Genomic DNA, 139416 nt, shown 5'->3' with positions numbered 1-139416 from the left:
CCAAACTGCTTGTCCACTGGAAGTGGGCAAGGGGCTCTTGCCTTGTACGGATCTGGGCAGGATGGGAGTCTTTTGTCCAGGTCTGGAATCTGGGGGTTTGGGACCTGGCGCAGAGCTCCCGGCCAGCATTGGAAGCCTGACCTGCCAGCTTGACCACTTACCGGCCCCTGCGTCCAGCCTCGAGCATCTGGCTGCGGATGGATGGGTCCCAGATGGGGGCCCAGGGCTGAGACACCCATCTGGGTACACTCCTGGTTACCGATCTAGAGCCTTCCCAATTAGCACATGACCTCCCTGATCAATAACCGAGAGGCTGCAATCAGATATTGCTACTGTCACTTTAAAGATTTTTCTGAGGTTGCAAGCTGTGCACACTTGCCCTCTGCCTTGGCGAGAGGCGTGTTCTTGGGGCAGGGCTGACTATAGCAAGAGGAACCCAATTCCTTTCCCCTTCAGGCACCCCCACCTGGAAGCTCTTAAAAATAAGGGAAAATATGAAATATACATACCTATATATATACATATACATATATCTATTTATGCACATATTGGGGCCAATCTGATTTGCTAGTATTAGACAATAAACTGTACAAGGAAATGTCTGATCTCAGTGTCTTTATTTAGCATAAAAGTGACCTTAGAAGAGTTCAGGTTAGACAGACAGCATCTCTGCCAGGGGACCGGCAGCTGTAGCAGCCCCTGGGCATCTTTCTAGCCGAAGCCCCTCCTGGGAGGGGGCACCTGCCTGACAGGCTAGAGTTGGGGTCCGCGCTCAGCAGCTGAAGAGCCCCCGTGAGCTCCGCATTTGTATATTGTAAGTTTGTATAAAGCCAACACCGGAAATAAAATGGTTTGTACAAGTGGTGCGTGTCTTGCCCTCTGTGTCCATGTCTGCCGGTGGCTGGCCTTGGGGTTCATGGCCATTTACGGTGGGTCTGGGGCCAGGCCTTCCCGAAGAGCAGAGTTCAAAGCACGTGGACCGCCACCCCTCTCCCTCTGCCCCCAGCTGCATCTCCCCCTCCCTCCCAGGCAGCTATCCCAGAGTTCACGGGAGAGTGCCACCTCCCTGCACCCCGGGGATGATGCTACACTGCCAACACCACAGTCATCTTCTTGGCTCGGGCGACCCCAGATCAAGGCTTGTCCTTAGGTCTGTATACCGGGGGCATCAGATGCTCCGGGCCCTGGAACCTCCCCTGATTGGGTCTCCGAGGCTGAGGTTAGGACTGTAGGGAAAAGTCATTCTCAGCCTTTCTCTGTATTTCTACTGTAAGGGACAAGAAGGCATATGATTGGGCAGGGAGTTCGGGGGTGTTATCAGAAAGGACACCCAAATTCTTTGCATCCAGCCTCAATGCCTTTGGTCCATTTCTCTTGGTAGGAACTCGGTGCTTATCGCTTATTGGCACTCAGTGTGAAAGACTGAACTAAAGCTTCTCAGTTTGAAATCTTTCTGTGAACAATCAGAGCCCAGAAGCCCTGTAATTCTGTGGGGTGGGGGGTGGGGAGAGAACATGAACCCAGGACTGTGGCCGGCCCAACTGGATGCCTGGGGGGAGAGGGAGGTGTCAGTGGTTCAGGGAAGAGAAGAAAATTGAGAAAGAGGAGACGGGAAGGCGAGCTTCCTCTAATTGCCGATTTTCCCTTGGGCTGGTTCTAATGGCTGATTTTGAATCCTGGACACCTGTCCTCATCCCTAAAGGGCTAGTAGAGTCGACATAAAGTGACTATTTTGGGGACTTTGTGGCATCCCGGGGAGCACTATAGACCCTGATATACTTGGTGAATCGGGGAGAATTGGGGCCAGATGTAGACTCAAGACAGAGGCCTTAGGGCTGGGAAGGTGTAGTGGAGAACTTGTCCGTTTCGGGGCTGCCTCGGTATCTGCAGCCCCACCCAGGCCAGAGCCCACGGCTTGGAGAGGAGGAGGCATGTGGGAGCACCACGGGCACCGCTGTACCCACCAACAAGGCCGGTTCCTCTCCAGGGATGATGCCCACAGGTCCCTGTCTGCCCCACCTCGGGGCCCACGCAGCCCTCGGATGGAGCCAGGCTGGGGCTGTCAAGTAAAGCAGCAACTAGCAGAAGGCCCTTTCGGAGCGGTGCTCTGACTGCGTGGCCATTCATTCCTAAAGAGGGCATGTCAGTGCCAGGAAGGAGCCAGCTTCCACCTGCTGCCGCCGTGGAACCAGGCCGCATGCACCTCCCACCCCGCAGCCTCCAGAGAGGAACTGGCCCCACGTCGCTGAGACGGATCCCAGAGAAGATGATGTTGGGCTCATCTCCTCCTCGGCTCCTTGTAGTGCCATGAAGATGATCCTTACGTCTCAGTTTCCTTATCTGTGATATGGGGATGTTAATACCATCTTATAGAGCCCTTGGGAAGTTCCAATGAGAAAGCAGAGGAAAAGCACTCTGAAAGTTTGAATGCGCCCGGCCGGCGTGGCTCAGTGATTGAGCACGTACCTATGAACCAGGAAGTCACGGTTCTATTCCAGGTCAGGGCCCAGGGCCCAGGCTCGATCCCCAGTGTGGGGCGTGCAGGAGGCAACCCATCAACAATTCTCTCTCAGTGATGTTTCTGTCTCTCCCTTCCTCTCTGAAATCAATAAAAATATACATCTATTAAAAAATAAGTTTGAAGTCACTTACAAATGTCGGGGGTGGAGGATGCTGCTGTGGAGGTCGCTCAGCTGCCTGCGGGGATGAGGGGAGAGGGAGAATGTCTCCCAAGGTCTCCCCTTTGCTGCAAGATGTCACCAGGGCTCCTGCCGTTCAGCCCTCCTTCCCCTGTCCAATTCGACTCCTCCAGCCCAGGCCCAGGGCCCTCCCCCAGGCCTTGACCACGCAGCCAGGCCATAGGCTGAGGGCCAGCCCCAGCCTTCCAGGGCCTGCATCCTCCTCCCAGGGGTTGCCCACGTGAAGGGGCTCCTCTCAGGAGGGTGGGCAGTGGGCCACCACGCTGGGCCCGGCTCCAGTGCCCAGTGCTGCCATCTGGGACTCAAGCCAGGAGGGCCCAGATGCAGGAGAGTTTGTTCTGAGCTCACAGGTGAGCTCCATGGTGGGGAGGGAATTCAACGCTGCTGTCTGCTCACCCATGGGAGCAGTTTAGAACCACGAGTTCCGATGAGAGAAGTCTTCCGTGGAACAGTATTTGTTAGTGTATTAATAGCAGAAACATTAATGACAACAGTAATTGTTATAACTATCCGAGAAGACTAATAACAATGGCTCATGAAGTGTGTGCCAGTGCCAGTGCCTGGTCCTCTGCCCATCGCATGAATTTACTCTGATCTTCGTTATAGCTCTATGTGAAAGGTACTGTCGTTACCCAAGGACCTGGGGCACAGAAAGGACACAAAATGCCCAGGTCTCGGGGACCTGGAATGAGGCCCGGGGTGCTCTAGAGCCTAAGCCAGGGGTCCTCAAACTTTTTAAACGGGGCCAGTTCACTGTCCCTCAGACCGTTGGAGGGCCGGACTATAGTTTTAAAAAAAAACTATGAACAAATTCCTATGCACACTGCACATATCTTATTTTGAAGTAAAAAAACAAAACGGGAACAAATATTTGTATTTGCATGTGGCCCGCGGGCCGTAGTTTGAGGACCCCTGGCCTAAGCTCTTAACTTAGCAGTGGTTTCTTTTCTTTTTTAAAATATATTTATATTGATTTCAGAGAGGAAGAGAGAGAGAGAAACATCAATGATGAGAGAGAATCGTTGATCAGCTGCCTCCTGCGCGTCCCCTACTGGGGATCAAGCCTGCAACCGGGGCATATGCCCTTGACCAGAATCAAACTTGGGACCCTTCAGTCCGCAGGCTGACGCTCTATCCACTGAGCCAAACTGGCTAGGGCAACTTACCAGTGGTTTCAATGAGGGTGACACCACCAGGAAATTGGGGCGGGGGGAGGGGGGGAGGCTAAGGGGGCAAAACTCTTGCTGGCGTTCAGTGGCGGCAATGCACAGGCAGATTTCCACACTAAGTCTTGGTCCTGTGTCCTGCAGGCCTTTATAACGTGCAAGGGGCCCACACAGCTTCCATATGAGTCGTGCAATTCAGAACAGTACTGAAGAGTTTTTATAAGCCTCTAAGCTTTTTAGAAGTTTCATGAGTAGCTCAATAAGTTAGGAGATGCTTATTAAGGAGCAGGAACTTAAATGGAATAAAGACGTTGTCTCAAAATTATTGAATAATCTACCGCCTGCATTGCCTACACAATCCATTATACCGCTTCAGCCCTGTATGTTTGGTTGAAAATGACTCCAGTGCAGGAGGGCCTTGCTGAATAAGTAGACACCGAATGTAATATAAATATTTAACAGAGGAGATCTGAGAGAACCAAACAGTGTTAAAGCAAAGTTACTTGAAATGCAGGGGATCTCTTTGGATCTCTTGGATAAATGTTTTTAGAAGTTATTTCCTATTATCGCTATATTTTTAAAGAGTTTGCAGCCCAGGAATGCACACCTATGTTGTCGGGATTGCCTGTGGAGTTGTTTGGGGGCGTTGCCTGTTGGTTTTTTATCTTCCTCTCATACTGTCCCAGGGCTCCACATGCAATTGCTTTGAACCACTTATCTCACCATTTCTCTTTCCAATCCATCCTCTATTCCCATCACCTATCGGAAATATGTGAGCTCCAAGGCCTTTAAGATCCTCCAAATGGAATTTTACCTGAACACACGGTGGCGTTTCAGGACGGAGATCTGTGTGTGTGTGATACGCCACCATTTCCCCATTCCGTGCCGTGACACAGGGAGCGAGGGCCAGCGCCTGGGCATTCACTCTGCTTCATTCTGCCCCACGTGGCCCTCCCTCACTTGCCTTGCTTTCTCGTCCTACTTAATTTAGGTTCTATCCCTCTTTCTCTTTTTATATGCAAGGACATCCGGTCTGTTCTTACCCACCTAGCATTCATTTTTATTCTAGTATTTACTCCCTGTTACTCTTGTGGGTTTGTTTTAAATTACATAATGGCTCTAGTCTTCTATTTCCCGTAAATTCGAATCTATTTATTATAAGCAGGTGCAAGCAATCTGCCTACGCCATTTATGTCTTCCGGTAAGTCTTGCCGGTGCATTTATATATTGAGACACATTGTGTTTTATTATACATTATTTCTCTTTGTTACAACTAGCTTTACTTGCATTTGTACAAAGGATGTATGTAGATTAGCCATGTCATCTGTGGACTTCATTTCAGGGGAGAGGGGACATTCTAAAAGGGATGCTGGCTCTCATGGGGCTGAGGGCCACTGCCCTACAGTGGGAGGAAGGTGTTCGGAGCTCCCCACCCGTCTCTCTTCAGGCCCAGAGGGAGGAAAGGATGCACCCGTGTCTGCTCACCTGCTGGGTAGACTAGAACCAGGCTTCCTCGACAGTCCAGCCTTCCTCCAAGGTCAAATTCATCTTTTATCTAGGGTAGCTCAACCCCAGAGTCCAAAGCAGGGGAAGAGGAGGTGGAGCCCTTGTGTCTAACTCCGTCTGGCACTCCCAGGAGACCAGCAGCAACAGGTTTTACTCAGTTGCTTGGCGCCCCCTAGGGTATAGCCTGGGTACTAAGTGCAAAACAAGCCAACTGTATACCAGATGAAATTCATACTTTTCCAAAGGGAAACACAGATGCCAGCTCTTCCCCTACACACTCCAAACCCAGGCAGGAGCCTGGGCACTCCTTTGTCTCTGTTCTTTTATGTACAGTCCATGCTGTGCTGAGGAGTAGAAGGCACTGAACTCGACCTGAAGGCAGGGAGATGGGGGAGAGGGGACCCTATAAGTCAGGTGGGATATGAGATGCTCCAGGGGGCCAGCCCGTGGAGGGACAGTGCCCCTGGGAGGAGCCAGGGGAAGGGAGCCTGTGACTTTCAACAGCCATTTGTGTGTGTGTGTGTGAGTGTGTGGGTGTGTGGGTGTGTGTGGAGAGTTAATGATTTACCGGAGGCTCCTTTCACAACTTACCAAGGGTCAGCTTCCCTTGAGCATGTACAAGCTTGGATCTCGGTACTCCTCGCCCCGGCCAGCTTGAACCCAGGGCGCCCCCCAGGCAGCCTGCGGCATGATCTCCATCACCGAATGGCAGAGTGAGTGTGGGGGGCCCTGCTGTGGGGGGCTGGGCTGGAGCGGGGTGTTTAGGCGAGGTGGGGGCCGAGGTGCCCCTCCTAGCTGGGATCTCTTTGTGGGAAGTCTGTGAGGTGACCTCTGGAGCCAGTGGCCTGGAGCTGCTGTGTTGGCATCTTCCACGCAGCAGGACCATGGCCAGGTGTGGCTCCTCGGCTGCCAGGGGCTGGGGGGTGGCTCCAGGCCCCCAGGAAGCAAAGGCTGGTGTTGGGGAAGCTGATAGGTTCACACTCCAGCTGGTGCCTTTCCACTCGGGGCCCTTAAACCTGGGGTGCTGCAAAGGTGGACCCAGGAGGCCGTTGCCCATTCAGGCATCTTTCCCCCAAAACTCTCCTGGGGCCCCTATGGCCCTGGATCCCTTCCTACCAGAAAATAAACTCAACGCCGCTCCCCAAACCCCCATATCCTCACTCCTAAACCATCTCTCCCTCTCTTTGGAGTGAGCAGCGGAGTAGTCTGCGGGTCTGGGAGGCGAGGGAACTGGTTCCGTGAGTTTCATTCGGGGGAGTTACTTAAAGCCTCTGATCCCCGGTGTCTCATCTGTGACCTGGAGGTAGCACTCATTCATTCACGGAGCAGATGTGTCTCTTGTGCCACGCACTGTGCTGGGCATAGAGTACACAACAGTGGGTGAGCACACTTATCCCCCACTCACAGGCTAGAGTGGGGGAGCAGGAGCTGCTGGAGGAGGCCAAGGTGGCAGCAGCGACCTGGTGGGAAGGGACCGATGCTGGGTCTGTTTTGAGGAAACTGCTGAAAGGATTCGCTGATGGGTTGGATGCAGAGTGTGAAACAAAAAAGTCAGGAATATTTTTACCTGAGCAACTTGAAGGTGTGAGTAGGGGAAGCGGGCATGTTGAGTCTGATGGGCTGGTATTAGGCATCCAGGTGAGATGTCAAGTGGGTAGCCAGGTATATGAGTCTGGGACAGAGAGGGGAATTCTGGAGCTGCCCACATATAGATGACATTTAAAGGTACACGACTCCGTGAGATCATCTGGGCAGTTTCCCAGCCTCCCCACCACTGACATTTGGGGGCAGGGTAAGTCTTTCTTGTGGGCTCTGCTCTGGGCATTGTAGGATTCTAGCAGCATCTCTGGCCTCTACACACTGGATGCCAGGATTACACTCACATTCCCAGTTGTGACCATCAAAACTGTCTCCAGCCTGGTCAGATGGCTCTGTTGGCTGGGCATCGTCCTGCTGCGGGTTCAGTTCCCAGTCAGGGCACATATCTAGGTTGCAGGTTCGACTTCCGGTTGGGGCGTGTACAGAAGGCAACTGATCAATGTCTCTCTCTCTCAAATCAGTGGAAACATAGCCTCGGGTGTGGATTAAGAAAAAAAGTCTCCAGATATTCCCAATGTCCTCTGAGAAACAAAACCGCCGCTCCCACTGGAGAACAACTGGCCTTCATATTTCTAAAACTAGAGAGAGAAGAGGGCTGAGCCCAGTGGCAAGCCAACATTTATTAAACCAAAATGTGCTAAGGTTTATGAAGAACGTGCTGAATTTTAAGAAAGAAAGCCATGAGGGACCAGATTGAGGTCGGGAATGGAGAGCGGAACAGGTCTCCCTGAGGAGCTGGCATTGGCGTTGAGACCTGAAGGATGAGTACCAGTGGGAGGAACCTGTGTGTTCGCAGGCCCGGCGGCAGGAGGCTCGTCCTGGGAACCAGGTGTGGTTGGAGTGTGGCTGGCGAGGGGGCAGGGGCAGGAGATGAAGCTGGACCAGCAGTCCTGGGCCACTCCATGCAGGGCCGTGAGCCAAGAAAATGGTTGTTTTGTCTCAGCCCAGGGGGAAGCAGGGAATAGGATTGGGTGGTATGTTCTCCAAGATCCCTGACCGCCGTGTGGAGGAGGGACATGAGGGAGGCAGGAGTGAAGCAGAGACTAGCGGGAGAATGCTGGCGGGTCCAGAACAGACGTGAGGGTGGCTTGGAATTCGGTAGTAAGAGTGGAGAGAAACAGCCTGGCTGGTGTGGCTGGGTTGGTTGGGTGTCATTCTGTGCACCAAACGTCAGGTCACCAGTTCAACTCCCAGTCAGGGCACATGCCCGGGTTGCAGGCTCCATCCCCAGTAGGAGGTGTGCAGCAGGCAACCAATCGATGATGTTTCTCTATCATTAATGTTTCTATCTCTCTACTCCTCTCCCTTCATATCTCTCTCTCTCTCTCTCTCTCTCTCTCTCTCTCTCTCTCTCTCAATAAAAACTTTAAAAAAGGGAGTAGTGACTGAGAGCGTAGTGAGGAGGCTCAGTGATGGCTGCAAGCTGCCCATTGGGTGGTGGTGACATTTGTATTCATTTGAGGAAAACCAAGAGAGGTGCAAGTTTATGGAAAGAAGCTCAATAGCTCGGTTTGGACCCGTTGAGCCCAATAGGCCTTGAAGAGAGAGAACCACGCAGATTTGCTGTGTAGGCAGCTGCACATGAGTTTGGAAGCTCAAACTCATTATTTATTTATTTACTTGGGCTAAATAAATAATAATAAATGTAATATATATGAAAGGCCAATATCAACATTGTCAGCACACAAGTGATATTTCCAGACTTGGGAATATGCGAGAAAAGAGAATGAGACGTGAACTTGAGCCAAAGCCCTGAGCCATTAGAATCCCAAGAGGAAGAGAGAGAAGTGGGAGGAGCTGGCCAAGGAGCCTGGGGAAGCGTGGTCAGACAGCGGGACGAAAACCAGCAGCAGGCCACCATGGGATCAGCAGAAAGGCCACTTCAGGAAGGGAGTAGCCAGCTGCTAAGGTGAGGACTGACCCCTGCCCGGTGGATTTGGGAACCCGGACATCACAGGTGGCCAAAGCCAGAACAATTTCTCTGGAGGAGGCCTGAGGGTGGGCGGGGGTGGCGGTGGATGGGCTGGGTTGATGAAAGGCACTTTTTCTGGAGCCAGATGCCAGGCTACTGGGATCAAACCCTGGCCTGCCAGCTGCTGGGCGCCCCTGGGCCAGTGACATCACCTCTGAGTGTTTCCGTTCTGTGTGTGAAGTGTGGCTAACCGCGTCCCTACCTCAGAGGCAGCTGTGAAAATTAGATGCGTTCACAAGACTTAAAGTGCGTGGACTGTGCCTGGCACCGTGCGCTGGTTAGCGTGAGTGGTTGTTACTGTTCATCACTATTGGTCACTTTGAACAGTGAAGGAGGCTCTTTCTCTCCCCGTTTTCCCCTTCCTCTTCCTGAACAATTCCGTCCTAAAGCCGTTAGGTAGAAAGGGAGGTGGTGCCCAGAGCAGGTGTCAGAACCCTCGACAGGTGGAAGGAGGCTCACCTGAGGTTGGCCTGGTGCCGAGGCAGCATCAGGTAGGGAGTGGAGAGGAACAGAATAGTGGAGGAACCTGGCAGACACCACCTTAATCACGGGGTTAAAGAAACATCATCTGCCCTGGCCAGTGTGGCTCCGTTGGTCAAGCATCGTCCTAGGCACCAAAAGGTTGCCGGTTCGATTCCCGCGGTCAGGGCACATGCCCAGGTTGTTGCGTACAGGAGGCAATGGATCAGTGTTGTTTCCTCACATTGATGTTTCGCTCTCTCCCTTCCTCTCTCTCCAAAAAATCAATAAAAACATGTTTTAATAAAAGACAAAAGAAACATCATCAGTAATAGGCCACATTGAGAAGAACACAGCATCCCATCTTGTTGATATTTCTGCAGAACTAATACCAGATAACCGACCCAAATCTTCAAAAGTGTCAACGTCATGTCAAGGGAAGACTGGGGTCCTATTCCAGACATGACAGACATAAAACCAAATGCCACACGTGGCTCCGAACTGGATCCTTTAGTTAAAAATGCTAACAACTGATGAAAGGTAAATGTGGTCTCACTTTAGGGGGTAGCAATGTGCCCGTGTTAATGCCTTGGCTCTGACGGTTGTATCCTGGTAAAGGAAAACCACACGGAAGTCTCCAGGGGTGATGAGAGAGCCCGTGGCAGCTACTCTCAGATGATTCAGGGGGAAAATGTTGTTGTATTGTACTTGCAACTTTTCCGTACTTTTGTGAATGGAGAGAGAGAGAGAGAGAGAGAGAGAGAGAGAGAGAGAGAGAGAGGCGTGAGAAATGAATAGTGTTCCCTGGCTCCCAGCCCAGCCTTGGGTCAGAAGGACCTTCCACCTGCTTCAGGAGACACTACTTCCCTTCCAGGAGCAGCAAGGACCTTGCCCTGGGCGTCAGTGAGTGCGAGCTCCTGGGCGGGGGTGGGGGCAGCCCAGCTCGTCTGCAACCTTGCAGGCTGTGGGCTCCTCTTGGCAGCCCTCTGGAGCTGCAGGTTGGGGTGGTTGCTGAAGAGGGCAGCCATGCCCTAGCTGGTTTAGCTCAGTGGCTAGAGCATCAGCCCGTGGACCAAGGGGTCCTGGGTGCGATTCCAGTCAAGGGCATGTACTTCAGTTGCAGGCTCGATCTCCGGCCCTGGTCGGGGCGTGTGTGGGAGGCAACCAATTGATGTGTCTCTCTCACATCGATGTTTCTCTCTCTCTGTCTCTCGCCCTCCCTTCCACTCTCTCCAAAAATCAATGGAAAAATATCCGCAGGTGAGGATTAAGGCAGGCATCAGCCTGCCACGACAGGGACACCTGAAGCTGGCCTATCTCTGGGGGCTGGGTGGTCCCTGCTTCTCATTAGGACTCAGTGGTTCTCAACCTTCCTAATGCCGCGACCCTTTCATACAGTTCCTCATGTTGTGGTGACCCCCAACCATAACATTATTTTCGTTGCTACTTCATAACTGTAATGTTGCTACTGTGATGAATCGTCATGTAAATATCTGATATGCAGAATGTAGTTTCATTGTTCGCGACCCACAGGTTGAGAACCACTGCTAGGTGATGCCCTGGAGAGCCGGGCCTCCCTGAAGTTGCGGGAGCCGGGCCTCCCTGAAGTTGCGGGAGCCGCCCCTGGTCCTTTCCTCCAGCAGGGGGCGCGCTGCCCCTCTGTCTGGATCCCCTAGGGCTGCGGACACTTCTGTCACTCCTGGTGACGTGCCCCCCACAGCCCCGCCCTCGGCCATGCTCGTGTCCCCGGAACTTCAGGAGCGGCCCCAGGTGGTAACTGAGCTGAAATTGCTAAGCGGCTGCAGGAGAGACGGAGGGGGGTCTGAGGCCTGAGCGAGAGAACAGCTGCCGACCCTTTTCCGTGAGGTTTGTGTCCGCGGTGCAGTGTCCCCCTGGACACTGGGGGCACCACGCGGCCCGGGAGGAAGGCTGCCCGTGGCAGGAGCTGGGGGGTGGCACCGGTCCTTCAGCAATCGCGGGGGACAGGTTAGGAAAGCAATCGCTATGTAAACCAGCACATCGCTGCAGGGGAAGAAAGTATGATGTGGCAGGGTGTGAATCTGGGAAACTTGGGCGGTTTCCACGAAATGAATAAGAGGCTGTTCTTAGGTGTTTCCAGGATGAACACATAGATGTGTTAACAAAACAAAAGGAAAACCTAGTAAAATATTCACATTGTTTCCACACCAAACACATCCCCCTGGGGGAGATAGAAGCGAAGGGTGGTTGTCAGAGCCGGAACCAAGGGCGTGTTTTTGTGGCAGGTGTAAGCTGAGACCAGATGTTTTTATAACCGGCATGAAAACGTAAATGCCTTGGCCGTTCGGATAAAAGAACAGGGCTGTGGTCTTCCTACGTAAAACCATCGTGGCAAAGCAGAGGCCCTTCTAGCCCCTCTCGAGGACAGAGACATCACACACCAGGGAAGGACAGAACACAGCCTTCGCCATGGCCCACGGAGGCTGCACTGCCCGGTGTCCTGGGCCCTCAGAGGTGGGATTCAGACAGGCATTGCTGAGAGGGGGGCGTAGGAAACAAGCCCAGATAGACCGGGGGCTGTCAGAAGCAGGCGGAACCGGCCATCAGTCCGGCTGGATTCTGGGCAGATGGACATTCCGCTGACAGATCCGGTGGTGGCGCTGGGCCCTAACAGAATCCGGCTCTGCCGAACGGGAGACCAGCAAGACTGGCACTTCCCTGGATGATAAATTGAGGGCGGTTTATCATTTGAATGATAAATCTCATCTCAATCTTTGAAAAAAGATCTTTTGAAGGAGCCCTTTGGAACTGGTCCTAACCCTCTGAGGTCTGTCTGGTTGAGGGTTTGGTTCCAAACCTTGGCAATAAAGCAAGTCGTAACCTTTGTGCTGGTGGAGGTCTTGCCTTCAATTTAAAAAAAAAAAAATCTATAAAGCACAGTAAAACAAAGCACAATAAAATGAGGGACGCCTGTACACTGAAAACTACAAATCGTTGCTGAAAATGTTGTAAAAGACACAAATAAATAGAAAGACATCCTGTGTTCATGGATTGGAAGATTTAATATTGTTAAGATGTCAGTACTGCACAAAGCAATCTACAAATTCAATGCCATCTCTATCAAAATCCCAATGGTATTTTTTGCAGAAATAGAAAAATCAATGTTAAAATTCATTTGGAATCTCAAGGGATAGCGAATAGCCAAATTAATCTTGAAAAGGAAGAACAAAGTTGGAGGTTTCACAAGTACTCATTTCAAAACTTATTACAGCCCTGACCAGTGTTCTCAGTGGTTAGAGAGTCGGCCCGTGCACTGAAGGGTCTCAGGTTTGACTCCCAGTCAAGGGCATGTACCTGGGTTGCAGGTTCAATTCCCGGTCCCGGTCAGGGCGTGTGTGGGAATCTCTCTCACTTGATGTTTCTCTCTCTCTCCCTCCCTTCTACGCTCTCTTAAAAAAACACACACACAATGGAAAAAATATCCTCAGGTGAGGATTAACAACAACAGCAACAACAAAAACCCCACACCTTATTACAAAGCTCCAATAACCAAAACAGTGTGAAACTGGCATAAAGACAGACAGACAGACCAATGAATATCATAGGAAGCCCAGAAATAAACCCTGACATAAAGCACCAAATGATTCTTAACAAGGGCGTCAAGGCCATTCTGTGGGAAAAGGCTGTCTTTTCAACAAATGATGTCAGGAAAACTGAGTATCCACAGGCAAAAGAGTAGTTCATTTTAGCTCAAAGTGAGAGCTAAAACTGTAAAACTCTTAGAAGAAAACATAGGAGAAAAGCTTCATGACACTGGATTTGACGATTCCTGGGATATGATACAAACATATAAGCAACTAAAGAAAAATGATATAAATTGAACTGTATCAAAAGTAAGAACCTCTGGGCATCAAAGAACGCAATCAGCAGAGTAAAAAAGACAATCTACGAAATGGGAGAAAATATTTGCAAAGTATATATCCGATAGGGGGTTATATCCAGAATATATAAAGAACTCCTACAACTCAACAACAACTACCTGGTTTTTAAATGGCAAAGGACTTAAATAGACACGTCTACAAAGAAGATATACACATGACCAGCAAGCACGTGAAAAGATGCTCACCATCCATCACCAACCATTAGGGAGAGGCAAGCCAAAGCCACCGTGGTACCGTCTCACACCCACTAAGATGGATGTTGTCAAAAACAAAGCAGCCCCGGCCAGGTGCTCCATTGGTTGGAGCGCTGTCCTGTACACCAGAACGGTTGCGGGTTCGATCCCCTGTCGGGGCACATGAGGGAGGCAGGCGATCGGTGTTTCTATCTCACATTGATGTTTCTTCCTCTCTCTCTTCCCCTCTCTAAAATCAATAAACATTCCTCGGGTGAGGATTTTTAAAATAATAATAAATAATAAAAGATTTAAAAAAAACAAAAATACCAAGTGTTGGTGAGGATGGGAAGACATGAAGCCTTTGTGCCCTGCTGGTGGGAATGTAAGATGGAGCGCCTGCTATGAAACGCGGTATGCTGGTTCCTCAAAAAATTAAAAATAGCCCTAACCGGTTTGGCTCAGTGGATAAAGCGTCGGCCTGCGGACTCAAGGGTTCCGGGTTCGATTCCAGTCAAGGGCATGTACCTGGGTTGCGGGCACGTACCCAGTAGGGCGTGTGCAGGAGGCAGCTGATCGATGTTTCTCTCTTATCGATGTTTCTAACTCTCTATCCCTCTCCCTTCCTCTCTGTAAAAAATCAATAAAATATATTTTTTTAAAAAATTAAAAATAGAACTACCACTTGCTCCTCAATCCCACCGGTGGGTACATATCCAAAGTATTGACAGCAGAGTCTCAAAGAGATATTGGTTCCCCCGTGTTCATAGAAGCTTATTCACAACAGTGAGACGGTAGAAGCAACCCACGTGTCCATCCGCAGATGATTAGACAAACAAAATGTAGTATGTGCATCCAGTGGAATATTCCTTCAAAGGTAAGGAAATTCTGACTGACACACGCTACAGCACGGATGACCCTTGGGGACATCGTGTTACGGGAGATAAGCCGGTCGCAAAATGGCAAATGCTGTGTGACCCCACTTCTCTGAGGTCCCCAGAGCAGGGACAGAAAGTAGTGTGGCTGGTCCAGCGGCCGTGGGTGGAGGAATGAGCAGTTAGTGTTCGATGGGTACAGAGTTTCAGTTTTGTCAGATGAGTTTGGGAGATGGATGGGGTGATGGTACCACCACAATGCGAATGTATGGAATACCACTGAGGCGGACACTTACAAATTGTCAAGATGGTACATGTTATGTGTATTTTATCACGACTTAAAGTAAAATTTCAAGTTAGTTCCATTTAAAAATGAAGCAATACAGCCCTGGCCGGTTTTTCCCAGTGGATAGAGCGTCGGCCTGCAGACCGAGGGGTCCCGGGTTCGATTTCAGTCAAGGGCACATGCCTGGGTCGCAGGCTCGACACCCCACTAGGGAGCATTCAGGAGGCGGCCGATCCATGATTCTCTCTCATCGATGATGTTTCTATCTCTCTCCCTCCCTCTCCCTTCCTCTCTGAAATCAATAAAAATATCTTAAAAATGAAGCGAGACAATGAATTATCATTTGCTGACTCTCACAATGGCAAAGATAAGTAAAATGAACAATTCTGTGCTACGCGTAGGGTTTAAGAAAAAAAGGAACTTCGTATCCGGTTATTGCTACAACTCTTCCTGAGGGGAGCGATCTGAAATATGTATCAAAGTGTCCAAAATGCAGCCCTTGACCCAACAAGGGCCTTAAGGTCCTGCACTTGGGTGCTGTCCACACTGGCTCTGAGCAAACTCCTGCAGCTGCAAGGAGCGACGCCCTGAGATGCACTGCCACCAGGGGGCGCTGCCACGCGGGCCCAGCCTTGGGCAGGACTGCAGGCCACTGTGGCTGCCACCAGAGGCTCAGGGATGGGTGGTGGGGCCCAGAGGCAGCCGCTGCAGGAGGGAGGGAGGAAAGGGAGCGGGTGCCGGCTGGGGTGTGGACTCCAGGAGGACAGATAAGCACACTATCGATCGATGACTTCTGTTTTTCCAAACCAGGGTGACAGGTGTTCACCGGGAAGGCAGGGCAGGGGCAGTTAGGGGAGGAATGAGACAGGAGGGCCAGCCTCTTGAGAAACAGGCAGGACAGCTGGTGGTTTCCGGGCCCTTTGGGGCTGGTGGCCATGAGCTGCCAGTTGTCCCTTGGCTGAGTGTGGCGTGGCCATCGGCAGCTCCCAACCGCACGTGGGGGAGCTGCAGCCACGCAGAGGGCTGTTTGGAGGACAGAATGCCGGGAAGCGCAGGACTGCACTCAATGTACTTTCGAGCTCATTCTTCCTTTCCCATCCATCCCATCATTCCCCCGAGCACAGAGATCCCCCGAGGGCACCTGTCCAGGGGTCACCGGGAAATCCCAGGCCCCCGCCTCTCCCCAGAGCCCCTCCCACCACGGCCTCCTTGCCTGTTGCAGAGATTGGCGTGGGCATCACCGGCTTCGGAGCCTTCTTCATCCTCCTTGGAGCGCTCCTGTACTTTGATTCCGTGCTCCTGGCCTTCGGAAACGTGAGTACCCTGCCCTGCAGACCCTCCCAACCTCCCTGAGGTCTCTACTGCTGGGGTCAGCCCTAAGTTCCTTCCCGTGCGGCCGTCCAGGGTCAGGTGCCAGCAGCCTGGGCCGGCAGGGTGGCTGGGGATGGACAGCAGGCCCCGCTGGGCAGGGAGTCCGAGGACCTGGATTCTCACGCCAGCTCTGGGTGAGGCCGGGAGGGGTGAGACACTGTCCCTCCACTGGACTCCCACCAGCTAGGGGCAGGGGGGGTCCCACGAACACACACGCCTGGAGACGGAGGCAGAGGTGCGGCAAAGTCACCATGAGACAAGCACATTCCATCTGAACAGGTGCTGGGGGGGAGGGGGGGTGGGAGGGGGCAGAGCGTACCCCGCTGGGGAGGATGAGAAGGGGTTTGGGAAGGAAAGTGTGTGGGGTTGGAGAAAGCGCTCTCAGGTGAACGGAACATGCTGGAAGGAATTGGACAGGAGCCTGGGCACTCTTCAGGGATCATTAGGAGCCACACTGAAGGCGGTGGCAGGGCCAGATGCCGGAGGGACCGGAGTGTCATCCCCCGGGCAGCGGAGCCCTGCCGGTCCCTCGAGGCTTTGGGTATGGCCGCCTAACCTATGCGACCAGGAAGAGAATCTCACTGTCTGTCCCACCTTCCCCGGGAGGGGTGATGAGAAATGCAGTAGATACAAAGCACTGGTTGGGACCCAAGAAAGTGGTTGAATTGGGTGAGAAATTAGAGAACGGCCCAGCTTCTCCTCATGCAGCCCCTGCCTCGGGCAGTTTGGTTTCCAAACAGCTCAGATTCCTCAAGGCTCCGTAATTTTGCTACAAGGCTGGGTCACCCTCTGAAACCGACCCTCCTTGAAGAGTTAGCAAGTCCTGCCCCATGCGTGATGGCGGCTCCAGGCCTTACTGCTGGCCCCCAGGGAGTGGAGGAGGCTGGCCCCTGACTCTGAGGGGGGAGGCTGGCCCTTAGCTCCAAGGGGGGAGGCTGGCCCTTAGCTCCAAGGGTGGAGGCTGGCCCTTAGCTCCAAGGGGGGAGGCTGGCCCTTAGCTCCAAGGGGGGGAGGCTGGCCCCTGGCTCTGAGGAGGGAGGCTGGCCCTTAGCTCCAAGGGACGGGGCTGCCTGAATTCACGCTCCTCTTCCTCCCCCGCCAGCTGCTGTTCCTGACCGGCCTGACCCTCATCATCGGCCTGAGGAAGACACTCTCCTTCTTCTTCCAGTGGCACAAGCTCAAGGGGACCAGCTTCTTCCTGGGGGGTGTGGCCGTTGTGCTCCTGCGCTGGCCCCTCCTGGGCATGTTTCTAGAAACCTATGGATTCTTTAGTCTCTTCCGGTGAGTGCAGGTCCCGTTCCCCCCCCCCCCCCCCCGCCATGGGCCCCCGGGCCTCTGAGTGGCTGAGAGCAGCCCACCAGGTGTGGGTGGCGCAGCCAGCGGGTGTGCAGAAGCTGGACCTGCCCTGCAAGAGATGGGAGCCATGGAAGGACTGGAAATGGGGAGAAGGCCCAGGCCAGTTTGGCTCAATGGATAGAGCGTCAGCCTGCGGACTGAAGGGTCCCGGGTTTGATTCCGGTCAAGGGCACATGCTGGGGCTGCAGGCTTGATCCCCAGTAGGGGGCGCACAGGAGGCAGCCGATCAATGATTCTCTCTCATCATTGATGTTTCCATCTCTCTCTCCCTTCCTCTCTGAAATCAATAAAAAAATATATTTTTAAAAATATATATATTTTATTGATTTTTTACAGAGAGGAAGGGAGAAGGAGAGTGATAGAGAGTTAGAAACATCGATGAAAGAGAAACATCAATTCAGCTGCCTCCTGCACACCCCCCACTGGGGATGTGCCCGCAACCAAGGTACATGCCCTTGACCAGAATCGAACCCGGGACCCTTTCAGTCTGCAGGCTGATGCTCTATCCACTGAGCCAAACCGGTCAGGGCAATAAAAATATATTTTAAAAAATAAAAACGGGGAGGGGCATGGGACAGACACTTGGAAAGGCCCCTCTAACAGTAGGTTGAAGGATATATTGACGTGACTGGCACACACTGAGCACCTGCTGTGGGCCCAGCACTGTGCCTGCCACCAGGGAGGACCCGCGGGGCTCACTCTCGAGTTGAATGACCGCGGGGGGAGGAAGGGCAGTGAGCTGACGTTTGCTAGGCCCCAGACATGCGCCATCATAACCTCGCTTTGTCTCCTCCACCGCCCGTCCTGGGCCGTTCCCTGCAGATGAGGGAGCCAGCACTCAGAGAGGCTGCCCCTGCCCGGCCCCACAGGCAGTGTGCCGAGGATCTGACCTTGACCCCCGCACCCCCACCCCGCCCCTGGCCCCTGGCTCCACACCCCTCGGCCTGTCGGTGCCAGCTGGGCCTGGTGAAAGGCTGGGCGGGACTCAGTGGAGATGTGGAGCCACTGTCAGGGCCAGAGTGTGTCCCTCCGGAAGCAGGACCTGGGACAGGCCTTGAGGGATGGGCAGGGGCTGAGAGAAGACTGGAGGGCACCGGGCAGGGAGGAAAGGGTCCTGGGGAAGGTGGGCTGGCAGGACAGACACCCCGTGTCCCTGTGACGCTGTGGAGAGAGCAGAGGTGGGATGGGGTGATGGGGGCTGGAAGAATCATGGTCCATGGAATCATGGGAAGGGGCGAGGTCAGGAGCCCCAGCATTCCCACAGGAACCCTCATTTGCTCAGTGGCCTTGAAAGCACCCTGATCAGCCTGGATGCCCCGACCTCACAAAGGTCATGTAGCATGGCCTCGAGAAATAAATTTTCTCCCACATGTTCTGCCACCCATGTAGCTGATATTCGGTCATTTGCTCAGAGTCAAATATATAAGAGGCACCTGCTCTGTGCCCAGTGCGTGGCCGGGTCTGGGGACATGTGTTAGACAGGGAGGCGCCTCCTGAGGACTCGCAGGGCGTAGGGAAGACACATGCATCCTGACAACTAGCATTCAGACCACTTACCGAGAGCTGGGGACTGTGAGCAGGGCCCCTGCAGACTCAGTCGTTCAAACCCAGAGTCACCTGGACAAAGACACCTCCCAGCAGCATTGCCAGGAACTCGGAGCGGTGAGAGACCTCGGGGGGCCGGGGGACCGCAGGAATTTCCGCCCAAGAAAAGGAAAAATTCAGGCAGAATTCAAATGTCTGATCGCGTGCCCGCTCCGCTGCACACAGGGGCTCCCTTCCCAGGTCAGCCTCGGTGCCTCCAAGCCCCTGTGCCCCAGCCAGGCCGCGTAGGGTGAGAGCGGGAGGAGGCTGAGGCGGGAGGGAGAGCAGACACGGCACAGCCCCCACCACCGGCCCTGCCTGGAGCCCAGGGGACCTGCAGCAGGTGGTGACGCCCAGTCTGGGGAGAGGGCAGCGACAATAACACAAACAAGCATTTCCTGAGCATCTCTGCGTGTAAGGCCCTCGGACATAGGTACTATTATCAACCCCGTTTTACAGCTGGAAACAGACCCAGAGAACGTGAGGACTCTGCCCTGGGCTCGCACAGTGCTAGCGAGTGGCAGGGCCAAGATGGGCTCAAAAGGAACCTGACCCAGGGACTTGGTTCTTTTCCTTTTTAATATATTTTATTGACTTTAGAGAGGAAGGGAAAGGGAGAGAGAGACAGAAACATCCACAATGAGACAGAATCATTGCTTGGCTGCCTCCTGAATATCCCACACTGGGATCAAGCCCCCAACCCAGGCATGTGCCCTGACTGGGAATCGAACCATGACCTCCTCAAAGCTCAACCACTGAGCCACACCAGCTGTGCTGGGACTTCATTCTTAACGATTCCACTTGGCTGCCTCTAAAACACTGGGGGGCTGGAGGCGGGGACCAAGCCTGCCCCCAGTGCTAGGGGCCCACTCTCTTGGGAGCCAAAGTTGGAGCCTATCTGTGGACCTCAGTCTTGCTACCCTCTACCACCTCCTCCCCGCCAGGCCATCACTGACCCCTCCCTCCCCCCTCTGTTCCTAGGGGCTTTTTCCCTGTGGCCTTTGGCTTCCTGGGCAATGCCTTTAACATTCCCTTCCTGAGTGAGGTAAGTGCCTCGTGCATGTGGCTTAGTGGTGGGGCCCGGGGGTGGCGGGAGCACACGGAGTGGGGAAAACTGCTGCCCCAGGTACAGCGGACCCGCCCCATCTCCCCCTGCACTCCCTTCCCCAGGCTGGCCTGCCTCCGCTCTCTTCCCCGCCCTGCTCCTTCTCCATTTGACAAAGGCCCTTGAGCAGCTGTGCCTAAGGCAGTGGTCGGCAAACTGTGGCTCTCGAGCCACATGCGGCTCTTTGGCCCCTTGAGTGTGGCCACGAAGTTTCAATCGCACTGTACGTGCGCGCCCGCACGTGGTATTTTGTGGAAGAGCCACACTCAAGGAGTCGCAGTTTGCCGACCACTGGCGTAAGGAATAGGGATAGAGGAAGGAATAGGAATAGAGGAAGGAATGGGGATAAGGGAAGGAATGGGGATAGAGGAGGGATGGGGATGGAGGAGGGATGGGGATGGAGGAGGGATGGGGATGGAGGAGGGATGGGGATGGAGGAGGGATGGGGATGGAGGAGGGATGGGGATGGAGGAGGGAAGGGGATGGGGATGGGGATGGGGATGGGAATGGGGATGGAGGATGGTGGCTGTTAATAGCTCTTGATTATAGCCAAAGAAACAGACACTGAGAGAGTCTAGGGGACCCAGCCACAAAGTGCCAGAGCTTTCTGGGGAGCTGGCTGAGTCTGGGCCCCGGACTTGGAGAGGATGTGTGACAGCTAACGACAGCAGGGAAAGCTGTGGAAGATTCTGTCCTCTCCTTGGGCAGGCGTGGGCAGTGGTCCCCAGTGCACCCCCCGCCCGCCCCCCCCCCCCCCGGCCCTCACTCTTTCTCGGAAGCATCTGACACAATATGGGCTCTCTGAGAAGCCCAGCGAGGCCCTTCAGCCAGCTCCCAGCCCACCCGCCAGCTGGGCACATCCCTGCAACCCCCTCTCCCTGTCTGCGCTTGGCATAGCTCCCACCTCAAGGCCAGCTCCCTAATAACCCTGATATTGAGTCTGCTCTCCACCCTTTGTCTGGAGTAATGATTCTCGGTTCCCACAGCTGTACCGGAGGTTTCAAGGCAGCAGCTCAATGGTCTGAGCAGCAGAGATGAGCTCCTTGAACTTGGACCGTTGGTTGAGGGGGCTGGAAAGGAAATGGGGCCACCCTCTCGGGCCCCCCTCCTGCACTGACTCACCTACCCCGCACACCCGGGCCTCTCCGAGTCCAGAAGGAAGGATGGCTCCAAGTGACTGACCTCGGATTCCCAAGCCAACGCCAGAGGCCATGGGCATTGTTGGGAGCAGAGCTCCAGGGCCCCACAGAGCTCGGGCTGGGGCTGGGACCACACCCCGCTCTGTAGGGGAGGAAAAGCAAAGATTAAATCCCACGCTGTGTGTGTCTGACACTCGAAGTCAGTGTCTCGGGCCTGTTAAGTCATCTCCTGACTCGGGGCATCTCAATCTATACAGCAAAGGGCAGGCCTGCTCTCAGCGGCTCATTTGCACCCTGAGGAGTGGCAATGTGTGTGTAAGCCCCTTTCGAAGAAGGCATTAGACAAGTGACGGGTAGAAATCCTGGCCTGGCAGGAAGTGCTTCTCGGCCGGCCGTAGGTGGATGTTTGCTCGGGACACCCCCCCAGGCGGAGCCTGTGCTGGGAGAGCTTCCTGTCTGCGGGTAGAGACAGCCTCCACCTTCGGACAGCCCTAGTCTGACAGAAGGAAGAGGCTCTGTCCCAAGAGCCCCTGGTCCAAGGATAAAGACCATGACTGCAGGCCCAAGGACGAGACCAGAGTTCCCCGCAATGTATGTATAGGGTGTCCCCCACAATGTGTACACACTTGAGCAGCTGATAGCCATCAATGCAAATGAACTGTATTTTAACAAACACTGCCTTCGTGGTTACTCACAGTGTGTGTACCCATTTGTGGGGACACCTGCACTTAGTAAATGTCTTTGAGGGCCCTCTGTGTCTGTACTGAGCATAAGTGGGTGCTGAGGGGGCAAAGGGAGGGGGGTCTGTCCCTGCTTCCACGGGGGAGCACAGCAGTTACAAATGCCATCATCACGGTCCCAAGCCCCGAAGGCGGGTCCTGAGAGCAGCGCCTTCTGATTCACTGTTGCCTGATAGTCACTTCTCACCTTCCCATGGCACTTCCCAGGCCCGGCCATCTTAGAGCGACCATGTGTTCTGCACCCTTAGCTGCCTACAGGTGTTACCCATCTGACAGAGTTAAATCCATCCCAGAACCCTGAGCTGAGCGAGTGCTCAGTCACTGTTTGGGGAAAAGAGGAAGGGAGAGAGGGAGGGGAAATGAAGGACCCCCCTCCCTGTGCCCAGTTGCAGATTACAGCCCAGGAGGGAACCCCAAGGCCAGCTGGCAGATCTGGGAGCACTCGGGGAACTGGAACCCCTGGTGCCACTGTGCCCGTCTCCCGCCCTCCTGCCTTCCATGCTGCCCACTCCACGCTGGGCGTGCCACCCTGGGCGTGTGCGTGGCTCTTGTCTGGAGGGGGAACTCTTCATGCTGACCCCCCACCACACACCTCCTCACACAGGCCACTTCCACCGTGATCAGCGCACAGGGTCTCCTGGTGAGGGGTCTGGGAGGAGCAGGAGGAGGATGGGAGAGGGAATCAGAAGGCCGGCCTTGGAGGCTCTGGAGAGGGCGGGGGAGGCTGATTCTAGTCGTGACTGCCAGGGGGCGGGAGGCAGCAGTCTGCTCTCTAGGGGGGTCTGCGGAGGAGGGAGAGGGAGACAAGGGGGCCAGTGCCTGGAAGACGTCACCTGGGCTTGATAAAAGGGGTGGGGATGTGGTCAGGGTGCCGGCAAGAGCGAGCCCAGCTCCCCTCCCCGCTGGTGTTCACCCTCCAGACACCCTGCGGAGCTCCCACCCACCCGGACCCAGGACACGGAGCCAGGTAGGTGCGCTGGGCATCCAAGCTGGGGGAGGGGTCTGCCCGGGCTCAGGGAGCAGGAACTCAGTTCCAAGACTGACTGACTGATGTGTCCGGGGCAGGGGAAGTGGGGCTGATGGGGCCAGATTATGGGTGGATGCTTTGATTGGCACTTTATTTGTGAGGCCCGGACCCTCTCAAGGACTCCTCTTTGGGCAGGAATAGTCGCAATTCGTTGTAATTACTGCGTGAACTATGTGGCTGGGATTGGGGGCCACGGGAGCATTTAGGGGGAAGCTGGGGAGCCCCTCAGGGCGCATGGGCTCAACAGGGCTCCTCTGAGCGCCTTCTCCAACTTATGGATGGCAAATACAAACCCAGCCAAAGAGCCTCTCGCACTGCTAGGAGCGTCCCCCCAGGAAGGAAGCCCCCCCACTTCAGAAGCTTCCCAGCCAAGCCTGGGATTTCTGCTACTCACTAGGCTCAAAAGCGGGTGGGGGAGCCACAAAACGTACTCCCAGAGGCCAGCCGCCGTGGGCCCTTGGAAGCTGACGGGTTTTTTCCAAGCAATTCATTTCACGTGTGTGAAGAGTTGGGCGAAGGTGTGTGTGTGTGTGTGTGTGTGTGTGTGTGTGTGTGTGTGTGTGTGTGTGTGAATGAGCAGCAGGAAACGCAGAACTCTCACTTGGCACCAAGGCAAGTGCTGGTAGGAGGCGGTGGGGAGAGGCCAGGGGAGCACACAGCCTGCCCACTCCTCCCTCCCTCCCTCCCTCCCCACCCTGCTCCTGCAGAGCAGCCAGAAGGCTCCATCTGAAATGCAAGTCTCCACACATTCCTCTCTGTCTCAGACCCTCCCCTCTGGGGTGAAGCCTCTGGTGGCCCTTCCTCAGACTCCCCGCTTTCTCTCTCCCCAGCAGAGCCCCCCTCCTGGCAGGCATCTGCCTGACTCACTCAGAAACTCAGCTCAGGTGCCGCCCCCTGCAGAAACCCGGCTGGACCCTCCAGGCCTGGCTCCCTTAGGCCCCCAAAGACCCCTTTATACTGACACACCTTCAGCCTATCATTCACCGTGTTGTTTTTAAATGGTCTGCTTAGGACTCGGTTTCTTGTCTGAGGACTCCGGGTTCTTGAGATGGGGGTTGAGGGCTTGCAGCAACTCTGTGTCTTAGCACCAGTGCACCCTAGCCCCTGTGTCATGGCACCTGTGCACCCTAGCCCCTGTGTCATAGCACTGTGCACCCTAGCCCCTGTGTCATAGCACTGTGCACCCTAGCCCCTGTGTCTTAGCACCAGTGCACCTAGCAACTAACACAGCACCCAGTCCGTACTCAAGAAATGATTTCCAAAATAACCTGGACCCTGTGCACCCACAGCCTGAAGCCACACAAAAATGGTTTCACACTCGTCTCTCTAATGAATGGATCCTGCATCTACTCCCCGCCCTTTAAGGCAGGTGCAGAAGGCCATGGTCTGGGCTCCACAGAATCAGAGTCTGCAAGTGTAAGTGGCCATCTGTGGGGACATTCGCTGGCCAGTCGGACCCAGTGGTCCTGTTTTACAGGTGGAGCACTACGGCCAGAGATGGGGGGGACTTGCTCCTGTCTCGTGGGGAGGGCGGGCATAGCTGGGGCCAGATCCAAGGACCTCGGATCCCATTTCAGGATTCTTCCCCTTCACACCATGCCTGGGTCCTGGAGGGAGCAGGGGGAATGGGGAGTGGGGGGTGAACAGAGGGATTGGTGGGGCCGGTGGGCACACGGGGGCCCCTCACTCCACCCCAGAGTGGCTCGGGGCCTTAGCTCTGGCATCCACACCCTTTTGGCTCCACCTGCAGCTCTACTGCCTCCTCACTAGTTTGTTTTTAATCATGTTTGCTGGACCACCTCCAAGTGTCTGATGACTTTTTCAAAGAGAAATTCGACTTGGGAGCTGGAGGAGATGGGAGGGGGCAGGAGAGGGTAAAGGGAACGAGGTTGGAGTGAGGGTCAGAGTGAGTACACAGCTCCCATCCCAACAGCCAACGTTCTGAGGTCAGTTCCATGCCTACCCCCTCAAAGGTGACAGAACATGAAATGAGACCCGCGACCTGACAAGTCAGGAGAAGGCTTTTCTCCTCCCTGAATGCGAGGCAGTAAGACCACTGAATGGCGGTCTTCGGGCTGTCAAAGGCCACGAGAGAGCAAGACGGCTGACTGCCTTCCCTCCTCGTTCATGAAAAAGGGAAAGAATTCCGTTTCTATGACAGCAGGAGGGAGATGGGCCAGGTCTGAGCAGGCACGTGCTAACGGGGAGACTGGAGCACGGAGAGTCTGGGTTTATGCAGAGCTCAGCATGGAGGGAAGTGCCAGGCTCCAGGGAGAAGGTCTGCACCTCCGTGTCTCCTGTGAGGTGGAACTCCTTGGCCCTCTTCACTTCACCCCTCCCTGCTCACTCCTGCACAGCATCCTCACCCCTCATTTCTCCAACATTTCTCTGGAGCAAACCTGAGATTCTGGCCACTTTCCAACCTGAGCCGCCCTGCCCCTCCCACCAACAGGGATCTTTCCTGCCTTCTCCTCCGGGAAGCCCTCCCTGATGACCCTCACCTAGAATGAGTTCCGCTCTGACTGTCCTGTGCCAGTGGTGTCAGGCCCATGTGCATGACATGTCTGTTTGGACTCAGCCCTCCAGTGGGGTCTCCAAGGGCAGAGGCTGTCTCCTCCCTTCACACTGGCTCTGCCCCGGCGCCCAGCCCAGACCTGGGCCTGACCTCGTCCCTCCTCCCTCTCTCTGTCTCGGCCTCAGGGCACCTCTAGGGCCTGCACTTCTCACCAGGATGAACCTACTGGTTTCTTGGCAGCTGACGCTTTTCCTCTGTGCCATCTCCTTCAGGGACACCTTAGAGAAGGTGGCGCCCGTGGAGAACCCTAGAGCCACAGGTACGCATTGTCTGGGGGAAAGGCTGGTTGCAAAATGAGACTTGCCACACTTTTCAGATGATGGGAAGATCTGCTGGGAAGGAATTTACTATGCAAGTTTCTTCCATCAGAGACTCCAGTCCCTTGTTGGGGACTTTGGGGGGAGCGGGGGGAAGAACCTAAACAAAAGGACAAATCCTGTCAACCTTATGGATTAGCTATGGTACCGATGAGCTGGAGAAACTGAGGCCCAAAGATGTAAAGACGCCTCCCAAACACCTCAGAAGGCCAGCAGGTGCGGAGCTCCCTGAGGGGGCGTCTCTGAGCGGCACGAGTCGGGACTTGTGGTGTAACACTGCTTGGTTCAGCTTTCTGGGCAAGCCAGGACTGCGGCTTAGCCTCTCTGGACCGAAGTTCCTCTGGCTACGGGACTCGGAGCATGGAGCGTACCTACACATGCGCTGTCACTGTGCCCCTGAACTATCCCAGCCCTGGGAGAACGCAGCCCCCAGTGTCCTTTGCCAGGAGTGTGTTCCCTCCTGGGGTCAGATGTCCTTTCTGGGTAAAAATAACCTCACCACTGCCCCAGAGGCAGTGAGTTTGTTGGCTGTTTTGGGGGAAAGACTTTAGGTGAGGCCACAAAAGGTCGCCTGAGAAGTGATTCTACTGGTGGGATAGCAGGTGTGACGGGAAGGAAGCCTTCGGCCCTTCCCACCTTAGCCAGGCCCTGGGACCTCCTAGGACAGTGGTTGGCAAACTGCGGCTCGCGAGCCACATGCGGCTCTTTGGCCCCTTGAGTGTGGCTCTTCCTAAGCCTTAGGAGTACCCTAATTAAGTTGATAACAATGTACCTACCTATATAGTTTCAGTTTAAAAAATTTGGCCCTCAAAAGAAATTTCAATCGTTGTACTGTTGATATTTGGCTCTGTTGACTAAGGAGTTTGCCAACCACTGTCCTAGGAAGATGGTCACTAATTCTGGACATGCCCACCTCCTCCAAGGTCCGCCAGGGCTTTGAGGAGTGGGCCCCAAAGCCTAGCAGCGCCCGCCCACTCACACACCAGGCCTCATTCCCACACCTCTCGCCGCGATTAGCTGGAGTCACTGTGTACTCAGGGCTAGTTGCACGATTGCATGTGAAGGGCCTTGTCCACCCTCAGGATGAAGAGGAGAGGTCACACCCACCTTGGGGCGGTGACCCAGATGAGTTTCTGTTTTCGCGAAGCCCTTGCATAGCTTACTTAGGGAGCTACAGTTACTGGGGACTGTGGGGGCACATGGCCTTAGCTCCACTTTCTTGATTTCTGAAGCTACAAGCTTTTCATTCGCTTTTCAACCGTTAACAAACACTTACTGAGGCCCTGTTTCAAGCGCCCTGAGAGGTGAGAAGACTGAGGAGGGCCCCCACCTGCCTCGAGGACTCCCAGGCCATCTGGGGAGCCGGATGCAGAAACCCAACACAGGACCCGGCCGCGAGCCAAGCCGAACCTCCAGCAAACACCTCAGTTCTCTATTTCCAGGCCCCACCCTGTTTGGTTCCTAAAATTTAGAAGTGATTTCACATGACACGTATTGCAGATAATTCTGGAAAACATTTGAAATCAACGCTATGTTGAAAGAGGGGGGAACCAATGGCCTAACCGCCACGCTCAGACGCTGGTGCTCCCAGCTGCCCTTGAGCTCTGAGCTTCCTGGCGGCCAAGGAACAAAGGGAAAGACTAAGGTGGTCTGCTAGAGGGTGTTGGAGAGGTTCGCCTGGCCTCACGCTGTCTCTCCCTGTGGCTCTGTCCTAGACCAGCAGCTCGGCCCCCTGTCTCTGGGGGTCGCCAGGGAGCAGAGCGGGCGGTGCGCAGCCCCTGCGAGCGCGGAGGGGTCCAGGCCAGCCCTGGGCCAGCCGAGCAGCCACCGGATCCCTCCCCCGCCGCCGGGAAAGGCGCTGGTGCGGCGGGAGAAGGGCCTGTCTGCCTTCAACTGGAACTCCTTTGGCCTGCGCTATGGCCGGCGGCAGGCAGGTGGGCCGCGCCGCCGGGCGGCGCCCAGGGACCAGGGACATCCAGCCGCGGACTGACCCGAGCTCTGGGCACGCGGGGCCGGAGCGGGGCCGGAGCGGGGCCGGAGCGGGGCCGGGCAATGGGAGGAGGGCGCCTGGGGCTTCTGTCCTGAATCAATAAAGGAAACGCTGCCAACTCATCCGGGTGCGATTGATTTGGGGCTAATTTTTGCAACGCGTTCACCTTCTCTCCTCAATTGGCTCTTCAGCTGGTTCTAAGCCGGCTTTACTGTTAGCAAGGGCAGTGCTTTCCAAACTAGAGGCGGGGAGGGGCCGCGTTGCTCCCCCGCACACACCCAGAGCAATGCTTCTAGTGCGTGCACACGTCGCGCCCCCCCCCCCCAAAAAGAGTGAAAATTTAAAAAATAACTACAGAGAAGTCCACGTCGGATGCGCCTGGGTGCTTTAGCACATTTCTGGCCCAGAAGAAAGAGCCATCTATGAGCCGGTAAGCAGGCCTTCGCCACAAACCACATCTGCAGACGCCCTGACCTTGGACTTCCCAGAACTATGAGAAAGCAGTGTTTGCTGTTTAGGTCCCCGGACGAAGGACACGTCCGGCTCCATAAGCAGCAGCTCATACCTTCTTGGGTAGGAAGAACGCAAAACTGGTGGCCCGGCCAGATATTGACTGGGGTTTGGGAAACTGAGGCTGGTCCCCGGTCAGGAAGCAGCTGCAGTTGGAAGAAAGGGTGTCTATGTGGTAGACAAGGCCTGCCTCCCAAAGACCCAACAACATCCTTGTTGACATAATCCCGAGGCTCAAAGCGACCCCCTAGCTGCCCCAGGCCAGTTCCTGCAGCTTCCCTGGAGAGCCCTGGGCAGATCCGGACCCTGTGGGTGTAAAAGGTCTGGTCCTTGGATGGGGAACTACATCCTGGGAGAGGCTGCCCAAACTCCTCCGCCTGCCAACCAGCTAGACAAAGGTGCGGTGGCAGCAGCAATGGCTTCATCAGAAGGGACCAGAGAGCCAGCCCCCAAATTGTGGGCCCAGAGACCAATCCAGACACCATTTCACGTGGGCAGCTGGGCGACCATCACAAGGCCATCCCCATAGCTCGTTTATCGACTGTGCTTGTGGGAAACAGCTCTCCCTGGCAGCGCCCCCGGTGCCGCCCCAAAACCCCAGTCCCAAGCTGGGACTGTCACCCTTCCAGTGAAGACCTACATCTTGTTCTGTTGGCACAGCCAGCCCCATCTGACTCAGGAGACCTCCCTGGGTGGGGGCTGTCTTACCCAGGCCAGGGCACCCTGCCGCCCTGCTGCAGGGGCACTGTGGGCCCAGCTTCCTCCCCGGGCAGCCCACTCTGCTCCCAGGAGGCCCTTGAAGCCAAGGGGAGCCCCTTGAAGACGTTGCCTGCAAGGTGTTCGGCCCGGGGAACAGTCACGGGCTCGCTCAGAGCTGTCTCCTCCTGTGTCTGTGGGCAGAGTCTGACCATGGGAGGAGGGGGCTGGTATGCCAGGCTCAAGTGTCCAGGTCAGCCGTGGGCAAACTACGGCCCGCGGGCCGGATCCGGCCCGTTTGAAATGAATAAAACGAAAAAAAAAAAAAGACCGTACCCTTTTATGTCATGATGTTTACTTTGAATTTATATTAGTTCACACAAACACTCCATCCATGCTTTTGTTCCGGCCCTCCGGTCCAGTTTAAGAACCCATTGTGGCCCTCGAGTCAAAAAGTTTGCCCACCCCTGGTCCAGGAGCTGCAAGTCCCAGAGCCCGCTGCGTCTTGGCCAGGGAATCACGGCAGCCATCTCGGAGTTTATATTCTTGGAGTGGGGGTGGGGTGGGGGGAGGGGAAGGAAGAAGGGATGATTTTGAACAGCGACCCCCCCGAAATCAAATTTCTATAGAAATTCCTGAACGGTGTCCTCTTCATTCTTAGACTTCTCTCACTGTGAGTGGGTGACAGACATTTTGCAGCGGGGCTCGGGCCTCAGCCCACAAGCCGAGTAGCCCTCCTCTAGGCCAGAGGGACGCAGGCGGCTTAGGTGCCCTTTCCTCTCCTGGGCAGCTTTCAGGAAGTTGGGCAGCTTGATCCGGAAGATGATGCCAACCACTGCCCCGTCCACCGAGGCTTAACTCTCAGCCCAGCCCCTCAGTTAGACCTGCGCTGGGTGCGCAGCCCCAAGGCCCTGAACCCCACCCCGTGTACCAGGGGTGTCAACAGGGAGCCGCGCCATCCACCCTCCTCTCCCCAGGGAGCCCTGGATGGGTCAAGTACTTCACACATGTCATTCGCCCTGCATCCTAGCCTCCCAGGGAGCTGCGCAAGGCTTCCCCGTTGTCACAGGTGAGAAAGATAAGGTATCAGGACGATAAATAACTCACTCGATGCGCACAGCCAATGAGAGAGCAGCCTAATCAGGCTCCTGCCCCCAGAGCTGGCTCCCCCACTGCCCTGTCCAGCCTCTCCGAGGTGGCAGTCTCCCTCTCAGCCGGGGTGGACATCAGGAAAGGTCAGTCTGGCCTGTGGGGACAATTTGGGGGGCCCCATAGCTGGGGAGTTGAATTTCTGTGAACCTCATGCACAGCATGGCGTGACAGGGGTGCTGTTTTTATTTGGAAAGACATGACATCTCCTCAAACAGCCCAGGGTGTCTCTACCTCCAGGAGAGGAATCAGAAACCCACCCCCCATTTGTTGAGGGCGTTATTCTCCTGCTCCCTGGACCAGTCTTTCCCTGATGAAGACTGTGTGGTGGGAAGAGGCTGGTCATCTCTGAAATCTACTCTGAGACAGCCTCATTCTACAGCAGGCCCTGCGACCCCTCGAACCCTTCCTCAGAGCCTGGGTTTAGGCAGATGGGGGGTGGGGGGAGGGCGTTGCTTTGGGGCCACGACAGGGAAGCATGTTCTCTGGTGTAAGCAGCACACTGGGTATGTGAGAGGGTAAATATGTGTGCATGTGCATAGACGTGTGTCTGGGTGACCCGGGGTGTGAGGTGGGCCTTTCTAACTACACTGCAACCCAAGTGCCCCAAGATGTCCATTCGACTGACTCAGCAGGTAGCGGGAGGAGAGCGGGCTCTGCCTGCCCCTGCTCCTCGTCCCGGGACTGCTGCCTGTGGACTCCGGGCGTTGTAGCTCTTGGCCCCGTGTCTTGGGAAGAGATCTTTGATTTCATGAGGCTCCCAGCTTGGCTCTGAATCTGCGGCCCAGATTGGAAGGGGTGCAGGGCAGGCTGGAGGCTGGGAGGGGCTGTAAACATTGCTGGCACCAGGGACTTTCTGGGAGGCTCAAAGGGCTGGGGCACCCAGAGCCACAAAACCTGGAGCGAGGGCTGCCTGGGGGCACTCAAGCCCACTCCTTTCTGAGATCTCTGGACAGAAAGCCAGGAAGGCCTGGGCTTCCCTCACTGGGGGGAGGAGATGTGGAAGGGCCTCTCTCCCGGTTTCCACCACGTTGGGTAGGTCTGTTATCATGGGAGGGGCTGGTCTCCTGTCCCTATGCAAAGGAACATGGTAGGTGGGGCTGGGAGGGAGGCAGGAAGATGTCTGCTTTGATGATCGCTCTTTTTTAAAATATATTTATTTCTTTATTGATTTCAGAGAGGAAAAGAGAAGGAGAGAGAGATAGAAACATCAATGATGAGAGAGAATCATTGATCGGCTGCCTCCCGCACCCCTCCCCACCCCCCCACTGGGGATCGAGCCACAACCCAGGCATGTGCCCTTGGCTAGAATCGAACCCGGGACCCTTCAGTCCGCAGGCTGATGCTCTATCCACTGAGCCAAGCCGGCTAGAGTGCTTCGAGTATCACCCTTAATAAAATGACGAGCAGTGTTTGCGTCCCGGCGGTGTGCCCAGCACAGGGCTACTCCATTGCATCCTCTCAGCGGGGGCACTGTTATTCCCGTTGTGCAGAAGAGAAAGCTGAGGCTCCAAGAAGCTGGGCGGCGTGCCCCGGGTCACGCAGCGGGAAAGTTAGAGCGCGGGGAGTCACACTCACCTTCCGACTGCGCCTAACGGTCTTCCTCTCCTTCCCCACGCCCGCAGCGGGCAGCGCTCACGCTCTCCCTGCGTGTTTTGGGCTGGGAAGCAGGACTGGCAGCCGGAGAACTCCATCCTTCCCTCCCCAGACTTTTTTTTTTTTTTAATATATTTTTATTGGTTTCAGAGAGGAAGGGAGAGGGAGAGAGAGAGAGAGATAGAAACAACAATCATGAGAGAGAATCATTGATCAGCTGCCTCCTGCACGCCCCCCATTGGGGATCAAGCCGGCAACCTGGGCATGTGCCCTTGACTGGAATCGAACCCGGGACCCTTCAGTCCATAGGCAGACGCTCTATCCACTGAGCCGAGCCAGCCAGGGCCCCAGACTTCTTTCATGACAATGCAGGCAAAGTCCCCAATCCCCCAGAGCAGGCCGCCTCCTCTCACCCCCTGCCAGGGCCAGGCATCTGCATGTGGATCCTGTCTCCCTCCTCCTCTCTCTGGAAGCAACTTCCCCACGTCCAGACCTGACAGAAGTCAAGGCCAAGAAGCGCCAGCACGCCCTCCCCACCCGGTGCCTTCTTCCATTTTAAAGGCACCAGAGCCCAACAACTCCCATGCTTGGCTCAGAGCAGAGAGCCTGGGGCAGGAGTGGGCTTTGATTGTTGAAAGAGCCAGGACATACCAGCCCCCACTTTCCTCACCTCCTCAGGTTTCACTGCCTATCCACCGGGCAGAGCTATTGGTTTTTTATTTTTTATTTATTTTTAATTTTAGTTCGTTGAGATCTTTTAATATATTTTATTGATTTTTTACAGAGAGGAAGGGAGAGGAATAGAGAGTTAGAAACATCGATGAGAGAGAAACATCGATCAGCTGCCTCCTGCACACCCCCTACTGGGGATGTGCCCGCAACCAAGGTACATGCCCTTGACCGGAATCGAACCTGGGACCCTCCAGTCCGCAGGCTGACGCTCCATCCACTGAGCCAAACCGGTTAGGGCTCTATTGGTTTTTAAAGCTAGAGCATTTATTTTTCTGATAAAAAATGATAGAGTCTGGCCGGTGTGGCTCAGTGGTTGAGCATACACCAAGAGGTTGCTGGTTCAATTCCTGGTCAGGGCACATGCCCAGGTGTAGGCTCAGTCCTCAGTGGGGGGTGTGTAAGAGGCAGCTGATCAATGATGTTTCTCTCTCATCATTGATGTTTCTCTCTCTCCCTCTCCCTCTCTCTCTAAAATCAATAAAAACATATATTTTAAAAAAATATATAGGAAAGAGGGGAGGGAGGGTCCATTTCCTGGGAAATGTATGCTGCGGATACAACCAGTTTCCCTAACAGCCCTCCCCCATCCTAGCTATCCTGCTGGGGACATTCTTAGCACACAAATCCCCCTCACCCTCCCACCAGAACCACCATCCCTGCATTATCCCCATCCCGAGACACACACACACACACACACACACACACACACACACACACAGTCCTCTGAGCTGCTCGGCTGTCATGCCCTCCTCTGAAAAGGGACCTTCCAGTTTAAGCTTTTTAATAACGAGACAGGCCTCCTCCGGTGCCCTTTGGGGAGAGCGGTCTATGACGGGTCTCGCTGTCATGCTCAGGATGTGGCATCAGCCCCACTGCGCTGGGTGCATCTCATTTCAGGAGCACCTGGGACCAGGCTCTCCCTAAGCCCCAGCCCCAGCCCTTGCCGGAGCGCTCCTCCCAGGCCCCTGCTCTCCAAGGCCTGTGTGACCTGCCTTCATTTTTTCCCCTGAGCAAGCCTCCGGTTAGGATCACCCCAACCCCAACCCTGTGGCTGAATTCCTGTTCCTCCAGGGTCCCCAGAAAAGGACACTCGGTTCTCTCCCTCCCCAGCTCCCAGGCTCCCCTGGCCCAGCGCCTCCCGGAGCTCTCCAGGTAATTACTCCTGCGGAGGGTCCACCCACACAGGCAGCCCTGGCTACTAGTCCTCGCCCTTCTGGGTCTTTCTTCTCCCCCCAAGGCCCCATCTGCTCATCTCTGCTGAGCTCAGTGGCCCCATCTGATTGACAAATTCCTCCGAGGAGCCAGCTGGGGCCTGAGCGTGGTGTGGGGAGGGCGGGTGGAACGAAGGCACGTCCATTTTTATCTTTCCTCCTCTTCCCCGTTTGATCTTCATGCACAGAGGCCGGGCTGGCCCAGAGATGCTCCGCTCCCCAACTCTAAGCCTCAACAAGTCCCATTTCTACCTCTTTCCCACCTGCCCTGGGGCAGGGACCCTGGAAAGTATTCATGAAACAGAATGATGCCAGGCACACACCCATGCCCACCCCAATGCCAGGCACACACCCATGCCCACCCCAATGCCAGGCTCACACCCATCCCCACCCCAATGCCAGGCTCAAACCCATGCCCACCCCAATGCCAGGCTCACACCCATGCCCACCCCAATGCCAGGCACAAACCCATGCCCACCCCAATGCCAGGCTCACACCCATGCCCACCCCAATGCCAGGCTCAAACCCACGCCCACCCCAATGCCAGGCTCACACCCATGCCCACCCCAATGCCAGGCTCACACCCACGCCCACCCCAATGCCAGGCTCACACCCATGCCCACCCCAATGCCAGGCTCACACCCATGCCCACCCCAATGCCAGGCTCACACCCATGCGGGTCCACAGCAAAGTCAGGCAGCGTTCTCTCCCTCCACCGTGACCTCTGCTGGCCATGCCCAGACTTGGTCTGAACACAGACTCTCCTTGGGGTCATCGTAGAGCAAATGGGATTTGGGGCCATTCTTAGAGAACCCCCTGAGCACCACTTGCCTAGGGACACCCCTCCCCCAGTCTCTGCCCCCACTCTATACGCCCAGCCCCGGGACCTGAATCGAGACCAAGGGCCGGGCTCCAGCTGGATTTATGCATCTCCTGACATGGCGGGTCTGCCCCGTGGGAAAGGGCAGGTACCACGCAACTCTCCCCTCTGCTTCCGCCCGCTCCGCTTCCCCTGACCCCGTGGTGACGCAGCCAGGGGCCCAGATGTGGGTTCTGGGGGCCTCTGTGAGAACAACGGGAGCCCTGGCTGACGGGGCTTGGGAGATGACCTGATAAGGGTCCCCACCCACCACTCTCCCGCCCACAGTCCAGGGCATTGAAAGGCCAAGTTCAGAGAGCAGAGACTCTCATGGTGGTTCCACCTTTTCCCCCAGACCTCCCCACCCCCACCTCACCCCCCACCCCTGGCTTTGGAAATGGCCGAGGAACAGGTCAGGACTCACAGGACCCTCAACTGCCAGAGCTGACTGCCCAGCCGGAGCTCACGCCTCACAGGGCACTGCTCCTGGTGGGCAGCGCTGACCTGGAGGCCTGGCTTCCTTCCACCAGAACAAACCAGCCCGTTCTCCTGGCCACGCCTCAGGCTCAGGCTGCAGAAGAGGCCTGCCTGGTTCTGCTTCCCCAGGACAATCCGCCTGGGGCTTTATGACCCTGGGGCTGAATGGAGAGGTAGACTCAGAGACGCCCAAAAGCTGCCCCTTGCCCAGCCTCTGAGCGGGAGTGTCAGAAGAACAGGAGAGACTGTTCTTTTCGTTTCTTATGATGTTTTATTGATTTCAGAGAGGAAGGGAGAGGGAGAGAGAGAGAGAAACATCAGTGATGAGAATCATTGATCGGCTGCCTCCTGCAGGCCCCACACTGGGGATCGAGCCCACAACCCGGGCATGTGCAACCCGGGCCCTGACCAGGAATCGAACCATCACCTCCTGGTTCATCAACCACCGAGTCACGCCGACGGGCAAGAGACACTGTTCTTTCCAGACCTGTTACCCTCATTGATTTCCTTGCCTCGCTTCTGGCCCCTGCAGCTCCTGGGTACAATTTGACTGCGGCCTCCTGCTGTTATGTGTCTCTCTGGGCGAGGGGCTCCGCTCTTAGTCACACTTGCCTCTGCTGCTCCAGGGCCAGCCTGCGCTGTGCTGCACACAATCGCAGGTGGCGGGGGGGCAGGGAGGTGGGGAGGGCAGGGGGCCTGGGTCCACAGGGGGCCTAGACCTGCTGGCGGGCGCCCTGGCCCTGGCCCTGCCTTTGCCATAGGAGATGTAGTGTATTGATCTAAAATATGTGTGAGGGTCCTGTGCACTGTGCTGGGCTTCTGGATATAGGACTTAAAAAATGTCCTCTCGCCTTGGCCGGGTTGCTAAGTGGTTAGAGCATCAGCTCTCAGACTGAAGGGTCACGGGTTCAATTCAGTCAAGGGCACATACAGTGCCCTTGATCCCTGGCCCTGGTTGGGGCACATGTGGGAAGCAACCAATCGATGTGTCTATCTCACATCTCTCTCTCTCTCTCTCTCTCTCTCTCTCTCTCTCTCTCTCTCTCTCTCCCCGCCCCCCCCACTCCTCCCTTACACACTCTCTAAAAATCATTAGTAGACACAGTAGCAACAAAGATGAGCTCCTCTGATGAAGTCTTTGCTGCCCACAGCGGATGCAGAGAGCATTCTAAACCCTGAGGGCACAGAAGCGATACTAGCGTGTCTGAGCAGGCGGGCACTCTGGGGCCTCCGAGCATCTGCTTCCTTGTACAGGTTTAGGAACTGAGGCCCAGAGAGGGGAAGGGAGGGGTCCAACGTCACACAGCAAGTTTGTGGTAGAGTCAGAACTCGAGCCCAGGTCCCTGACACCGAGCCGAGCGCTCCACACTGCCCAGCGCCGCCCACGGGTTGGTTCAGTTGGTAGGTAAGGATTCAGGCCCCAGAGGAGGATGCTCACCTGCAGAGGAGACTGACACAGGACAGCTGAGGTCCGTGCTCTCCTAAGAGGGCTCCTACCCCGCTGTGGGAGCCCACATCAGAAAGCAGTCAATTCTGGGCTAAACCAGGGCCTGCTTCCTGGAGGAAGTGGTGATAGCTGAAGCGGGCCCTGAAGAATCAGCAGGAAGAAGACGGGAGCGGGTATCTGAGGAAACAGCACCCATGCCGGGATTCAGGGGCCGGGTTTGTGAGCTGTCCCAGGTCGCTGCGCGTAAACCACAAGGTCAAGGGAAGGCGAGCGACAGCGCCCCGAGGGAGCTGGGGCCACGCGGAAAGAGGATGCGCTGTTGGACGAGCAGCTCCCCCACCTCACTCTCCACCAGAAGTATTTGGGGGTGCCCCTGAGGCTGCCGCCAACACTAAGCCGATGGAGATGGACACGGTCCCTGTCCCCAGCCCCCTGATTTCTGAGGGCGACGCCAGGTGCTCCTTCCCGTAAACAGCCACTGAGGACAGGCCTGGGAGGTGGCAGGAAGGTGGCTCTGTCCGGGAACCAGCCCGGAGGAGTCACCCATGCTCCGGATGGGAACACTGAGGTGCAGTCTGGCAGAAGCCAGGTGGGGGCATAGCCAAGGCTGTTGGAGATGATGAAGCTTCGAGGGCAGGGGGTGGAGCCGTGGTGGGGGTTGGAAACTCAGGGTCCATGCCTGTCCCAGCCCTGACCTCGGTCCTGAGCAGCGCTGTTTCCCATCAGCCTCTGTCCCCTCCGGGTCGCAGGGCCAGGCTGAGCCCGGCCGCTGGCGTCACTGGTAGAGCACTGGGTTCCCACAGCCCTGCTTCCTCTAGCCCCTCCGAGCCCTGTTGGAAGCCTGGTTGCCCTTTCCTCACCTAGCTCAGTCCCATGGGGGGTTTGTTCTGGCTGCCCTGCCATCTGCCCCAGGGCAATCAATCAAGGCAGGGCAGGGCTGCCACCATCCTGGGTGGAGAGTTTAAAAGGAGGAGGTCCTGGGAGCCACCGGCTTCAGTGGACCCCGGAGAGAGCCAGGGTGCAGGGAACATGGACGGACGCCGCATGCCGTGCTGGGCTCTCCTGCTGCTGCTCTGGGGCTCCTGCACCTCCAGTCTCCCTGTGGACACGGGCGCCTTCAGACGGTAACTAGGGCCAGAGAGGGTAGCAGGGGCGAGGGGTTCCCACCTTCCTCACACTCCTGGCTTTCAGATATGTGATGGCAGCCAGTCCTCACCAGCAGCTGGGCATGGAGGTACAGTCCCATTCAGAGAGGTCAGCGACTGGTCCGTGTCACAGCTGTGGTGGCCTGGAAGCCATGTCAGCTGCTCCCTGCACAGATAGGGGGCGCTGTGGGAACTCGGCATTAAGACACGACCACATGCCCCGGCCTAATTATTAAGAAGGGTGTGGTATGGTCAAGCCCCTAGGGCAGTGGTCAGCAAACTGTGGCTCGCGAGCCACATGCGGCTCTTTGACCCCTTGAGTGTGGCTCTTCCACAAAATACCACACGTGGGCGCGCATGTACAGTGCGATTGAAACTTCGTGGCCCATGCGCAGAAGTCGGTATTTTGTGGAAGAGCCACACTCAAGGGGCCAAAGAGCCGCATGTGGCTCGCGAGCCGCGGTTTGCCGACCACTGCCCTAGGGCAGTGGTTCTCAACCTTGGCTACACATTAGAATCACCTGAAAATCTTTTTAAAATCCTGATTTCTGGGCCTCATCCTCCCGAAATTCTGTTTCTTTGTTATGGGGTGGGGCCACAACATTTCCGGAGGAAGAGGCCCAGAAATCAGGATTTTAAAAAGATTCCCAGGTGATTCTAATGTGCAGCCAAGGTTGAGAACCACTGCCCTAAGGAAAAGGCACAATATAGTGCGTAAAGGCAAGGCCTCTAGAGTTCTTGTCTTGGTTTAAATCAGCGGTTCTCAACCTGTGGGTCGCGACCCCTTTGGTGGTAGAACGACCCTTTCACAGGGGTCACCTAAGACCATCCTGCATATCAGATATTTACATTACGATTCATAACAGTAGCAACATTACAGTTATGAAGTAGCAATGAAAATAATTTTATGGTTGGGTCACAACATGAGGATCTGTATTTAAAGGGCTAGATAGAAGGTTGAGAACCACTGGTTTAAATTCTGCTCCACTAACTAACTAACTCCAGAACCAGGAGCAAGGTTCTTTTTTTCTTTTTCTTGGTCAATCCTCGCCCGAGGATATTTTTCCATTGATTTTTAGGGAGAGAAGAGAGAGGGAAAGACAGAGAAACATCGATGTGGGAGAAACACATCAATCGGTTGCCTCCTTCACGAGCCCCGCGACCAGGGCCTGGGCCGAGGAGGAGCCTGCAACCAAGGTACGTGCCCTGGGAATCGAACCCAGGACTCCTTGGTCCACAGGCCAAACCCTTTATCCACTGAGCCAAACCAGCTCCGTTTACCATTTTATTTTCTTTAAACATATTTTTATTGATTTCAGAGAGGAAGGGAGAGGGGGAGAGATCTAGAAACATCAGTGATGGGGGGCGGACAATGTGGGGAGACTACACGCACAGAAGGACAGGCCGCTGAGAAGAGGGCTTGGCTTCTCCATGAACTGGGCTGCAATCCTGGGCCCTCCACCTTCCCCACCAGCAGCCAGGGGCATCTTCCTTCAGGCTTCGCAAACAGCCTTCATGTCAGGGGGGCGGCCTATATAGGAAATAGAACCAGACACGACGCCTCCCAGGACTCATCCCCGTGAGCCTCCGTGTCCTCATCATAAAGGGAGGACAACCCTAGTGTGGAGCTGTCCCGCCTTTACATGGGGCGTGGCGGCTCGCTCTGCTGGGCGTTCTTCAGGTCTGGAGTTCTGCCTCCCACAGGTGGAAGGAAGGCCTCAGGGCAAGAAGCTGGGATGAGGCTCAGAAAAGCACACTTTCCAAGGACGGCGGGCACAGGCCCCCAACTCAGTGGGTTTACTCCACCCTCCAGCCTGGCTGAGCCCTGCCCCAGGCACCCAGAGCCCCTCAGGGGGCTGTGAGCGTCTGCTGCCACCTACAGGCCGCCCATGGCACTGCCTCTTCCTGCCTGGCTGGAGGGGCACTCCCAGCCTTCCTCTAGTTTGAAGGGATGCCGTTGTGTTTCCTCTGTCTCCCCTGATGGAGCTCTTTGAAGGCAGCAATGGCCTTTATCTTCATACTAGAGGCCCGATGCACGAAATTCATGCAAGGGGCTCAGCCCTCGCAGCCCCAGCTTCGTCCAGAAGGTCATCCGGGAGGTCCAGTCTAATTAGCATATTATGCTTTTATTATTATAGATCTCTAATCTCCTCCAGAGGAGGTTTAAACATGTGATTATGGAATAAATGAATGAATGGATGAACGAAAGAATGGATCAAAGTTAGACAGCGGGAGGAAGGCAGTTGGGGGTCATTTAATACTAGTGCAGGAGTTCACCGACAACGTTGGTAAATGCTCCTTCAGCGGCCCAAGGGCACAGGAGTGATTGCTTCTTAGTTGCCTGGGCCAAGGCGCGGGGTGAGGGTCCTCGCGCTCCAGGGACTCTACCGTTATTGTGGGGGACACAGAGCTCTTCCCTTTTCCTTCTTCGCTCTGGGCCAGGATCTTCCTGAAGAAAATGCCCTCCGTCCGGGAAAGCCTGAAGGAGCGCGGTGTGGACGTGGCCAGGCTCCTCCGGGCGGAAGGGAGCCAGTTCTCTGGGAGACCACCCTTCACCAACAGCACGGCCCCCGTGGTCCTCACCAACTACCTGGACGTGAGTGCCCGCCAGCTCCCCCCTCCTCCTTCCGCTCCTGGGCCCGAGGGTTCCTTTGTTCCTTCCGGGTTGTCTTTCACTGAGTTGCTGAGGAGCCAGCACTAAGCATCCACCAAATTCCCATTTCACAGCTGGGAAGCCTGAGGCACGGAGGGCAGGGGAGAGCCCAGAGGCAGGGTAGGTTTGGAACTCCCGAATTCAGAGCCTCAAGCCCAGAGCCCCTGGGGGCAGGCGTGTGTGACCTTAGATGCAGGTGTCTGTGATCAGGCTCAGCACAAACCACTGCTGACTGTGTCAGTGGTTCCTCAAGGGGTGGGGGACCTTCCAACTTCGTTTTCAGTATTTTTATTTTGCCTCTTGTCTCCCTTCCTGGGAAGCCATACGACAGTGCTCAGCCTCCCAGCCATGCCCTGCTGGAAAATGGAAGCCCACGAGGGCTGTGTGATCTGCCTACTCTCACCCCAAGTGCCAAGGGGTGGGGGGAACCAAGGAAGACCCCAAGGTCCAAGGCTCCCCAAGTCCCTCCATTTTCAGCTACCTCTTTCTTTCATCCCCACAGACCCAGTACTATGGCGAGATTGGCATTGGCACCCCTCCCCAGACCTTCAAAGTCATCTTTGACACGGGATCGGCCAACCTCTGGGTGCCCTCCACCAAGTGCAGCCCCCTCTACACAGCCTGTGGTGAGCCCCAGCCCCCTGTCTGCATGCCTGGGCAGTCCTGCCTCACGCCCAGCTAAATCCCTCCTGCTCCCATGTGCATTCTTTCTTTTCTTCCTCTGCTCCCATTGGCCCTAAACGGAGAGGAAAATGTCCCCCACTTTCCTGATGAGGCCTTCACGGTAAAACAGCAAGCTTCGGGAGACACCCCCACCCCACCCCCCAACCCCCACTCCCGGCTTCTCGCCCTTCCGGAGGCTGCTGCGAGCAGACTGAATGCTCAGACCCACAGGCCCTTAGGCTCCTGCATCCCTCCCCTTAGCCAACAGCTGCTTGTGGAGTGCTGGCTGTAACCAGCACCTTCTCCCCACCCCAGGGTCAGGACTCACTTTATCATGCTTCATCCGAGACAAAATTCTCAGAGGCAGGGGCACATAACAGGGGCCCAACAAACACAGTCCTTGGTTGATAAAACACATTTTTCCAAACCTCCGGCCGCCCTCAGGACCATCCCATCCCTGCACCTAAGTCAGTGATTCTCAACCTTGGCTGCACATTAGAATCACCTGGGAATATTTTTAAAAATCCTGATTTAATGAGGCCCAGAAATCAGGATTTTAAAAAGATTCCCAGGTGATTCTAACGTGTAGCCAAGGTTGAGAACCACTGACCTAAGTCCTCAAGCACCCAGGCCATGTCCATGTGCGCCTGCCTCCTGGCCCCCTGCCGGGACCTTCCTCTCAGGGACACACCTGAGCCTGTGTCCCTCTCCCAGAGATTCACAGCCTCTATGACTCCCTGGAGTCCTCCACCTACATGGAGAATGGGACAGAATTCACCATCCAATACGGGTCCGGGAAAGTCAACGGCTTCCTGAGCCAGGACGCGGTGACTGTAAGTGCGACCCGCCTGGGTCATCCCACCTCCTGCCCTTCTTGTCCCCATTCGTCCCTGCCACTCTAGGGCCCATACTCGGAAAGGTGCCACCCAGCGCCCCCTGGAGTCTGAGAGCAGGCTCTGCCACTGGACAGAGCGAGCCCGGCTGCCACTCAGCGCTGGGCGATTCCTAGAGGCGTGTGCATCTGACACACACACAGGGCTCGTCTGAGCCCCACAGCCTGCCTTCGAGGAACCTGCCTGGGGTGGCCACGCTCTGACCGAGCCCCTCCCCAGACCCCAGACCCTAGGGCCTAGACCAGGCGTCCTCAAACTTTTTAAACAGGGGGCCAGTTCACTGTCCCTCAGACCGTTGGAGGGCCGGACTATAGTTTAAAACTATGAACAAATTCCTATGCACACTGCACATATCTTATTTTGAAGTAAAAAAACAAAACGGGAACAAATACAATATTTGTATTTGCATGTGGCCCGCGGGCCGTAGTTTGAGGACCCCTGGCCTAGACCGAGGTCAGCGTCAGAGTCAGGGGCAGCAGTGCAGTGGACATTGTGGGCAGGGTTAGTTTTGGGGCCAGGCAGGGGCATCATGAAGATTAGAGTTTATGAGTAGGGCAGTGGTTCTCAACCTTCCTAATGCCACGACCCTTTAATACAGTTCCTCATGTTGTGGTGACCCCCAACCATAAAATTATTTTCGTTGCTGCTTCATAACTGTAATGTTGCTACTGTTATGAATCATAATGTAAATATCTGATATGCAAGATGTATTTTCATTGTTACAAATTGAACATAATTAAAGCCTAGTGATTAATCACAAAAACAATATGTTATTATATATGTGTCTTAGGCTACCCCTGTGAAAGGGTAGTTTGACCCCCAAAGGGGTCGCGACCCACAGGTTGAGAACCGCTGGATTAGGGTCAGGGCCTGGTTTGCTTTTCCATCTGGCCTGTGTCTCACCCCTTCCCCATGCCAGGGCTTATCCAGCCCCTGCTCAGTCCAAGTTGGGGAAGGGCTACTTGTGGGTCCTGAGAGGAAACCCCTGTGAGCCTTCCCCCTGCCCTTGCCTGTGAAGTCAGGGGGAACAGAGCCGGAAGGCAGGCCTGGCTGTGCTGAAGAAACTCTCAGCCCACGATGGGGGTGGGCACCGAGCCAGTCCTGCCAAAGGGAGAGCCGGGTACTGGGTGTGGGAGCTCCTGGCAGCTTTCCTATTACTGCTGGGCAGGACCACCTTCTCAGCCTCTGCCCCTCCCCGTCACTGGGCAACCCCAGTTCTCTGGAGACCCGACAGCCTAGATGCTTTACAAGAGAGGACATTGTGGTGGGGGGTGTCGAAAGGTCTCACCCCCGGAACCTGTGCAGCCCCGAGGCCCCCAGTGTGGAAGCCAGACTAGGCCCTGGCGGGTGGGCAGTGGGTGTGGTCTCCTCCGGTCCTTCCTCCCACAGGTGGGCGGAATCACGGTGACACAGACGTTCGGAGAGGTCACGGAGCTGCCCCTCATGCCCTTCATGCTGGCCAAGTTTGACGGGGTCCTGGGCATGGGCTTTCCTGCACAGGCTGTGGCCGGGGTCACCCCCGTCTTCGACCACATCCTCTCGCAGAGGGTGCTGGAGGAGGACGTCTTCTCCGTCTACTACAGCAGGTGGGCCTGGCCTGGGCAGGGGCGGGGGAGCGGGCAGGGGGCTGCAGGGGAAGAGGAGAGGTGGCCCAGGATGTTGATGCTCGAGATCAGGTGGTATCCAGTTATCCAATCCATATCTAAGCTGCACTGCCCCACAGGGAAGCCCCCTCTCAAATTTACATCAATTAAAATTAAATAAAATTAGGCACCCAGTTCCTTAGTCAAACCAGCCACATCACAAGTGCTCAGCAGCCACAGTGGCTACTACCGCACTGGATAGTACAAACCTAGAGCATTCCCACCATCGCGGAGAGTTCTGCTAGCACTGGTCTGGGACAAGAGAACGTGGGGTGATGGGAGGTAAGCATGGCTGTGGCCTGGGGCCTTCCCTGTGCGGGCCACGTTCCTCCCACACGGAGATAGTGGACATCATTCATTCATTTGCATATTCAATGATTCAATAAATACTGGGCACTTCTGGGCCAAGCACTGTGTGAGGTCCTGAGGCTGCAGCCAGGAACACAATGTACAAGACAGAGTCCTGCCCTCACAGAGCCTACAGTCTGGCAGGAGGACGCGAAACATGGCAGCTGTTGAAAACAGCAGGTAGCCCGGGGCTGACACTTGTAGGGCTTTCAATTCTGGGCTGAGCCTCTGGGCAGGTCAGTGGGCCTGGGGAGGGCCATTGTCAGCTGTTGAGCAAGTTTGTGATCTGCTCCAAGCTGCTGGGTTTAGAGAAATGGTATGAGTTAGAGACGGGATCCTAAGGGCAAGAACGCCAGGCCAGTGGCAGTGAGCATGGAGGGGAGGGTCAGACTCCAGAGAAAGCTCAGGTAAAATGAAGAGGAGCGTCCGGTTTGGTGCAAGGGAAACCCTGAGAAGGGGCCTCCAGTTGGCTCTGCAGCCAGAGGAGTCTGGGGAAGAGCTGGTTTAGAGGTGGAGCAAGGCCGGATGGCAAGGAGTTAACAGGCGGATGTGGGTGTGAGAAAGCGAAGGGCAGAAGCCGGCCCTGCGAAATTCAACAGGGAAGGACTGTCAGGTGGGGGTGCAGGCAGAGATGCAGAGAGAGCAGAGGAAAGAAGGGTGGGTGTTTTTAAATGCTAGAGGATGTCTGAGCAACCCTGCAGGTGGAGGGAAGGCCATGGACAGCAAGAGATGGAAAATGTGGGGAAAGAGATGATAGTGGAGGGCACAGGAGCCCGTGGAAGGGAGGCGGACCCAGCAACCGGAGGAAGGCAGCCTGGTTGGCGGAGGGAACATCAGAGAATCTTGAAGAGTCGGGAGGGGGGCGGAGGGAACGTGACCCAGCCCACACGCATGCACACTAGGTTTGTAAAAATGCAGTGAATTGCACTTGCACAAATAGTATGTGCACAGCTACACACCTGGGTACACACGAGCATGTACACATGCCTCCTGTTGGGAATGCTGAAAGCCCCATTTCACACACACACACACACACACACACACACACACACACACACACACACACGAAACCAGCCCTAAGGCAGGCTCTGTGGGAGGCACCGTGCAGTGTGGAGGAGAGGAAGGGGAGGGGATCAGCTTCAGACGGGGCCCCAGCAGCCCTGACTCCAGTCCCCCAGTCACCCCACTCCCATGCTTGGATGCCTTCAGGCAAGTAGCTTCACCTCTTGGTGACACCCTTGCCTGAGGGGCAAGAAAAGTGCAAATACCCAGCCTGCCCGGCACCTGGCTAGGGCGGTGCTCCTGAAACAAAGGCTTCCTTCTGCTGTGTCGCTTTCTCTGCAGAAATTCCAAGTAAGGAAAGGAAACCCCCACACACACCACCACCACCACCTGACCCCGACCTTCCAGAGCACCTGGCCCCGAATCCCACCCGCCACCTGCCCCAAACTCACCTCACAGGCCCAGGCTCTGCCGAACACCGATGTACTCTCCCCGCTTCCTGCTCTCCTCCTGCCCCTGCCCACCCCCAACCTACAGCTCCCCCAGGCCCCTCCCTGCACCTCTTCAACCCACAGCAACCCAAACCCAAGTGAGGGGGGGGCCATTGTGTCTTGTTTGCATTCTCGTCTGTCCTGGTGCCCCCATGGGGATGCTTTATTGGAGCAGCTGGACCATCATCCGGGAACCTCCCAGGCTGGGCTGGGAGAGGGGCAGGGAAGGTGGAGAAGTGGCAGGTGCTGCAGTTTCCCAGCCTTGCCCCCCTGCCCTCCTGGGCCGCATTGCCACCCCCCATTCCCTCCTCACCGCCCCCCCCCTCTCCGCCCCACTTCCCTGTCGCTGGGTCCCTGATCTCCAAGAAGCGCTGATCTTTCTTCAGGAATTCCCACTTGCTGGGGGGAGAGATTGTGCTGGGAGGCAGTGACCCGCAGTACTACCAAGGGAATTTCCACTACGTGAGCATCAGCAAGACCGGCTCCTGGCAGATCAAAATGAAAGGGTCAGCTATCCTCCACCCTCCCCACTCCCCCAAAATGCTGCTGCTAAGGGTGGGGGAAGGGGCGCGGCTGCCGTCCTGCCCTCGCTCCAGTGCAGCCACTTCTTAAGGCACAGCCAACCTTTGCTCTCTGCCTGCTCTGTCCAGGAATGGGGACCGATGAGATGTGAGGGGCAGAGGGGAGGGGGCTACTGGGAGGAGGTGGGGCTCGCTAAGCACATGCCCAGAGCGGGCAGCACCTTTCCTCCTCCAGCTCCTGCCTCACGCATCCTTCACTGCATCACTGGGCCGGCATGGCCTCCCATCACCTGCCCTCGCCCACGAAAGCCTTGCAGCCTGCTGGTGCCCCATCAACCTGTCTGTCTGTCTGTCTGACTATGGCTTCCCCCAGGGTGTCTGTGAGGTCGTCCACCTTGCTCTGTGAGGAGGGCTGCATGGCGGTGGTGGATACTGGCGCCTCCTACATCTCTGGTCCCACCAGCTCCCTGAGACTGCTCATGGAGACCCTGGGGGCCAAGGAGCTGAGCACAGATGAGGTAAGTAGCTGGAGAGGCGGTGCCAGAGGTGGGAGCTGCTACCTGGTTCAGACCCCCAAATCATCCCAGACAGCATTAGGTCCCAAATGAGGTCATTTCAGGCCTTCACCTCCTCACCTCTCACACTCCTCACATGTGGCTGGGTCCCCCCTGGGCAGAGGGCAGGCCACAAGCACGGGGCTGTGTCTGCTGGGAGGGCCCCCCACCCCACTCAAAGGGCCTCCCTTTACTCTCTCCCCAGTATGTCGTGAGCTGTAACCAGGTGCCCTCCCTCCCCGACATCTCTTTCCACCTCGGAGGCAGAGCCTACACCCTGACCAGCTCAGACTACGTGTTACAGGTGAGTTGCAGGCTGCCTCTCAGTGGCAGGCAGGGAGGGTGGGCAGGAGCCCTCAGAAAGGGACAAGTCATTGTGACCGTTTACCTACTAGGCCAGCAGTTGTCAAACTTGGCTGTTAGAGTCACCGGGAGCTTCTAAAACTCCCAGTAGCAAGCCACACCCCCCACCTATTGAATCAGAGCCTCTGGGGGCAGAGCCTGGGCATCCGTGTTGTCACAACTCCCCAGGTGACGCCAATGTGCAGCTGAGGTTAGGGATCACTGTGCTCGGCTCCCTATCTCCCTTTTCTCATCAAATGCTCCCCGTAATGCGAGGCTCCTGCCTTCTAATCCCCCTTTTACACTCAATAGACTTAGGGACATTAAATTACTTGTCGGGATCAGCAGCTCTGCCCGTCAGCTCGTGGGGGTAGTGCTGTGCCTACCGCATCGTGTGCCCAGTGTCTAGCACGGTGCCTGCACGCAGGAGGGGTGCGGTCCATGAGGCGTTGAAAGGGCCAGGCTGCAGTGGAGGTGCAGAGTGGAGGGGGGAGAAGAGGAGGGACGCGGCTGAGGAAGGCCTTTGGAGTCAGGCAAGATGGGGGCAGACTGGTCACCTGCTGGGCAGTGAGGAAACCCCGGTGCTTCCCGCCAGGACCCCTACAGTAATGATGACCTGTGCACCCTGGCCCTCCACGGGCTGGACATCCCACCGCCCACTGGGCCTGTCTGGGTCCTGGGCGCCAGCTTCATCCGCAAGTTCTACACGGAATTTGATCGGCGTAACAATCGAATTGGCTTTGCTCTGGCCCACTGAGGCCCTCTGCGGGCCCTGCGGCCGCCAGCAGCCCTAGCCCGGAGCTGGAGCCCTCTCTGGACCGCCTCTGAGCACGCCTGTGTCCTCGTGGGAGGGGACAGGACATCGAGCTCCTCCTGGGTGCTTGCCCCGCCCCAGCCCCGGCTCTTCCCTGCTTTGAGGACAAACAGAATAAAGACTTCATGTTCACAGCCCTATTGCACCTGGGTCCACTAGGGCTGGAAACGGAGGGAGGGGCAACCGCGTGATCATGTCCAGACAGGAATGTGGCCCAGAATAACAAACACACTCACCTGACGTCTGCAGGGCTCGAGGGAACTTGTTTACACAACCTTGGGTGGGAAGTTTGCAGCACGCCGGCCCCTTCCCCCCTCCGGCCCCTCCAGGACCAAGGCGAATGCTGTGACCGTAGGCTGTGGATCAGCAAGATGTTCGCAGCACGGAAGCCAGCCCCCTGCTCAGGCTCTGCCCTGATGAGCTAGCCAGGCCTGCCTCTCCTGCACCAAGGACCCCAGCGGCCCCCCCCGCGCCCCTGCCCCCCCCCCGTCCCAGTGGAGCCATTTACAGTGCAGTCCAGGCCCCATCACCTAAAAAGGTGGAACGCCAGCGATCTGACCGATCCTCCCCTTTTACATGTGGGGAAACTGAGGCTCAGAGAACGGAAGGCATTTGGCTGAGAGCACTCAGTGAAGTGTGAAAAAGCAAGACTGGAACCCAGCCCATGAGGCTTGGGTCTTAGGGGCTTTCCACCCGCCCCCCATGCAGGCAAACGTGACAGGGAGAGCCCCCGCCCCCCCACCCCCACCCCAACACACACACCCTCAGCACAGACATACACGCTCTCTCCACCTCCTGGACTTGGGGCACGCTGAGCCTCCTCCTACTCCTACCCCTGGGCCATCTGCAGGGATGTCCAGCTCAGGTAACGAGGGCCAGTGGCCACCTAAAGCCACAGATGCTGCCCCTCTTCATGGCAGCTGCTCACCCCTCTTTTGACCAAAAAGGGGGAGGCACTGACTGAGTAACCTGACCAGGTCCGGGCGAACCTCACACCGCTAGAACGCAGCCTCTCAGGATTGTGGGGACCCCAGTCTCCTCCAGGACAGCAACCCTGCCTGGGCAGTGTCCTTCTGCAGAACCAAGAGCATGATTCTCTGACTTCGCCTGCCTTGCTTTATCTCACCACAAAAAGGACGGTCAGCAGCAGTGCCCTCCCAGCTCCACGTGCTGGGGCACCCTGGCCTGAAGTATGCAGCCCCCCATCATCTCCTACACTGTCCAATAGGATAACCACATACGGCTATTGACATTGAAATTAACTATCACACTAGTCATATTTCAAGTGCAGGAGAGTCACATGGGGCTAGTGGCCGCTGCACTGGACAACACTCTATAGAACGTTCCCATCATCACAGAAGTTCCTCTGGGCAGAGCTGGATTCTGCACAGCAGGAGTGATGGGGCCTTGGGGGCGAGAGGTTCCGGAACAGGACAGACAGACAACTTGGGGAAGAGAAAAGGGCCCCTTCTCTTTAGGAGTTTTCTGGGTGGGGCAGTAAGAGCTCCCCCACCAGGCTGGTAACTAGTGAGATATCCATGAGCACCCCACCCCCAACATGCATCCCCCAATCTCCCCCTCCGTGTGTGTGTGTGTGTGTGTGTGTGTGTGTGTGTGTGTGTGTGTGTAGGGCGATATTTGCCTGGGGGCTTCCCTGCAAGGAACCGCCATAGAAATGCGGCAGGGGCTGCAGAGCCTTTTCCCAGGGGTCCAGGGACTGGAGGCAGAGAGCTGGGCAGAGGTGGGCCACGCAATCTTCTGGGTCGCGGCCGGATTCCCCGACACAGAATGGGGTGGGGGCGCAGGAAGAGCCCCCCTCCCCCGGCCTGCCCCAGAGAGAGAGGCTCCAGCCGAGGTAGGCAGCCACCTTACTGCCTCGAAAGCAAGGGAGCAAGCCCTGGGTGGAGGTGGGGGTGCCCCACGGTGCGGGGGAGACGGCCCGAGCCGCAGGCCCTCCAAGCGCCCCGCCCTCAGTCAAGGCCACGGCCCCGCCCCGCCCCCGCTCTTGCGTCATGTCCCGGCCCCGCCCCCACGCCGGGGCCTCCCCCGGGGGCGTCCCCCCGCCCCGCGCTCCAGGCTCCAGGTAGCGGCGGCTGGGAGCGCTTCCCGGCCCGGGGCCGCGCGGGGGAGGAGGGCGCGGAGGGGGCGTTCCCACGGCCCCCGCCCCGCGGCCCGCGCCCGTGATGTCACAGCCGCGGCCGGCCCCGGCGTCCCCGGGGCGGCGGGCGGCGAGGAGGCGGGCGCGGCGGGAAGGGGCTCCCGAGGCATGGCCTGACCCCGGCCCCTCCCCGCCGACGCCGCCCCCCAGCCGGCCCCCCTCCGCCGGGCGAGCGTGCGCGCGGCGGCTCCGAGGGGGCGGCCCCGGGAATGGCTGCGCCCCCTTCGGCTCCCGTGCCGCGCTCGCCCTTTTACCTGCGGAGGCCGGCGCCCGGCCCGCAGTGCCCATGGGGCATGGAGGAGAGCGCGGCGGCCGGCGCGCGCTGCCGGGAGCCTCCGGGCCCCCCGCGGGCCGCCGTTCCCTGCTTCGGGATCTCGGTGCACCCGGACGACATCCTGCCCGGCGCCCTGCGCCTCATCCAGGAGCTGCGCCCGCAGTGGAAGCCCGAGCAAGTTCGGACCAAGGTACCCGAGCGGGAGCGCGGGCGGCGACCCGGGCATCCCTGTGGGCGCAGGTCCCGGGGGGCGCGGCGCCGAGCAGGGGCATTGGGGCGGGGGGCTGCATGTGTGTTTCCTGGTCCGGCCGCCTCTCGCGCCCACCACACCCCCCTCCACTCGGGCTCGCGGGCGTGCACCCCGGAGGTCCACCTGCCCGCTGTCAGCGTGCTGCGCGCCGCCCCCTCCCCCTCCCCCCCCCCCCCCCCCCGTCGCGGCGCCCTGCTGCCCCCCTGGCTGCCCCGGGCGGGCGCGTACCCAGCGGGCAGGAAGCCTGCGGGCAGGAACTTTTCAGGAGCCCCCACACTCACACACGTTGCTGCCCCTTCTGCACCAGGTGGTGTAGCAAAGCCTCCAGGCTCTGAGCAGCCCCTGCCGGTCCCAGAATTCAGCTGGCCCCTGCGCTGTGTGGGAGTCCTCCCCATCTCCCCTGGCTCTGGCTCAGCCTCCCACCCCACTCCAACACACACACACACACACACACACACACACACACACGCACACACGGCGCCTCCCACACCCAAATGGACACATGCGCAGGGACACAGAGACTGGCACTGAGGTGTCTCTGGCTGGCACCCCAGCTGACCTGTGTCCCCTGAAAAAATGTGTCGCCTGCCCACCCTCCCATCCCTTCTGGGAGCTGCTTATAGAGGAATGCCCTGGGGAGGCGGGAGGCACCTGCAGCTTGTGCTGGAGTGGTAGTGGCTCCTCCTCTGGGAGGTTCTGGACCAAGTGTGGAAGCTGACAAACCCCTCTTAGGAGAAGGGTGGGTAGGTGGCATTTTCAAAATAAAAGATCTCTGGAATATGAGTGCCAAAGCATCAAGCTGGCCGGAGTTAATCCCGCTACTGGCCTAGCATGCTATCTGCCAGTCCCTCCCTCTTAGGGCCTCAGTTTCCCCACCTAGAATTGGTTTAGAGGTCCTCTACAAGGCCCTTCCAGCACTGACACTGTGCCCTATAAATTCCATGGTTCATTCCTCCTCGTCACCCCCTTGGGGAACCTGGTCTCCCAGCCCAGGGTCCATGGTCTCTTCCCGTATGGAACGCAGAGGCCCTAAGGAGCTCTGACCACCAAAGCCTGGGGGCGGGGGGCGGGGTGCCAACCTCAAGACCCTGGATGGGCAGGAGGGACAGCAGAACGCCCTCTGCCTACAGGCGGTGAGAGTTAGCCGGGTGGGGATGTACTCGTCCTGGGTGATCCTCTGCCACATCCTGGTCAATGGAGGTTTCCTTCAGGGCCAGGATGGAGGAGGAAGGAGAGAAGGGAGCTTCTAACCCCCAAGTGGTGTGCAGATTCCCCACACAAATCCCATCCCTGGAGGTAGGCCCAGGGTGCCTGGGCTGAGCCAGAGCTGCCACTGTTTTTTGAACTCGCTCATCCGTCCCAAGCGTTGAGGGGTGTTGAGCTCTATGTTAAATGAGTGTGAAGGACGGGGTTCTGTGTGGTTGTGGGCAGCCATGGGGGGCAAGAGCAGAGATCCCACGCCCCCCTGTGCCGCCCTCTCCCCATGTCAGCGCTTCACCGACGGCATCACCAACAAGCTGGTGGCCTGCTATGTGGAGGAGGACATGCGGGACTGTGTGTTGGTCCGGGTGTACGGGGAGCGGACGGAGCTGCTGGTGGACCGGGAGAACGAGGTCAGGAACTTCCAGCTGCTGCGAGCACACGGCTGTGCCCCCAAACTCTACTGCACCTTCCAGAACGGGCTGTGCTATGAGTACATGCGGGGCGTGGCCCTGGGGCCTGAGCACATCCGGGAGCCCCGACTCTTCAGGTGAGGAGGGTGCCCAGGGCCCTGTTCATCTCCACGCTTTCTTTCTCAGGCCTTGGGCTGGGGAATCCTTGGCCAGCTTCCATGGTGTAGAGTGGAGCCCATGAATGAGTCATAAGATCTGTGAACTCCCTGAAATTGCATGAAAAATGGGTGTGTGTATGTGGATAGCTATGCAAAGAGGGACGATAGCTTTGTGTATGTTTTCAGTGGGGTCTGCTAGGCGTTCTCAAGGGAGGCGCTTGAGAACTTAGGTGAACATGGGACCAAACAAGGCACCTGGTCCCCTAAATGCGGCAGGGATCCTCTTCCTGGTCCATGGAAACATCTCAGCCTTGGAAATGAAATCTGAGCCAAATCCCCAGCGGGTCAGGGAGTTTTGTTCCTCCCCTCCTGCCACGAGCTCAGGTGTGCTAGGAGAATGGCCGTGTTAGTAGCCCAGAGAGATGCCATCCCTCCCCCAGTGCGAGCTCCTTCCAGATGTCCTGATAAGGTGGGAATCCAGGTTTGGGGAGCTGCTGAGCTTCCAGAGGCTCACAGAACCCATGGTCCCCAGCGAGGCAGTCCTGTTCAATGCCTAGATCGATAGGACCTTCAAGCCCTGTGGCTGTGGGGCCTGGTGCACTGTTCTCTGTGCTGGGCAGGGAGGTTGGGCAGGATCCACCGTCCTCCCTCCAATGCTATGGCCATGTGCAGGGCACTCAGACCAGAGTGAGTTCCCAGGTGACACCGGGGACAGTGGCACAGGGGTCTGCCCAGGACCCTTGGGCTCTGTCCTGTCCCGCCCACAGGGAAGGAACCTTCCAAGTTCCGAGGGGCAACAACAAAGCCCCCCGCCACCCCGCCCTGGGAGTAGACCAAACACAGCTTCTTTGCTCCCTCGCCTGCTGCCATTCGCCCCAAGTTAGTGTCCCTGGCCCTATTTGCAGGGAACCCCTGTCAGGCCCCCTAGGGACTTAGAGGGAGGGAATCTAAGAGCCCCCTCACTCCTCCCCAGGGCTCCTGAACGCTGCTTCTGGGGCTGCTGAGGCCCCAGCAGATTCCCTTGAGTCGTATTTTGTAGCTGTGTGTTTGCATCTGGGTTTGGGGGATACACAAACCCACTTAAGGGGCATCCCAGGCTCCCCGCTGAGCAGCTCCACATGCACCCAGGCTGGAGAGGGAGGTCTGAGCAGGGCGGAGGGTGAGGAGCCCTGTCCTGCTTCCCCACCAACTCCTCCCAGCTCTTGTGCAAATAGCTCCGATATTGGCAGGTCCTCACCACGCCCAGTCTCACCGCCCCTGTGCATCTGAGGCTGTCACTCACCCTCTCAGGCACATAATTACCATTGTCAGGAAGAGGAAGATGGATTTAGGTTCAATAAGAAGAACTTGACAATATTCAGGGGAAAGCCAGAAGTTGGGCCAAGTGTAGGAGGTGGCCCTTCCTTGATACTCTTCCCAGGATAGACCATTATCTTCCTGGGATAAAGGTGGGTCTTTGAGGAAAGGCGGGGGTGGGGAGGGGGGGGCCTTTGGGAGCCACTTCCCCGCGTGGCCCTGAATCCCACCCCCCAACCTGCGCCTGTTGAGGCTCTGCAGCTTAGACGCCGCGTGTTGAGGTTAGCTTTCATTGCTATTCCAGACGGCATCCCTATTGGTATTCAAGGAAACACTCTGTTCGGAATCTTCCTTTGGGGAGGGAAGGCCTGGGTCCCAGGTCTGTTTCTCGCCTCGCCCACGCCCTGGGCTCCCTCCTCTTCCAGGGCCTCCGGCCTCTGAAAGCACAGCCTTCATCTCTCACCCACTCAGCTACTGCCACACCCCCCTGCCCCCTCCACCCTTTCGGGAGGTGGGAGCCTTGGGGGCCTCCAGAGGAGCCCCCCAGAGTGGCCTGTTACGCTGTTGGGAGATGGCCTGTCCCTTCCCAGGACCTGGCAAGGGGCGGGGGTGTCCCTGGACAGCTCGGCAACAAGGTTTCAAACAGCCACGGCCTTTGTTGTCTTTCCTCGATTATTATTGGAGCAACAGGCAGAGGTAAAGGAAGCTTGAATGTTGGAGGCTTGGCAGCCGGTGGGGGTGGGGCTCCAGAGGGGGAGCTGGCCCAGGCCTGGGGGAGCCCAGCTGGGACCCACGCCTCAGATGCTGGGTCCTTATCAAGGCCCTCCCTCTCTGACGGTCAGCCCTCCACCCACCTCCCCCCTCTGCCAGCAGCCTTCCCCTGAGCTGCTTTCTCTTCTCCCCACCGCCCCTCCTTCTCTCCTGGGACCTTGGATAATGTCCACAGGAGAACTTGAAAATAGAACGCTGGTTTGTTTTGCGTCCTTGGCACCCAGCCGCCAGCATCAACTCCCTGCCACAGAGGAAGGGGCTGCCCTGGGCCCGCCTGCGTCCCTCCCCACCTTGGCCAGGCTGATAAGAGGCGGGCATTTCTCCCTGCCTGGCATTACCACCCCTGATCCCTTGGTGCCCTGCGTTCACTTCCCCCTGAGGGTCAGAGTCCAGGGGTGAGGAGAGGCACCGGCCCCATCCCCAGTGATCCCTCTGTCCTCATTGGGTACATGACCTTGGGGTGGGGCAGGGTCACTGACCAGTGGCCAACAGCCCACTGCTTTGCCCTTCTGCTAGGCCAGCTCTCGTTCTGGAAAAGGACCTGCTAGGCCAAAGGCCAAGCTCATTTTCATGCCTCCGCTGAGATGTAGAGAGCGCTCTGGAAAGATAGGTCATAGCCCCAGACTCTGCCCTCTGGCCAGCCCCCTCCTACAGCGTAGGGCCCCTTTCCGGTCAGGAGGGGCTGATGCTCTACCCTTCCTGTTTTTTGCTATAGGCTGATCGCCTTGGAAATGGCCAAGATTCACACCATCCACACCAACGGCAGCCTGCCCAAGCCCACCCTGTGGCACAAGATGCACACTTACTTCACCCTCGTGAAGAACGAGATCAGCCCCAGGTACGGGGGTCTGGGTGGGCTCCAGGCTGCCACGGCCTCCGCCGCCTGAATGCGATCCCGCTCCCCCTTCCATTGCTGCACCCCACCCTGCAGGAGGGTTAGCCATTGCCAGGGAGAGTTGGGCCCATTGAGAAAGCTGAGGACCTGGGATCCACAGGTTTAGACCCATGCATGTGCTTCTTAATTCTTTTTTTAGTCCTCACCCGAGGATATGTTGTTGTTTTCATTGATTCTAAAGCAGCGGTTCTCAACCTGTGGGTCGCGACCCCTTTGAAAGTCGAACGACCCTTTCACAGGGGTCGCCTAAATACATCCTGCATATCAGATATTTACATTACGGTTCATAACAGTAGCAAAATTACAGTTATGAAGTAGCAACGAAAATAATTTTATGGTTGGGGGTCACCACAACATGAGGAACTGTATTAAAGGGTCGCAGCATTAGGAAGGTTGAGAACCACTGTTCTAAAAAGAGAAGAAGAAAGGAGGGAGGGAGGGAGGGAGGGAGGGAGGGAGAGAGAGAGAGAGAGAGAGAGAGAGAGAGAGAGAGAGAGAGAGAGAGAGAGAGAGAAACATCTATCAGCTGCCTCCTGCACGCAGCCTGACCAGGGATCGAACCTGAGACCCTTCAATGCACGAGATGACCCTGTAAGCACTGAGCAACACCGGCCAGGGCTGCTTATTTCTTCGTGAGTCTGCTGGTTGTGGCAGGGCCTAGGGTCAGGGACAGTGTCTCCCATTTTACTTAAAGGGCACCGAGGCTCAGAGCTCAGCTTTGCCCAGTGTCAGGGCTACTTGAGCTGCCTTCTAGCCTGAGGAGGAAAGCCTGTCCTCTGGCTTTCCTGACCAGTCAGAAGTCAGCTCATCGGCTGAGAAGGCCTTGGGACACCAAGACTCCTGCTGCTTGTCTGGATGCCTCTCATCCCCTCGTGCCCCACCCTCACCCCCACCCCCGCCTGGCAACCTTGCTTTCCACCTTATTCCGACTGACAGCTCGCTGTTTCCTCTCTGCTCTTTTCATCACCATCGTGACATCACCTTTCCCCAGATAAGACAGGACTCCCGGATAAGCCATCTGAGAGTCCGTCTAGCCTCCAGATACCTGACTCAGCCGCTTACTCTTGAGTGTTGAGTCAACAATGGGGGCAAGGAAGAAAGAGTGGTGTCACCCTGCCCCCCCCCCAAAAAAAAGGCTTGAACACCGTTTTTCCAGGTGTTCATGGGATGGGGTACACAGGTCTGAGGACAGGGTACCTCCTTCCCTCCTTGAAGATGACAAGACATGAATGGCATCTCTCCCGATCGTGTGTCCCTGTCACACTCGCGCACACAGGATGCCTTATCTGGGTCCTCCCACTTAAGGATTATCAGACGCTGCTTTGGGACTCTGTGTCCAGCATGGCTCATGTTCAGACCTTCTATGTTAAGTGTTATCTCTGGGACAGGAGCCGCCTTGCCTCTTGGGACTAGAACAGCACACAGAGGGTAGGATCCCCTGGCATCTCAGCCAACAGGACCTGAGATCCCCCAGCCCACCTCTTCCATTTTACAGATTAAGAAACTGAGACCCTGGGTGGGGATAGGACTTGCCCAAGGTCATTGCCATCAGTGGCAACTCGAGGACCAGAGTCCAGGCCTGATGCTCAGGCATAACCCTTGCCACTGCAGCTTCCCTTGAATCTGCGGTCACTGTGTATCCTTTGCGGGGTTGGGGGGGGGGGGGGGCGGAGCGGAGTGACCTTGTTGGGAGGAGAGTCTTCTCTGGAGAAGAACTGACCAACTCCCTTTGTTCTTGTCACACTTTTGACCTTGGGCAAATCAACTTGCTTAACTTTCTTAAGCCTCTTTAGGAGGTGATGCCCGCCCTGCCCTTGCCCAGGATACCCCATAGCAGGCTGTGATGAGCAACCACTCAGACAAGATGCAGCACCTGAGTCCTGTAATAACCCTGTCTCATAATTTTCCTAATAACCCTGATGTAGTCCATCCTTCATTTCACAAGCACGGATTGATTGGGATTTAAAACAATAAACATACCAAGGTGGCAGTGGCTCTGCCCACAGAAGCTTAGGGACCCCTCTGGGTAAAGAGGTCCTGCCCGTGCAGAGCCATAGAAGGAGGCAGGGTGTGTAGTGTGCGCCAGGGGTGGGAGAACCAGGGACGGTCTTCCTAGCAGAGATGGGAAGGGAGGCGCTCTGGCTGGAGGAGGTGGCCTGAGCACAGCTTGCTCGTGGATGAGGGGTAGACGAGTTGGCCGGAGCAGATCTTCAGGAAGGGTTGGGAGGGGTCTGGAGAGAGAGAGCTGCAGGGGTCGTGTGAGCTGGAGCAAGCGTGTGAGGGGGCCTTGAAGGTCAGGTTAAGGAACGAAGATTCAGTTTGGCTGCAGTGGAAAGTACTTGTGAAGGTGTTTGAGCTGGGGACTCAGGTCAGTAACCTGCCCAGGACGTGGTGGAGGCGGGAGTTAGGGCAGCAGGGATTGGGGTAGGGAGACCAGCTGGAGGAGTGTTACAATGGAATGGGCAACAAACAGTTAGAACTAGGGGAAAGGTGAACGTCGCTGATGTGCGGGAAGGCTAAATAGCCATCTCAGACGGTGAATAAAGAAAAATGGAATTTATTTAAGGAAACGGAGGCAGAGGATGGGGATGTCCAAAGGGAAGGGCCACCCAGCACTGAGCCAAAGGGTACTGGGTCCATGATGACAGCAGTAACACACTTAGGACAGTGACACAAGGAAGGGCATAGAGGAAGCCACAGGGGAGCCTCGGCTGGGCTGCTGTGGCTCAGGGAACCTGCCTGGGAGACAGGTTCGGGGAGTGGCCCGGGACGAGCTGCCGCTGCCTGTTGCGCCCCTGGTTGGGGTCTCTTACAGGGAAGAGGGGGAAGGGAATGGCTCCTTGAAGGGAGAGCACTGCGCGGCTGGGTCCCTCGTCCGGAGAGTATGTCTCTCTCTTGCAGGTGGAAATCCTAGGGGAGGTCTCGGAGGGGGAGGAGGGCGGGGGGGGGGGGTTCTCAATAGAATATTCATCAGCCTTCCAGGTGTGCTTTTTTAGGTCGTGGTCTCCACTGATTGGTTGCCGTCAGGGCAGAGCGTCATTAGTCAGTTTAGCTGGTTCTGAGGCAGCCAGGGTGGCACTTGTCTGGTTTTGCTGCTTTTCTGGGCCTGGAGCTGAAATTCAACTGAGGCCAAGATGTTATCTTCAGGGAGGAAAGGTCATGATCAGCGATACGCTAGGGGAAGACAGAATACCTGGGTACAAGGGTCTTGTTTTCCAAATCCGATCCCGAGAGCTGAGTGGACACTGGCCAGGCGTCCGTCCCTTCATCAGGGAGAGCCCCAGGCCCCGTCACCCGCCCCCGCGGCCTCGGAGGGACAGGAGCCGCCGCCTGGCGTGTGAAAGTCTCCGAGATGCCCCCCCTGCCGGGCCCTCAGCCCTGGAGAGGATGGGGTGTCGGGGCTGAGGGACGCTGTGCTGGCGAGGGTCCAGGTGCTGGGGGAGGGAGGGAGGTCAGGACTGTTCCCACGGTAACCATCTGTGTGGCCTTGGGGTGGGTAGTGTGGGGTCAGACGGAGGTCAGGGCCTGGGCAGCAGGCATCTTGGATGGCAAAGCCATGTTTTTCAAGCTGAGACCTGGGCAAAGCGAAGGAGGCCTCCTCAGTTTTATCTTTGGATGGTCTCCGTCCAAGAAAAAGGAGAATCTTTAAAAAAAAAAAAAAAAAAAAAAAAGGTAGCTTCTTAGGGAGAGCCAAGAGGGAAATGCATGCTATGCAGCCTGTGGCTACAGATAAACTCCAGTGAAGGGGGGGCGGGAGGCCTCCCTGACAGCCCCTAACAGATGCCTGCGCTCCCAGGGGCCTGCGCTCCAGGGGGCACCGGGCCCTCGTGGTTAGAGGCCTGGCTTGATGCCCATCCTTGGACGGGCTGAGGCCCGGGCTCCTTAGTGAGGACGCAGAGGGTCTAGATGTACAGGAGACACCTGAGGCTGGAAGGAAGACTGCCCTTCCTTGAGCCTCAGTTTCCCCATGCGGCTGATCTGGAGACCAAGGATCCTCTTTAGCTTTGACCTCCTCAAAGTGTGAGGCAGTCTGCCACTCACCCATCTCCGGGGGGACGTGGGGACACGTTAGACGCCGAGGACTCTTCCACACATTCCGGTTTCTGGGCTGGGGGTGTGGGCACCCGTGGGAGCTTCGGGAGGACCTCTCTCCATCTCACCCCCCTGCACATCCTCTCGCTGCCCTGGACGAGAGAGCACACAGGACATGCCTGCGTGGAAACACGCCGCCAGCCCCTCCCCTCCTCCATGGGTGGTTCTGGGGTTCTTTCTAAGGGCCCTGCTGACTCATTGGCTCTTCAGTGTGCACGGAACCTGTGCTTCCTGGGGCCGCAGTTCAGAGCTTCTGTGCACAGCGTCTCCTCATCAGCTTCCCAGGCCTCTGAGGGGCCCATTCATTCACTCCTCAGTGTGTGCAGTGGGAGCGGGTGGGGCAGAGGGGCTCCAGGAGCTTTGTTCCTGCCCTCAGGTGGCCCACACCCTCTGGCCCTCAGGGCTCTGGGACAAGGAAACTCACACTCCTCCTTCAGGGTGGCAGGCACGATATCGGGGAGCTACACCGCCGGTGCTCCCCTCTGGACGGTCCCCATGCGCCCTGGGCCTCGCAGGAGGGAGCCCAAGAAGCACCTTCTTTGCTTGCTGCTGTGGCTGCATGGCTGCCTGTGGGATATGAAGTGAAACTATACGATCCCGGTGCCGCCGGCTGCCAGAGCGTGAGGGACACGGACCAGCACATCTCTGCCTCCCCCGGAGCGTGCCAGCGCTCCAGCCCTGCCGGGCCCTTCATCTGAGGAACTTCTCAGGGAGCCTTGTTTTAGAGCGGCCCCTTCCCCAGGAATCCTCCCTGCACCTCCCTGCGTCCTAAGATCAGGTCTGTGCACCCTGCACAGCTGCCCCTGTTCTTACTCAGAGATCAGTGCGTTCGGTCACTCATCCTCACCTCCCCATCCTCCCTGGGCCTCCTTCAGAACCTCCCTGTCTCCTTCACGAAGTAGCAGGGATGTCCTTCCATCAGGGAGGATGGTGCTTTGCAAAATGCTTTGAAGCCAGGGTTTCCATCAACTTCTTAGAGTAACCATGGGTCATCAGGACAGGAAGCCCTAGTGCCATTTTGCAGATGACAAAAGATTGGCCATATGTCCAGGTTCCCTCTGCAGCACGAGGTCATGAGGAGGCCAGAGCTCAGGGCTTTGGAGGCCAAGCCCCTGCCTGTCCACCTTCAGCCACCCCCCCTTCTCAGTCCCCCCTCCACGGCCCCCTCTCTCGCCCCCCAGCCTTTCCGCAGACGTCCCCGCGCTGGAGGTGCTGGAGCGGGAGCTGGCCTGGCTGGAGGAGCACCTGTCCCAGCTGGGCTCCCCTGTGGTGTTCTGTCACAACGACCTGCTCTGCAAGAACATCATCTACGACAGCACTAAAGGTGCGGCTGCGTCAGCCCGGGCGGCGGCAGGTCCTGCTCCCAAGGCTGGTCCCGGGACAAGACAGGAGACTTTTCACTTAGATCTTAAGTTCATTTGTAGGAGAGAAATGGAAAAGGAGCAAATTCCCCCTTAGAAAAGTCTGTGCCAGGAAAGGGCTCACCGGCAGGGTGTGTGGAGGTCTTTCATGTCGGGGCACCCGAGTGACACCCCCCACAATGCTTTGGTCTTCCCACGCCTTCTCGGCTGTTTCAAGCCTTCCGGTGGCCTGACCTGAGCTTCCCCCAGGGAACCCTTTTGCTTTATTTTTATTATTATGATTATTTTTAAATATATATTTTTATTTCAGAGAAAGGGGCAGGGAGAGAGAGGTAGAAACAGCAATGATGAGAGAGAATCATTGATCAGCTGCCTCCTGCACACACCCCCACCCCCACTGGGGACCGAGCCTGCAACCCAGGCATGTGCCCTTGACTGGAATCAAACCTGGGACCCTTCAGTCCGCAGGCCAACGCTCTACCCGCTGAGCCAAACCTGCGAGGGCGGGAGCCCTCTGGTTTAAATCTGGCCCTCGACCATGCTGAGGACAGATGTCTTTACATGGGGAGAGCCCCAGGGACTAGCTCTGTGAGAGGGACAGCTGGAGTGGGGGAGGGCAGGTGGACGGATGGACAGATAGAAGGAAGCAGCTGAAGAATGCTGCCGAAGAGGTTGGGTGAGGCCAGCTTGCTGCGAGGCCAGCACAGGAGTGGTGAACTGCACACAGCGTGACCGGGCTTGTCCAGGTCTCCAGGGCCGACCTCCGCGCTTCTCTACCCCACAGGTCACGTACGGTTCATTGACTATGAATATGCCGGCTACAACTACCAAGCTTTTGACATTGGCAACCATTTCAATGAGTTTGCAGGTGAGAGGGGCGTTGCTCTTTGGCCTGCGTCCAACATTCCCTCTGTATGTTGGCTGGCCAGGTCAGGGAGAGGATGAGAGGGGTCCTGTACTTGGGGGTGGAGCCTAGACAGCCCCTGGGGCGGGGAGGTGGATGGGGAGACACAGCCTGCATTGGAGAGCACCAAGTCTCCTGGGGGAGGCAGGACCCACCTACACAGGGCACACCTGTGGCCAATCTGGCAGTTTGGTACAAAGTAGGAAGGCATGCATACGTAGGATCCCTGGCTTGGCGTGTGACTTAGAAAAAGACCCCTTTCTCTGGGTACATGCAGCCCTCGCCAGCTGGGCCAGCACAGGACAACCTCAGCCTCGACTCACCCCCTTGCCCAAGCTCCTTTCTGCCCAGTGCAACCTGCAGGCTTGTAGACGAGGGCCCAGCAGGCAGGTAAGTCGCAGAACAAGCTGTAAGCAGCTACTTGCCTGGGGCCATTATGAAAAGAACCTCGTTGAAACTAGTTAAAGTATGTCCTCTGCGGCTTGGCTCCCTGACTTTAAACCCTGGCTCTGGTGCTTGCTGCCTGGCCCTTGCCTTCTCTGTGCCTCTGTAGAATGGAGATAAAACACTAGGACCTGCTTCTTAGTATCCATATGAGACACACACACACACAAGTATGGCACATACTAAGCAGATATTAGCACTGGCTGCTGATACCAGGACGGGAAGCCTTCTGCAGCCCAGAGACTGGAGCAGGGCTGGATGGTGGACGCGGAAGTGTTTCCTGGGAGTAGGCGGTGTGTACACAGAGTCAATGTGTAGGGAAGCAGGGTGATTGTGCCCAGCTTGAGAGCTTGTTATAAAACAATTCTGTAGGGTGAAAAGCTACGCCCTGACACTGGGGTTGGAGGGACACCCCAGGATGGCAGTGTGAGGTGCCCAGCAGCCCCTGAGGCTTAGGATAAGCCTCACCTGGCCCAGCTTCAGCCACTCCGCAGCCCAATCTAGGCCAATCACGACCCTTCTGGAACCCCAGCTGACCAGGTCTGTTGGCCTATCGAGTGCTAATTATACCCGAGGGTATGACTCCCAGGCACCAGAGGCTCAGCTGGGCAGAGCAGCTGAACTGTGGGGGTGGCACGAGCTGAGACTGGCATCTGCAGGGCACTGGGGCCGTGCGTGCTCAGCTGCCAGGCCCACTGACCCTTCCAGAAGGGATCATTCCTAAGCATGTTAAGTCCTTCTCATCCACCACACAGAGCGAAGTCCAGCTGGAATTTCTCCCAGAGGGCAGATTGCATCCTGCTCCTAAGTTGAGAATGAAGGAGGAGGACTGAGCATGGAGGGGGGGCGGGGAGGGGGGCAAGGAGAGGGAGCTGGGGAGAGGGACCTCCAGGGTTCGTGGGAACCAGGGGGCCTGTTACTGGGAGCTGGAAATCCCATCCTGAACCCACCTCCAACCAGCTGCCTGACCTTGACCAAGTGCCTTCTCTCTGGGCCTTAGTTTCTGCATCTGCACAAGGAGATTCCTCCTAGCCATACTCTTGGGGCCCTGGGCGACCGAGTGTGTTTCTCCAGAAACCTAAGGGAAGCGAGGGAAGGAAAGAAGAGGGAGGAAGAGACCGGGGAAGGTGGTCCAATCCTAATTCTGTCTTAAATAAACTGCTGCTTTCTGTGCCAGCTCTAAAGCCCAGGCCTCTGCCGCTGTGCCCGGGATGTGCCCAGGTGCTGGGCTGGCAGCTTGAGGACTCAAGGAAGGGCAGGCCAGAAGGGATGGAGGCCACCCAGTCCTGGCTGTTCCCCAGTCGTCTGGAGGATTGGGTGGGGGCAGGTGCCTTGGAAGCTGCTGTGAACGCTCTCCGTGATGTTTGAGTAGCCGGCCCACAGGAAGCAGCGTTTGAGTCACACAGAGCCCTTCGTTTGCAACGGAGAGATTTGGGCCCATGAGAGGAAAGGGCTTGTCCGAGGTTAACTGGAGGTCAGCATCGGACCTAAGACAGCTGAGCCCTGACTCAATGCTGTGCCCCAAATGTGACATCGTGTTATATAGGGCACTGGGGAGACAGGGGGTCCCCATCACACCCAGGACTATCCCTTGCCCCTCAACCAGTCTGCTTCTCTCAGTGCCCCAGATGGGGTGGGGGTCGACACTCTACACATTACAGGCAGCCAGCAGGCTGCATTCCTAGGCTCCGCCCAGCGAAGCAGGGAACACCTGAGCTGGAGGAGGCCCCAGGTGGGCCATCTCCCAGCCCCTTCGGTGATGCCGCCTCCCTCCCACCAGGTGTGAATGAAGTTGATTACTGCCTCTACCCTGCGAGGGAGACCCAGCTACAGTGGCTGCACTACTACCTGCAGGCACAGAAGGGGATGGCCGTGACCTCCAGCGAGGTGCAGCGGCTCTACGTGCAGGTCAACAAGTTTGCCCTGGTGAGTGCGTGTGGCTTGGTGGCTGGCAGGGAGCAGGGCAGGGCGGAGCCTGGAGGTGGGACAGGGACCCACCCCCAGCTCCTGCCTCTCACAGTCTCCTGGCGGAGGAAACAGGGCCAGGTGTGAGGTCCCGGGGAACCCTACCCTAGAGGTGAGATCGAGGAAGAGCCCTCTCAGGCACCCCCATAATACTAACGTACCCTGTTCCCTGCTTCCCCCACCCCCCCAGGTCTAGGTTCTCCCTTTCCTGGAAACTGCTTCCAGGAAATCTCAGCTTCCTATTTTAGCAGTTCTCTCACTTGGACCAGTTCTTTCTAGTGTCTAACCTTAATCTTTCATGCTACAGTTAAACACTCCCCTTCTTTTCTATAGCCTTTGGAGGAGATAGAGAATGAATGTTAGCTCTAATCCTCCTTGTTAGCGTCCTCTGCTGACTCAGAACTCCGTAAGCCTTTCCCGTCAGGCTCTTCCTGCTCCGATTACTGTGCTGTCGGTTCTTGATCCGTGTGCCACTTACTCGGGGTCATGGTTCATGCCAGGTGTCCACTGGTGTGTGCCCAGGAGCATGCTAACTAGTCTTACTAGTGTCAGCCATGCGTAAGCAAGTAAGTCAGCTGCCCCGAATTTCACAATCCACCGAAGTTCAGCTGCCCTTTCTGTCCTCACGGCACAAAGCTGGTTCTCCTTCAGGCTCTTCCTCCTGGCTTGTTTCACTCAATGCCTTTCTCTTGCTAAAGTTTCTAGGGGTCACTCATACTTGCGAATTGGCCTACGCCCCCTTTAAGTCCTGAAAAGGGCAGAAAGTGGAGGGCGGTACTGGATAGTCAACCCCAGAGCAAGCAGGACTTGGGCCGGGGTGGGGGACCCCAGCAGGGAAAGTACTGGTGTCACCGCTGTTTGTTGGGGGGCAGCCGGAAGCTCGGCTCTCGGTGACCTGGGCCCCTGGACGCCTCTGGCTCTGGGGGAAAGTTGAAAGCTCAGTGCCCAGATTCTGGCTTCTTATTCCCACATCTACACTCATTTTCCAGCTCGACCACCTCCTGATAGAAGGTAGGGAAAGGTCTCTTTAAGGGGCCGTCTACCAGACCTGGCCTTGATGGCCATGTGGCTGGGCACTGCTGAGGGGCACTAGCCCCCACCCCGTCCTGGACCTGTTGGCCTTGAAGCCTTGAGGAGGAGCTGCCCTGGCGCGGACGCCGGGGGTCACCTCTGTGTGGGCCGGGAGCACCATCTCGCCGACCTCCCGAGGGGGCTGGGGGGAGAACCGACCCTGCTTGCCTTCTGCTAGAGGGAGTGGAGTCCCCAAATGCCACCTGGTGACCTTGCCTCCTGCGCTGGGGAGACCCCACCGTGTCCCTGCCAGCGTCCTGGTTCTGTGTTTGCCAGAGAGACTGCGCCCCTGGTGTGCCCGGGGTCAAGGACAGGCTTGGGAGGATGCCCAGCCACCCTCTGCTCTGTTTGCAGGCATCTCACTTCTTCTGGGCGCTCTGGGCCCTCATCCAGAACCAGTTCTCCACCATCGACTTCGATTTCCTCAGGTGAGACTCGGGGCCGGGGGGAGGGCGGGGGGGCGGGGGGGAGGAAGGTGAGGGTGTGGGGGCAAAGGACAGCCCAAATGGAACGTCCAGAGTCCATGCCTCTGCTAACGTGTCCCCACCAGCCAGCCAGGGCCAGGGGTCAGTGCTCCGGGGGAGGTCAGCAGCTGGTGCAGCTCTAGAAGGAGCCTGGAGTTCATGCACCTGCCCTGCCTGGCGGGCGGGCGATTACACTTTCCCTGCCTCCTCCTGCAGCTGTAGGGCCCTGGCCACGGGGCTGGTGGGGAATGGGGTGGCTGCAAATCAGTCTGAAAGGTCATGAGCCCAGCCGCCATTCCTTAGCAGAGGGGTCAGCGTTCCCGAGTGGAAGTGACTTGCTGAGGCCACTGGGTGGTTTCGTGCTTGCTGTGGGGGCTGTCAGACCCCACTCCTCCTTCAGCGGCCCCCAGGGACGTGCTGCAGGCTGTACCGACATTGTACTCAGATACAGACTCCACGGGGGTGGGGGTGGGGGGTTACATCATGTGGGTACATACGCCCCTAAGGGCCAGGAATCACTTTGTTCTTCATTGTGGTCCAGTCTCCTCCCGTCTCCTCCCCATCCATCCTGGTTTCAAAGTGTCCACAGCCATTAGAGGTAGGCGGTCAAAGGCTCAATGAGCTACATCACCATCAGGATGGCTACTCTCAGATAAACAGAACATAATTGTTGGCAAGGATGTGGAAAAACATGTGGTCCGTGCAACTGTGGGAAACAATACTGTTCTTCCTCAACAATTAGAGTGACTGTGTGACCCAGCAAGCTCACTGCTGGGGAGAAGGACTGAAATCAGGGGCTCAAAGGGGTACCTTGGCGCCCATGTTCACGGCAGCATTTTTCACAATAGCCAAGAGTAGAAGCACCCCATGCCCATCGATGGCAGAATGGGTCAACAAAATGTGGTGAATTCATGCACTAGAACATTATTCAGCCTTAAAAGGGGGATCACATCACGTGCTACCCTATGAATGGACCCGAGGACACTGTGCTAAGTGAAATAAGCCAGTTACAAACCCAGAAACTGTAGGATCCCCCTCTATGAGATAACTTCACAGGAACAGAAAGTAGAGTGGTGGTGCCAGGGGCTGGGGCAGGGACAGGGAGAGTTGCCGTTGGAGGGGTATAGAGGTCAGTTTTGTAAAATGAAGTCCTCGGGATCTGTTGCTGAACTGTAAAACATCAAAAATGACCTTGTTGGAGAAGAGTAGGTTTAGTCTGTGCTGAGAAGAAAGTAAAATTATAATTGAAGTAAAAAAAAAAAAAAATCAGCCTGGGCTGGGGTCGACCTGCACAGACCTGGGTGGGCTGCACTGGTGAGCGGCTGTGTGAGCCCCAGCACAGCTCCCCTCCTCACCCCAGCTCCCTTCCGTCTTCGCAGGTACGCAGTGATCCGATTCAACCAGTACTTCAAAGTGAAGCCTCAGGTGTCCGCCTTGGAGATGCCAAAGTGACCCGCGCCCCCCTCCCTCCCCTCCCCATCTGCCTGGCAGGCTGGTTCTCCGGGACTTGGCTCTGTTCTGGGGTCTGCACCCTCGGACAAGGTGGGAGAGGGGCCAGGTGGGTATCCGGGGAGAAGGCTGCCAGCCCCTCGTGGGCGCTGCTGTGACCACATTCTCTTGTTTGGAGGTGTTGATGGACCTAGCTCTGGGGGTCCCCTTGGCCTGGCCAGACCTGGGGTGGCGGGGAGTGCTTGCAGCAACCAGAACTCAGACCACAGCCACCCCTGGGAAGCCAGCGTTCTCAGCCCCAGGCCAGGCTGGAGTCTGGGCTGCCTTAGAGGTGTCTTCAACCCTCCTGGCTTGGGGAGAGGGACAGTTGGGAGGGTCCTTTCTACCTCCAGTGCCCTGAGCCTGCAGCCACCTCCCACAGGCCCCATGTGGGAGGTGTGGAGCCCAAACCAGCACCATGCCAACTCTGACAGGTGGATGTACATATTTTGGGGGGTGAAGAGGGGGGGTGGGAGGGAGGGTTCTAGAAGGGTTTGAGACCTCCCTAGCAACTGCCTCATCTGCGATGTTTCTTCGAGCCAGATCCAATCAAATAGCCCCTTCCCAAACCTCAGTCCAGGGGCTCGTCCTGTGCCCTCTGCTCTGCGCTGTCCCTCTGCAGCCTGCTGGGAGGAAGGCCAGGGAGCGCCAATGTCCTGGGCCTCCGGAGCCTGGCTCTACTTCCTGCTGTGGCTTGGCCAGAGGGGAAGGGCCAGCAGCCTTGTTCCTCCCCCTGCCTCCTCGGGATCGGTCTCTCCATGGCCACCCACTTGGGGTGGACTAGTGGGAGTCGAGGAGCAGGCCCGGGCCCAGGGCTCTCCTGGCAGGCTGCAGCCTGGGTAGGATCTGGCTAAAGGTGCCGACATCATTGTCTGACTCTCAACAGTCTCCACCTCCTTTCTGCCCTCGCAGCCTGGGCCCAAAAAGTAATTCATTTGTAAATTATCTTGATTTTTCTGCATTAAAATGGCCATTCTGGACCACTCTGTGTCTGAGTGCAGCTGAGGAGGCTTTGACTGGAGGGTGTTGTTAATATGCCTGTGGTGGTGGTGGGGCGGGGGAGTGTTCCAGCCCCCGTGGGGTCCCCTCAGGTAAGCCAGGTGTCCCCTGCACTGGATGCACCTGGCCTGCCTAGCCCTGGCTCCTGGTTTGGGGCAGATCTGGTGGTTTCTGCCTTTGACCATCTTGCTAGACTCAGTTGGCTCTGGGAGGATGTGGACTCCTAGAGCGTGGCTTTATCCAGAGGTTGAACCAGTGGGACACTGAAGGGTAGTGGACCACTTCTACCGTGGTCCTCCGGCTCGGGTCTGCCTGGAACCAATCTGTCGCTTTCAGGAGGCTAGAGAGAAGGGAGGCAGGAGCTCCAGGTGAGCTGGGGTGCCCGTCTCAGCAGCCCAGATTGCTAGGGCTGCCTCAAGACTGGGGAGCAGTGCCTCCAGGCACCCCCCCCCAAGTGCCCCGGGCCCATAGGGGCAGTATCGGCCCCTGTCAGGTGGACTCTGGCTGTTTGACTTTTGCCTGCAAAAGTGCCAGGGTTCCATGGCAACTGCTGAGCCGAGCTGGCCTGCAGCCGGAACTGCCTCCAAGGTCCCGGTGACCTGCTGTGGCTGGGCCCCAGTGGGCAGCAGGACTGAGCCCAGGGGTGCCAGCGGCACAGGGGTGGTGCCAGGTCTGGGCAGGGCAGGCCCTGAGGGTTCTCTGTGGGGTCAGGTGGTCACGGTGTAGCCCTCCTGTGGACTGAATGGCAGTGCCCGCTCTCTGTTCCTCTCAGATCCACCTCCGGAGCTGAGGGCAGGAACGACCATCCTCCCGGGCCTTGATGCCATAGTGTCGGAGATGGTGTTGCAGTGATGAGCAGGGAATGGCTGGTCCAGGGACCCCAGGTACCGTTCTGGCCCCTACGGCCCCTGGTCCCCACACTCACAAGGGTGTTAACCTGCAGGCACCATCCTACTCCTTTGGAAAAGCATCCTTATTCCTCAATTCTCCAGGGAAGAGGGCAGGTGGGGCAGGCAGGGCGGGTGAGAATTTAGGCCAGCAGTTCTCAACCTGTGGGTCGAGACCCCTTTGGCGGTCAAACGACCCTTTCCCAGGGGTCGCCTAAGACCATCCTGTATATCAGATATTTACGATTCATAACAGTAGCAACATTACAGTTATGAAGTAGCAACGAAAATAATGTTATGGTTGGGTCACAACATGAGGAGCTGTATTTAAAGGGCCAGAAGGTTGAGAACCACTGGTTTAGGCACATCCGTCCCCCACAAGCTTTGGAGTCCCACCATCACTCCAGACCAGCAGCACCCGGGCCACCTTTTAGACCCAGCAGGCACTGTGGACAAAGCATGCCTGGGCAGGGTTCATCTGCTGGGCTCGGACCCTTGGCCTGGGCAGGGGGAAGTGGAGGCAGAGAGTGAGCTTGTAACCCAGCCTTCCTGGTCATGATTCAGGACACTCTGTTCCTGGTCTTGCAACCAACCCACCTGCCCCTGTCCTGCCTCTCCTGGCAGGGGGTGGGGCTCCAGGGCACCCAGACTCCCAGGGAGGGGAGGGGAGGGCTTTTCGGTCCTAAATCACGCAGGGTATGTGGCTGTCTCTGCAGCTGCAATGAGGTTAGGACGAGGATTCCCAGAGTGGGAGGGGGCAGTACTGGCCTCAGGCTCCGAGGCCAGAGGACCTGGGAGTAGGGAAGCAGGAGGAACTCAGGGCTGGCAGGGGGTGAGGGGGAGCACAGCTGAGAGTGTCCTGCCCAGGCTCCCTGCGTTTGGTTTGGAGCAGAGCGGTGGTGGAGACTGGACGGGTGAAGGTAGATGGACAGAAGTTGAAATGAGCAACTCTCCCATGTGACCACTAGAGGGCAGGCGCTGCAGCCAGCCAGGCTGCTCTTCCCCAGGACCACCTGCACCTCCTCAGTAGCCAGGGAAGCTGGGCTCCGCTATGGAGACACAGGATGGGGAGGGCCAAGGAGAGGCCTAAAGCTCTGGGAGGCCAGGCTGGGGAAAACCACCGCAGGTTGGCAGCCAGGATGATCCCTAGCTCAAAAGGCTGGGACCCAGCCCAGCCACAATGGCTGAGTGTTGACCTGTGAACCAGGAGGTCCCAGTTCGATTCCCGAACCCATTCAGGGCACATGCCCAGATTGTGGGCTCGATCCCCATTGCGGGGCACGCAGGAGGCAGCTGACCAATGATTCTCATCATTGATGTTTCTCTCTCCCTCTCCCTCTCTGAACCCTCACTGTTGGGGAGTCTTCAATCCCAAAGTTGTGGCCCTGGAATCAACCACCCCCAATTTCTCTCACCAGCACCCTCTCCAGTTTAGGGCCCCCTCCCCCCTTCACCATTCAGGGGCCTCTGCTTGAATACTTCCTGTGTTGGAAAGTTCACCACCACTTTGAACATCTTTGTCAGAAAGCTGTTTTTTACTCTAAGCCAAAACATTGACCCTTGAGAAGTATCCAGATGAGCTGCAGATGGTTGGCATCTGACACCTCTGACGAGTGGTCTTACCCTTCGTCTCCTTGAACCAGGCCTCTAACAACACGGCCACTAGGATCCCTCCCGTCAGAGGGCTGCCTCTGGGCCCCTTCAGTGTGACAGCAGCCTTTTGTGTCGAGGGCCTAGGACTGCCATGATGCACCGGGGCCAGGCCTGTGGGGTGTACGCTGGCTCACCACCTCCCTTTTTGTTTTTTTAATATATTTTTATTGAGTTCAGAAAAGAATGGAGAGGGAGAGATAGAAACATCAATGATGAGAATCATTGATTGGCCGCTTCCTGCACGCCCCCCTGTGGGGATCAAGCTTGCAACCCAGGCATGTGCCCTGACCAGGAATTGAACCTAGGACCCTTCAGTCCCCAGGCCAATGCTCTATCCACTGAGCCAAACCAGTGAGGGCTCATCACCTCCCTTTTTGTGAACATGTGCCTCTACTACTCCAACCCAAATCTAACTCTTCCACAACTCTGCCATCCAGCTTGGCTGCTCCCATTCCATATTAACAGGGTTGATTTTTAACAAGCCTTATTGATCCCTGTTAATATCTGTTTTGGGAAATTTAATCTATCATGTAGCCCTGAAACACATCATTAGAGGCCCTGGGGAGCTCATACATGGGCTCGGGGTGTCCGTGTGCACACTTTTCTGGGAAGAGGGCATGTCCAGGGCTTTCATTAGATCAGTGATGGCGAACCTATGACACCTAGGAACTCATTTTTTTGGTTGATTTTTCTTTGTTAAATGGCATTTAAATATATAAAATATCAAAAATATAAATCTTTGTTTTACTGTGGTTGCAAATATCAAAACATTTCTGTATGTGACACGGCACCAGAGTTAAGTTAGGGTTTTTCAAAATGCTGGCACGCCGAGCTCAAAAGGTTCGCCATCACTGCATTAGATCCTCAAAGGCACCTCTTAAAGGGGTAAGAACCATGGATACGGCTTAATAACCTTGTTTTTGGATGAGGACAATGAAACCCAAAGGGGAGTCCTGACAACCCCCCACCCAACACACACACACACGTGACCAGTTGTGGGAGAACCCAAGCTTCCTGGCTCATTACAGCGTTTTACCTTCTTCCTTAGGGCCTGGGAGGACAGACACTTTGTGGTGAGGTCTGGCTCTGGAGACAAGGGCAGTGCTCCCCTCGTCCAGTGTGCACTGGGGGCTGGGGACAGGGTAAGGGAGTGGCGGGGCGGGAAGGGGGGCTGAGGGGATCGTTGAGCCTGAGCCCCCCTTGCTTGCTGGGGATGTTTCCTCTCCGCCCAACGCCTGGAGGTCCCTCGAGCTGCCACGAGGGGGCAGTGGTGCCTGAGCTGGTGCCTCCCCGCTCCCTTGTGCAAGGGCCCGTGATTCGGAAATGGTCTGCCTTTATTATACCAACAGAAAACAAAAAATTCCCGCGTGTAAACAGGAGAAATGTGCTGGTTAAGTTACTCATCATTATCTTATTATTAACAAAATAAAGCACTATGTTTACAGTCATAAAAAAAGAAACAGCCTGGAGAGAAGTTGGGCTTTGGGGAGCAGATGAGGGTAGGCACAGACTCCACACCTGCCCCTGTGGGATTTGGGGTTCCCTTCCTACTCAGACCCACCTGGATCTTTGGAGTCATGCCAAAGAGACTTAATTTCCTTAAGGAAATAACTTGTGCGGTGATCGGGAGCAGAGGCAGGTCCCCGGTGTAGAGCCAGGAGCAGGCAGAGCTGTGTGGGGGGGATGGAGACCAGTGCCGAGGGAGCCGGCTCTCCAGGGCTTTCGTCACTGACAGGAAGGGGGCGCCACCCGTCCTCCTGCTCCCACTCCTGGCACTCGGATGGGGCCAGGGTCTGGGCCACCAGGACGGAGCTCCTTGGAGGCCGAGCACATCCCATGCTGCTGGGAACCGACAATGGCTGTGGGGACCCACCAGCAAGTCAGGGAGGGGGTGAAAGGGTGGGCAGGGAGGCCAGGGTGGCCCAGGGTCCTTCAGAGACCCAGAGTGACCAGGGCAGAGCGGCAGTCAGACACCAGGAGGGGAGAGAGACACGGGGCCCTGCAGAGACAGGACAGAGAAACGCACACAAGGATGCACAGAACCTGAGACACCCAGACTGACAGAGGTAGCAATTTGGGGACAGAGAGAGCTCAGAAAGCGGCCCCAGAGAAGCAAGACAGCATCCAGGGACACACAGGAACTCAGCAACAGTGCCTGGCACATAGTGGGCACTCAATAAATATGCAGTGAATGACGGGTGAAGACGCGTGCACACGCGCAGCAGCCAGAGGCACACAGGCTTGGCGGCGATCAAACAAAGAGGGACAGCCAGACCGTTCTGCACCGAGTGCAAAGGGATCCTGGTGAGAAGAGCCATGTGTGCACGTGGAGGGGCGGGGGGGGGGGGGGGGGGGGGGGGGGGCGTTGGTCCCATGGTGGCTGGCCAGCCAGGACAAGAATGGAAACAAAGCGAGTGGCTCCAGGGAGGTGGGTCTGAAGCTGCCATGCCCCCAGGGGGGTAGACCTGCCGGAGGGGAGGATCATACAGTGTCCCCTGGCCATGAGCCCCGAAGACCCAGGAGCTCAGCCATCACCACCATGCGGGCCCTGCCATGTGGCCATGCCAGCAGGCGTGGTGGGGAGGGGGCCTGTGTCTACCAGGACACCCAAGTCCAGCCACCCAAGTCCAAGTACCAACAGAGTCCAGGTGAGCTGGCTGTGCCCCTGCCCGAGGCCAGGTCTCCCCAGCTCAGTCTGTGAGCACCACCAGCTCCCCGTCACTCTTCTCCTGGCCCTCCGAGTCCTCGTCCTCGCTGTACCGGTACATCTCGCCGTCGGCCACCGAGTGCCTGTCCTCCGCGGCCTCGGCCTCCTCCCTGAGGCTGCAGGTGTTCACGATGACGGGCATGCTGGGGTCCAGGCCTCGGGGCACACAGTGCTCCGCCGGGGGCTGTGCCACCCGAGGGAACAGCACTTCCGGGGCGCTCATCTGCACCTGGTCTGCCTGCGAGCTTCGGGGCAGACAAGAGGCGGGTTACTCGGCACCTTCACCTCCCCCCACCCGCTCCCCTCCAGGCCTCCTCAGGCCATGCCCTCTCACTCCCACCCCGCCCCCGTCTGCTGTCTGCTGGCCGCATTCATCGTCAGCGACAGCCCCGCACGCACATGGGAGTCTCAGGTCATAGGCGTGTTCAATAGATTCCTGGAGGACTGTGCTTGAACCCCACTTTTGGAAACTGTTTAAATGCTTGCTTTGGTCACGTCAGGAATAGCACCCCTGAATTTTTACTGAGTTTGTCAGAAATGGGATCCACAGGCACATTTCCCAGGTGCATGCCAGTCCCCCACACTCGGTCACAAATGTACATCCTGGGCCACTAGGTTCCCGCCACACACAGCTGCCCCTGCAGCCACACACACCCCCCTATGCACACAGCCAATAGAGAGGCACATGCAGTCACAAAGGCAAGTCACACATCAACGCCCAGCCACTCACAAGAGCAGCACACGCGCACACATACACACACACACACACGCACACGCACATGCACACGCACACGGTCTCAGCCGCCGGGGAGAGGGCCTGCTCACGGGGTCAGGTAGCTCTGGCGGGCATCCTGGCGCCGGGTCCTCATCAGGGCCTTGTACTCGCCCACCCGCAGCCGTTTGCCCTCCACGATGCAGGTGCGCTTGGGCCGCGGCTTGTACTTGTAGTCGGGGTACTTCTCCAGGTGCTGCCGGCTCAGCCGGGCCTGCTCCTCGTAGTAGGGCTGCTTCTCCTGGTTGGTCATGGACTTCCAGCGGGAGCCTGGCCCAGCCCCGGGGGCAGGCAGTCAGCGCTGGGCTCTGCCGACCACCCCCAGCCCCCTGCAGGCCCTGGAGGTGCCAAGGTTTTGAATTCCCAGATACATGTGAAAGCACTTAGCTGCTCCTGGGACGTCGAGCAAATGAATGAATGAAGTTGGCATGTATATGGGCATCCAACTGTCAGTTTAAGGTAGAGCACCCACACACATTCCTACCTACCCAGCAACTTCGGGGAGGGAGGCCTCTTGTCTGCAGGATTTGCATAAACAAAAGAGCAGCTACCGCAGGCCCCCAATAAACAGGCGCCCTGCTCAGGACAGAGTATCTGGTGTCTGTGCTCACAGGAGACCGGCACAGACACTGAAGGGGCCTCTTTTTTGAAAACAACTGCCCTCTTCTCACCCCACCTGCCCCACCCTACATCCCACCTTGGCCTCCGATCAGGAAACCTCATTTAACGCTTTCCACTGCCCAGCCCGTGTGGCTCAGTGGTTGAGCATCAACCTATGAACCAGGAGATCACAGTTCCAATTCCCAGTCAGGGCACATGCCCGGGTTATGGGCTCAATCCCCAGTAGGGGGTGTGCAGAAGGCAGCCAATCAGTGGTTTTTTCAACCATTTCTCTCCCCCTCTCCCTTCCTCTCTCTGAAATCAATAAAAAGCTTACATATTTTTTAAATGGTTTAAGACCCCAGGGCCCAGCTGTCCCACTTCCCGCCTGACTCCCACACCCCATCAGATTCCACCAGAGTTCAACACGGTGTGGGCTGTCACCATGAAAGCCCCAAGTGGATCCAGGAGGCCCCAGCCACCCTGTCCCCTGGCCTGTGGCTCCGGGACCCGAGCTCCGCAGACCCCCACCCTCACCGAGGATCTTGCTGATGCTGGAGTTGTGCATGTCCGGGAAGGCCTGCAGGATCTTCCTGCGCTCGTCCTTGGCCCACACCATGAAGGCGTTCATGGGCCTCTTGATGTGGCTGCTGTTCCGGGACTCGGGGAAGTGGCGGGAGCCTGGGGGACGGGGCGGAGTCAGCGGGGCAGCAGGAACAGGGAAGGACAGTCTCTCAGGGCCAGCAGAAAGAGCACCCCATGGTTCACCACTAGGGCGCGCTGGGGGCTCCCACAGCACCCAGCAGAGGCCAGGCCAGGGGCCCAAGGACAGACAGATACATATGGGACCCCACAGACATGACCCGCCCTGGTGGGAAGCAGAGGCGGGCCCTCCTGCCCACCAGCTCAGGGCCCAGAGCCTCACCGTCCACATCACAGCCCAGCATGACTTCCTCCAGGGGGTGCACACAGGTCTCCTCCAGTCGCTCCTTGACTGGGGACATGTCCAGGCTGATGAGGTCCTGGGATTGACGGGACAACCTGCACATCAGCCTCCCTCTGTCACCCCACTTCCCACCCCCACCTCTCCCTTTGGTGGCCTCCAACCCTGCCTTCCGCCCCTGGCCACCATCTGTTCCCTGCTGCCAGGCACAGGAGTGGGGGCCCATACCTTCCGGAAGGGCGTGTTGGGGGAGCTGTCCAAGGCCCCGCTGTGGCTGTGCAGCAGCTGCCGAGCATCCTGGATGGCCTTGGTGACAGCGTCCCCTTCACCGAGGAAGCCTATGGGACAGGAAGAGAAGGGACAGGGGAGAGGAGTTGAGGGCTCGCCCCATGCCATGCCCCTCCTGTGCTCCCTCTGGCCCCTTCCCAGGGCTGTTGCACTGCACATCCCCAAGGGGGTGCCATTTACACTGGCCGTGGTGTCCGTAGACTGGAAGTGAGGATAGTACGCCCTGAGACTGTGCAACCCCGGGGCCTGAACCACCTGAGGCCAGCGTGCCAGGCAGATACGGCGGGGGTGGGGGGCGGAACTAAAAGGGGCCAACCAGAGCAAGTCTAACCTAGAGGGGAAAGGTCATTCCCAAGGTCATACCATACTCTATACTCTCCCCTAGACGAGGGCTAAGGGAGAGGTACAGGAGGGAGGAAGCTTACCCAAAGGCAGGCTGGGGGGGCTGGACTGCAGGTCCCGTGTGGGAGCCCCATGGCTGGGAGGGCGGGGTCCACAGTTGCTCATCTTCAAGCTGGGGGAGCTAGAGGTGTTGGGCAGCTCGAGGACCTTGGGCTTGGCTGTGAGGTTCAGGGGCTGGGAGGGTTCCTGAGGGAGACCCAGAGGCAGAGGGTGAGAGACACCAAGGGAGGCCCCGCAGAGAGACAGAGGGGATAAGCATGCCCAGAACAGCCAAGGCGGCAGCCAGCCAGCCGACCAGCCCGGCTGGGGAGTGGGCAGAACGGTACCTGCAGTGGGTGGTGGGCGGCCATGGCCCCAGGCCTCTTCACAGCCGGGGCCTGGGGGCTGTGCAGCAGCTGGAGCGGATACTCCACTGCGGAGAAGGCGGCAAGGAGAAAAGTCCAGGATGAGCACAGGACAGCGCGGCGAGGTCCCAGCAGCACGAAGCGCAGGAGGCTCGGAGCTGGCCCTGCTTGCTTCCAACCACCGCGCCCCAGGCCCAAGGTGCTGCGAAGGACCTCCTGAGCCCTCCCCACCCCTGCCTGCTCGCCAACAGGCATCATCACCTGTCCTGCCCTTCCCAGCCACGGGGCCTGGGTTCCAAGCCTACGGTGAAACGAGAACAGGACACCGTCTACTCACTCTACAGACACTTGTCTTTTGGACCTACTGTGTGCAGGGTACACAAGCAGCTACCTGTTGTGCAGCCTGTCTCCTGTGCATTCTCTCACAATAATCCTTACGGTGCAGTATATAATAGGTGCTCATGGCATTATCCCATTTTACAGATAAGGAAACAGACCTGGAGGAGTTAATGGGCTCCTGTCAATGGGAGCTCTGACATGTGAACCCGGGCCCTCAGCCTGTCCTCTCCCCTCTGCACGGCACTCTCTTCTTCCTCGTCTACCTCGGCCTCCTCAGCCAGGCCCAGAATCAAGGGGTTGACAGTTCAGGTGGAGAGAGAGCCATGCATACAAATCACTAACCACGTGGCCCAGGGTCGTTTGGGACGAGTAGCTAGCATTCGAGAGAACTTTGCTCCAGATGGAGGGGCTGGAGCAGGCTCCTTGGGGGGCGCTGAGACGTGAGCTGACGCTGGCAGGCGCGCGGGGAGCTGAAGTGGTGGTGTATGAGAGCAGGATGTGGGCAGTGAGGTGGGCACAGGGTGGGCAAGGTGGGCTTGTGAAGGCCTAGCTCTGGAGCTTGGACCCCATGCTATAGGCGATGGGGCTCCGGGAAGGGGCATGTGTCGGCCTGCAGGCCCCCTCCTTACTAGAATTCTGGAGCAAACGAGGCAGGTGGCAGCCTGGCCACTCCAGGTCTTCCTCAGCTTAGTTCATGCCTCCCTTGTCCACAAAGTATGTGGCCCCTGCCCTCCTCACCCCTGCGTCCTCCTCACCCCTGCGGCTCTGCTCTATGTTCACCTGGAATGGCCATGGTTTGTGCTGCTGCCCTCCCCTCCCCTCCCCGTCTCCCGCTTCCAGCCTCCCCCCAGCCCACTGGAATCTTCCTTTAAGGCAGGGTCCGTGGGGCTGACAGGGGGCTGTGCCCATGGCCAGAGGCGTGGTGGGGAACCTGTCGGACTCCCCGGAACAGGGAGGGTGGCCGGAGGAGTTGACGTAAAAGCTACTCCCCTTCCTGGGCCATTACAGGCAGCATTTCTGCCCTGCCCATGACCACTCACGAGGAATCCACAATCGTGGCCTAATACTGCTATCGCTGCCTCTGTCCCACCGTCACTGCCTTCGGTCAGGCTATCACCTGCTAGTGCTGGATTCCCCTTAGCAGGCACCTACCGGTGTTCTACCTTCAGGGGGTCCCCTCCATGCCCTGTCCCCCACAGCCAGCACAACAACACATCCTCTACTAAGGGTTCAAGCACACCCCCAGCCTACAAAATAGAGCCAACCCCACGCTCAGTCCCACTGCCTCCCCAGCCAGTCCCCGCCACCTGGTCACACACTCGCCTCAGTTCCAGGGCCTCTGCCTGCACCGCCTCGCCCGTGCCCTCCACCCGCAGCTCCCACTCCACCTTCACAGTCCACTCTCCCAGGACCCAGGTAAGCGCCAGCTCCTCAAGACACCTTCCCAGATTCCCTGGTTGTTGGCAAACTTCTCCCTCCCTCCCCAGACTAAATTCCTGGAGCTCCCAGTCCACGCCATGTCCCCCATGGCCATCCGACAACCACACAGCGCCTGATGCGGTCGGTGTTTCAGGGACAGGGCAGAGCGCAAGAGTGACGAGGCCAGGCGAGAACAAAAGCATACATTTGGGAGACGTACATGGACGAAGGCTCAGTTAACGTTTAAGATATTAATATTCTGGTGCAGTAAGTGTAACAGGACTAGAGCAAGATCTGCTCAATGTGGAAAGCACTGTGGTTTCCAATGTACTAGCTTTCATTCTCCCAGTGACATTCTGAAACAAGGGATTCTTCTCCCACTGGGTGAGGCTGAGAAAGACTACACGGCAAGTTCATGGATGCGAGTGGTTCTAGGCCCCCCCCCCCCCCCCGCCCCTCAGGGACCTCCCCTCCACACTCACCTGGTTTGCAAGGGATTGGCTGGATGGGCAAAGCTAGCTGGGAGTCAGGGGTGACAGGGAGAGGCTGGTGGCTTGGGGGGAAGGCTGGGATCATGACATAAGGCATATTGACCTGCTGAGAGCAAAGAAACCCTGTGTGAGTCCCCCGGAGGCCCAAACGGCTGGTCGGCCCTGGACAGAGGGTAGACGGGGAGGAGAGGCGCAGGGCCTGGGGATCTATCTGACCCCACGCCACCTCCGTGGGCTGTCTACCTGCCCCCGGTCCCAGCTGGGAGGAAGATGGAAGATATTCTGAGCCCCTCCCTTGAAACAGAGGAAGAAGACAGGGGAGGGGAGGGGAGCAGGACTGAGCCCCCTCCTCAGGGTCACGTCTGAATGACCCTGCCTGTCCCTCCGTGTCCCAGCCCCTCTCCTGGCAGATGCCAGACCCTCAGCTCCAGCTCCCCCCTCGCCTGCCCACCCCTCTCATCACCTGGATCTGCTGCTGAAGGACATTGATTTTGTGCTGCTGCTGAATTAGCTGTTGCTGCTGCTTCGCGATCTGGCAGAGGGAAGAGGAGGCAAGGGGGGCGTGGGCTCGGGCCCCAGGTCCCACCTCCCAGATCCTTCTAGGCCCCACCACACTCAGCCTTCCAAGAGCGCAGACACGGAGGAGAGCTGAGCGGGCAAGAAGCAGAACAGCGAACCCACAGAATTTATTCTCCTTCCCCCAGAGGCCAGGGATGGGGGCTGGGCAGGACCCTTCAACATCCCCTCCCCACTTGGCTTACGAATAGCCAGGGGGGACTCCTTCGGCCCTGGCCCACCGCCCCCTCCCCCCAGAGCCTTCGCCCCCTCCTGCCCACCCCCTGGGCCCACACTGGCCAAGCCTGCCACCAAGGTGCTCCCCTCTGGGCTCTGAGAGTCCCGCCCCCTGGAAAGGAAGCCACACCGAGCCGGCCTACCTGCTCCTGCTGCTGCCGGGCCAGCTCCATCTGCTGCTGCTGTTTCTCGAACAGCATGGCAGCCATGTTCTTCTGCTCCGAGTGGGCGGTGAGGAGCTGGTCCCGCAGGGTGGACAGCTGATGGATCATGACCAGAAGCTGGAGCTCCTTCTCGGCCAGGCTCTCCTGGGTCCCTGTTCCGAGGGAAGCATTTCTGTTGCTCACCTGTCCAGCCATCCATCGTCTGATATTCAGTCTCGGGCCCGTTAGGGGCGACAGAGGTGGCTGACACAGGAGCCTTGCCCTGGACAGGGCTCCACATTGCGCTGTCGGACAACTAGCTGCCGCTGGAAATGCCGACGGTGGGGCCTCTGGGCCCTGCCCGCCCCTTGGACATCCTCAAGTGCCCAGGGCCACAGGGTCAGGGTGCACAACCATCCCCCAGAACGGCCCAGCGGACATGCTCAGGCTTTGGAGCAAGACAGACCAGGGGTCGAACCCCCCTTTGCAGCCACCCTGCCTGGGAGCTGCTGGCAAGATGCCAACTTCTCGGCGCTTGAGTTTTTTTGTTAATATATTTTATTGATTTTTTACAGGGAGGAAGGGAGAGGGATAGAGAGTTAGAAACATCCATGAGAGAGAAACATTGATCAGCTGCCTCCTGCACACCCCCTACTAGGGATGTGCCCGCAACCAAGGTACATGCCCTTGGCCGGAATCGAACCTGGGACCCTTGAGTCCGCAGGCTGACGCTCTATCCACTGAGCCAAACTGATTAGGGCGGCGCTTGAGTTTTTTAATCTACAAGTGAGCACACGGGATTGAAGGACAAGGAATGCAAAACTTTTAGTCCAGGATCTGGCCACCGACACCTGCTCGTGCTCCCCTGCCCTCCAACTTAGCCAAGGCAGACGCAGAAGCGCCAGGCCAAGGCCCCGTGCCTCGGAATTACTCGGAGTCTCTGGAAAATACAGATGCCCAGGCCCCGCCCTCTGGGGTTCACTCGGTGGGTGGGGGTAGCACCTGGGCATCTGCATTGCTTTAAAGTGTCCTCTGTGACGGAGACGCCCACTTCACTGAGCCAGACATACGAACCTCGACGGACGGCCTTGTGAAAAACGTCTTGGAATTAGCCCTGACCCTACCACCCTCGTCAGCAGGCAAGGTCAAGACAACTAGTGGCGCCCTGGCTGGTATGGCTCAATGGATGGAGCTTCGGCCTGCAAACTGAGGGGTCCCAGGTTCGATTCCAGTCAAGGGCACATGCCTAGGTTCTGGGCTCAATCCCCAGTAGGGGGCATGCAGGAGGCAGCCGATCAATGATTCTATATCATCATTGATGTTTCTATCTCTCCCCCCCTTCCCTTCCTCTCTGAAATTAATTTTAAAAATTTATTTTTTTAAAAAGAAGCTATGTGATTAATTACTATTCTTGCTGAACTTCTACAAATAATCAGGCCAAATTTATTGAAACTAATTTTACAAGTCTTAATGTGGCTTTCTTTGGTAAAGATGGGAGTGATTATAGAGAGAAAATATGTTTCAATACAAACTATAATAGACCTTGTGGATATGAGATTCTATTGCTGTTCACTGTCTTTTGAGTTTTTAAGACTTTCTACCTATAAACTGGACTGGATCCTGAGTTTTTTGTTTTCTTAAATATCTGACTGCAACCCTTCAAACTAACATTTTCACTTTCCCATCCTTTGACTTAGAATCACTGAGCACTAAAACCGCCCTTTCCCAAGGCCACAGAAGCTAAAGAGGGACAACGTAATGTAGACCTCAGAGAAGTCACCCCAACAGCTCATCTCGGGACAATCTTTGTGCCGGCAGCAGGAGGATCGCCAGACATTCACATGCAGACCACTGCCTTCGCTCCATCTGAAGATGCTTCGAGCCAGACATCTAGAAATCTTCCCAGCTGCCTGCCTTCAGAACTCAGAAACCGAGATTACAGTCTGCTTCAATCATTAACCTTGGTTTTCCTTTGGTGTCCATAGCGGCCTCTTACTGAAAACCTGGCTGCTTGCACCATGGGCATGGCTTTGGGAGCCCACGGGCACCCTGCCTCCTGAAATGAGATACGACTTTGGCCACCCCAACACGTGTGCTGCGGCGTGCGATGGTTTTGAGCTAAAGGCAGTTTTAGCCTCAGGCTCAAGAGAAACCTCTGCCCCACCTTTTACGAGTCACTTCCTAAAGGAACTTGAATGAGGGGCCTTGCCCATAATTAGAAATTATCAGCACAATCTCCTTTTAACCCACCTATATGACAGGGCAACATTTTATTTACTGAACATCTGCTCTTCTTGGCATCCTGCAGGGACCCTGTGACGCTCCCAAGGCATCTCACCGCACCCCCGGCTCAGTGTCTTATAACTTCACTCCCCCTTTCTATCTCTGAACTTCTCCTGCAAGTGGGGTCCCTGACTCTCTCCTGTATGTGGGGTCCCCATACATATGTATGTATTACATTTGGTTATTTTCTCCTGCAAATAAATAAAGCGCCCTGTGTGAGTGTGATCAACCGCATGGGGAAAATGATCTCCAACGAACCGCTCAGCACCCTTGAAGTCACTCAGTGGGGTCCTGTGACCTAGAAACCATTTTCAAACGTGAAAAGGAACGTTCAGGTCAGTCTGTAGTGAGACCTGGGAAGTGGCAACGACATGCCGAGGTCACGAGGGTCCCTGCTCAGAGCCGGAACCCATATCCAGGAGACTCACTTCCCGTCAGGCCTCTCCCGCCCGGGGGTGAGTGCGCAGACCTCATGCTTGACCAGGAGGCAGGCAGGAGTCCGGCGGCAAAGCCAGCTCTGAGAGCAGAGAGCCCCGAGAAGTGCCCTGTAGGCCTAGACTGCGTGGTCAGGCCGGGAGGAGGGGTAGGGGGGTTCAGCCATCCCGCCCCTGCCCGCCCCCAGGGCCTTCACCTTTGACATCTTTTGTTTCCACGGAGCTTCTTCCCAGAAACCTCTCCTTCCAGTCACTGGACAGCAGCTTCTCGATGGCCGGCACAACTGGAAGGCACCAAAGGCGTAAGGACCACACCGTCCCCGCCCCGCCCCGCCCCGCCCATCTCCAATAAGGCGGACGCTTACCCTCCTTTAGATTTCGGTTGAAGTCCAGCTTCTCCTGGCTCCCAGAAGCAGCCTCAGAGTCGCCTGGTCTCTTGGGCTCAGGGGACACATTGCTCTCTGGTGAGCTGCAATCCTAAGGACACACCGGATGCCGCTGTCACCTCCAGGAGAGGGGGGCAGGCCGCAGCCAGGGCCGAGCACCCCGGAGATGGACACGGTGGGGCCCTCCCTCCCACCTTCCCTACCTTTGCTCTGATTTGCCTGATTTCCTAAAGAGAATAAAAGGCTTAAAGATAAGCAACCAGGCTCAGTCCAGGCTGTGACTCAGGTCCTGGATCTCACATGAGTCCCTGAACTTCTCTGAACCTGCCTCTGCCTCTGAGAATGGAAACGCACCCGTCACGGGATTGTGCTGGAATAAAGGGAGCCAACGCCTGTGGCCGAACGCCAGCTTATTGCTCCTCTGCGCACACATACCCGCCACTCCACCCAGGTGGGGCACCCCTAGGGCCCCACCCAACACACTGCGGATGGATCGCGAGAATTCTCGTGTTTTCTGTTCTGAGGCTTGTGACCAACCACAAGAATCCTTTAAAAAGATGTTAGCTTGTAAGAACGTGTAACAGATAACTTCAAAAGGCAATGGGCATTTCATTGTAAAGCGTGCCTTTAACGTTTATGTAAAACGTTTTTTGTACTCGTTCAACAGAAACTTATCTGGCCACTGGGTAAAGCTAGCAATAAAAGTACTGGTCCGCAATGTGTAGACACTGACCCCTCTCTCCTCTCCTCCTCTGACTCCTCTCCTCTAAGATCCAGCTTCAGGCCCCACTCCTCCAGGAAGCCTCCCCTGATCACCACCCAGCCTCCTAACCTGCTCCCACACACGCCCGCAGGCTGGACCCCTGCTCAGAAAGAACCCTACAGCTCTCCTATTTTCTCCTCACTTGGCTTTTAATTGTATATTTATTCCCTTTTTACATCTCTTACATGGAATCACGGAATTCCTCAGAGCTGCCAGAGTCCTTACTGCTCCTGTAGTTCAGCTCCTTCATTTTAAGGAGGAGGAAGTGTGTTGTCCTAACGGCAACTTAACCCTGGCTGTGGTTATAAGACTGGTTTTCTTAAATCAGATCAAAAGGCTGGTAGATTACCGCTAAGCTAAACTCTGAGTATAAGTATCCTATCTTCCCAACTAGTCCTTGGGGCAAGGACTGGCCACACAGGTGGCCCCCATGGGCTTGGCAGCTCCTCCCCACTCACCTAAGTCTTGCCCCAGAGATGACCATTTCTGCCTGCCCCTCCATCCAGCTGGGGGACTGGGGGCGGGGGAGGGGTGGTGCATGGATGTGGTGGGGACACTGACCCAGGAGCCCCTGGGAAAGCGCTGGGCACCTGGGCTAGAGCTCGGGGGTCATCACCATCCTGGGCGGCTCGGGCTGGGTCTCCGGGCTGGGGGTCAGCTGTGGCAGCCGAGCCCGGGGGGGCCTCGCGGCAGGGCTCCTGCTTCCCCTCGGACTTGACGGCACAGTTCACCATGGTGCCACCGCCATCCAGGGCCAGCTGGGCAGAGCCGGGGCTCCTCATGGACATCCTGAGGGAGGAGGGCAGAGTGAACGAGGCGCGTCCTGAGACCCAGGGCAGCTCCTCCTCCCCCCCGCCCCAGCGGGTCCCACACAGGCACCCATACAATACGGAAGCTCCCACTGGGGGCCCCCAGTGTACACATATTTGTAATGTTACCAAAATTTAAAAACCAAGAAGATATCACATAAAAATCTGGATTTGAACTTCTCTTGAAGTCGGTCTGTGGCAGCCATTGGCTGGAAATGAGGTGCCCCCATGGACAGGCCAGTCTGCCTTACTCCCCACCACTCCCGAAAAGGGAAGCCAAGGATCAGCTACCCTGTATCATACGGTTATCCTCTGTCTTCCTCATAGTAGAGATGATAAAACAGAACTATTTCGTATATCCACGTCTCTACCAAAAGTGGGAAAAGAGCAGGCTGAGAGGTGGATGAGGGGCTTTAAGAAAACGTGTCCTTTGATGTAGCTACAGTCTCCATGAGAGCTGGCCCAGCAGGCATCTGCGATCCCAGCTTAAGCACTCTGCTCCCACTGCTGCCTGCCTCCCCACCTGTCACCTCTAGAGTGGCAGGGCCATCCCAGGGTCCTGGGGAGGGGTTGCCAGGGGTCATGCCAGGCTCAGGGCCAGAGAGGCAGACAGATCCCCACAGCTGCCCTGCTCACCCTCCAAAGTCACCGAGACAGGCCAGCGGGGGGTCCCACAGCAGGTTCCACTGAGTAATGCCTGGGTCCTGCCTTGGACACTCAACTAGCTGCCGAGTGACCTTGAGTAACTTATCCTCTTCACACCTCAGTTTCCTCATCTGTAAAATGGGCTGGGAACTGTTATTGTACAGTGTCCGGAACACTACCAGGCAGCAGTAAGCACCTACGTGGTCTGTTAGACCACGGCCAGCTGGGATGATGCAGCACAAGGAAAACCACCTCAGCAGGGCCTGGAGGCTCAGAGGCCAAGCCATGGGTCCCTCACGAATCAGAGGCTCTGCGGGTGGGGCGGGGACCTGTTTTAACAAGCCCTCCAGGTGGTTCTGAAACATGCCGCTTCGAGAAGCACTGTTAAATAAAATTGTTTTTACGTGGGCATTAATTTTTTAAAGAGGGGAGTGCCAGGCAAAAATCAGATGTAGTAAAACATCCCTTAAATTAAACTGCAGGTGCACTGTATCTGTCTAGTGCATCAACTCTGTGCAACTCAATGTTTCTCGTGACCCGTAATATATGACAGAATGTGCCGCATACAACACACGAAATAAGTGAAAAGGCCTTGCAGCTGAATAAGACGTGTTTGATTTGGTGCCATCCTACAGGTCAGCCCAGACTCTGCTGCCACTTGCAGAAGGCAGGGTGCCCTGGGGCTGGTGTGGGACCCAGGACAGGGCACTGCAGGGCAAGGAGGGGAGGCAGGCCTGACCCTGGGAGCGCCAGCCCAGGAGCCAAGACCACAACCACCAGCTCACCAGGGCTTTGGGGTCCAGCCCCGGGTGCCCTCCCACCAGCCAGGGACCTGGAGAGCAACCAGGAAGTGGGCGGCTCAGCCCATCCGGGCACAGGGAGGGGTGCGGAGCCAGGTCAAAGCGGGCGGGCCGGGTGGGGGAGGGGGCAAGGGGGGGTATTATCCTGAAGCTGAGGGCAGCAATTACATAACAAACAAACCCGGCTCAAGCTGTGAATTAATCAAACCGCTGAAAATAAAACCTTCCTCTCAGGAACTTCAGACAAAAGAAATGAAAACAACCAGGCAGGCTGGGAAATAAAAGGCAGCGGTGCTGAAAGGGGGACAAAAGGAAACCAGACAATAGGGTGTTGGACAAAGGCAATAAAGCCAAAGGAAGTGTGACAGGCGAACAATGCGGGCCTGTGGCTTTGAGCCCGCCCGGCCGGCCCACACCCACCGCTCCGCCGGTCTTGGCCCGGGCAGGGCAGGGCAGGGCAGGCCACCGGGTCGCCTCCTTCTCTGGACTTGGGTCCTAAGGGCCTTTCTCCTCCATTCGGTCCCAACCTCGTGGCCTTCCGGCTCCCTCCGCCCAGCCTTCCTTCCCACGGCAGCCCAGCCGAGAACCCACGCAGCAACGCATGGTTCGGCGAGCAGGTCCGGGGCCTCCAGGCCTGGGTGGAACTGGGCTGCCGCCCCCCAGAGCCAGCTGCTGACCGTCCGTCTGTCCCCCGCTGGAGGGGAGGCAGAGGAGGGCATTCTCCGTCTGAATGGGCCCAGCCGCTGGCCCGCGAAGCCACTGAGAACGTACAACTGCCCGGCCCCAGTGGCAACGGGCTCCGTGTGAAATACGCCTGGGCTTTCAGGCATCAGAACGTAAAGTAGCTTGAAAAGAGCTGGTTCTGTTGCATTGACACCATTTTGTAAACGTTGGGTTAAGTAAGACACCGGTGAAGGTTCACCCACCTGCTCCTCCGTCAGGCTACACGAGAAAAGGTAGTGACCCTGTGGCTCACACTCCATTCCCGTGGGCACTGCTGCCCTCGGACATGTCCCTCCTCTCTGTGGCCTTGCCCACCCACACCTCGCCCCCAGAGTCCTCCGTGGGCTCTGTGATGACCTATCTCCTGGGAGCCCGTCTCCTGGAGCTCCCCCTGGCTCAGCCTGGCCTCTGGCCCAGCGTCTGGTAACAAAGAAAATGGCTTCTGGTGACCAGCCAAGCTGGCTGGGAGGCGTCCGTCTGTTCACCAGGCCGGGGTGCCCACCAAATAACCCTGCCAGAGCCTGCTGCCCAGACAATGGCCCTTTACTCCCACGGGCTCGGACTCGCGTCCAACGCTGGGCACTGGCTCTGGCCGGCCCTCCCTGCGCCCGAGGGCTGATGGAGCAGCAACAGTGCGGCCCCACGGGTCCTCTGGGAGGCACCTCCGGGTCTCAGCTTTGGGGGAGAAGGTCCTTGGGCCCCTCTTTTCCTTCCTCTGCCCCCTGAGCACAGGCTGCTCAAGAAGAGCCTTCCTGTCCTTTCACGGCCTGAGGCCCACAGACAGGAAAGTCTCTCCGAGGAACATGGGTACCAGGCTCTGGACCCCAACCACCCCAGCTCTTTGCGAATGCTGAGCAGAAGTCATGTGTGATAAACTAATCAAGGGACAACGAGGTGCAGGGTAGGGAACTGACACAGCCCTGCTGTCACTGCAGCTGACAGTCCCTGTACAGCAAGCATGTTAAATTCAAAGGCTAACACGGGCCCAATAAACAAGGCATGCGGCCCACGGGCTGCGAGTTTGACATGCTTGCTGTACAGGTTGCTTGACCTCTGCGGTCTTTGTAAAGCAGGGTACCCGGGGTGGGGGTGGAATAGAGTGGAAAGCGCACAGGCTTTGGGTTTAACGACCTGGGTTCAAATTCCTGCCCTACGACCAGCTGACTTGGGTTTAACGACCTGGGTTCAAATTCCTGCCCTACGACCAGCTGACCTGTGTGACCTTAGGCAAGTTAATTCACCTCTGAACCTCTGCCTCCTCAACCATATATTGGGTATAAGAGCGCAGAAGGGCCCTAGCCGGTTTGGCTCAGTGGACAGAGTGACCGATGGGTCCCGGGGTTCAATTCTGGTCAAGGCCACGCATCTCGGTTGCAGGCTCCTCCCAGCCTGGGCCCTGGTCAGGGTGTGTGGAGGCAACCAAAATCGATGTTGTTTCTTTCACATCGATGTTTCTCTCTGTGTTTCCCTCTCTCTTCCACTCTCTCTAAAAACCAATGGAAAAATATCCTCGGGTGAGGATTAAAAATAAAAAGAACCCAGACCAGACCGCACAGGAGTCCATGAAGATGGGATAATACAGGGTAAGCACCATTACGTTGTTGGATGGCCCAGGATGCTCCTAGAGCAGTGATGGCGAACCTTTTGAGCTCGGCGTGTCGGCATTTTGAAAAACCCTAACTTAACTCTGGTGCCGTGTCACATCTAGAAATTTCAGGATATTTGCAACCATAGTAAAACAAAGACTTATATTTTTGATATTTATTTTATATATTTAAATGCCATTTCACAAAGAAAAATCAACCAAAAAAATGAGTTCGCGTGTCACCCGACACGCCTGTCATAGGTTCGCCATCACTGTCCTAGAGTCAAGTGGTTGAGAGAAAAGCCTGTGGGTGGGGTCTTGCAGACCCGAGCGCATTTGAAACCCAATTCAGCCCAATTAATTGCTGTGCAACTTTGGGCAAGTGCCTTAACTTCTCTGCACCGGTTTCCTCCTCAGTAAGATGGAAATTTAAAAGCCCGCTATGAAGAGATGAGCCTTCCACTAACACTCCAGACGCTGCAATATATGCCCGTTTTCACATTCTCATGGCACCCTGAACTTGGTGTTCAAAGTACCTATCATAGCTGGTAATGACACCTTCACATGCTTAATTTATTTCTGACTCACCCAGTAGCCCGAGAAACCACTCAACCCCACTCAGGGTACTGTTTTTGCTCATCCCTGTGGCCCCAGAATCTAGCACAGTGTCTGGTGCAGAGAGTAGGTGCTCAATAAATATTCGTGCAACGATCAGAAAGTAGAATATAGCTCAGCAGCATAACGCAAGGCAGACCTGGATGCATCACAAGTGACAGCTACAATTACCCTCATTACTAGACAGATGCTGCTCTGGGCGGCTTCCCTCCCACAGCCCCACCTCCCACACCGTTATCCTCAGCTGCCTTTTCCTACATCTAAGATCTTCCCGGGGGTGACCTAAATCTCCCAGCAGCAAAGCAAGTCCATTCCCTTTGGTTTTTACCTTGGGGCAGGTGAAAACATTGCCCGTAGCTTTCAGATTTAAAACCTCTGTGGGAGTCTTCCCTACAGAGACTAAACACCCCCTCAAAGTCCTGTCCCCTTTTCTTACCAAGCGTGCTCCACGCTAAGACCATCCACGTGGTTCCACAGGAGGTTTTAAGCTCAGCAGCCACACACCCCTCGCCCCAGCCACCCAGGAGCCAAAGGACTCGGCCCACAGGAGATGGAGTTACTGGGCTCCCCCAGGTCCCACCGGGTCCTGGTCAGTGGCCACCCACTCTGGAGGAAGTGCTCCCGTGGACCTGACCTCCCTCTGGCCCAGGCGTACTCCATATTTTATAAATGGAGAAACCAAGGCCCGGGGAGGTCAAGTCCACACGGCTTTGGGGGCAGTGCTGCTTCAGAACTCGAGTCAGAGAAGCCTAACCAGCAGGGACATGAGCAGCACCCCTGCTCTACCCTCGCTTCCCTCCGCGGGAACCCGCCCAGGCCCCCCTCCGCTGCCTCCTTCTCTTGGCCTTCTCTCACCTGAGCATCACAGGTCAAGGCCCCCAAGGGGAGAGGCTCCAGCCATCCTCACCCTTGATGCTGTAGAACCTTGAGTCTCAGCTGGGGCCCCACTGCAGGGCCCAGGACGAGGCACGGAGGCGCCTGCCCTCCACGGAGGGCCCGTGGCTCAGAGCACTACAGGTGCCGGCTCCTTTTCTCCTCCCCACAACCAACCCGCGCCCGGCCCACCCACCCACAGACACGCGCACCAAGCCCCTTCTACCCCAAACAAATCACCAGCCACTTCCTCTCCCAATCAGCCAACGAGCAGCCCAGCTGGACTGGAATCAAAGGAGTTTTCACTCAGCCCTTCCTCCCTCCACAGCGAGGGCCCCCGCCCCCCCCACCCCCAAATCTAGATGCAGATAAAGACAGAGATAAATTCCAGTCATCGAAGCATGATGGGTGACTCAGACCCCGGGGACAGGAAGACAGCCTGGACAGACAGACAGGCAGACCCTCCTACCCCTGGGCACACACCAAGTCCCTCTTAGGCAGCTCCCAGTCCCAGGCTGGCCCTGAGTGGGTGGTGCCAAAGGCATTGCCAGGGAGAGGGCCAGGCCGCAGGGGTGGGGCAGGGCCGCAGTCCCAGGGGAATGGCACTTCCTCTCAAAGCTCCAGAGAGTTGAGAGCCTCAGGCAGCCCTGAACAATAGCCCGAGGCGTGGGTGCCCAGAACGGTGCCCGGTGCCACATCCTGCCATTCTTCTCCCAGGCCGCACCCTGCCACCCTTCCTGGCTCCGCCCGATCCTATCTCCGATGTTTACTGGGAGCTGGGGGCTGGGCTGGCTGCAGACTGGAGACAAAGCTTTCCTGAGAGGCCCCTCGCCTTGCCCGGCCTCTGTGGGCCCAGGGCGGGTGCCCATCTGGTTAGGCCAGCTCAGGAGGGGGCCACAGCCAACACTTCCCAGTCCCCGGACTGCTCTGGGCTGGCCAAGGTGGCAGAGCCGCCAACACCAGCCAAAGGAGGTTCCCTGAATGCCCAGCGCCTGCAAAGGAGGCAGCGCCCCCCCCCCCCCCACCTCTGGTACAGAACCCAGCTCCAGACAGAGCTCCTTTGTAGCTGACCCACCCCCCCCCCCCCGGGCATGTAGGACTGGAGGAGGTGGGAGAGGCAGGAGCTGTGATGCTCCCATCCACAGCCCCATCCGTGGCACCCGAGCCTGCTCCCAGCCCAGAGGGAGAGCCAAGGAAAAGAAAGAAGGGACAGAGGGGCCTTCCAGCAGTGCCACGGAGGTTCCCAGGGGGATGTGCGCCCTCCCAGCCTGGGTAAGACAGAGAAGAGGTAAACGGGGCCCCCAGGGGTCCCTTCTCTGGGGCCTGATGCTGTGTCCCAGGCAGGGCTGGCACCGCAGAAACGATGCAGCCGGGCCTGACCGGTCTGGTCAAAGGCCTCCCTTTTGGGATAGCTCTGAACACTGACCAAAGGGAGGGAGGCAAAAAAATAAACAGCCCGGCCGGCGTGGCTCAGTGGCTGAGCATTGACCTATGAACCAGGAGGTCACGGTTCGATTCCCGGTCAGGGCACATGCCCGGGTTGCGGCTCGATCCCCAGTGTGGGGGTGTGCAGGAGGCGGCCGATCAATGACTCTCACTGATGTTTCTCTCTCTCTCTCTCCCTCTCTCTCTGAAATCAATAAAAACACGTATTTTTAAAAAATAAATAAATAAAAGCATGCCGCGGCAGAGCACTCACTCAGACTCACTACTGAGTGGGGGAGCTCGCCATTCCCGCCCCACCCAGGCCAGCAGAGGTGGCTCTGCGCCCCGGCCTCACCGATGCCCGGGCCCCACTCTCCCGCCACCCAGGGGACAGGACCCGGCCCTGCGGGCAGATCTGCCACTGTCACCGGGTACAGGATTCGAGCTGCTTTCAACCTGAGTCGCAGCCAAGGAAGAATCAGTCCAAAGAAACCAGGGCCACTGTGGGAACTTACGGAGAAGCCTCGCCTCTCAAACCCTGGCTTCTCCGTGTGGAAATGAAGGTTCCAACACCTACTTAGCGATTAGAAGGTAACACACAGTTCAAGAATCTGGGGCAGAATATGTGTTCAGGGAAGGAAGGAGGGGGAGAGATCTAAAGCAGAGAAGGCTGTCTGTCTCCCTCCCCAGGGCTCCCGGCCATCCCAGCTCTCCGCGGGCAGGTGTGACCCTCCGGCCTGGCCGGGAGGCGTCCTGGCCAGCCTAAACAATGGGCTTTGTCGTCACCACAGGCTCCCTGTGTGAATGAACATGGGAAGTGTCCACTTCTCCAACTCCAAAACGAGCCAAATAATAACCATCTTGAAAAATTATGAGGAGGATCGAACGTGATGTTTGCCGAGAGCAGAAATAAAGTTGGCTCCCTGATCCCTCCCACCACACTCTGGGGAAGCTCCCCCCACCCGACCCCAGCGTGGGCACGTCGCCCTCTTCCTTCTCCATCCGCCCCTGAAGGTCTCCCTCTTTGCCCTCTCAACCCCGTTCAGGTCGCCCTGTCCCTGCTCCCAATCATCCTGGAATCTCCCCAGCAGGTGCCGACGCCGAGTCAGGGGTCCAGGCCCCACAAGCAGCGGACTGGCTGAAAGGACCAGAACTGGCCGGGAAACCTACATATCCGGCCACCAACGTGCCTGCCCTTCCCGGCTGATGACCAGTTTGCAGAACTCCTGAGCCACTCAGCCCCCACATCTCCTCCAGAGCTTCCGGGCGCCAGGGTGAATGTTCCGCCAGCCCCTGCGGCGGCCCCTGTGGGGCTAGAGCAGTGATGGCGAGCTCGGCGTGTCAGCATTTTGAAAAACCCTAACTTAACTCCGGTGCCGTGTCACATCTAGAAATTTTTTGATATTTGCAACCATAGTACAACAAAGATTTATATTTTTGATATTTATTTTATATGTTTAAATGCCATTTAACAAAGAAAAATCAACCAAAAAAATGAGTTCGCGTGTCACCTTTGACACACGTGTCATAGGTTCGCCATCACTGGGCTAGAGGAACGACCACAGAGGGGAAGGCTCCAGTGGGAACCAGGCTGGGTGAAGTCTCAAGGACAGAGTGACGGAGGCTCTGAGACATGCATGTAGTAGTTGTTTAAACCCCAGACCCTCTCACCAGGAGCACGGACACGCCCACTTCCTCTCAGCCCACCACTCTGTCCCCAGGTGGGACTGGTAATATACACCCACAGTGTGGCTGTGAGGAAGAAGCAATACCATACAGGCAAAGGCAGTGCCTGGCACACGGCCATGTGCCACATCTGTAATGGACGTTGCCATCACAATCAAGGTGGCGGGAGAAGTGAGGACCCCATTCCAGACTGCTCTAAGCAGGAGCCAGGGAGCACTTGAGACGTAACCTCTTTATGCCACGGCTTCTTAGAGTAAGTGTTGGATATAAAATGCTTAGCACAATGCTTGGCCCATAGTAGACTGGCCCTTAGTACTGCTGCGGTCAAATGAATGAATGAATGAATGAATGATCGTGCTTCCAAGGAACCTCTGCCAGCAGAGCACTCAGCCCCAAGCCAGTGTGAGGTTTTTGGGGACTGTCAACATAAGAGCGTTCAAACCTGTAAAGACTTTTTGTGAGTTTACTAGTATTTGAGCCACGCTGTTGACAGCTGCCGGAAAGCAGAACCTCAATGTATTGAGATAATGCTCCGGAGAATGGTGGTTTTTCCACCTTGTTTTATAAAACATTACCATCAAAAGGAGCCATAAGTGGGTTGCATGAACTCCACTGGCGATAGATTAGGGAGGCAGGAAAAAGCAAAGTGGGGAAACCTCTGGGATTGGATAAAAAGTAAAACGATAGGCACATACTTATTTTTTCTTAGGTGGGTGCAGGATAGTTGACAGTCAACAATTAACAGCCCTGGCTGGTTTGGCTCAGTGGATAAAGCGTCGGACTGTGGACTGAAGGGTCCCGGGTTCGATTCCAGTCAAGGGCACATGCCCGGGTTGTGGGCTCGATCCCCAGGAGGCAGCCAATCAATGATTCTCTCTCACCATTGATGTTTCTAGCTCTCCCTCTCCCTTCCTCTCTGAAATCAATACAAATGTTTGGGGGGGAAAAACCCACAACAATAATTAAGATAACAATAACAATGAGGAAATCTGTGGGCTGCTCCCTGCCATTTACTGTGCCCTGAGGGGACCAGAGAGAGGGAAGTTACAAGTTACCCTGACATTCCAAAGGTATGTTATCTTAGATGCAAAAAGACAATAGGCTCAGTAAAGACTGAAGCTGATCTTTGTCAAGGAAGATACTGGCCTAAGACATGACTATCCACCATAAACTGCTTTTTAATTAAAAAGTTTAATTTTAGACCATCTTTTGTGGTTACCTTAGGTCTCTGAGCTTGCAAAACTGCCATGTAGGCCTTCCCTGAGTTAGTCAGGTTAGCATGTGGCCCCTTTTTGTCCACAAGACCTTTCCAGTATCAGCCTCCACACATCCGTGAGCCCACAGCCCCCTCTCAAAGTGGGCACCTCCACACTGCATCCTGGGGGCCCACAAAGGTATCTGATTCCTCCCCTCGTTCCTCTCCCTCTTCCTGCCTCAGCCACCCACTGCAGGGGCAGGGGAAATGGGCCAGCAATCAAGACGGGTGAGTGGTACAAGACAAAGAGGAGTCGAAAAACCCTGGTCTCCAAGAAGGCCACCAGTAGTGTTGACAGAGCACAGCCTTGAACCTGACCTCGGCACATAACCAGCACATCCACCTCAGCCTCTTCGCCTCCTGCTGCGCCCCCCCCCCCCCGCCCCGCCTCCTAAGATATACTCCCGATAAGGCCTGGGGCTTCCAGAGGGTCCGACCTTCCACCTCCATGAACATGGAGCTCCACAGCTTGAGCAGACAATGGAGGAGCATGGTGACCAGCAGCCCCAGGGGCTGGACCTGGGTGCACTGGCCTCACCACCTTTGGGCACCCCACTCAGGTCTGCTGCTCCCCCCCACCCCTCCCCACTGCAGGGGTTCTGAGTGGCCGCCCCCTCTGCCTGTGGAGGCCTAATCACCAGCATCTCCCCCAGACGAGCTCGCTCATCGGAAACCAGTGCAGCTGCTCGGGCTCAAGCAGCATTCATCCTTCCAGTGAACAAGCTGTTCCGTTCTTTTTCTCGGCAAAGGCCACGTTTCCTCCCATTATCTGCCCCATCGACAGCCACGCCTGCCGCAAAAGCAAGATTTCTTTTTCCTTTTATTTTCATGGTCCCCTTTATTTATGGGTTATGTTTTTTCTTGGCTCTGACTCCTTTTCAAAAGGGCAGGGAAGCAAGGGGAGGAGAGAAGCAGCATCTTCTCCGATTTCATCCAAATGCTCAGCACACAACCCCCAAGGCAGCCAGCCTGCACCCCACTTCCAGCCTGGGACCCGGACTTCCAGCACCAACTGAGGCTGGACCACCCCAAGCAAGAAGAGAGCCAGCTCTGGCAAAGGGGTGGGGAGAGGTAGGATCTGGGGAGGGATCTTAACCTCTGGAGCCCACAATGCTAATAATAATAAGATAATAACTGTAGCACTGACCAGTCTGGCTCAGTGGCTAGAGCGTCGGCCTGTGGACTGAAGAGTCCCAGGTTCGATTCCGGTCAAGGGCATGTACCTTGGTTGTGGGCACATCCAAGGGGGCGTGCAGGAGGCAGCTGATCGATGCTTCTCTCTCATGGATGTTTCTAACTCTCTATCCCTTTCCCTTCCTCTCTGTAAAAAATCAATAAAATATATATTTTTTAAAAAGATAATAACTGTACAATCAAAGTACTTAGCACGTGAGTCATGGACGCTAATCAAGTAGATGGGACTCTGGGGACAATCAGATGAGTTGGCAGATGCCAGCCGCCATCAAATGGGCTGGTCTGGTGTGCAGTAGCTGAAGACCCCCTTGGGTCGTGGCTAACATTTACTGAGCATTTACTTGGCACCAAGCACTGTTTGAATCACTTTTACTTACACTGGTGTATTTCATCTTCATGCTAATCATCTGAGGTAGGTGGTATTATTATTCACAGAGGTGATTGCAGCCCGAGCAGCCTGGTGTCAGAACCTACCTCTCAACCAGACGACGGGAACAGGAACCAAGCACACAATATGCGAAGTGCCATCTGTAGGAATTGGTTCTCGTAATGCTTTCAGCAGCCCCGAGATGCAGTTACTATCAGCATCTGTTTACCTATGAGGACACAGAGGCTTCAGGAGGCTAAGCAACTGCCCGAGGTCACAGCCAGTGAGTGGTGACCCGAACCAAGAGACTGGCTGTTGAGTCCCTTCTTTTAAGCGCTGGACTAGTCTGGCTGCTCTGTCCCAAGAGCCATGGACAGTCATTCCTGGAGCCTGAATGGCTTACCCCCCCACCCCCCGCAACCCCCGATCTCTGCTGGGCCACTGCATGGGGTCAAGGGACCCAGGCAGGTCCCGAGTTCCATTGATGCGACAGAGGTCAAAGGCCAACTTGGGGCCCAAAAGGCCCTGGTTTCACAGGTTGCAGGCCGCCCTCCTGCCAGCCACACCAGGAGACCAGCTCAAAGCTGGGAGGGGTCAGCCACCTGCCCTCACCACGCAGAGACAAAAGGACTCCAAGCCAGGGCCCTACCACAGCATCTTCCAGGGGCCTGGTTCTGGAGGTCACAGGGCTGCCCCACCCTGACCTCCCTTAGGTATCACTTCTGCATTTCCGGGCGTCCCTGTGTGCCACCTGCCCCCAGGCCCCACTGCAGCTCCCTGAGCGTCTCACTCACGCCTGGCTCTCAACAGCACCGAGCAGCTATGCGCTTCATAGACCCCGCAACAACATATGCCTCGTGAATGGCTGCCGTCATTTTTATTTTCTTATCAAACTTTTCTAAATATAAAAGGAATGTGTGCTCATTGTAGAAGATCTGCAAAATTTAATAATGTAAAGAATAGAAAAATTAACAAGCCACCCATTTCCCATCAATCCGGAGGAGGCTGCTGATAACAATTTGGCACATCTCCAGATCTCTTTTCCATGAGTGGCTTTCTTTTTCATCACTGAGCTCTTCGGCGAGTTTTCATATCGCCCCCCTCTCCCCCCCACCCCACACACACTTAATAGAACACATAAGGGTAGTTTCCATGCCACTGAAAGTTGGAAATTATGAAACACTCTTTACAAAGCCATAGGTAATGGCTGCACATCTTCCACTCCAGAGCTACATCGCAGTTTCCTTCACCAATGCCCATGGCCACAACGGTCCACTCATGAAACTTAAGTTACTGACACCCCCACCACCGCCGCCTCCGGTGGGTCACAGCCATTCTGCTCCAGTGACAGATGGAAAGGGAAGGCCCCACCCCACGCCCCCCCAACAGTCAGTGGAGAGAGCAAGGCAGCAGCAGGACACACACACACACACACACACACACACACACACACACACACACCCCGCACCTCCACTCCCTCCCCCCGCTTCCTGCGGATGGGCTGGGAGTACGTAGAGTGGAGTACGGAGGCTCTGAGGGGGCCCGGAAGCTGGGGTCCAGGTCTAGCTGCCTCTGCAATGGGGAGGGCCTGTCTCAGCGTGTCTCGGGGCCTGGCTTCCCCTTAAAAAGATGGAGAAGCACAGTGAGATACTGCTTGACACCCATTACAATGACGAAAATGAGACACTAAGAAGTCCTGGCAAAGATGTGGACAACTGCTAGGAGGAATGTAAAATGGTACAGTCACCATGGACAACAATGTGGCAGCCCCTCAAAAAATTAAACAGAGAAAGACCGTAAGATCCAGCGATTCCACTCCTGGGTGCGAACCCGAAAGAATGGAAGGCAGAGTCCTGGAGAGAGAGTTGTACACTGACGCTCACGCACAGCAGCCAACCCGTAGCAACAACCCACACGTCCACGGAGGGCCGAACGGAGAAACACACGCGGTCGGCGTGGACAGTGGAGTGTCAGCCTCAAAAAGGAAGGCGGCTGAGACACAGGCTACAGCGTGGATGCGCCTCGAAAACACTACGCTAAGGGAAATAAGCCAGACACAAAAGGGCTGGTAGTTCAGGATTCCCCTTTTGAGAGGAACTTGGAGTCCTTCCATTCAGAGAGACAGAAGGTAGGATAGAGGTTACAGGGGCTGCGGGCAGGGACCGGGGAGCTACTGTGCAATGGTACAGAGTTTCTCTTTGGGATGAGGCAAAGCTCTGGAGTGGCCGGTGGCGACGGCACAACAGGTGATGTGCTTAATTATCGCCACTGAGCTGTACCCTTAAGAATGGTTCGCGTGAGACATTTTGTTATGCATATTTACCACCAGGAGGGAAAGGGTGGAGAACATGAAACTGCTCATTATTTGCACTTTCCCACACCTTTTATCTTGCCGATGGGCAGAGGTGAGAGCAGAAAGAGGGCCTCCAGACTGGGAACAGTGTCAGGCTGGGCATGGGGAGAGCGGCAGGCTGCTCACAAAGCCATAATTAACAGCGCTAATTGAAGCGTCTAGAAAAGGCCAGAGCCAGACAGTGCCAGACCTGCCCCACCCGAGAGAAGGCCTTCTCCCCCCACCTCCCAACTCCCCAAGCCTCCCTCGCCTCTAGGGTCGATTAAAGGCTGCCACCTGCCACCTGCCTCGCTGAGAGACACGGTGTCTTAGGGTCCTTCAGCAGGGAGGTAAGTGGATCTGGGGCAGTAAGATAGGGATAAAGGAAGAGATTTGATCTTCCCTTAAAATCAGCTTTCCTGGAAATCCTTCCTTCAAATGCCCTTCTCAGGGCGGTGGCTTCAAGAAGCGCCCTGGGCTGACACCCGGGTCCGGAACAGGTGTGCACCTGACTTGCAGACCCACCTGGGCGAGGTACCCTCCTGCCCTGGGCCTCTTTCTCACGGTTTCCTCCCGGTGTCCTCCCCATCTGGAGAGGACACAGTGACCATGGTCCAAAGGGAAGCTCTAAACCAGAGGCCTGTGCTAACAGAGGGGGTGCCTGGGGTGGGAGCCACCTGGGGAGAGAAGGAGGGAAATAAGGCCTCACCAGCTCACAGGGGCTCCATCCACCTGTTCCACCGACGCTGGCTGCAGTGGGCCACCACGTCATCCCTTTCCCCCCTCAGTGACTGGCAAGCTGGTACCAAAGTCTCACGACGCCCTGAGGCCCATTGGGTAGTTCCATTTCCTATTTCTAGCGCCTTTCCTCGTAAAAGTGACCCCAGAACCCATCACAGGGCTTCCGGTGTCTCTAAGAGCTGCCTGCGCTCGGCAGCACCCTTATAAACACGTGAATTTAAAAAAGTGAATAATTAGGAAAAAACAGAGTGCAGTCCACCACCAGGGACCCTTGGGGATTTCCTATGGAACAGCCACCAGCATCTTTGTCCAGAGAGGAAGAGGGATGAGTGTCCCCTCCCCCGCCCCCCACCTCCCCAGGCCCTCCCTCTGCCCCCCTTGGGCTGTTAGAGGCTCTCTGCCCTTCCCCCCACAGCCTGCAGCCCTGACCCAGGGGATGGGGGTCAGTGATGGGGTCAGTGGAGGCGCCAGCTCAAAACCAGCTCTGTGGCTTAGGAGGAATTTAACCCTCTTCCTGCCGGCTCATGACTATGCGCCCTGACAGGCCTACCTGTGTTGGGGTGGGGGGAGAAACTGCAGAGGACAGACGGCTGGGGTGAGACTTCTGCCGTGCACGGTGGAAATACGCACTGGATCTGGAGGCAGGCGGTCTGAGCTTAAGCCCTGGCTCTGCCACAATCTGGCTTAATTCTCTGAACCTGGGCTTTCCTAGTGGGAAACTGGGAGTCAAAACACCACTAGATTTGCTGGGAGCCTTGGCCAAGTGCTTTTCTCAATGTCAAAGCACTCGGTGCACTTGGTGGTTGGTTTAGAAAGCCCAACGCACGAGGAGGGGATGGGTGCCTGTACTGCACGGCAGGCTCTGGGACACCCGCCCCACCTTCCCAGGCCTCAGTGTTTCCATTTGCAGTGGAATGAAGTCTTCCTTCTGCCCCAGAGATAAGACTGTAAGTGGGGGAGGCGCCTCGGCCTTTGATGCTGTGAAATACATGCAGGTGTGCTGAGCCCCTGCCTCTACCTTCAGGCTGCGACCAAACTGGAGAAGGCTATTGACAGCACCTGCCACTCACTCACTGTGATTGCCACACGCCGAGCGCCTCACAGCTTTTCAGCAACGACTAAACCCATTTTACAGACTAAACCCATTTTATAGCCGGGGCGACTGAAGCCAAGGGGTGGAGGCAGAGTCCCACTTCAGGTCTGTCTGCCTGACCCCAAGCTCAGAACCACAGCACAAGGACCTGGGAGAAGAGGCTGCTACCCACAGGCGCTCCAAGCCCAATTAACCCTCTCATTGTGGGCGTGGGTGCGACCGGGCAGCCTTCATTTCCTGCCAGGCTCCTGCTGGCGGTTCCTGGGCGCCCAGAGTCCAAAGATTAGCGACCGGCTGTGGATGACGATGAATTATTAAAATCCACCAGCAGTTGGGTTTTGTGACTGTGGTAGTTTCGGGCTTCAAAGCGATCCCAACTACATGTGAATTTCTTTGGTTTTTACAAAATCCATCCTGCGTGGGGTGGAGCTGCCCCCCTCAGGGACCAGTTTCGTTTCAGGGAACACACAAGATAGTGCTCTGAGCCAGACTGGCATTTCGGCTACACCTGGCAATGCCCTGCCCGAAGCTGGTGTGAGAAGCGGTGTGTTCTGTTTTCTGGGCTTCTCCCCAGCGCCCGCATGCAGGCCCCTCCCAGCCCACCCCAACCCCACCCAACCCACCCCACGATCCCAGCTCCGGGACTGGGAGAGAGAGCAGCTCTCGCCCTTTGAGGAATGGCTCACTCCAGGTACAGAATAACCACAGCACCAGCACCAAACACCTGGGGAAGAGTCCCAGGTGCCAGGCGCTGTTCTGAACACCTTCCGTGGAATCCTTTGTAATCCTCCCCAACAGGCAGGCCTGTCCACAGCATGGTACAGCTGAGGAAGCTGAAGCACAGAGAGGCGAAGTAACTTGGCCAGGGCCACACAGCACATCTGCGGGTTGCATCTGAAGGAGGAATACTGTGCGAGGCTGACAGTGTGTCCCTACCATCAGATCCAAAGGCCATACACCTGACCCCAGGGAGGGGCTGCCCCCCATTCCAGGCAGCCCCAGGAGAGCCACAGCCCCTGCACCCACCACCACAATCGCCACAATATCGGCTCCCCCGCACTCTGCGGCCTCCCCTCCTCCAGGCCCTGCGATATACACAGCACTTCCCGAATCCTTTTCAAAGCCCTGTCAGGTGTTACTCTTTTCCCACTTGGTAAATGAAAAAACTGGGCTCTAAGAAAGTTCTGGTATTTGCCAGAAATCACGCACCTTCGAAGAAACAGAACCAGCACTCAAACCTGGGTCTGAGACTCCGGCTTGTCCCAGCCTCCTAACCCAGGGCTGCGAAGACGGAGCTGCCACCATCCGTCCTGGAGCCCTGGCCAACTGGGGTGAAAGGCTTTGTTCCCACAATGCAACTCGGTTTCCTAGGATTTCGCCTCCCCAGACAGATTACAGCTTCCCTGAGGACAGGGTCTGGTCCTCCCCTGGCCTCACCCAGGATTTACATGAGGACTTAGTAAGCTTATCCAACCCCCAACTCATTTGTCCAAAATACCTCAAACCACTGCCTTTTACAAAGACACCCAGAGATTACTACTCCTCCATCCTGAACCATATACATTTGCCCATTCATCGAGAAAGGGCACATGTTCGATTTGCCAGGAAAGCCAGCCACACTCATTCACTTGGGCCCAGGACCAAAGCCCAGGGCAGCAGGGCTCAGGGCAGAAGGGGAAAGGGCACAGCCCACTGCCCAGGGCTGCCAGCACGGCCCACACCTGGGAGCCCACTCGCCCTGGCAGGGAAGGGAGACCTGTCTCCATTACCAGCTGGGGTGGCACGATTTGAAGGCAGCAAAGATGTGTGAAAGGAAAGAAAAAGAGCAGGGGTCTGTGGGGGAATGTCCTAGGGCAGTGATGGCGAACCTTTTGAGCTCGGCGTGTCAGCATTTTGAAAAACCCTAACTTAACTCTGGTGCCGTGTCACATATAGAAATTTGTTGATATTTGCAACCATAGTAAAACAAAGACGTACAGTTGTGATATTTATTTTATATATTTAAATGCCATTTAACAAAGAAAAATCAACCCCAAAAAATGAGTTCATAGGTTCGCCATCACTGTCCTAGAACAATTCGAGAAGTGTCAGCCCGAATGAATGGGCCCAGGTCCCGGGAGTTCTGAAACTTTCTCTGGTTCCCCCGGTCCACGTCCAGGCTGACCTCGGCGGTCCCGGCCCACCTGCAGGCTAAGCCAAGGCCCTGGGTATCCCCAGCAGGACTCCACTTGGCACCTGCTACAGAGGAGCCACCATTTGTCTCCGCAGGACTGGGGTTGCTAGTGGAGCCCCAAGGCTGGTGCTTGGCCTGAGACATGCTCCACGCACACTTTACTGAACTGCATCTCTGAGTTCATCCTTTCACAAGCCCCTGGCAGAGCCTCGAGCCGTCCAGGGAGAAGGATGCCAACACCAGAGGACAAGTACCCGGCCAGGCTGTATGAGCATAACAATAAGATAATAGTCCAAGCCTCACAGCTGGCAGCCAGGCCATTCTCTCACTGCCCCAGCCCTCTGCCCACCACCCGATGCACACATTCTCTGCCCTGGCTCTTCCCAGAACCCCACGGACGCCTCTTCTCCTCCAGCGAGTCTGCCCTTCCCAACCACGTGACCTGCTGGACGGCAGGATTCGACCGCTTAAGAGGTGCACTCTCCTTGGGGGATCAGCCACCACCAACCCCGACCCTGAGAAATCCCCCCATTCCCCGAAGAAAGGCTAATGTAGCTGCATCTATTGCAAGCCAAACAGCCGGGAGGAGGAGGAGGGGAGAACAAGAGAAGAACGAGACCAACTTACATGAGGGGTGGGTGGAGGAAGGGGACTTGCTTCCAGGAAGGGGGACTGGTGACAACACGGGGGAAGCGCGGAGGCCAGCCTGGTGGAGGGGGCGCCACAGGTGCGGCTCCTGCCCTCTCCATTGTCTTCCGGGAGCCCCACATACCACCTCGCACACACAGCCCAGGCACCGCAGAGCTCTATCTGCTGCCCCAATCTCGCGGCCGCGGGGCTGAGTTCCACCAGCTCAGCACTTCTGCAGAGAGGGGGGTGTTTTGCTTGTGCGCCATTCTTTCCACCGAGGTGTCCATCTGGCCCACTCCTCCTCCTCTTTCCGGGGTCCTCTCACGCACAGCTGCTCTCCTCCCCTTGTAGGGGTCTTCCCGGGCCCAGCCATCGCATCAAACTCTACAGCGACTCTATTCCGAATGCCCGTGCCCTGACTCCATTTCACGGAGAAAAATTTGGAGCCCGGGGCCCAGGGGGCATGAGGTTGAGAGGGCAGCCCGCTCACCCTGCCTACAACAGCTATTTGGGTTCACATGGGGATGCCATGCCATCCGGAAGGGTGTCTCCCCACACAGACCTGGGCTCAAACTGGCCCCAAACTAGAACTGTCCCCTAGCACAAGCCAAGACACCACAGTCAATCACAAAACTGTTGACTTGTCTTCTTTCCTGTTCAGCCTCTCGCCATGGTCCCTACGTCTCCCCAACACTGGGGAACAGAATGTGCTTGGCTGGAGACCTGGATGTCATAAATTGTGCTAATAACAGATTCTCGATCTGGAAAACAAAATAATAGAGGGCCTGGCCCTTCCTTTCGGCTCCTCTGACCCCCAACACTATTTCCTGCAAGGCCAGAAGAGAAAGCAATGCCCCTTTGGCCACAGTTAGAGAGGGAAATGGGTTCCACCACCCCAGGACCTCAGGGGCTCCCTTCTCCCCACCAGCCTCTCCAGTCATGGGCACAAAAACCAGGCCCCAAGGAGCGACTTCTCTCATTTCACTCATCCTCACATTGACTACGCACTTGCTAAGAGCCAAGCACAGCGTCCCTGTGTGCAAAGGTGCCCTGGCCCCCGCTCACGGATGAGGGTTGCCTCTGGGGGTGGGGACAGCTGGGCCTGGATGTCCTTGCTGAAGAGCAGGGGCTGGTCCAGCCCTCGGTACGCCCCGCAGGGAGGACGACTCTACAGCAGGTGACCCTGAGCTGACTCTGTCCCCGTCGCCTGACCTCGGAGAGAGGGTCAGGGGAGACATGGCCCAGGCGTGAGAAGGCGTAAACAAGATCAAACAGCCAGAGCAGCCATCTTCACGAAGAGCAACAGTATAAAAGGCAAATCTGAATGTGCCTGGAGATGGATTATAAAACTGTTCAGAGTACTGGTTTTATGCAAATTGCATGTAAATATGTACACGGACCTGAAAGAAATCCAAGGGTCACTGCTGCTCTCTCTGCCGCTCTCTCACTCGGGGCTACGAGGAAGCTGTCTGCCCAGCTGGCCAGGGCACCCCGACGACTGTCCCCGCCGCCTCTCCCGGCATCCCCTCCGAACCACGTTCTCTTCTTGGCCTCACCTCACCTCACAGCCACCTGAGAAACCTGAGTGCGGAGAAGGAAGAGAAAATGGAGCTGTGCCCACGCCGGGCACAGCCAAGGTGGCAAATGAGGGAGACAATGGTGGCCCCTGCCCAGGCAAACACCCTTCCGACTGGGTCTCGGGTGGGCTCCCTGGAATGTCAGGAGACCCAATGGGCTCCAGATATTCTTCAGTGCCCGCCCGCCCCCCCCCCCGCCCTTCCCATCGCCAAGTCCTCAAAACCAGTGGCAGGAGGCCAATCCCAGAGTGGTTCCACTGGCTCTGCTCAGGGCCACACACACCACGCGGAACAGCTGCCCCTGCACACCCACAGCCACCGAGGGACAAGGCAGCCCCACCGCCTGGACGCGTTCCCATCTCCAAATCTCAGTCTCCTCATCCACAAAATGGGCAGATCCTCTCGGCCCTTCCTGACTCGTGCTGGGAGGCACCCGAGGTGCGCCCTGGGGAGGGAGGCACTGGGCCCAGTGCAGATGTGGGACTGCGGCGAAGGGTCTGGCTGCACATCTGGAGCTTGAAATGACCAGGGTGGCCATCCTCACCCTCGCCTGACGGCTGCCACAGCAGCACAGCATTCTCGTTTCATCCCGGGTGGGGTCCCGCTGGGCCTTCCCAAGTCGCAGGTGGGAAAAGCGAGGTTCCGAGAGGCCAACGGACAGGCCTGAGGACACACAAGCTGGAGGCAGACCGGGGCCTCGGTCTCCCACCGGCCCACAAACACCAGCACTGCAGTCACAGGAAGATGTCAGGGGGCCCCTGGAGGGCTTCACCCCGTGGCAAAGGCAGGATGGGGGCCCCACTGCCCGATGCATGGGGAGCAGCCCCTGAACTGGCATCCCTGCCCCAGCCACTTGCATCCGCTCCCTCCGCCTCAGGCCAGCAGGCCCCATGCTGCCCCGGGGAGGCCAATGTCGGCCCCTCTGGTCCTGGGCTTCCCGCTGACTGGTCTACCCATAGTCCATTGCCAGTTCGAAATCATGGAAGGAAGAAGAAGCACAGTTGTTTCGATATTAGATAGAGAGACGGAGGCCCAGATAGAGAGACGGGTTCTGATGCGGGCAGGACCACACGGAGGGCCCCTCACAGCTCCCGTCTGCTGTGCACCCGGGCACGGCAGGACTTGGCACACCTTTCTCTCTAATACTCACCATCACCCGGCCCCGGGGGGGATCACATTACACGCGGCTCAAAGAGATTAGGTAGATGGCCCAACACCGAGATTCAAAACCCACAAGCTTCCAACCCAGAACTATCTGAGCCTAAAACTCAGTGATGTTTTCCCTAAACAATCCTGCTTCTCTACGAAGTGAAGACTCTTCCAGAGCGGTGAGACTGAATTTTCCATAATGCACTGGAGGGGGAGGCAGAGGGAAGGCACTTGGTGGCGACCAAAATCGGCAGCTCACCCTGCAGTAAGCTGGGATGAGCCTAGACTTTCGCCTGCCCTGCAGGCCCTTCTCAGCCTCGCCCCGGCCATCCTTCCGGCTGTTGTCCTCACAAATCTATAATCCTATATAATTAAAGCCTAATATGCAAACTGTCCCCTTGACCAAGAGTTCGACCAGGAGTTTGACCAAGGGGGCCGGGCCGGCTAGCCAACTGCAAGAAGGGAGGCCCAGGCTGGCGGCAGCAGCATGCAGACAGAGGAAGGGAGGCCCCAGCCGGCAGCTGGCAGCTGCTAGGGACCCTACCTGTGCACGAATTTCATGCACTGGGCCTCTAGTATAGACATAAACATGTGCTCTGGGGGCTGACTCACATGGTGCCCCTGCCTAGAAGGTCCATCCTACATTCTTGACCGGAAAACTCCTACACCTCACTCAAAGCCCAGTTCAAACGTTCCCTGCCTTCATAAATCACTCTCTGATAATTCTAGCAGAGCTGGGCCCTCGGACATCCTGGTCTCTAGTACTTGGCCGGAATGCAATTATTTCTTACCATCTACGTCTACTTCCCAGGCTCCGGCTGCTCTCTGAGCCAGGGACAATACGGCCTAATCTTATGCAGTCCTTACTATAAACCAGGCACCACACCAGGCATCTCTTCACACTTCACCATCTCAACAGCCCCACTGGCAGCAATTACTATCTCCCCCATGTTACAGACGAGAAAACCAAGATGCAGAGTTTGTTACCTACAAAAGACCACATAGGCAGGCGGCTCCAGAATCTGCCAGGCTGTGCTGGCACTGTAGTATTTCTCCCTGCCTCCCCCAGTCCGAATACATGGTGGGTGCTCCGTGCTCCGTAAACGTTTGTACGGAGGGAGGAAGGTGCTGCCACACCCCAACCACCTGGAACCCTCCTTGGCCCAAGCTGCTCTACTTGTCGCCCCGCCTTCCATCACTACCCACATTGCTCCTGCCAAACTATCTCCTCCTCATTCTCTAGGTCTTTATGTTTCCTCCCCAAAGCAGCAGGTGCCTTCCCATCTCCCACCCTTTTCCTCCTTGGGCACCCCCACCCCCGGGGGTGAGGAGTCCTGTAGGCCTTCCGGTGGGAGATGGACGAACAGTGGCCTCGTGATGGGTGGGGCTAGTGGGGCCGACTCCGCCGCCACCCCACCTTCCTGCACCCAGTCAGCACTGGTTTCACCTCGTCTCGGGCAAGAAAAAAACAAGCACCAAGGGGCAGGGGGAGTCAGGAGGTCAGCCCCTGCCCCTCCCTCACCCCCAGCAGCCCCTGGCTGACCTGACCCCTGGTCTTGGGCTTGGAGGAGGGGGCTGCTCCCTGGGGCCAAGGGGGAGGAGACAAGAGGTCCTTTGTGTCTGCCTCGCTCCTGAGACACCTGTTCTTCCTCCTGCCTGCAGCCTCCCTCCCGGCCGCCTGTGTGCGGCCTTGTTTATCCTGCAGCCCTGGCAGCCAGGCCCAGCCTGCTTCCCGGTGGGGCTCCGGCAGCCCCTGCCAGCACCTGCCCAGTCCTGGCAGCCCCGGAGGCTGCCGGCCAAGCACAATCACCCTGCTGTTGACACAGTTGTTGATTTTCGGGAGGGCAGGGAGGAGTGGGAGGGGAGGAGAAAAGCAGCAAAGGCATTTAACGCCAGCCTGGTTAATTCGCAATTGGCCCTGGCAATCCTGCAACCGACCCTCCCACCCCTGCACCCTTTCCTAGGAGAGGCTTGGGCTTCCAGCACCCGGGCTGCTTGGGCCACACACCGCACTGTGCCCAAGGCCCACTTGAACCCGCAGCACCATGCCACAGGCAGTCACCATCCCCCCCAAAAAATAATGCTCCCCCCTGTGCTGGCACACACAACTCACAGCTGAGCAAGGCCTCTGGGTGCCGGGAGCCCCTAGCCACCCTGTCCGTTGAATGTTCTACACTGACCCTCCCCCCCAAAAGTCAGGATGACCAGGGGATCTGCCCTTAAAACCTTCTCTTCTGACTGGTTCTTGCCAAGTTATCTCCTGCTCATTCTCTAGGTCTTTATGTTTCCTCTTACAGGGAGCCTTCCCTGACTGCCCAAAGCTGGTTGTGGTGCCCCCCTTGGTGCTCCCGGAAGCCCTCTACCCTGCACCTCCTTCCCTTCACTTTTGTCAATCTGTAGCCAACCGATTATTTACTTCTCTTTATCTTCCCCAAAACTGTGTCATGGCTAGGCTGGTCTCATAGCCCCGGTGTAGCGGGCACAGCCTGGAGGCAGGCGCTCCCGACACATATGCTGAGTGTCTGGGTGAACGGAGCAGGTCCCCACACGCCCCACCATCCATCCACTCCACCCCGCACCTTCCCGCTCTGTCAATCACCCCTTGGTCGAATAAGGCCCGTGGCTGGTTAAAAGGCTCATGTGCTTAGGAGGTACCTGCTAATTTGTCACCCGGACATGAATTTAGGTTGGTAAACCCCAATCAGCGAAGTCAAGGGTCCTGAAGGGCAAGGGGTGGGTGAGATTACATGACAGGAGAGGGAGAAGGAAGGAGACAGAGAAGACCCTTAGGTTGGAGACCAGCTAAAGGGCCTGCCGTCAGTCTTTCCCGCCCCATCCTAAACCCCACCAGCCTTGACTGAGGAATCACAGGGCCCTTTGTACCTGTGGCCGACCATCCAACTCCACAGGAAGGTGGTGACAGTCCAACTCTAGACCCTCTCTCTAAACCGCCCAACACACTTGCACCCACACTTGCACACAAGGCCTCCCGTCAATTCTGGTTCCCAAGCTCTGCGTCAATCAACAGCCAAGAATCACCTCCAGATTGGGGGTGGCATGTTGAGGAGAACGGCTCTCAGGCCAGGTGGTGGAAAAGAAGGGGATTTACATTATGAAAACCATGGGTCCCAACCTCACACCTGTCAGACAGCTATCACCAAAAAGACAACCAATAACGAGTGTTATTGAGGATGTGGAGAAAAGAACCCTCACACGCTGCCGGCGGGAATGTAAATGAGTGTAGCCACTATGGAAAACAATATGGAAGTTCCTCAAAAAATTAAAAATGGAACTACAGTATGACCCAGCAATTTCACTTCTGGGTATTTAGCCCCCAGAAACAAAAACGCTAACTTACAAAGACATGTGCACACTTATGTTCATTATTGCAGCATTTCTTACTGTAGCCTAACTGCGGAAGCAACCTGGGTGCCCATCAATAGATGAATGGACAAAGATGTGGCACAAACACAATGGACTATTACTCAGCAATAAAAGAGAATGAAATTTCACCATTTGCTACACATGAATGGACCTAGAGGGCATTATACTAAGTGAGATAAGTCAGACAGAAAGACAAATACCTACCCAGCCGGTTTGGCTCAGTGGTGGAGCGTGACCTATGAACCAGGAGGTCACAGTTCAATTCCCAGTCAGGGCACATACCTGGGTTGCAGGCTCAATCCCCAGAGCGGGTCATACAGGAGGCAGCCAATCAATGATTCTCTCTGATCATTGATGTTTCTATCTCTCTCCCTCTCCCTTCCTCTCTGAAATTCATAATATACACATATATACACATTTAAAATAAATAAAATTTGCACACAAAAAAAGAAAAGAAAAACAAATACCTTATCTTTTCACTTATATGGAGCGGGCAAAAGCAGGTTTACAGTTGTTTGTATGGAAAATAATACAATTAATAAGTAACACAAGAATAAACTCTGTGCTTCACATACTCACAACTGTAAACCTACTTTTGCCCACCCCACATGTAGACTCTAAAAAGCAAAATAAATGGATAAACAAACGAAACAGAAACTCACAGATACAGAGAACAAACTGATGGTTGCCAGAGAGAGGGGGGCTGGGTAGAAAAGGGGAAGAGGATTAAGAAGTACTAACTTCCAGTTATACTATAAGTCACGGGGTGTAATGCAGAAGGAATAGAGTCAATAGCGTAAGTATGTATAATGGCGGATGGTTCCTAGGCTTCGTGGGGGACCGCTCTGTAGGGTATATAAATGTTGGTTCACTATCTTGCACACCAGAAACTAATATACTATTGTGTGCTAACTATAATTAAAAATAATATTTACTACAAATTAAAGATCAACGACAACAAGAAACAACCATGAGTTGCATTAGAGCAACCACGAGAGCAACTGGCCCCCGGTGCCCTGAGCCAGTTCCAGCACGGCCATCGAGAACAGCTGTGCCGCCTGGGCCTGGCACAACGCGAAGAGCCTCTCGCACCTGGACTCATGCTCTGGCAGACAGCAGTCAAGTTCATCCCTTCACTTCCTCCGACACCCAAGAGCACGCTCTCCTGCTACATGCCTCTGCCCCGGGCCCGCTGGGACACAACTCCTTCCTCTGTCCTCTGACCCCGTTTCCTGGCGAGGGTGCGGGTGAGTGAAGGCTGAGCCCATCTCCCGAACCCCGGAACCAAGAGGAGAGGCCTCCCTCCCTGCCCCACCAGCCCCAGCTAGCAGAGCCCACAGCCCCCACCGCTAACTCTTTCCCTCACTCCTCTCTCTGGCCAGACTCCCACACCACCCACTCCCGGTGTGAGGGTGGCCCTGGTTCCATGCTCACAGGACAGGAGGAGGACGCCGAGCTCAGAGACAGGAGGGAAGGAGGGTGCCTGCCCACTGCCTGCTGCTCTCCAGAGAGACTGGGGTGGAAACCCCAGTTGTGCGGGGCCCAGAGGCTCCGGGGGACTGGCACTCATCGAGGAGGGAGGCGAGGAGGGCCCCCCTTCTGGCTCCCCGCAGCAAGGCCCCACGGCTGCCTGGCTCTCTTTCTCTGCCCACTCGCCCCTTTCCTGCTTGGTCTCAGGTCCCCACTGTCTCCCTGGGGCTCTCAGAGACACTGCCTGTCCCCCAGGCGCCAGAGGGGGCTGATTGAGCCCCCACCTGCTGCCTATACACACACATGCACGCACACCCTCTCCACCAGCCAAGGAAAAGGGAGCCCGGCCGGGCAGGGCAAGCAGGAGAAATAGCCGGGCTGGAGGGGCCCCTCCCTTCTTCTTTCAACAGCTCCCTATTCATCCCGACTCCCCTCACCCCACCTGCCTCTGAGGGCCTGGTTGTACCTGCACACGGGCTTCCTTCCAGCCCCTCCCACTAAGCTTTTATTCCCCCTTCCTTCCCCACCCACCGCGCCTCTCCAGGGACAGGCCCAGAACCAAAGCTCACAGGGCTGAGTGAATGGCTTCAGGCTCTCAACAGGGCGGTGAGGGGCAAGGTTAAGAGAGCGTCGCACCCCACACCCTGAAACAAAACTTCCCTCACTCTGCACTCTGAGGAGGGAGGGCATAGAACCTGCCTGTGTGGCCAGACAAGAGTTCATTTTTATTTAATCCTCACAGGAGGACATGGAGAGAGGGGGGCGCGGAGGGGGGAGGCTGGCGGGAGGTGAGAATCATCAATTGCGCCCTCTGTACGTGTCCCAACTTGGGATCGCACCCCAACCCAGGCATGTATCCTGACCCGGAATCAAAAGGGCAACCTTATGGTGCACAGGACAACACTCAACCGACTGGCCACTGCAGCCAGGCCGGGCCGGGCAAGAGTTAATTCTTTGGAGTCATGTGAGGTGAGCTTCAGCCAAGACTTCTCTCCATTTCCTAGCTCCTCCCAGGTGCCAGGGCCAACGCAGGAGCCTCGAGGGCCTGGGTACCTGGGCCCCCCACCCAACCGTCCCCTAAAGGAATCAGTCCAGGCTTACAGGCTTCCTCTCCTATTCCACCATCACCTCTCCTGCCAGGGACCCCCTTTCTGCAGAAGATCTGGCGTTGGTCGAGCCTCGACTCCTTTGGGTCTTCCAGGGAGTACACTGACGACTGCTTTTTCTGTCTTACTGTCCGTTCTAGATATATTTCAAATTCTTTCCACCCTGATTACAAAAGTACAACATTGTTGGACATTTGGAAACTATAGAAATAAGAACATAAGTATGAGCCACAGTTTTTAAAAAGAGAAGTCACCAAAGGCTGTGGGACCAGGGCAGGCCAGCCAGCTCCGGGAGTTGGGGGAGGGGGTCTGCTTTGCCTGTTTCACCCTGGCCACCCACCCTCACCTTGGGCTACCTACCCCCTTCAAATGGCTGAACCTGGGCCTCCGTGGCATCTACCTCTGCCCCAGCTCAGCACAGGGACAGCCAGGGGCACCTCTAGCCCTGCCAAGGAACTGGACCTAGCCCCAGGGTCCCCCACCCCCTTGTGGAGGGGCAGGAGGGGGCCGGATCAGGCCTTCAGGGAACCAGTTTTCACCCCATCCAGTTCCACAGGCTGCACATTCCATTCTGAGTCAAGCAGGGGCGGGGATGGGGGAGTTAGGGCGGGGATGAGGGAGTTGGGGGGGGGGGAGCTGGGGGAGGAGCCCAGTCTGGCCTCCTCTGGGGCGGATCCCCCAGGGAGCTCGGGGCCTGGCAGGGATCACAGAGCTAAACCACCAGGGGAAGGAGGCCAAGGGTTCCTGCCCAGGCTGAGGCCCCCTCCCGGTCTCCTCTCCTCAAGTTTAAATACTGAAGTGCACCCAACCGTGGACATCTCCCCAGAAGACACAGGGGGTCAAGGTGGGCGGTAACTCTAAGCCCCTCCCCCCAAACCCGGCCACAACCCCCCAGGCTGTTTATGGGGCTTTATGCCAAGGCCATTTAAATGCTAAGGCCACTTCTTTAGGGAGGGGAGTCGGAATGCTGTGGTGTGTCAAGGGCAAGGGAACCGGATTCCTAGTTCATGGCCAGCTCAGGCTTCCCGGTGACAAAAGCACCTGGGCAGTGATGCTATTTAGGAAAAGGGGGGGCCGCTGGAGAGACTGTCCCCACTTCTTCCTGCCTCCTGTTCTATCCCATATACACCTCTCCCACCACCTCCCTGCCCCCCAGCCCCATAAAAACATTTCTGGCTGGAACCTTCAACCTCTGGGTACAATTCTCAGCCCCTGTCCTCCTAGCTTGTCCCCAAGTGCACCCAGCACATCCTGGGCTGCGTCCAGGCCTTGGGTTTGCCCACAGATGACCTTGGGAGGAGGCAGGGGAAGCCCCGGCCACTTCCTCCTCACCTCACAGCCAATGGGAGGTCTAACCACTGTGCTGTCCCTTCTCTGGGACAGCAAATCCTCCCTTACAGCACCTAGGAGAGCAAGGGGGCCCAGGCTCCCGGCCCCTCCCAACTACGGCAGGTCACCAACCAGAGGTGTCAGGGGCAGCTGAGCAGATGGTAACTGCGGGGTTCCGAGCTGTGGACCATGCAGGGGGATGAAACCTTTTCCTGGGGGAGCCGCACGGGCCTCATCACCAGGAGGCTGGCGCACAGATGGTCCCGTGGGTTTCTGGGCCGGGCCCGTGGCACTCAGGCCGACCAGCACTCACTCCTCCCCTCTCCGCTCCACCCTCAGGAGGGAACTACCGCCTCACTGCTCGGAGAAAGCATTTGAATTTTTAAAGAAACTGCTATCTGTCAGAGCATGACCACAGAAACTAGAGGAGGTTAGAAGAGGCACTCAAAATGGGGTTGCCCTAGCCCTGGCCGGGTAGCTCGGCTGGTCAGAGTGTCGTCCTGATAACCAAGGTTGCAGGTTCAATTCCTGTCAGGGCACATACAAGAATCAACCAATGAATGCGTGGAACAACAAATCGATGTTCCTCTCGCTCTCTTCCTCTACCTCCCCCCCTTCCTCTCTCTCTAAAATCAATTAATAAAATTTTTAAATTTCCACAATGGGGTCGCCCAGGCAAAGACTCCCATCCAGGACACGTCTTCCTGTTTGGGAACAGGGAGATGGCAGGAGCCCTTAAAGTGATCTTCATGGGCCCAGGTTCCCCGCCTGGCGACAGGCACTGTGACAGCCTACCTGGCTAACACATCCGCTTCCAGAAAGGGGACCAGCAAAAGTTCCGGCAGGAGCGAGCCCTCTTAGGCAAACACCAAGCCCAGAAATAATTCTCATTCAAAGCACGATTTGCTGTGGGCCTGGCCAGGCCTTCCCAGCACAGAGCCCTTTGCAAACACTCAGCTTTGCCCCTGAACGTGGCTGGGGGAGGGGCGCACGGGCACAGCTGCATTTCAATTCCACTTTTTCCAGAGGCATCAGCTTCAGCTTCCTAGTGACCTACTCAGGGAGCTCCCCCAAAAGGGCCAATCTCACAGCACCCCCTGAGAGGAGAAAGCCTTTGCAGAATCAAGTGTAGCCCAAGCAAATACTTGTCTGGCAACAGCAAACTCCAGACCCATACCATTCATGGACCCCCTGCTGCAGATACTGACCAGACGTTCTAAGAGATAGGGATTCTCATTGTTATTGTCCCATTTCACAGACTGGAAAACCGAGGCTCAGAGATGTTATGTACTGCATGTCCCCCACTGCCCTTTACACATCATGTTGCCCTGAATCTGCTAATAAAGTAGCAAAATATTCAGGAGGGGCCCCACGTCATCTCCCCCCTGCCCCCCCCCCCCCATCTCTACCAGGAGTTAAAATGGGGATAAGAATGTAGCTGAAATCTGAGTCATTTCCAAAGCCAAGGCAGCACTGGGAATGGTCCCACCTATAAAAGCAGTTCGGGACCATGGTAGAAGACTGGAAAAATCGACAGAAGATACAAAAGGAAGTAAAAACCACCATATGTCCAGTATCTAGAATTAACCGCTGTAAAAAGGCAGCCTTCTAGTTTTCTTTCTGCGTGCATCCTGCACGTGTGTATACATCCCATTACCTTCACGAAATCAGTACTATATTATAGTTTTATGCCGTTTTTTACCCTTTTTATTATATAGTTTTCAGTGTATAAACTAAGCTTTTTTTAACGACGCTTTTTGGTTTGGGTTTGGGCGAGAGGGGGTATAGCTGACACATGCACACGGTACTACAGTCAGAAAGGACAAAAGCGTCTCCGGCGAGATCACCATCTTTCCTCCATCCATCCCTCAGCCACCGCTTCCCTCCCCTGGGGCAACTCTGATGACCATTTCTTGTGTACCAACCAGCCTTTTAAAACCATAAATCAGACCCTGCCACTCCCCTCTCCAATGGCTTCATCGCCCTGGCCATAAAACCCAGGCTCCTCACCAGTCCGTCCTACCAGGTCCCAGTGACCAGGCTCCGCACCCCTCTGATTTCTCCAGCCCCCCCCTCCGGCCACACTGCTATTGCAAACCCAGTTCTGGCCTCAACAATTTCTCATTGGCTTCCTTCCTTTTTGTGCCACTGGCTCCTTCTCATCCTTTAGGCCTCCCTGAGCTGTCCTCTCCCCAGGGCGGCTCTCACTGGCTTCCCCAAGTAGGGCCACCCCTGCCCACCCCCCACACATATGTTCTCTATCCTATCACCCTGCTGTGTTTCTTTCACATCACATAGGACCTACTATTGTCTTGGTTACTTATTTCAAATCATTGCCTGTCGCCTCCCACTAGAAAGAAGTCTCCCTGAAGGTGGGCACACCACCTGACTTCACCCCTGGAGCCCCGCTGGCCCCTGTAGGTGTTCAACAAATCTCTGTTAAAGCAATGAATGGGGATGACTGCATTGGCTGGTTCTCCTCACTGGACGCCCACTTGCAGGATCTCCAAGCACCAATCACCGATCACCTGGCCATCCTCCCTCACGCCTGGGGTGGGAGTCGGAGGGTCAGAGGAAGGAGAGAAAGCCCATTGTGTGAGACAGCGTGGGTGGCCAGCAGCTGCCTGCTCTTCCCTCGTCCCCAGCTCAGAGTCCAGAATCCCAGGAGCTGTGACAAACCCAAATTCCTAGAAAATACTCTCTAGGCAAGTGGAGAGTGGGAGGTGAAGCGGTGGCCCATCATGTACCCAAAATCCCATACCCATTCCACCCGGGCCGCTGGGATATTCCAGGCTCCCAAGTGAGACGCGGCAACAGGCAACACAGACGCTGCCTTCCCCAGGCCCAGCCCAGCTCGGCCCGGCCCACCTGCCCCTTCCCCGGGCCCTACACACCTGGGTTCCTCTCTCTGGAAAGTCACCCAACCCCAGAGACACAAATGCACATCCAATCCATGAGCCAGCAGCCCAGGCCCTGTACTCAGGGGGCACCCTGTGGAGGCACTTCCTTCCTGGGGCCTGATTTCCACTGAGAACACGGCAGCTGGGACCAGTGGCTAGAGCATCAGCCTGCGGACTGAAGGGTCCCAGGTTCGATTCCAGTCAAGGGCATGTACCTTGTTTGTGGGCACATCCCCAGTGGAGCATGTGCAGGGGGCAGCTGATCGATGTCTCTCTCTCATCGATGTTTCTAACTCTCTACCCCTCTCCCTTCCTCTCTGTAAAAAATCAATAAAAATATATTTTAAAAAAAATAAAGGAGGGAACGAAGTACCTTTCATAAAAATTGTGAAGGAAGAGAGGGAGGGATGAAGGGAGGGCAAGAAAGAAAAGTTAAAAGACTGAACAAGATGGAACTAGAAAAGGAGTAAGGGAGGATTTAACCAGCTGAAAACAGGAAAGGGTGGGAAGTGTGAGGTTTCTTCCTTTTCAGAAGTGGACAATTATTATAATTGATTAAATGGGCACAATCCAGAAGCGCTCTCTGGGCCCTGTACAAGGTCAGGTTAGTAATAACGACAAGAACAGCTAACATTTCCCCAGCACTTACTACGTGCCAGGCTGTTTGCTTTATCAAGGCTTTTAATCCTCAAGACAACCCTATGGAGTAGGTCCTGTTCCTACTCAGCCCATTTTACAGACAAGCAAAGTGAGGCACAGAGTACTCAGGTCAGATTGCTCAAGATCCTGTTGCCAGTGGCAATACCTGGGCTCTACTCCAGAGCCTTGGTTCTCAACCACTAAGCTATCCTGGCTGTCAGTGGTACAGTCAGAGGGGTGCCGGGCCTCCTGCAGTTCCTGCCTTGCAAACCACTATTCTCTTTTAATTTTCCTTTCAAACCACTATTCTTTAACTAATTATTGGATACCCATCTCAAGGCTGTGTGCATAACGCTGCCCATCTGGCATTAAAGGCAAATCTAGGAAAGTTAAAGGACTCGCCCAGGCTCGCGCTGGCGGGGGAATTAGGTCCCTCCTGTCCTGAATCCCGGCATCTGCAGCGCCGCCTCCTCAGGGAGCCGGTGGAAGCCAGGGTCCCTGGAACGCGCCCCAGAGCAGCACCTTTCTGCCGGCTTTCGCCAGACCCTTCACCAGCGCCGAGGCGCCCCGCCCGGAAATTCCCACAGAATCCAAGCAAACTTCCCAGGAAAACTCCCCGGCTTCCTCCGAGCCCGTCCCGGAGGCGGCTGCCAAGAGCGCCGCTGGAGTCCTTGCAGCTGCCGTCCACCCGCGGGCGGGAGCCGCCGCTCGTGCGCTGGGGTCCTCCCGGGAAGGTCGGGGCTGAAGTTCAAAATTCACTTCCCGCCCAGGCACAGCTCGCGGCCCCGCCCGGGGCTCTCCGGCCCCCCCACGACCCGGCCACCCCCCACCCCTCCCGCGCCCCAGCGCCAGATCCGTAACGAAGCAGCTGCCGCGCTGGGTCCCGCAGCTGGAGACCCCGCGGGCGATCCCCGCGCGTCTCGGGACTCGAAGCAGCATGTGTGCGCGCGTGTGAAGCAGAGGGAGACACAGAGAGAGAGAGAACGAGAGAGAGAGAGAGAGAGAGAGAGAGAGAGAGAGAGAGAGAGAGAGAATGTGTGTGTGTGTTTACGTACCGAACGCGCGGGTGGGAAAACAATGGCGAACTGCTGGGAACAGTGACCGCCCCCACCCCCACCTCTCCACCCCCCGCACGATCTGCTCTGACGGTGAAACCGGGAAGAAAAGGTTCACCTACGACCATCTCCAGGCGGGAGGTGGGGGTCGTAGGAAGAAGACGAGGTGGGAGGCGGGAGGCGGGAGGCGGGAGGTGGGAAGCGGGAGGGGTGAGACAGGAGCAGCGGCGCAGAAAACAAACAGGATGCAGCGCCCGGCTGGTCGGCGGGGGAGCCGACCTGGAGGGTGGGAAGGGTGGCTCTGGGTGGGGCCCCGCACCCCACACACAGGGCGGGGCGGGGGGCCTCGTCTCGGCGCCGGCCCCGGAGTCCCACTCGGGGCGCTCCCAGGTCGCCCCGGCTTCCTGCTGGGAAGTCCTTGAACTGGGCGAGCGGACAGGATGCTGTGAAAGACCTGGTGCCGCTCGGCCGGGCGCGGGCGCGGGGACCCCGCCAGCGCGGCTCGCGCGGGGCGCACAGGCACCGACCCGCGGCCTCGCCAGGCGGCCCCCCTCTCCACGACCACCCCGCCTCTCCCCGCGAGGAGCCCCCGCCGGCCGGCGCCGCTGGGGTCGGCAGGGGGTCCGTCCTTCCTGGGAAACTTTGCAAAGGATGGAAACTCGCAGGGATGAGAGCCGCGTGTGCCCAGAACCGTGGGGGCGCGAGTGTCAAACTTCCGCGGGCGGGAGGGGGCGCGAGGGGAGCACTTACTACTCAGCCGGGCGCCGCGCTCGGGGCTCCGGGCTCCGCGCTGCCGCTGCCGCTGCCGCTGCCGCTGCTGCTCCGCCGTCGCCCTGCGCCGCAGCCCGGCTTCCCGCTCACATGCCCCGCCGCGCAGCGGCCGGCGCGGGGCTGGGAGGGGCACGCCCCCCGCCGTCGGCCGGCGACTCGCTCCGGACTCCGGGCCGACCGGGTGCGCGCCCAGCGGCCGGCTGCGTCCGGGCGGGGCTCTCCGCGGGCCAGGCCGCTCTCCGCCCTCTGCCCTCTGCCCTCCGCTGCGGCCGCCTTCCTGCCCCGGACTCGCCCGGACGCGGCGCCGGCCCGCCGCCCGGCTCCCCGGCTCCCCGGCTCCCCGGCTCCCCGGCTCCCCGGCTCCCCGGCTCCCCGGCTCCCCGGCTCTCCGGCTCTCCGGCTCCCCGGCTCCCCGGCTCTCCGGCTCCCCGGCTCCCCGGCTCTCCGGCTCCCCGGCTCCCCGGCTCTCCGGCCCCGCGCCCGGGCTCAGTCCCGGACGAGCCTCCGCGCTGACCGCTGCGCCGGCCTCAGCCCGGCCCGCCGCTCCGGGCGGCGCCGGCACCCGCACCCGCACTTCACTCCCGAGCGGGACCGGGAGCCGGGCGCTCGCGGCTCGCGGCGGCGCGGCGACTCCACAGCCTCAGAGGAGAAAGAGGGAGGGAGACACGGCGGGCAAGGGGAGGAGGAGGGAGGAAGGGTGGGGAGACGGAGGAGGGAGGGACAGAGAGTTCCCTCCTCCTCCCTGCAGCCAGGTCCATCCTGGCATCAACAGCTGGAAACCTCTGGTGGAGAGGGGAGAGCGGAGCTCCTGCGCGGCGGAGGCGGATGGGGGCGGAGAGCATATTAAAAAGACGGGGATCCTGCCGACTCCCACGGCCGGGAATGAGGGTCCTACAGAAACTCTTAGCTCCTTAGGGCAGGCCCCCAGAAGTTGTCCAGCCAACTCCCAGCGCCCTAACCCTTTCAGGCGGATAAACTCGATGTAGGGTTTTTAAAACCCCCATTTCAGAATCTCCGTTAAGAACCTGATCCCTCCGGCAGCTGGACAGCTTCCTGATGCTTCAGCTCCGTCCCCAGTCCTAAGCCAGTCCTTGGTGTGTGTTTCCTGACCTGTTCTGTATAGAGGAGTGGATTCCTGTAATTCAGTGTTCTTGTTTGGTTGTTTTGTTTGTTTGTTTTTGAATTATTGATTTCAGAGAGGAAGGAAGAGGGAGAGAGATAGAAACATCAATGATGAGAGAGAATCATTGGATCAGCCGCATCCTGCACGCCCCCTACTGGGGATTGAGCCCACAACCGGAGCCTGTGCCCCCGACTGGAATCGAACCCGGGACCTTCCAGTTCGTAGTCCAACGCTCTACCCACTGAGCCAAACCAGCTAGGGCTCAATGTATTTTTTAAAAAACCTATAGTATGCCTGGCCCAGCTGGGTGCAGAGGACACCAGGATGAATGACAGTGCCCTGTCTGGATTCCCACTTTGTGAGGAGACAGATGGGCGAGCACCTGAGGCATGGAGCCCAGCTAAAGCACCTGGGCGTGGAGCCGGGGTCAGCATCTTCCAGGGAAAGTGTCATGTGAGCTGGGTCTTGGGAGGACCTGTGGGAGCAGAGCAGGTTAAAGGAGTGGCCGTCGTGGAGCTGCAAATAATGTGCCCCCGGCGTAGGTGATGAGGGTCTCTGCAAGTGATGGTCCGCTGGCCACATAGACCTACTGAGGGCGTGAGATTTCATCATTCCCCATCGCCTTCGTTGGCTCTTTCCATTCAACTTTTCGTTCCCGGTGTAGATATCAACTCTTCCGGGAGCCTTTCTTGACGGGCCAATCTGCGTCAGGCACCCCGTCTGTATAGGGGCTCCAGAGGCCCCCAGTCACAGTGTGAAAACAGTCCATTTGTCTGTCACCCCCCTCTGGACTGTAAGCTCCACAAGGGCAGGGATGTGTCCAGGGGTTGGCAAAGAGCAGGCCCTTGAAACGTACTTGCTGCCCAGCCGGCGTGGCTCAGGGGTTGAGCGTCGACCTATGAAGCAGGAGGTCACGGTATGATTTCAGGGCAATGCCCAGGTTGCAGGCTTGATCCCCATTGGGGGGGCATGCAGGAGGCAGCTAATCAATGATTCTCTCATCATTGCTGTCCTCTCTTTCTCTCTCTCCTTTCCTCTCTGAAATCAATAAAAATATATTTTTAAAAAATACTTGTTGATCATTTGGTTGATTGAAGGGAGTGGGGAGTCAGTGAGGGATTCTAAGCAGGGTCTCTGCTGAGATCATTCCAGCCGGAGACAGGGAGGCCAGCGACCAGACAAGGGCAATCACCACCGGACCGGCTTGGGCTGAGTTAGGGGGAGGGAAGACGGGAAGGAAGAAACAGGTGGCGATAAGAAGGTAAGAGAAGTCAGTATTAACTCATCACAGCCTGGCTTTTGGGTGACTGTGGATGAAGCCATCTCGGACACCATGAGAGTTACCCAGGTGCCACCAGCCAGCATGCCTGTGTTTGCCGTATACTTGGATGTTTTTCTCTGGCTCCTGATCAAGCTTCAATGGGAGCTTCACTGTGGGCCCGACCTGTAGCTGTCCTTAACCACGGCAATCTGAGAGGAAGAGCAGGGAGGTGGGAGGTGGGAGGTGGGCTGTCCTCTCTCCAACACCCCCCCCCCTCCTCCATCCATGATATTTCCCTTCACAGGTGTCTACTCTTCCCAGGCACTGCCACTAACTTGCGATATTTTTAGTATCTGCCTACTATGTCTTCTGTGTGGAGCTGCTTTCATGCACAGTACCTACTTGTGCCTTATCCTGATTCTGTGAGTTTTGTATCATTATCCCATTTTAAAGATGAGAAAAATGAAGCTCAAGGTCATAACCTGTGGGAAGCTGATAGAGGGTTAAGCCTCGGACTGACCTGCTGGCAAAGTCACAAACAAGTCCCAGCTTAGAGGGCACAGTCCTCTTAGCATAATTAGGCTTGACCTTATAACACTCCCTAGATCTTATCTGGGAATCTAATGGGCTGAGGAAGTGCAGGAAGTGTAACCATGGTGTAAACAAGTGAAACTCACAAGAACAGTGTAACTCTGGTAACCACTACCTTGTTTACCGCTCACTATAAAAAGCTTGGTGAGGCCTGAGCACAGTGGAAGTCCTTCCTCCTGAGTTGGACTTGCCCGCCTGGTCCCCCAATATTCCCAAATTATCTCATGTCTTTTCTTTTTCATTTGTTGTGCGGCTCCTCTTCCAGACCCGAACCCTGAACCACGCAGGACGTGGAGGGAAACACTTAACGACAATAACCAATAAGTGGTGGGAGGAAGTTACCTGACTCTGAAGATCCTAGATCTTTCTATACTATTATACCATTTCCTAGGAACACCCATCACATTTACACCATGTAACCCAGCCAACCACTCCCTCCTTGAAACACTTCACAACTTCACTCTCTCCTGAATGTCTTCTGGCCTCCCTGGCTGCCTCTCTCAGCCCGCCTTACTTCTATTCCTTCCGCTACCTTTGTCTCCAAGTGGGTGTTTCCTGCGGGTTCTCTCCTGGGCCATGTTTTCCTCTCTCTGTACCTTCTCTCCCTCGGTGAAATTTTATTCGTTTCCATAGTTTTCAATAACAACTATATGTTGATTATTCTCTCAATTTTTTATTTAAACCATTACATCTGTTTAGTGTATTTCAGACTCGTGCATCCAACCACACACTTGACATTTCTACCCAAGGATCTCACAGACACCCTAAGCGTCACCTGTTCAAAATTAAACCTTTAGCTCCTACTCCCAAGCCTGCTAACACACTGCGCCATCTGCCCCATCTCACTAAGAGGTCCCGAACCGTGACCTACCCAGTGGCTGAGGCCTAAAACCTAAGACTCATCCCTGATTCCTCCTCTTCCATCTAATCAAATTAGTGCCGCGGATCTATCTCCGAAAATATGTACCAATCCATCCACTTCCCTTTCCTCGCTGTCCCCACCCTGGCCCAGGCCTTCATCATCTCTCAGCTGGACTCCCACAGCCTCATTGCCTCTCAGAGCTGAGACCACCTGCAGCCGCATAATTTAACGAAGACTGTTTCCATCCACATGACTTTAATATCTGTTCCAGAAATTTCTTGTCTGGGAAGATAAGACTGTAAACCAGTAAATAACTTCATTATTTGCTTCAGAAACTTCCTGAAAATCCATTTATCTGAACAATAGACTGCTCCCACAGCCCCCTCCTCGGATAATAGTTTGCTTAACCTGGCAAACCACTGGCTTATCGAACCATTGTTTATTCTTCAAGATCCTTCCCGCGCTGTGTCCAATCCTAAAGTGTTATCTCACACATTTTGCCCAGTCTCAATCAGATCTTCCATATTGCAAATCTGCCTTAAACTAGGCTTCAAACCCTGTAAGTACCTCTTCACCTGGGGAGCACCCCCCCCACCCTGCTCTTCGCAGAGCTGGCTCCTCTTCCTCCTCTGCTCTCAACACACATGTGCCTACATCTGTCCTCCTCCCCATCTGCAATCATCCTCTCCCCTTCTGTCCTCCTCAGGCCCTGCTTCCTTCATAACACTTAGCACGCAGTTGGGACTTATTTCCTCTGTTTTCTTGTCTTTTTTTCTCTCTCCCCTTTATTATTATTTTTCTAATATATTTTATTGATTTTTTTTTTGCAGAGAGGAAGGGAGAGGGATAGAGAGTCAGAAACATCGATGAGAAAGAAACATCGATCAGCTGCCTCCTGCACACCCTCCACTGGGGATGTGCCCGTAACCCAGGTACATGCCCTTGACCAGAATCGAACCTGGGACTCTTCAGTCCACAGGCTGACGCTCTATCCACTGGGCCAAACCGGTCAGGGCCTCTCTCCCCTGTAGATTGTATGTAGGTTCTGTGAGGGAAGAACCTCGCCTGTTCTAATTTCCATTTAATTTCCAGAGGACAGTCAGTCCTCACGTCATGATGTCAATAGATTCTTGGACTTCAAGAAAAATGAAGCCAACGTTACCATAGGCCAATTGACATAAAGAAGAGTTAAGTTCCTAGGACATCTCAACAACCTTATAAGCAAATGATGTTATCTGAGGACCTGCTGTAGATGCTCACAACATATTTGCTGAAGGAATGACTTTGATTGGCTTCAGTGAGTCTGCTTTCCTGTGGCTGCCAAGCCTGATCCTCAGACACTGGTGGGGGCTGTGGGTGCCCAGGATTCTGGGGTTCCCCACACTTTTTTAACCTCTGAAGTTAGAGATCAGGTGTAAAATGCAAATTCTCTTGGGAGGAGTAATACAAGGATTAAATTCACAAAATGGTGTGAATTGCTTTCCTCGGTGCTCCAGGAGCCAGGTGAGGGCCAGAAGGCTGAGAGGCTGGGAGCTGAGGAGTTGGGAGAAGGACAGTTTTGTCTCACGGCTTTGCCTGAAGGCCTTCCGGCTCCCTCTCCCCTGCCCCCACCTCGCTCTCACCTAACCAAGGGCCATGCTGTCCGTGACATGGAGAGGAGGGAACTTCAGGTCAGGTCAGGCCAGGGTAGGCCAGCCTAGTGGAGCTTGTTTGGGTAGCAACTCTTCATCCTACTGCCTGAGGAAGTGTTTTTTTAATTTTTATTTTAAATATATTTTTATTGATTTCAGAGAGAAAGGGAGAGAGAGAGAGAATCATTGATCGGCTGCCTCCTGCACACCCCACACTGGGGATGGAGCCCGCAACCTGGGCATGTGCCCTGACCGGGAATCGAGCCGTGACCTCCTGGCTCATAGGTCGATGCTCTCTGTGAATTTAATTATCAGTAGTCCCAAACGCTGGGAGGAAAGATGGGCTGCATATCTTACTTGGAATTGGGCGCAGTGCAAAGACACACACACACACACACACACACACACACACACACACGTGTGCATACACACAATGGCTGTTTTTCTTTTCTCTTTCCCTTCTCTCCTGTCCTTTCCCATAGAGGGGGGTGGACATTGAGGCAGAGAGGTAAAGAGGTGAAGAGGTGTTCCCTTCCCAGAAGCCTGGGCAATTTAAAAAGCCCTGCGGCTGCCTCCTCTCTCCTCTTCACCTCCACCCCCACCACCTGGCTATGTGCCCCACCCCCACCACCCAACTTTTGTTCTTAACCCTCTTTCCGGTCTTGAGGAGGCCTAGATCCTCATCCTGGGAGGGACTGGCAACAATTAACAAAGGCACCATGGAGAAAAGACAATTAACAATCCAGAAAAGAGGGGAAAGAGAGGCTTTGTTCTGGTCTCCATGGCAACAATGGTGGGGAGAAAGGGGAGGAGGAGGTGGAGGAGGAGGAGGAGGAGGAGGAGGAGGAGGAGGAGGAGGAGGAGGAAGGAAGGGCCATCCAGAGAAGCTGATACTTTCACTTTCCTTTTATCCTTCCTCTCTCCGGCCATGTGGGAGACAGACTGAGGGGATCTTGAAGAGAGCAAGGCCGGGACAGGCCAAGTCTGCCAGCTGAAGATGAGAGATGGGTGACCCTAAGGTTCATGCCCTAGCTAAAGCCCCCGGGGAATTAAGGCGAGCGAGAGGGCCTTGGGGCCTCCGTGAAAGGCATCCTCCCCTTTCTCCTCCTGCTCTGAAGAGCTTGTCTTGTGCCAAAACTGTATCCAGAGCCTCTGCCCTGGACAGCTCATGGGCAGGAGGCGCTGGGGTGGCTGTGGCTCCTTCCTCATCGCAGCACAGTGGGAAGTGGGGTCGGGGTCGGACGGCCACCACAAGTTGCAGGGCCCGCGGCAACATGATACATAGCGCCCCTTGTTCCAAAATGTTTACAAATTCAAGATGGCGACAGCAGAGCATTCAATCAAGCTCAGGGCTCTTCTGAGCACAGGGCCTCATTCAACTGCGCAGGCTGAGCTATGAAGCCAGCTCTGTCAGAAGGCAACTCGGCCTGGGCTCTGTCTGCCCACTGTGTGTGTGTGTGTGTGTGTGTGTGTGTGAGAGAGAGAGAGAGAGAGAGAGAGAGAGAGAGAGAGAGAGAGAGAGAGAGAGAGAGAGAAGAACACTTATCCTGGGGGGAAGTCTTTCCTTCCTAGGTTTCCATTTCTGCAACTACTAACGAGGAGGCTGAGCGAGGTGACCTCGGCCCTGCTTCTCCCACGGCTCTGCGCTTCCTGCACACAGTTCTGAGCTCCACCTTTGGAGCAGGAGAGGAACCAAGTACGGAAAGTTCACGCCCGCGAGCCCGCTCTCCCAGGCTTCCCTGTTTGGAAAAGGCTGGAGACAGTGACGCGGATACGAAGCTCCTCATCGCCACGAGCGATCATGCCGTCCGTGGGGGGGGGAGCTAGAGGGCACCTTGGACTCCACAGGTGTTTCTAGCAGCCAAAGAAGTTGTCTGGCCTGAGAAGCCGAGGGCACCAGCTCAGCCGCCTGAGCGAGCCTCTCCATGAGCCGCAGGACACTGGCTGCTGGACGTGCCTTGCGCCCAGCAACCCTAACATCACGAGAGAAAACGGGTGAGGGATCCCGGAGCCTTATTCTCGGGCTCAGCAGGACAGCCCTGTGTGGTTCCAAGTGAAATGAAGAATATTAATCAGAAACTAAAATCAAGGGGGGGGGGGGGCGGAAGTCAGTTGTGTCAGAGGCCCCAAACCAGGCAAGCGGTCAAAGGTCCTGCCTTTGTCTTCATCTCTCTGCCTGGAGGGTCCCCCCCAGGGGCTCCGGGCAGGGATGGATTGCATCCACCATCCTCCCCAATGCCTATGTCCTAACTCGGCTTTACCGAGGTAATGACGTTGGAATGGTATCTTTAGGGGGGTGCTCATCCACTGTGACTCATGTCCTTAAAGAGGACGGCCATCTGCAAGTCCAGGAGAGAGGCCTGGGCAAGACCCTTCCCTCGTGGCGCTCAGGGGAACCAGCCCTGCCTACACCTTGATCGTGGACTTCAGTCCTCAGAACGGTGAGGCAGTCAGTACCTGGCTGCTGGCCAGTACCCAGTCGGTGGTACTTGGCTAGGGCAGCTCTAGCAGATTAAGGTGGATGCTGAGAGGCTGGGAGGTCAGCATAACCTGGAGGCTGCCCGGACTCAAAAACACGTCTGCACGAGGGGCAGGCTCAGGTACTGCATTGGCAGCATTATTTTAACTGGAAGCAAACTGACTCTGTGGCACTGCTCCCTGTAGCCATTCTTTTAAATTTTTTATTTCTTGTGGTTTTGGTTTAACACACTTTATTATTTTAATCCCTTTAGTCTTTTATTTTTCTGGCTTTAATGACTTCACTTATCTCAGTCATTTTTTAATCTCTGTTTTGTCTTTCTTCTAGCTATTTTATATTCTCTCATCTTATCTCCTAGATTTATTGTTATTGTATTCTCTTTTTATTCTCCGTCTTTTATTTCTAACCTTTGCCTTATTGTGTCTTTGTTTTATCTTTTCATTTCTTTTAAGTTTATTTGGTTTATTTTTAGGTCATATTATCATTTGCCTGCTGCCTTTTTTTTTTTTTTTAACGGTTTTAACCATCTTTTTATTTCTTCTTAGTTTATTTCATCTTTTTATTGTCTGTTGTATTATCTTCCACATTTTACTGTTTTCGATGCCCTCAGCTTATTAAATGCAGAGGCTGGAAACACGGCCCTCAGGGGAGAGCTGTGAGGCTAGCCCAGGCCCGGGCTTAGGAGGCTGGGGGCTCCGCCTGCTCAGCTTGCCCTTCAGCACCTCCCGGTAGCTGTCCCATCCTCCAAGGCTGGCCCCTCCCGGCTAAAAGAATTAATCTGTGCAATATAGGAGACCTTGGGATAAAATTCCCTCAGGAAGACACCAGGTTTGCTTAGAGCGATAACACATTAGAACGGCCGGAAGAGCCTGGCTTTCTCACACCATTTGCCATCACAGTGCTCTTTGTGCATTACGTCATCTAAAATTCACCATCATTAGACAGTAGACCAAGGCTACACAGACATCATGCTACCTGTCAGGGTGGGAGTGCTGGGTAGGAAATTTCACTTCGGGAAGGACTTTCAACATACCTTCTGAGGTTTAATTTTAATGAGAAACCAAGCATTTTGTGGTTATTGTTTTTATGTTTTCATTGATTTGAGAGAGAGAGGAAGGGAGAGGCAGAGAGAGAGAGAAACATCAATGTGAGAGAAACATTGATTCGCTGCCTCCTGCACAGCCACCACCAGGGATTGAGCCTGCAACCTGGGCATGTGCCCAGACCGGGAATCCAACCAGGGACTGGTTGGTGCACGGGACAGTCAATGTTCAACCAACTGAGCCACACTGGCCAGGGCAAAACCAAGGTGTCTCGATCCTTGCAACAAAAATCCTTGGGAAGAAGCACAAGGAGGGTCTTCTGGAACTCTTAAATCCAGCTGCCTCTCAGCCATTTCTTCACTTGATAAATATTTAGGAAGAACCTGCTCTGTGCCATGGATTGTGCCAGACAATGACAGTAAAGTGAGGAGCAAAAGCAGCGAGGGTCCTTCCTGTCATAAAGTTTAAAGTCTAACGAAGGGGTATTTGCCTGGCTATGGCTGATCTCCTTGGCCTTCCTTTCTGACAACATTACAGGAGGTTATGACGTCAGAGGCTGCTAGCTGCCCCCCAGTTTTTCCCTTGTAGAGTAACACAGGCTTTAGCTTCGAAAATGACAGCCAATCATTCTTCCCATTCTGTCATTTCCCCTTCTGCCGGCTGGGATGTGAGCATGCTGGCAGGAGCTGGCAGGAGCTGCCATAGCCATCCCAGGCCATGAGATGAAAGAAGGCATTGCAAAGGGAGTCTGGGCCTCTGATACAATGGAGCCCCCTAAAGCTTTGCACTGCTTATTCTTGGACAATTACAGGAAAGACTAATAACCTGCTATCTTCCATAAGCCACTGTGACGCTGGCCTTTGCTGCAGCAGCTGAATCCGTTCTCTTTAGCTTGTAGGCCTCCCCTAAAATTTTCTCTTATTTTGAGGTGAGTCTGGAATCATATCTTTCCAAAAACTTTTAGAGAATTAGATATATCCCTACTGGGTTACTCCTGGAGGCAAGAACGAGAGTCCTTCCTAGTCACCAGGCTGCATGAGGATGGGGATCTGCTTAGTTCATGGTTGGCCCTCTGAGTCGGTCCCGGCCTCCCACTGTGTCCCATTCTCCCGAGTCCTGGAAAAGTAGTCTACCGCTCGTTCCAACTTCAGATATCTTTTTCATGACAAAATGTTTTGCAAGCTGAAGAATCTATTCTGTTAAAAAGAACTATTTCACCAGTGGAATCTACACCAATAACTATACTGACCCCACCCTCCTTCCGACAATGCGAATCCTCTCCAATTTCTACTACTGACTTAGAACTCCAAGTTGGCCCTTAAAATGTTTACTTCCCGGCTCTCCAGTAACATTTTCAGTCACTTCTTCAGAGGTTGGTGCTCCCTTCCATCAGCCCTGCCCCTCTGCAGACAGAAGCTGTTGTGGAACTCTGAGGATTCCTCCTCCAGTGCAAACTGTAGAATCCAAACACTGTGAATTTAGCCTTGCATTTACTCAGTCAGGTGACAGCAGTCTGCTTGCTTGAGCTGTCATAACAAGATACCATAGACTGGGTGGCTTAAACAACAGAAATTTATTTCTCATAGTTCTGGAGGCCAGAAGTCCAAGACCAAGGTGCCAGCCAATTGGATTCCTCAGGAGGGGTCTCTTCTTGGCTGGTAGATGGCCAGCTTCTCCCTGTATCCTCACATGGTGAAGAGAGAGAACTCTCAACTGTATAAGGACACCAATTCCATCACTGGAGCCCCACTTTTATAACCTCATCTAAACCTAATTATCTCCCCAAAGTCCCACTTCACATACTATTGCATTGGGGGTTAAGGCTTCAACATATAAATTGGGGGGGACATAGACATTCAGTCCATAACACCCATCCCCACTCCCCTCTATCTTGTTCACTGCTGCATCCTCAATCTTTAAAATAAGTAGATAGAGTCATAATCCTGCATAATTTTTAAAATATATTTTATTGATTTTTACAGAGAGGAAAGGAGAGGGATAGTTAGAAACACCGATGAGAGAGAAACATCGATCAGCTGCCTCATGCACACCCCCCACTGGGGATGTGCCTGCAACCAAGGTACATGCCCTTGACTGGAATCGAACCTGGGACCCCTCAGTTTGCAGGCTGACGCTCTATCCGCTGAGCCAAACTGGTCAGGGCAAAATGTCAAAGGATAATGGTTACACCCTTCCAGAAGGCTCATTGCGGGCTAATATCTAAGGTATTTCTCTCAGCATGGGGCTAGATTTGGTTCTCAGTAAAAACTTTGTACTTTAGGATGTAACAGTGTAATATTTATAAAGAGGACTAGAGTCTACAAAATGATTTTATTGCTAAGAATTAGGCCATTTTCTTCACATTTCTATGTGGAAAAAAAGAGGCAAAGATTAATTGGCTATTTGCTATTTCAATCTTAATGTCACTAATGTTCCAGATTTTTAAACTGTGGCTGGTTAGGAGGGTTTCTGTGGTAAGTAAATATCCAAGATGGCTCCCAATAACCCCCACCTCTTGGTGTAACATTTTCCCTGGTGTAATCTTCTCCCACGGAGTATAAGATGGATTTAGTGACTCACCTCTAAAGCAGAAGTGGTAATGTGTGATTTGGAGACCAGGTCATAAAGACAGAGTGGCATTTGGATCATCTGCTCTGGGGAAGCCACTGCCGTGCCCAGCAGCCCTGTGGACAGGCCCACACCCTGAGGATCTGAGGCCTTCTGCCTGCAGCCATGTGAGTGCCTTGGAAGCAAACCCTCCCGCCCCAGGTAAGTCTTCAGAGATTGAAGCCCTGGCCACTAACTTCATGAGAGACCTTGGATAAGACACTGATTCAGAAACACTCAGCTAAGCCACTCTTGGCTCCCTGGCCTTCAAAAACTCTAAGAAGATGCCTGGCCAGCGTGACTCAGTAGTTGAGCATCGACCTATGAACCAGGAGGTCACGGTTGGATTCCAGGCCTGGGCACATGCCTGGGTCTCAGGCTCAATCCCCAGTCGGGTCGTGCAGGAGGAAGCCGATCAACGGTTCTGTCTCATCATTGATGTTTCCATCTCTCTATCCCTCTCCTGTCCTCTCTGAAATCAATAAAAATATATTTTTTAAAAAGTGTAGGATGACATTAAAGTTGTAAAGATTTGGGGTAATTTGTTTGCAGCAATAGGTAAGGAGATAATAGATAAGGATGTCAGTGTCGATACCTTCACAGCTTCAAGTATATTTACTTTCTATGGATGGGATAGGCCATCTGCAAAAAAGAAAAATCAGGAAATGGGAACCTGAGAGAATATTTATTCTCTGGAAAGCATGGTTGGGGCATCTGCATAATCTGTATTCTCCCGAACCTCCTAGCATGATGCCGGACACAAAATTAGCTAATTGATTAATTGATGGCTGTTTACTGAAACTTGCATTGTTTTCGATTTGCCTTATTTAAACCAATAGTTAGTAGATTCGCAAAGCTCTTTCTGGGGTAGAGAAGAGCGAATTTATTTTGCTGGTGGTTCCATTTTAAAAGTCTTCTCTGACATCTGCCCCCACCATCCTCTCCTCCAGCCTCATCTTCCCAGTGGCTACCAGGCTTCGTCACTCTCCTCTGTGCCTTCATGGCGCTCGGAGAACACCTCTGTTCCGGTATTTAGCTCCGTAATTGTCTGATTATTTGCTATCTCCCTCATTCTGCTGGGAGATTTTTGAAGGCAGAGACTGTGACTTATTCATCTTTGTTCTTAGAACAGAGCACAGTCTCTGGCCCATCATGTAAGTTCAACAAATACATGAATGAATAAGAATGTATTACTCAAGGAAGGAATAATTAACAAACAAGTTGGCCTGGGAAGAAAACTAAGTTGCCGGAGGAAAATTTCTTCCTCATAGGATTTCTGTTCACCTATGAAATAAAAGAGGCTGGACAAGATCATGTCTAAGACCCCTTTCCACGAAGACCTCCCATGACTTATGATTGAAGATGGGAGAGGGAACTTGTGCCCATCTACAGCATTCAAAAGGTAATGTGAGGGAGAAAATAATAGAGATAAGAGTGGAAACCAGTGGACTAGGAAACAGTCCAACAATGAAGAAAATCAATGAAAGCAAAGGCTGGTTTTTTGAACAGATCAACAAAATTGATAAACCCATAGCTAGATTGAGCAACAACAAAAGAGGAAAGACACAAATTACCAATATCAAAAATGAAAGGGAGGGATCATCACTTCAGACCCTACAGACATTAAACGGACAAAAAGGGAGTATGGTTAACAACTTTATAGAATATACCTTGCAACTTACATGAAATGGACAAATTACTTGAAACACACATAACAGAAAAATTGGCCCAAGAAGAAATAGAAAATTTGAATAGCCCTCTATTGATTAAAGACTTGAACTTAAAATTGAAAACACACATACACACACACAAAAAAAACTAGCAAAATTCTATCAATCATTTATGGATGAAATAATACTAATCATTCATTAATTGTTTCATAAAACAGAGGAGAAAGGAACACTTCCCAACTCATTTTATGAGCCCAGCATTACTCTAATGCCACAACCAAAGATATGATAAGGAAAGAAACCTATAAACTAATATCCCTCATGAACAAAGCCTTAACAAAGTTTTTACAAATAGAAACCAGAAATATATAAAAAGGAGAATATATCAGGACCAAGTATCAGTCCAGAAATGCAGGGCATACAGACAGTAAAGGAAGAAATGAAACTGTCTTTATTCACAGCTAAAATTATATGTATGCAGAAAATTCAAAGCAATTTACAAAAAAACCTGCTAGAACTAATAAGTCAATTGAGCAAAATTGCAGACCACAAGTCAATACACAAAAATTCAGTTCTATTTCCATATACTTGTATTAAACTATTGGAAAATGAAATGAAAAGTTGCCATTTACAGTAGCATCAACAAACATGAAATACCTAGAGATAAATGTAATGAAAGATAAGACACTTATATGAAAAATTATAAAATACTTCTGAGAAATTAAAGAAGAGCTAACTAAATGAAGAGATATGCCATGTTCATGGATAGGAAGACTCAATATTGTTAAAATGTTAATTCTCCCCAAATTGATCTGTAGTAATCAAGTCAGTGTAGTTATAGGTGTAAGAATGAATATATCCATCAGTGAAAAGAATAAAAAGTCTAGAACTAGAACCACACATGTTTTGTTAATTGATTTTGACAAGGCTGCCACAATAACTTAAAGAGGAAAGGATATTTTTTCAACAAATGATAGAACAACAACTGTATAGTCTTATAAAAAGAAAACACCTTGATCCAAACTCTCATACTACATAAAAATTAAACTCTATATTGATCATAGACCTAACCATGAGATAAAATGATATGATTCTAAAAGTAAATATAGGAGAAAATCTTCGTGATCCTTGGAGTAAGAAGAACACAAAAAAAATTTTTACTCTGTTGAAATTAGAAACTTCTCTTCAAAAGACACTTTTATTATTGTTAAATATTTTCTAAAAAAATTTTTTTTTGAGAGAGAGAGAAACAGTGATTTGTTGTTCCACCCATTCATGCATTTATTGGTTGATTCTTGTGTGTGCCCTGACCGAGGACTAAACCCTCAACCTTGGTGTATCAGAACGATGCTCTAACCAACTGAGCTACCCGGACAAGGCCAAGCACACATTTTGTTGTTGTTGTTAATTCTCACCTGAGGATATTTTTTCCATTGATTTTTTAGAGAGAGTGGAAGGGAGGAGGAGAGGGGAGAGAAAGAGAGAGAGAGAAACATCAATGTGAGAGAGACACATGGATTGGTTGCCTCCCACAAGTGCCCTATCTGGAACCAGGGTTCAAACCTGACATTCAGATATGTGCCCTTGACTGCAGATGCTCTAACCACTGAGCACATCAGCTAGAGCAGCTGAGAACACTTTTTTTTTAAAAATATATTTTATTGATTTTTTACAGACAGGAAGGGAGAGGGACAGAGAGTTAGAAACATCAATGAGAGAGAAACATAGATCAGCTGCCTCCTGCACTCCCCCCACTGGGGATGTGCCCGCAACCAAGGTACATGCCCCTGACTGGAATCGAACCAGGGACCCTTGAGTCCGAAGGCCGAAGCTCTATCCACTGAGCCAAACCAGTCAGGGCCAGCTGCGAACACTTTTATAAAACAAAAAAGGAAGTCATATATCAGCCTGGGAGAGTATTTATATGTATATGACAAAGGATTTATATTCAGAATATATAAAGAACTCTGCCCGGCCAGCATGGCTCAGTGGTTGAACATCGACCTATGAACCAGGAGGTCACAGTTTGATTACTAGTCAAGGCACATGCCTGGGTTGTGGGCTCGATCCCCAGTGTGGGTTGTGCAGGAGGCAGCTGATCAATGAGCCAATCTCTCAATCTCTCATCACTGGTGTTTCTTTCTCTTCCTCTCCCTTCCTCTCTGTTCAATAATAAGAAGACAACCCATTTTCTTTAAATGGACAAAAGAATTGAACAATCACTTTGCCAAAGAAAATAATGGCCAATAGGCACATTCAACATCCTTAGTTATTAAGAAAATGCAGCCCTGATCGGTTTGGCTCAGTGGCGTCAGCCTGCAGACTCAAGGGTCCCAGGTTCAATTCCAGTCAAGGGCATGTACCTTGGATGCGGGCACATCCCCAGTAGAGGGTGTGCAGGAGGCAGCTGATTGATGTTTCTCTCTCATCGATATTTCTAACTTTCTATCCCTCACCCTTCCTCTCTGTAAAAAATCAATAAACTATATTTTTTTTAAAAAGAAAATGCAAATTAAAACCTTACTGAAATTTTACTGAGTCCTCTTGGAATGGCTAAAAGACAAAGATGGGCAATACCAAGTGTGAGAAGGGTGCAGGGCAACCGGAATGCTCATGTATTGCTGGTGGGCACATAAAATGCTACAACCGTTTTTGGAGAAGAGTTTGGCAATTTCTCATAAAATTAACATACACTAACCATACGACCTAACAATTCTCCTACTAGATGTATACCCAAGAGAAATAAAAACATACATCCACAAAAACTGTTACACTAACAATGAAGGAAGTTTTACTCATAACATCTCCAAACTGGAAACAATCCCAATGTCCATTAACAAGTGTGGCCGCTAAACACTGGTGGTAAAGTCACACTGGGAATACTACTCAGCAACAAAAAGAAACAAACCGCCGATACAGGCAACCACTGTGCGAAGGGCCCATGCTTCCTGCCTTTGTTTACATGAAAACCTTGAATTTGCAAAACTAATCTCTGGCGACGGAAACCAGGCCAATGGTTGCCTGGCCAGTGGTTGGGGAAGACTAGCTGCAAAGGGCCAAGAGGGAGCCTTTTGGGGGTGATGGAGATGCTCTGTATCTTGGTCATGGTGGCGGTTAAGTAAGGTTAGACTTTCAATCTTGTGGGTCGCGACCCCTTTGGGGGTCGAACGACCCTTTCACAGGGGTCGCCTAAGACATCGGAAAACACATATGTAATTACATATTATTTTTGTGACTAATCACCATGCTTTAATTATGTTCAATTTGTAACAATGAAATTGGGGGTCACCACAACATGAGGAACTGTATTAAAGGGTCGCGGCATTAGGAAGGTTGAGAACCACTGGGTTAGAGATTTGTCAAAACTCACTGAATTGTACACTTAAAAAGGTGTATTTTACTTTAGGTAAATTATATCTCAGTAAAGTTGTCATCATTATTTTTGCCTTGCAGGTGTATTTATTCACGCCGCAAGGAAGTGGGGCTTCTACAATATGCAGCGTGTCCCACGTTCCCGTCTAACTGAGCTGTGACTTTCAGCCAGACCCGCGCTCCACCGCTGTGCGCTCCCAGCTCAGCTGGTCAGCGCTGACCAGGAGCAGGTGTGGGACTGGGAGCTTTCCAAGCTTTAGCTCTCGCATCAGCGCACCTGGTTGTGTAAATGCTGGGGCCCATCAGGCCCCTTCCTACCCAGATCTCTGGGCAAACCTGGGTGTAGGAGGGCTTCATGGGGACCCAAACATTTTTTAAAAAATATATTTTATTGATTTTTTACAGAGAGGAAGGGAGAGGGATAGAGAGTTAGAAACACCGACCAGCTGCCTCCTGCACACCTCCTACTGGGGATGTACCCTCAACCAAGGTACATGACCTTGACCAGAATCGAACCCGGGACCCTTCAATCCACAGGCCAGTGCTCTATCCACTGAGCCTAACGGGTTAGGGTGGGAACCCAGACATTTTTAATGAGGCTTTAAAACAACATCTCACTGAGGGTCCAATGGCACCAGCCACCGCAATCCGCACAGCCAAATATGAGGGAAGGTCACCGAACACCTCAATAAAGTTAATTTTTAGAGGGAAAAAAAATGCAATATTGCTGTGTCCTACATGGAAGGAGTGAGGCTTGAAGGTGGTCTCAGGCTCCCTCTTCCCATCCCCCTCCAGCATCTGTCCAAAGTCTTTGCCCAAAGCCACAGCAGGGACTCCTTCCTCTGGAGGGTGTCTTCCCAGCATGTCCTCCCTCCCACCATGCCCAGCCAGGACTTCTCCATCAGCCTCCTCCATCCTGGGCAGGCTTGAAGGATGAGCTGTCTGCGCCTCCCCAGGTGAGGGCTAGGGGCCAAGACTGAGCAGCCTTAACAAACTGTGTTCAATTAAACATATCAGCCTCACCAGCTCTTGCTGGGTCTTGGCAAGAACAAGAGACTGCACACAGAGCCGCTGGGACCTTCGCCTTCAGACCTCAACATCCCTCATCCCGTGGACCACCTGGGCCAGCTCTCTGGTCTGTGCATGAGGCTTCACAGACTTGTCCCAGGCGGCTTGCCTCCCCTGCACCCTGAGTCTCAGCTTATTTTTAGATTCTAACTTACTCTGGCCCGGGTTGTCTCCTGAGCTGGAGACATCCTTCCATTTAAGAAACCCCAAATAGCCTAACCGGTTTGGCTCAGTGGATAGAGCGTCGACCTGCAGACTAAAGGGTCCCAGGTTCGATTCCAGTCAAGGGCATGTACCTTGGTTGCGGCCACATCCCCAGTGGGGGCGGTGCAAGAGGCAGCTGATCAATGTTTGTCTCTCATTGATGTTTTAACTCTCTATCCCTCTCCCTTCCTCTCTGTAAAAAATCATAAAATCAAAAAATAATTTTAAAGAGTGGTGAAAATAGACATTCCAGGGAGAAAGAAAGAAAGAAAGAAAGAAAGAAAGAAAGGAAGGAAGGAAGGAAGGAAGGAAGGAAGGAAGGAAGGAAGGAAGGAAGGAACCCCAAATAGAACTGTTTAAAAGAAAGAAACCCAGCCCTTGCTGGTTTGGCTCAGTGGATTGAGCCTTGGCCTGAGGACTGACGGGTCCCAGGTTCGATTCTGCTCAAGGGCACATGCCTGGGTCCCGGCCCGATCCCCAGTAGGGGGTGTGCAGGAGGCAGTTGATCAATGTTTCTCTCTCTCTCTCCCTCTCCCTTCCTCTCTGAAATCAATAAAAATATATTTAAAAAAAAGAAAGAAAGAAACCCACGTGGGCAGTGACTGTGGCAGAGGTCCCCTGAGCTGGCCAGTGCTCCTTCCCTCCAGGCAAGTGACCTGATGGACTGTTTCCTGGTTGCTCACATTATTGATGGATCCTACTTCCTGCCTCACTCAGCCCCGACCTGGGGATATATAAACAACCCTTTGGGAACATAGGGAGTGATCCTAGCCAAACACAGAGAGAGAGGGGTGCCCGGAGGGCTGAGAGGTTTGGTCAGGGCTTCTTTGCAGCCCTGATCCAGGGAGAGACTGAGGCATGGAACTCAGTTGGGAGCAGAGAAGGTGGCCAGCCCAGAGGGTTCTTTCTCAAGGGAAAGGAAACAGGCTTCCTGGTCAGGGGCTGGGGGATCTGGGCCACGCATCCTTCGGCAGCTATGGTGCTTTGCCCCCAGCCCCTGGTCTTCCTACTTTTGGGTGGCAGCGAGGATGCCATTCCCCTGGTCATGGGAATGGCTGGATGCGTCTGACTTGGAGACAATGGCTTGGCCAGAGCACGTGGGCGAGCCCAGGAGACTGGCTCGGCCTGTGGCTTCCTGGAAGGAAGTGAGGCATTGTTTCAGGGGTGTGTGGGCCGCTGGAACTCCGCACAATGCAGGGAGCGGTGGGTGCCAGGGCCAGCCCACCGGCAAGCCAACAGTCCGGGAACTTGTTTATGGCTTTAATGACCCCACGGTGGATCCACCTGGAAGCAGACCTGCTAATGAGCTGGCGTCCCCCCAAGGGAAGCCTGTCGGGCCAGCTCCCCTGGAGGCGCGATGGGTGTGTGGTCTGAGACTGGGGGAGCTGGAAGTAGAGACCTGTGTTCTGTCTGGGAAAACCACAGAAAGATCGCCTGCCTCTCCATCCCCTCTTGCTGGGGGGTCATAAGAAGGCGGAGTGGGGAAAGCAGCCTGAGGTGGAGAAAGAGGCACCACTGGGCTCCCGTTCCAGCCGCTGCTCCAAGCTGCCCGTGGCCTGGGCCACGCTTCCTAAGCTTTCCGGGCCCGTGTCCCCATCTTTCGGGAAGATGCCCAAATACTTCCCACTGTCTCCACACTTTCCCAGGGTGTTGGGAGGATAAGATCAGACACAGCAACTGCTTTGAACTCCTTGGAAGAAAAACCCCTTTAAACATCAAGGCTTTGCTTCTCCGCTCTGTGGCAGGGACCCGAGAACTTGGGGAGATGCACTGTCTGGGACTGGGTTTTCCTAGACTGTCAGACACCTGCCAGGGGCTGAGACAAAATAAAACCTTCCCCTACATCAGGACATCTGGGAGGCAAAGGGTGGGCAGCACAGGGGGGGTGATGGAGGGGTAGTGGGCCCAGCCCAGGCCGGCTCCCAAGAGTGTGTTAAATGTCCGGGAATGTTAGGAGCTTGCCTTGGGCCGTTGGAACAGTTTTTACGCCATAGCAGTCAGCAGTCTCTACAATTCAGGGCTCTTTTCCTTTTTTAGAGCTGGTTTCCCAGATAGGGTCTCACTTGGAGTTGCCCTGGGCCACCCAGGTCTCAGCAGGCAGGCCCAGCCCAGGTGTAGCATGTTGGCCCTCTGGACACAGGCCCCAGAGATGGGAGGCTTGAGCAGTTAAGAAATGACCCTGGTCCAGGAAGCAGTGGGGCAGGAGTAGCTAGGGAGTTGGAGGTGACTGACTCCAGCGCCAGAGCTAGAAGAGTTGTCTCATCGGAACCACACTGGGCCTGAGAGTCTGGGAACCAATCCAAACTAGTCCTGCTCTAGCTGTGCGCTGAGGACTCAATGCTCTGCCTGGTTCCTTGCCCTGGTCCAAACACCACAGGAATGGGGATAGAGAGATGGGGATGGGATGAAGGGATGGGGATGGGGATAGGAATGGGGATGGGGATGGGGATGGGGATGGGGATAGGGATAGGGATGGGGATGGGGTAGGGATGGGGATGGGGATGGGGATGGGGATGGGGATGGGGATGGGATGGGGATGGGGATGGGGATGGGAATGGAGGGATAATAAGGATAGGAATTGGGATGGGGATGGGATGAAGGGATGGGAATGGGATGGAGGGCTGGGCATGGGGATGAGGATGAATGAATGGGGTTGGAAGGCAATGTAAGTTGAACATGCATGGCTCAGAGACCTCATTAATTATTTGAGGAATTGTTTGCTTGCTTGCTTGTGTTTGGGGGGTTCTCTACAGTCTAAAAAGGGGCGATGCTCACAGATTCTGCTGAAGGCCTCTGACGTGGCAGTCAGTGGGGGATGAAACTGTAAAGCTAGAAGAGCAAGCTGCCATGACCAGGGAGGAGGCAAGGGCAGCTGTGCACCTGGAGGACAGGGAACCTGGGCTCAAGTTCTGGCTCTGCCACTTGACCAGGACAAACCACTCCCTGCTGTGGGCCTCCCTGTCCTCACCTGGACTCTGTCCTCATCAGTAGGTGACCCCTGGGGCCCTGCCTGCATTCACGTTTCCTGACACTGAATTCATCTTCGCTGCACTTTGCTTTCTCTTATCAATGTCCCTCCTCTAATGGGTGGCACATAAGCTTAGATGTGTTACCCGCCACCCCATCCAGGAATATTACTCGGGGCACAGTACATCCTTCATGGTTAAAGGCATTTGCTCCAGAGCCCAGGGGGTCTGGGCTTCTATCTCAGCTCCTGCCTCTTACTAGCGGTGTGACCAAGGGCAGGTTGACGTCTCTGAACCTTTCACCTCATCTCAGAAAGAAGAGCAACCAGCCTGGCTGGTGTAGCTCAGCGGTTGAGCATTGATCCAGGAACCAAGAGGCCGCCAGTTCGATTCCAGGTCAGGACACATGCCCGGATTTCAGGCTCAATCCCTTGTAGGGGGGCATGCAGGAGGCAGCCAAACGATAAAGCTTCTCTCTCATCAATGTTTCTATCTCACTCCTTCTCCCTTCCTCCCTCTCTAAAAAAAAAACCCCAATAAAAATATATTAAAAAAAGAAAGGAAGAAGAGTGAGCAGAGAGCCTCTCCCCAGGGTTCCTGGGAGGCGTGTGTGGGACAATCTGTGTGAACTCTTGGCATAACCTGGCACGCAGTGGCTGTCAGTCACGGTAGGTGTGGTCGCCTCTGCATCCTGAGGGTCACTGCTCTCTAGAGCAAGATGCCGTAGGTGGGCCCAGGAAGCACCTGCTGATTACTTAT

General features: G+C 55.5%; 5 protein-coding genes across 11 annotated transcripts; 4 read left to right on the top strand and 1 right to left on the bottom strand.

Moving 5' to 3' along the window:
* The first annotated feature begins 5973 nt into the window (after positions 1-5973).
* Positions 5974-21880, top strand: GOLT1A (golgi transport 1A). Its single transcript, XM_036344151.1, has 5 exons — positions 5974-6084; positions 15878-15969; positions 17129-17307; positions 19948-20011; positions 21058-21880. The coding sequence occupies exons 1-5, from the start codon at positions 6060-6062 to the stop codon at positions 21094-21096; spliced, it is 399 nt and encodes a 132-aa protein (XP_036200044.1). The 5' UTR covers positions 5974-6059; the 3' UTR covers positions 21097-21880.
* Positions 21881-25532: 3652 nt separating this feature from the next.
* KISS1 (KiSS-1 metastasis suppressor) lies at positions 25533-27859 on the top strand. Its single transcript, XM_036343120.1, is given in 3 exon segments — positions 25533-25605; positions 25608-25811; positions 27585-27859. Coding segments are annotated over 3 exon segments (552 nt in total).
* Positions 27860-37550: 9691 nt separating this feature from the next.
* REN (renin) lies at positions 37551-47809 on the top strand. The gene is made up of 9 exons (XM_036344965.1): positions 37551-37660; positions 40124-40277; positions 40837-40960; positions 41712-41830; positions 43280-43476; positions 45761-45880; positions 46269-46413; positions 46655-46753; positions 47387-47809. The coding sequence occupies exons 1-9, from the start codon at positions 37566-37568 to the stop codon at positions 47546-47548; spliced, it is 1215 nt and encodes a 404-aa protein (XP_036200858.1). The 5' UTR covers positions 37551-37565; the 3' UTR covers positions 47549-47809.
* A 2126-nt stretch (positions 47810-49935) lies between these two features.
* Positions 49936-66918, top strand: ETNK2 (ethanolamine kinase 2). Its single transcript, XM_036342815.1, has 8 exons — positions 49936-50227; positions 51778-52037; positions 54841-54963; positions 60294-60436; positions 61258-61341; positions 63602-63747; positions 65212-65285; positions 66701-66918. Exons 1-8 carry the CDS (start codon positions 49973-49975, stop codon positions 66771-66773), a joined length of 1158 nt encoding a protein of 385 aa, XP_036198708.1. The 5' UTR covers positions 49936-49972; the 3' UTR covers positions 66774-66918.
* A 5767-nt stretch (positions 66919-72685) lies between these two features.
* On the bottom strand, positions 72686-118132 carry SOX13 (SRY-box transcription factor 13). Of its 7 annotated transcripts, none has more exons than XM_036342811.1 (15): positions 117760-118132; positions 103801-103981; positions 84045-84243; positions 82671-82782; positions 82503-82589; positions 79589-79761; positions 79117-79185; positions 78645-78759; positions 76387-76472; positions 76084-76246; positions 75599-75708; positions 75353-75449; positions 74965-75108; positions 73881-74097; positions 72686-73300 (listed from the first exon to the last, which is right to left on the bottom strand). In XM_036342811.1, exons 3-15 carry the CDS (start codon positions 84240-84242, stop codon positions 73039-73041), a joined length of 1833 nt encoding a protein of 610 aa, XP_036198704.1. In that variant the 5' UTR covers position 84243; positions 103801-103981; positions 117760-118132; the 3' UTR covers positions 72686-73038. The 7 variants fall into 7 exon arrangements, with proteins under 7 accessions (XP_036198704.1, XP_036198705.1, XP_036198703.1 ...); XM_036342812.1 differs by lacking the exon at positions 117760-118132 and adding an exon at positions 104522-104540; XM_036342810.1 differs by lacking the exon at positions 103801-103981.
* Between the last annotated feature and the right edge of the window lie 21284 nt (positions 118133-139416).

Source organism: Myotis myotis, unplaced genomic scaffold (assembly GCF_014108235.1).
Source record: "Myotis myotis isolate mMyoMyo1 unplaced genomic scaffold, mMyoMyo1.p scaffold_m19_p_18, whole genome shotgun sequence".
In the NCBI taxonomy this organism is placed as follows: domain Eukaryota; kingdom Metazoa; phylum Chordata; class Mammalia; order Chiroptera; family Vespertilionidae; genus Myotis; species Myotis myotis.
This window is presented reverse-complemented; position numbering and strand designations above follow the sequence as displayed.

Bases quoted from the DNA above. Each gene is read 5' to 3' on its own strand.
- REN (XM_036344965.1), top strand. From the start codon at position 37,566: ATGGACGGACGCCGCATGCCGTGCTGGGCTCTCCTGCTGCTGCTCTGG. The intron at 40,961-41,711 runs GTGAGCCCCAGC...TCCCTCTCCCAG, and splicing joins CCCCCTCTACACAGCCTGTG to AGATTCACAGCCTCTATGAC. The intron at 41,831-43,279 runs GTAAGTGCGACC...TTCCTCCCACAG, and splicing joins TGAGCCAGGACGCGGTGACT to GTGGGCGGAATCACGGTGAC.
- ETNK2 (XM_036342815.1), top strand. From the start codon at position 49,973: ATGGCTGCGCCCCCTTCGGCTCCCGTGCCGCGCTCGCCCTTTTACCTG. The intron at 50,228-51,777 runs GTACCCGAGCGG...TCCCCATGTCAG, and splicing joins CCGAGCAAGTTCGGACCAAG to CGCTTCACCGACGGCATCAC. The intron at 65,286-66,700 runs GTGAGACTCGGG...CCGTCTTCGCAG, and splicing joins ATCGACTTCGATTTCCTCAG to GTACGCAGTGATCCGATTCA.
- SOX13 (XM_036342808.1), bottom strand. The intron at 78,760-79,116 runs GTGATGAGAGGG...CTTTGCTCTCAG, and splicing joins TCCTTCAGCAGCAGATCCAG to CAGGTCAATATGCCTTATGT. The intron at 74,098-74,964 runs GTGAGGGTGGGG...GGGCTGGGCCAG, and splicing joins CAGCATCAGCAAGATCCTCG to GCTCCCGCTGGAAGTCCATG.
- GOLT1A (XM_036344151.1), top strand. From the start codon at position 6,060: ATGATCTCCATCACCGAATGGCAGA. The intron at 6,085-15,877 runs GTGAGTGTGGGG...TGCCTGTTGCAG, and splicing joins CTCCATCACCGAATGGCAGA to AGATTGGCGTGGGCATCACC. The intron at 20,012-21,057 runs GTAAGTGCCTCG...CGGTTCCCACAG, and splicing joins ACATTCCCTTCCTGAGTGAG to CTGTACCGGAGGTTTCAAGG.